The 113,860-nt window shown below is 43.3% G+C and overlaps 3 protein-coding genes, 3 long non-coding RNA genes and 1 pseudogene across 10 annotated transcripts; 3 read left to right on the top strand and 4 right to left on the bottom strand.

The window, feature by feature from the left end:
• Window positions 1-13,213: 13,213 nt before the first annotated feature.
• LOC124335854 (serine hydroxymethyltransferase, mitochondrial-like) lies at window positions 13,214-15,565 on the top strand. Its single transcript, XM_046789348.1, has 9 exons — window positions 13,214-13,368; window positions 13,443-13,595; window positions 13,653-13,732; window positions 13,793-13,993; window positions 14,058-14,262; window positions 14,331-14,633; window positions 14,692-14,862; window positions 14,921-15,055; window positions 15,193-15,565. The coding sequence occupies exons 1-9, from the start codon at window positions 13,342-13,344 to the stop codon at window positions 15,376-15,378; spliced, it is 1,461 nt and encodes a 486-aa protein (XP_046645304.1). The 5' UTR covers window positions 13,214-13,341; the 3' UTR covers window positions 15,379-15,565.
• An 859-nt stretch (window positions 15,566-16,424) lies between these two features.
• LOC124337853 (zinc finger protein 1-like) lies at window positions 16,425-60,097 on the bottom strand. 5 transcript variants are annotated; one of them, XM_046791860.1, is made up of 13 exons: window positions 59,463-60,097; window positions 59,019-59,216; window positions 38,087-38,555; window positions 37,788-37,960; window positions 22,289-22,707; window positions 21,727-21,867; window positions 21,511-21,636; window positions 20,660-21,428; window positions 20,220-20,572; window positions 19,889-20,142; window positions 19,477-19,821; window positions 19,039-19,406; window positions 16,425-18,929 (listed from the first exon to the last, which is right to left on the bottom strand). In XM_046791860.1, the coding sequence occupies exons 2-13, from the start codon at window positions 59,062-59,064 to the stop codon at window positions 18,730-18,732; spliced, it is 3,663 nt and encodes a 1,220-aa protein (XP_046647816.1). In that variant the 5' UTR covers window positions 59,065-59,216; window positions 59,463-60,097; the 3' UTR covers window positions 16,425-18,729. The 5 variants fall into 5 exon arrangements, with proteins under 5 accessions (XP_046647816.1, XP_046647818.1, XP_046647817.1 ...); XM_046791862.1 differs by having other exon boundaries at window positions 37,788-37,954; XM_046791861.1 differs by having other exon boundaries at window positions 37,788-37,957; window positions 59,463-60,096.
• Window positions 60,098-89,487: 29,390 nt separating this feature from the next.
• On the bottom strand, window positions 89,488-90,334 carry LOC124338578. Its single transcript, XR_006917885.1, has 2 exons — window positions 90,076-90,334; window positions 89,488-90,007 (listed from the first exon to the last, which is right to left on the bottom strand). It is a non-coding gene; the product is annotated as an uncharacterized LOC124338578 (long non-coding RNA).
• Window positions 90,335-102,361: 12,027 nt separating this feature from the next.
• LOC124335856 (surfeit locus protein 6 homolog) lies at window positions 102,362-103,224 on the top strand. The gene is made up of 2 exons (XM_046789349.1): window positions 102,362-102,810; window positions 102,878-103,224. The coding sequence occupies exons 1-2, from the start codon at window positions 102,370-102,372 to the stop codon at window positions 103,091-103,093; spliced, it is 657 nt and encodes a 218-aa protein (XP_046645305.1). The 5' UTR covers window positions 102,362-102,369; the 3' UTR covers window positions 103,094-103,224.
• Window positions 103,225-103,891: 667 nt separating this feature from the next.
• On the top strand, window positions 103,892-104,397 carry LOC124335861. Its single transcript, XR_006916929.1, has 2 exons — window positions 103,892-104,018; window positions 104,090-104,397. It is a non-coding gene; the product is annotated as an uncharacterized LOC124335861 (long non-coding RNA).
• A 250-nt stretch (window positions 104,398-104,647) lies between these two features.
• Window positions 104,648-107,348, bottom strand: LOC124335857 (annotated as a pseudogene).
• Window positions 107,349-108,854: 1,506 nt separating this feature from the next.
• Window positions 108,855-110,133, bottom strand: LOC124335859. Its single transcript, XR_006916926.1, has 4 exons — window positions 109,994-110,133; window positions 109,648-109,830; window positions 109,206-109,580; window positions 108,855-109,001 (listed from the first exon to the last, which is right to left on the bottom strand). It is a non-coding gene; the product is annotated as an uncharacterized LOC124335859 (long non-coding RNA).
• Between the last annotated feature and the right edge of the window lie 3,727 nt (window positions 110,134-113,860).

The raw sequence follows: 113,860 nt of genomic DNA, 5'->3' as shown, positions 1-113,860 counted from the left end.
CGCTCTGATTCTCAAATCTTGAACAGGACGACCCCGAAAAAAAGAAACAAAAAATAACGAAATTCTTTTCACTCATCTATTTATTTTTGTTTCGTCTACGGATCCCCGGAGCACAAGTCCGGCTGACGCCGTCATTGTGTCACACGAACGTGCTTCTTTCCCTACTCATTTGCACAATGTCACGGCATTTTCTTTCTTTCTTTCTAGAACCTCTCATCACGGTCAATCGCCCCTCTTCGCTACAAGATAGGATGAGACATCAGGGGAGTTTTTCAGTTGCGAAACAAACGCAACCCCCTCAAAAACGCAACCAGCGGCCAACGCACTGAGCCACGCGCGAAAAAGGGAATTTTTGTGGGGCGGATCGACGAGGGAAATTCAAATGAAAATTGCGATGGAAAAATCCATAAACTCAAAGAGCCTGGGCCATAAGTTAAGTCACGATTTCAAATGGTGACGACATGAAACATTCTTTCTTACGTTGCGTCAGTCCAAAGCACTTTTGAAGATGGGGTGGCTGCTGATCTGATAGGAGTGGTGTTGTCGAGTGGTGGGCGGGCGTTTACTTCTTTTTGATTTTTTTGTTGGTGTTTTTCTTATTTTTTTTTATTTAAGAAAAGGCTAGCAGGGCGGAGGAGTTGACAGGTGAAAATCGTTCAGGAGTCGAGGAGGCATTCGGGCAATAGGTATTGTCTATCACTCTCGAGGGGAGAAAGTTAAGGAGTGGTCCCATCAGAGTACTGGTAGTATAGAAGCAGCTAGTACAATGTGGTGCTGTACACCGTACGAGACGACCACATAGTGTTTTGTGGGTCTACGTCACTCAGACAGTAACGGAAACTGATGGCTCCTTCAGCCCATTCCTTTACATATTTTTACAACCACAATTTTTTTTTTTTTGCTTTAGTAGATAAAAAAGAAAAAAAGAAAAGAAACGCGCATAATTGGCGTCTTTCCCGTTTGACGTGAGGTGTATCACTGTCTTGAGTTTTTCGAGAAAATCAAACAATGAATTTAATAATAATAATAAAATAAAAAAAAACAAAAATGTAGCAGCATTTTTGTTGCTCTAGTCTCATTTTGACCCATTTAGGAGTGCGTAACCATCTGGCCATCCAACGGAGAGAATTTGATACGGCGGCGATCACGAATTTTGACAACCTTGACCCAATTTTGAACGTGAATCCAATTCGATTCAAACGGAATTATTGCTGCAAACTCGAAAAGAAATCGACACAAACAAGTCCATTTTCTTTCTTTTCGTTGTTGTTGTGCAAATAAAGTGTTGTAAATAGTATTTAAATAATTCCACCCACACGTCCTACCGGAGCCGCCAGTCTCTCTCTCACGAAAACGAAAGGGAAATTTATTATAAAATAACAAACAAAAAACAAAACAAAAACAAAACGGATTCTTTTCATTTTCCCCTCCGTTTCAACCTTGATAGTAAAAGAGAGGGGCCACAAAGGAGTTCGTGCTGGAACTCCTGTCAACCGACTTTGAAGATATTGAGTTAAAGTGAAACTAAAAGTGTTGGTTATTCTCCACAGCTCACTAACCCCCTGTATTTTTTTGTTTTGTTTTCTCCTGTTTTTCTCCTCTCTGTCTCTTCTTTACACAACATATAAATATCTTAACCTTCGTCCTCGAGAGAGAGAAAAAAAACAAAACAAGCTCAACTTGTAGTCGCTAGTATAGGGAGGGGGGCTCGGCTAGAGAAGATTGCGGTTAAAGACGGTAATAAATAGTCTGGACAACACGACCAGAGTCTCTAAATAGAAAATACACAGTTTGTGCATACAATATAGTAGTAGGTATAATGCAGTATACAGTGGAATCCAAAAAGAGAAGGCGCCATCCAACAGAAGAGGAGTAGAAGAGAGACAAGCTATAGGGGGATAAGGGGGCTCCGAGATTGTAGGTTCGATACGTATAATCAATTCTACTTTTTCTCTCTCTCTTTCTCTCTTTTCTTTTACAGGTAACCTGTTGCATAGCATTAGAGGGGTGAACGGGATGGGAAGGGAGGGGGGGCTCAGGTGGCGACGACGGCTGAACCTGTTCCCAGAGAGACAAGTATCAAAAACTCTTAGGAGAAACAGCAGCTGAAGCGACCGGTAGTAGCTCGAGCCTCAGCAGCCGCCCGTCGAGTTCATTGATCCAAACTCAGCCAGCGTCCTTGTCGATTTCTTTCGTTTTATTTTTTTAAAAAGGTCAAATAGCTCTTAACACGGGGGAAGGGGGGCGAGAGGGTAAGTTGTTTCGTTTCTCTAAATGCCCAAAAACCCGCTGCTTCTTTATTTTTCTAACAAAATAGAATCCCATTTCTGGGACTGTGTGTGTGTGTGGGTTCTGCGGGGTTCTGTAACGCCGTCTTGGCATAGGACCAGTTTGGTCGAAAGTAAAAGTGGCCCCTGTCCAAATAATGGAAAAGAAAATAAAAGTTAAATCATAAACGGCAAATGAATTGTTTTAGGTTTGAATTTAATCGTCTCTCATGGGCAGAGGCAATTCAATTAAACCAATATTTTGAAAGCCGTGAAATATTCCTTTTCCTTTCGCTTATTTAAAACAAAACGAAACCAAAAAAACGAGAATAAATTGGAGCCTGATGATTCTCAAACACGATTCGTAGACGCCCATGGCACACCCCAACTCGACAGTCGTTCGCATGAATATATGAAAAATAATACACAATAGTGAATGTTTTCACGAAATCTTGACTTAGTGATTAGAGATTCCTCTCTCTAATTGGCGTCGCTCAAGCAGCTCGCTCGCACCAGCTAGCTGGCACTTTACCGCTCTTTTCCATTTTGTTTGCATCTGATAATTTTCTTTCTTTTGAATTTCGTTTTTTCCCCCCTTCAATTTTAATTACATTCCTCCGGCGGAGGCGTTCAGCGCGTGGAGGGAGGTCATCGCCGAAGAATCTTTCGGTAAAATGAGTGGGGTGGTCGCGGGGTCGTCACTCTTTTTTCCCTCTCTGTGTAATACTTATTTACGTACCGCCTTACGAGCCCCGTACCGAGACAAATAAATTTATTGTTATTTCGTAAAATAATAAATAAAATAAAATAAATTCATTGCAAACGCGGCAGGTCCCATTGAACGGCTCTTTGTGCTGGAACAATAAAATTCAGAAAAAAAACGAAATAAAATAAAAATTACCTCCCTACTGTGTGTACGCTTTTGATATATGCTGTATCGGTGCGGTTGGCAGCTTCACGACCGAGGGGGGAGGGGGGCGAAAAAACAATGTTTAAAAAAAATAATGTACTATAACGGAGTCCGTAATGGATAGGAGGAGGAGCGGTAAAGGAATATTAAAGCCAAATAGGAAAAGCATCATGTTTCTTTCTCGATTGAAATTTGATGTACAACCAAACGCCGTCATTTTTCTCCTTCTTACCCTCACAACATCCCTTGGCATCCTTATTCATCCGTTCGTTATAAATCGTGAAAATCGGTTTCCCACCTTGCGAGTATTTGTCCAGGCGCACAGAGTGAGAGAACAGAGAACTGGGAGAGACGCGCTCGAAAGAGAGAGAGAGAGAGTGAATGCTGTGCGCGCTGGGATCTATCGCTTAGCTGTTGGTGTCTTCCGTAGCGGGACACTAAATCTTGGCAGAGAGGAAGAACATCAGAAAATCCCTTAAGCCCATAGGAATTTACGAGCCGCTTCCATGCCATCAACTAGTCATTCTTCCCTTAAGGCTCTTCAGCTACATACATAACGTATACACCGTTGCGATTAATATCACCAGTGTGTGTGTGTGTATATACGGCACAAGAGTCTACAAAAGGCACGGTGGAACACCAGGAAGAAAAGCCAAAGAAAAAAAGAAAAAAAAAAAAAAAGAGTCGATGTATGAGAGAGAGTGAGAGTTATACAGGGAAAACAAGAATAAGATACGGAAAAAGAAAAAACCTGAAATCGTATTCTCGTTGTATTTATTATTTTGGTATGAAAAGCGAAAAGGAAAAGTAATGGGAGTGATGAAATAAATCACAAATGCAGCCGTGTGGATTAGAGACCCGTTCGAACGGAATGGAAACATTTTATGGATCGCTCGGTGCGCCCCGAGATATCGTGTGTACTTTCTCTCTCTCTCGCTCTTTCATTTCACCTGTTTCCCTCCGTTTCCAGCATTATGATAAGTACACCCCTACAAGTACTCTTTAGATAACTTAATGTTTTCTTCTGTTCTGCGTTATCACTTGGAATTTTTCGTCGTTTTGATTTATCGCTCCGCAGGGGAGCCGAGCGGGACCTCGTTCAAAGACGCCATTTCAAGTTCTGCAAATTATTCTTTTATTTTATTAATGTTTTGTTTTTTATTTTTCCATTGGTGCACAGTCCAGACGAAAGCGAAAGCCGCGTGCGATCTATCCACGAGGCAGCGAAATAAGAAGACAAGGGTGTGGCCGGTTTGTGTTCCGGGTATTTGATTTAAATTTCCCGAACTACAAATCTACGTATGTATGTATTCTCTCGATTGTTAGTTATCAGATGAAAATGAAGGTCGTGAGCAAAAGCCGATCGCTATTCCACCACAGCAACAGCAGCATGCCATTAAAATCGTGTGGACGAGAGAAACAAGACAAGAAATAAACAAAAGAGGTAAAATTCATTCGAATGTCAACGCAGCTCCTTTTTGTCTCGCTCGACCCACCAAGGACGCCTTCTGCCCTTCTCGATACTCGACACGAAGACCACAAACAGTCAAATCAGAGAATGCGGCGGATTTCCCGGCATGATTAGAGAATCCATCCCCAAATTATTTGATGCCATTTCTGTTCAAAGGCGGCCGGATTGCAAAGAAAGTACTATCGAACTATATAGCTATCGAGCAAGGACTAGATTTGTTTTTGTTTTTTCCCTTCAAAAAATGTACTCTTGCTTACATACCACGCGCGTCCGCATTGCGTTTCCAGCGCGGGGCAATCCTTCACGCCAGCACAAGTCGACCGGAAAACCCGAAATCTTATTAAGTGCTGCTAGCAGTAAAAAGATAAAAGTTCAAAAAGGCACAATTCAGCCGCAAACGCAATGACAATGACAAGGGCGCGGTAGGGAAAGATACAAAAAAAAAATAAATAAAAAACCTTCATCCTCTTCTGGATATTTTATTTTTTACAAGACCGCACTACATGGATCATCCATCACGGTATTTTTTCCCCCATTTTAATGGCTCTCAAAGGAAAGAATGACAATAAGTTTAAGTAATAGGAGGTAAAATAAAAAGTGCCCTTTAATGTTGACCACTTAACATTGGAATCGGATCCGGTATGTGTGCAGTCAAAGTCGGTGAGCATACAGGACTCGTACAAGAATGTGCGTCTAGAACCAATTGGGGACGCAACACTTCAGGGTTGGGAAGTGGGCACTCAAAACCGCGTGAACGACGCTAAAAAAGAAAGTAGGCCACAATTTGTGCACCGACTTTTTGTCGATTTTTGCTCGCGAAGGGCGCGAATGTTTTTTCTTCTTTTGCCTCTTTTTTAACTTCTTCTTTTTTTGTTTTCCCTCCACATGTCCGACGTGGAATAAATACCACCTCTGGCTTTGTTTTGTTTTTTGTCTTATCTCTTTCAATTTAGAATCGTTCGGCCGAAGAGAGTTAACGATCCCTATAAATAAGGGCCGGCGACGGGGTCAATGCGATTCCGATAAAGATTTTATCTGGCCCCTGTCAATGCGAGAAGGAAAGCAACAAGAAAAGTGGCACAAGACGAATTGAAAATGCCGATCAATCGGTTCTCTATAAAAAAAAAACACGGTGGTGGAATATAAAACAAAAAGAAACATGTTGAAGTGGTGGGATGGGATGCAACCGATTGAAATCGCCAAACTCTGGTTCATCTGAATTTCATGAGCCAATTTATGGCGACGTGCACGGTAGCCGGTGAATGGACGTTTTCCACCTGACAGGTAAACACCAAAAGGGGGAGGAAAAGCGTGGCTTTCGCAATCGACACCAAGACGGGATAATATTTTTCACAAGAAATGCGGGTTTTGGACTCTCCGGAAAAAAAAAACCTTATCGAATCCACGACCCATGTATGAAAGTTAAAAAATATAAATAAAATGGGCGTCGCCCCTTGTATGCATATTTTTTATGGAACAAGTTCTCTTTGAGGACAGCAATCGTCCTCCAACTCGTCTCATCAACTTGCCAAGGTTTTCCTGTATTCACTATCTATTTGCATCTGCAAAAAAAAAGAACCACCTGGATCTCGCAGCCCTCCCAAGAAAAAGTGTTGCCAATTACGAGACAATTTTCAATTTCTAAACCATTATTCAAAAGTTTCGCCCGGTAATTCTCGCTATAAAAGAGGGAGTAATATTTAGTTAAAAACTTTCGACCACGAAAAATCTAATTCAGGAATAGTTAGTAGATAATAATGCGTTATTCCAAATGTCAGTAACAGCAGGAGTCTTCCGCGAATGAATGCAGTGAAGTGACAATCAACTTGCGAGGAAGACCCCTCACTGAGAGGCTAAACACACAACACTCCTTTTTCTTTTTTTTTTAAATATCGTTGCTTCGTTCGTTCATGAACGGTAGAAAAAGTGAAAGGTGTCCGGCAAATGTCTGCGTAACAACAACAAACGATTCACGCTATTGTCAAGAAGACGTAGTCATCTAGCGTCAACAATGAAAAGCTCTCACTTTTGAAATACATCCACAAACAGAAAATACGGCTTTGCCCGCACAGAAGAACTCGACAAAATGATGGCCACTTGAGATAGTCAAGAAATAATTTTCGGGTGCTTAAAAAAAAAATGTTTGCGCAAACTTTTTTTCAGGATATTTTGCAAGATGGGTAGCGCGGCGGACTGGGTCACGGACAGTCCGCTCTTTCCTCCACTTGGCCTATTGCCTATCGCCGTCGTCACCGCACCCCCCACGCGCGTGCGGCTGCCTTACAGTGAAATTTGCTAATTCAATGAAGGAGAAGAGCCGAGAAGAAAGAGGTAGCATTCATTGTTCGCCGCTGATGCCAAGTCCTGATCTTGTAGGGTAAAAGCCAGTAGATGGAAAGAAAGAGAAAAACAGATAGGCAGAGAGAGAGAGAGTTACTCATCTCATCCCACATTGCAGGTCGATTTACCTGCGATACACGCCATTCAAAAACACGTCCCACGAACCACAACATCAAGAAGGAGGAAATACTTGTTTCCAACTCTTCTTCTATAGCCTTTCCCCTATTTCATCAACAAGCTGTCAGTCAAAAACACAAAAGAAATTGTAGTCCCAACCAATACGCTTTCAAATGGGCTGGATCATTCCAAGCGACCCAAATGCTTTATGACGGTTCAACCTCAGGAGAATCCATTTCATATAACATTCCCCGGATTCACCAATCCAAAAGCAACATGTCAATCAACGCCGTCAACTTTGATGGTTCAATAACCAGCCGAAGTTCTCTTCAACATTCGGATGGTTATAATACCCACCAAAAAAACAAAAAAATGCAAAGAATTTAATGAAATCGGGACTCACTTCCAGTCGCGTTCGTAGCCTTTGATGAGAGGCTCCAAGTACTTGCAGTCTGGGGGCAATTCTGGTTGTTTGAAGTAGGGTTCCATTCGGCTGCCGGCAGCCTGGCCTCCTCCAAAGTTGTTGTCGCATGAATAATCACCTGTATTCATCTTTCCATTCGGTGTCTCCGGGACGGGCCGCGTTGAAATCATCTTCATGTGTCTGAGCATTTTGTTGCTGATATTGCTTTTCGTTTCGATTGTTGAAAGAGTCACGCAACACAACAATCCTCTGAAATCGGATAGAAAAATAGAGAAAGAAAAAATACACTAGAGATTGTTCCGTATGCTTTGTTTGGGATGTGACATTGAATCAGTTAGACTTGGTGCGGATCTCGATGCACGACAGAAGGGGCTGATATTTGAACACGGTTTGAGCTTTGAGGTCGGATAAGATGAAAGATTCCTCAACGTCATTCACAATAGACAGGTAGGTAGGTAGGCAGAGAGGAGGGAGCCAAACTAATCCTTGTGGTGCAACATTTTCCAGATTCAACCAGCTGACAGTCCAATCAACGGGGTTCCTCAAATAAACTCACTTGAACCCCCCTCTTTCATCAGAAACACACGACAAACACAGCAGAGGTTATGACTCTTAACGGGGAAATCAATTCAGCAGGGGGGCGCAAGCAACCTCCTTCAGTCATTCGAAGGTGATCGATGGATTCTCTTATCTCTACCCCCTTTTGAGAACAACAACACGCACACAAGAAATGCAAATGTAAATAGAGTCTGTTTGTGTTATTGTTTGTTTTAAAACGATGGATCAGATTGGCCAATGTCTGTCAAACTAGACGACTTCTAGTCAACTGAAATGAGCTCGTTTTTTTGTCAGTCTTCTTTGGTTGGTTAGTGAAACTGAGAAATATCGTTTTCTCTCATCTCTAGAGAAAACAACTAGCCATCTCGCCCAACCGACCAGAGAAGACACGAGACAACTACGCATACCGTACTCGTCGCGGTCGAAAATTGAAAATTTGAGCAGCATGGGCAAAAGAAATTACGGATAAGGAGGTCGGTCTTTGAAACGCTCCCACATTTGAAGAAGAAGAAAAGGGAAAGTCAACAAGCTGTTCGGTGCGGCAGTCTCCCCGCTGAATGCAATGTGTAATTCCGCAAACTCTCCCCGATCCGGAGATAGATGCGCTTCGACCAGTCCAAGATTTTTTTTCTTTCTTAAAAGTGATACGATGAAAAGCAAGATTGAGGAGTAGGAAAGAATAGAAAAGAATCTATACCATGCATTGTTGGTATTATTTGCATTCGCAGATGGAGACGAGCTCGCCGACATGATGCTATCGAACAAGAAAGTAATGGATCGCCGATACTACGCATTCACGCCAACTTTCCTTTCCAGAGGCGATAGATTCATGAACGAGTCCTGCGGATCGCTGGATTCTCCAGACCAGATCATCCTTTGCGACTGGTATGGCGATACAGGCGTTTGATCGAGTGTGAGAAGCATTGATTTAGAAAGAAAAAGAAAAAAAAAGTTCAAACTCGGCGAAACCCTGTATCCCTTTCTCTATAATGACCTTCGATTATCCGCGTGCAGATCTGCCGACAAAGAACGTGGCACATCTCCCCTGAAAGCCGTTAGATCTATTGTCCCGATGACAGGGGAACACGAAGAACCACGGCGGAATATCAATGAAGAGAAGCGCGCGGTGTCTACCAAAAGCTACGTTAGCCAACGCATCAGTCAAACATTCACACCGTTCTATTTTTATGGGATCAGCTACGTTTGGCAAGGTTACTACATTACGGCTCTTCAAATGGAAAGCTGAGGCAGTTAAACTTTGCGAATACTTTTTTTTTCCATACTTGGAAGCTCAGCACTCGATCAACACGTAAAAAGTATCCAAAATGTCGAACCGACGTATTTGTTGGTAATACATACTTCTTACGTAAACATCAATAATGATGGAAAGGAAATACTGGGGAAGATCAATTTATTTTTCGCAATGATTGCTTCGCTGAAATCCCTACGAGACTACTTTAACCCGGCACATAATTGCGCACACAAACTCTCCTAGATCTGTGATTATCGAGTTCTTCAAAGGAAGCAATTTTCTCTTTGGAAAAACATACAAAACGAAAGAGAAATAATCGCATTTAATGGCAGTCACAATGTTATTGTTTTCGACGAAGATAGCAATAGTTAAGTTTATTAACCTGTCGGACAATGAACTTTGTCAGCCGTAGATGGCGAATTACATAGCGAAACAGCCATTTGGTATCGTTCTTGTTTTTCCTATAATCCATTTCCTTTAAATCATTCATACCTTGACGTGCTGGGAACCTTCATTGAATACATTCGATAGGAAAGAAGTGTAAAAAATTTAAGCCTATCCTTTTTGGATACGGTAAACCGCGCGCGTGTGGAAATATAAAACGAGACTATAAAAACACACACATGAACACAACTGTCATGCGACCTAGAAACTTTCTTTTGATGCTCCTACAGACTTTAAGCTTTTACGGACACGATTCTTTCTCTTGCTTTAGACCGTTTAATTTTATTGTAATTGATGCAGCAGCTATGCGCTCGCACGGCATAATCAAAGTCATCCATTTTCAGTGATGTAATAAATATTCGCGCTGTGTGGGCTGAGCGACGTGGTTGATTAAACAAAAACGAAAATAGAAATGCTAAAAAAATTATGTCAGGTTATTCGCTGTTGACATTCTCAAGGCCCTTAAAATGAATGAATCAGTTCATTTGGAAAGCGATGCAAACGAAGGCTATACAAGGTACACTTGTGTTTAGCAGCATAGGAATCTAGTATCATGCCCGTAGATATTCTTATCTCGTAGGATATACTGACGCCGCGATAATAAGTTTTATTTCCAGATGGAGTCTGAACCCTTGCGCCGGTGTTGCAGGTTACTTTTAAAAAGATACAACAAGAAGTAGAGATTTGAATCTGTTTTCCATGAGAATGAATGTAAACCATCAGCGATAAAGAAACAAGCGAAGGTGAAAACACGAAACCTGAAACGCTTTCTAGTCGGGATTTTGTTCGGTTGCAACTCGAATTTTTCCCTATCCAAAACGAGGTAGCTTTAACTGTTCTTCTTTGCTACACGGGTGGTTCAGTTTACTATCATTTGTCGGAAAATCGGTCCATTAGATTTCTCTCAGAAGACTGCCCAATCTAACCGTAAAGTCGTGGTAATTACAGCGTGAAAATCTTTGTACCCAACAGCACGGTTCTGGACGCATCTCCTCGAAAACATTCATAAGGGTTTTTTAAAAAATCTTTCCTCCTTTTAATTGCGCATCAAATTAGGTCTCGACCTAATGAGCTTTCAGAGTCTTTCCTTTTTCGGATAACGCGATATTTTACGAACCCCTTCCTACAATGTTTATGCCGACAACAATAAGTCAACAGGCCTTTTTCATACCTACGACAAGAAAGATTGCTTCGCGTTTCTTTTATTATTTATTGGAATGTGTTGAAGTTAAGTTAATCAGATACGGTTTAAAAGTGAGAATGTAAATTTGTCTTCATAAGAAACATTTGGTTTTCGATTCGATTGGCTCACATCAGTCTTACATCTGCTCAATTGGCCGAAACGAATATCGAATAACCAGGGTCTACATCGTGTATACCAGTAAAACCACCTGATACAAAAGAAACGGTAAGAAGTTGTGGTAAGAACGATAACCGAAAAGAGGACACCGTAGCAAAACAAGTCGGAAAATCGACCAGCTCTCCCGGTGAGCGAAAAGGTGGAAAGCTTTCATCCGTCTTTTTACTCTCAAGATCGGTGCAACATCAGGAAAATCGTATTCAAAACATCGGACAAGTTAATGACACACTACGAGAACTTCATCGAAACAAGAAAGAGAAACGAATCAGATATAAGAGAAATTCACTTTGGTTTTTTACAAGACCATCACTCAATGGATTATATCTTGCTGAAAAGTATTCTACACAAGTCTATTTCGTTTTACTCGATGTAACAGTGTGTAACTTTAGTCCGTGGACCAGACGAGCCATGAATTACTTCAAATCCCTGCCATTCAAAGTTAAATAAAAAACATCAACCTTGGTAATTGCGATCAGAACAAAAGAACAGGTAAATTCTGGACATAGTCTGCATGTACAATGATATCCCTAATTCCATTGTTAGAGTAGGCAGTGGTAACGGTTGAAGAAAACGATTCTTCCTACTCGTTTTTAGAATGCATTGTTACATGCAGAAAACTGCAGGTTTTTTTACATTTAAAATGGGCAGTCTGTCTAACTAACATGCAATCGACACTTGCCTACGTGGCGTCATTATTATTTACATCTTTCATAAAAATATTTTTTTTTTTCATTCTTAAACTGAATGGCTAAAAGTGAAACTTTGTTGATTGACTCTATAGTCCAGAATAGGGGGAAAACGTTGGTCAACACCTTCCAACTTTTCATCGTTGGTTCACTTTCCTCTCTTTCTGAAATTTGGTTGCGGTCTTTGGTCGAAAACACTGAAGTGGACATCCTCATCAGACAGAAGTACCAGCGAAAAGGGTCATTAGCCCAACCGATACGAAATCGATATTTATCTTTGAAAACCGTAGGCGTTTCCTTTGAGTTAAAAACCTACTTTCCAATCCGCAAGTGGACGGCTGTCTAAATTCAAATTGACGAAGTGACGTGGCCACAATTACTCGACATTTACCAAACCATCATCTAATGATGATATCGGTCGACACAAAATATTATTTTTACTTTAGAAATGCCGCTTCGAAAATTATTAGGTCATTCGTTATGCCCAGGCAATTTGAAACTTTTTATTGTTTATAGATCGGGATTTCTTGGCCTTAAAAATTACTATTCCCAACGGCACATATCAGTCGTTTAAGTTCTCGTAAAAAGTAGATAGCTTGCCTCGAAATTCCAAGGCTGCAGCGATAGGCTTTAGTCTATCCAGTTAACTGGGTGATCGTTATTAGGAGCTAGAAGCTATTCATTTTCATTCAGACTTGGAAATGACAGTAATTTATTCCAATATGTGACTAGGCCACTACAAAATTTAAATACGACTGCTTTCGAGTATTTTACCCCTCCCACCCTGAAAACCAAAACAAACAAGGCAAAAAATGGCAAACAAACATTTTAGCGATCGAAAAAAAAAAACAGGCTCAAGCCTGTTTTTTGTTTTTGACTGGACTAGTCAATTCTACCTTAGCTTTTCCCCATTTTGGTCATTTGAACGATACGGTTATTAAACAATGACACGATTTTGCGGCTCCGATTGCCTCGATAAACACAGACCATCGGATTTCGAAAGATTCCTTTCGGAGGATTTTGAAACCACAAATGAAATGGCGCACATTTGGGTAACAATTCAGACACGCTCTAGCCGTCCGGCGCTTAACTGCATCCCAACCAAGAAATGATTAAAAGTCGCGGTTTCTGAAACTCTTAATATTTCCATCCGCTATTCGTTCTGAACGAAAAACAGGTCAAGCGATTTCTCTACAACCTTCAACACTTTCTAAAAATTCGTTCACATGCTTCATAATCGTCGCGTCTATTACTATCCGTCTAAGTTCAGATAACGAGATTTTCTTGCATTTCTAAAACAAACAAGGTAAACGCTGCTTCAGCTTCGACAATCGACCCACATTAGACTAGACATTACTCCAAAATCTTTGTTGGCTTCATATCTGGCAACGTAGCTTAAAAAAGTAAACAATTGGACTTCGGACAATTGGAATTTCTGATGAATTATTTAGATACGTAGTAGACGAAAAATACTCTTTCGTATAGACTGTTCAGTTGTGTAAAATAACTAAAATGAATAGACTAACGTCTGTTTTCAAGGTAACTCAAAATCGAAAAAAATATCAATCGTAAGAAAAAAAAAATCAAAATTGTACACTCGTTTTTCCTACCAGGTTCGCCTACTTGATATTAGAGTATTGGGATCAAAATGTATGTCTAAATGGACTGGCCAAGAAACCCTGGCTCAAGATGATCCGGAAATGTGGGCTCTCGTCAAAGAAGAAAAGATGAGACAAAAACAAGGATTGGAACTCATAGCTTCAGAGGTAAATTTCTTGTACGAAAAGTAATCAAAAGGTTATGTAACTGAACTGTATTGTTAGAATTTCTGCAGTCGTGCTGGCCTTGAAGCCTTAGGCTCATGCCTTAACAATAAGTACTCGGAAGGTTATCCTGGACAAAGGTATGTCAACCGTAATCTTTTACACCTTAAACATTTGTAAATATAATTTTATATTTACAGATATTATGGTGGAACTGAAGTCATTGATAAAATTGAGCTGTTGTGTCAAAAGCGTGCCTTAGAAGCATTCAATTTGGATCCAGCAAAATGGGGTGTAAATGTTCAGCCTTATTCTGGGTCACCAGCCAATTTTGCTACTTACACTGCCCTCATGATGCCTCATGATCGCATCATGGGATTGGATTTACCGGATGGCGGGCAGTATGTTTGATTGAACGATATATCTTTAAATTTGCTCATTTTCATTTACTTTCTTATATGTTAGCTTGACCCACGGTTTCATGAGTGATACAAAACGCGTTTCTGCTACTTCGGTCTACTTTGAATCCATGCCATATCGATTAAACGTCGATACCGGATTGATTGACTATGAAATGCTTCGCAAGACTGCAAAACTATTCCGTCCGAAAGTAATAATTGCCGGTACATCTGCCTATTCCCGGTTACTCGACTACAAAACCTTCCGCGAAGTATTTTTACGAAATTTGAACGCAAACGCCATCTAGTAGTAAGCAAATAAATTGTTGTGAACTTACAGGTATGTGACGAGGTGAAAGCTCATCTCCTGGCGGATATGGCGCACATCAGTGGACTGGTAGCTGGACGAGTTATTCCAAGCCCGTTTGATTATGCGGATGTGGTCACAAGCACCACACACAAGACGTTGCGCGGTCCGCGCTCCGGATTGATTTTCTTCCGTCGTGGTGTCAAAGCCAAGGACAAGCAAGGCAAAGATATTATGTACGATTTGGAACAGAGGATAAATCAGGCTGTGTTCCCATCTCTGCAAGGTGGTCCGCACAATCACGCCATAGGAGGAGTCGCTGTAGCTCTCCGGCAGGTGTGACCTAATAGAAATTCTACAATCATTTATGTCAAAAACAAATTCTTTTCTACAGGCAAATACCCAAGAATTTCGTGAATACCAAGCACAGGTTTTGCGGAATGCAAAAGCTATGGCGGCCGCGTTGATGGCTAAAGGGTATACACTAGTTTCTGGTGGCACTGATACTCATTTGCTGTTGGTTGATCTTCGCCCGAAAGGACTGGATGGCTCTAGAGCAGAACAGGTCTTTTAGATTACATTGGGGTACACAATCAGTTATGTTAGGAATTTCTATTAAATAGGTGTGCAACAAAACTTCAATTTCATTGAATAAAAATACCTGTCCAGGAGATAAGAGTGCAATGACTCCTGGTGGTTTGAGACTTGGTGCACCAGCTTTAACATCCAGAGGTTTTACTGAGAAAGATTTTGAGCAGGTTTGTAACTAAACATTTAAAAAAATACAATACTTTTAATCAAATGATTCGTTAAACCTAGATTAGTATTTTAGTTTAAACTTCATGACAGATTTTCGCCCCTATACTGGTCTCAATTAAATATTTTCTTTTCAAAGATGGTTGAATTCTTTCATCGAGCTATTGGAATTGCTTCAGAAGCCAAGCAAAAAACTAGCAAGTTGAAGGATTATAAAGAATATCTGGAGAATAATGATGAAATCAAGGCTAAAATGGCTGCACTGAAAAGCGAAGTGAACAAATTTGCTCTGCAGTTCCCAATGCCAGGATTTGAAGATCATTGAAATTAGTTTTACAGTGAAGTATTCAGTGCTCAATTATACATTCTAAAAACTGTTATTTTAAAGATGACTCTAATAGAGGTTTCACATGTTATTCATTAACAAAAGTTTGCTTCCATAAATGGTTGTGCCAGGTTATATACAGAAATTTGTGTATAGTTAGTGAATGAAATAAAGAGATACAACATTACTAATAAGTATTTACCTGCAATTGTCACTATATTAAACTTTTAAACGAAAGATTCTGTTGTTAAGCACGTGGTGACTTAAACCCTTGGAAGTTGGAACAAGTTTAAATGCAGGTTCTCGTTCTCTCACCTTTACGTATACGTTTAACTCGGTTACAATAAGTAGAGAAACAAAATACAATTAAACGACCCCGTCTACCTTGATATTGAGATTTAACAAATTACGCTTTTAATAATTTCTGTGCTTTTAACCTTCAGGTAACGACTAACGAATGATCACTGAAGCACATGACTACTAGTGTACCTTTCTTAATTTTTTCACCCGCCATATGATTCTTTAAATTTCGTCTGCTAGCGCGCGGTAATTATTACTACAAAATAAAAATGTCAAAATGAGTCTCATTTGCAACCTCATTTTGTAACAAGAGGTAAACCCAGTTAAAAATAAAAAAAAAAAAAAAAATTTCAAACAGGTTAACAAAGAACGTAATATTTTTCTGGCCAACCCCTTCCCCAACCCCCTTTCTCTGTGCATAAACGTAATTTTAAATTATGGACACTCCTTAAATTATAATGTAATCGAAATATTAAAGTAATTTTGTAAATATTAATTACACAAGCATTATGGTAAAAATAATGAGGTCAGACGACAGAATTATTTAAAACAAATTGAAAAGAAAAAAAATATTTTAAATATTAACTCGGTCACTAAAGTACGCATGATCTCCGCCATCATCATGTCAAGTCAAAAGATTTATCGTATTATACCGTCCAACAGCTAACGTCAGTGAGGTTAAGAAATCCAAGAGGGAATCCCTCGTCAAACTAAACGATATTTAAAGAAATCATTTTAACGATGAATTCAAAGGAGAAAGATTTATTGTAAATTTCGTAAAAGAAAAAACGGCGCGAACAACAATTTTTTCTGAATGCACACATCATATTCGTAATTTTTTCCACATTACACGAGAGAAAGAAAATCTTTTTCGTTGTATATAATCATTGACACAGAACATTTGGCTAGCTATACATTCGATAGTAAAAAAAAAATAACCAGAGATAAATGAAAATAGAACGATCGAAATCTTCCGATCTTAAAACAAATAAACATTCCAGGAGAGATTCAGCGAACTGAGAGATTCTTAAAATGATTGAAACAGGGGATCGAAATTTCCGAGAGGAGGAAAACATACAAAAATCGGATGAAAGGAATGACAGTAGGGAGGAATGAGACAGAAATGGGGTTAAGGATCAATCTCTTTTGTGTGTGTGTTTTTTTAATATATAATTAGATTGATGGAAGGTGAAACAGGCACCACGGTTGTTTTTTTTTCTTTTAAATTTCCGTCAATCAACCAGCCAGTAAAAATGGAATCGTTCACAGCATGCGCATTACAATGAGAAGAGAGCAAACGATAACACACCAAATAGATTCTTTAAGGTCTTGAAAGCATTGGAATGCGTCTTGCGGGAAGATGGGGGAAGGAGATGAAAAAAAGAGCGGCTTGAAACGCAAGACGTTAAAACATATGGCACCTGTGACTTTTGCATATCGTGAATAGCTTTTTCTCTTTCGGTTGTGTCAATTTCCAAGGCCTGCGATTGTGATCGACTCTACTGAAGAGAGAAAGAGATATACCAGTTGAAACGAAACGGGAATTTTTTTTTCTTGGGGAAAGTGTTTCAAAATCGTGCCATCAGTGAACAAGTGCAAATGTGTGAGAATATGGGTCAACATAAACATTCGGGGGAGCGGTGGGGTATAACGGCCGACTAGTAGGCCAACAACTCGTCCGTCAAAGACACGGCATAGGAAAAAAAAAACAATTATTGAAATCAACTTATCAAAAATTCCAGGATATTGGCTGGAAGACGGATGGGGAAAGAGTTAACTAACTTGTAGAAACGGGTTGAAGGAATTCTTGTGCAAAAGTTTCAAACAAATGGATTCTTTTTTTTCGTACAAATTATAAAGAAACTAAAGGATACAACTTGAAAGACAAGCACCTTGAGTATTTCTCTCCTTTCTTTTCTAATAAATTCGAATCTTTTTCTCTCGGTTGTTTTCAATAAGGAATGTTTAAAATATCCAAACCTGTCAAACTGAAAGTCAACCAGCCTCAGAGAAAATAATAATAATAAAAAAAAGAATCAAATAAATTTTTAAGAGATTGCACGTGTGGTGCACCCTGACTAGGCTGGCGACCATAGAAAAAAAAACTAAAATTAATCAAATCAAACAGCTCGGTTTTTAATGAAGAAAAAAAGAATACGACTTAATCCCCGCATCCACTTCGCTTTCTAAACAAATGGTGAAAATAAACACACGGATACATGCGCAAAGCAAATGTCGTTTGACGTGAAGGAAGACGAGAGCATTTTTTTTTTTGTTTTGCCTAGACACCCATTTCTTTAAAAAAAACACTTAATGGTAATTTCGATACCGTAATATAAGAGAAACTTAAGAATTAAGGAGAAGAACACGAGAATATAGCGAAACAATATATAAACCGGTGGGAGATTTTTTCTTGTAGTTTACATGAGTATTGCTTGGTACTTCAATCACTTTGAAGATCATCCGAATCTACAACATCTCCAACCAGTTTATATATACAATATATGCGTAATCATTTAAAGTTCATATATATATAAACTATCTTTTGGCACGGGATGAAGAAATTTCACACGCGAGTACATTCGGCCTACCGAAAACTACCATAGCGTTTTGTCTGATTTCTAAAAATGGAGGAGAAAAATGAAAAACATGGGAAATGGAGAGGAGGGTTGGTGGGAAACGTTGCGTCTTTTTAAGGAGACGACGTTCAGGGGGAATTTCGTTGCACTGAATCCTGCACAATCATCTATCTGCATATGTCATCATCGATCGGTTAGACGACTAATGACATGAGAACGTGAAAGGAAAGAGCTATACACAAACACACAAAATCACGCACAGACGAGTGGTTTACACACGGATGCAAAATAGTTTTTTTTCTTACAAGTAGAACGGGAGAAGCTTTTTTGTGTTTGCTGGTTGTAGAACAAAGTCGATTTTGCTGACGTGCGTTTCGTTGGTCATGTTCTGCTGCAATAAACAAAATGGGCGGTTAAGTCATCGTCGTTGCTTTCATTCGTTTTGTTGCTGTTTTTGTTTTTCTCCATTCGTTCAGGAACTGGCTGGACACGGTCTACAATAGGAGAATCGGTGGTTCATGTGCTGGCTGTAGGAGCCCGAGTGCGAAAAGCGCTTGAGACACTTTTGGCATTGAAAAGGTTTCTCGCCGCTGTGCAATCGCTTGTGCTCCGTCAAGTGGTGCTTGTGTTTAAATGCCTTTGGGCACATGTCACATTGGTAAGGACGTTGACCTGAGCAAAGAAAAATAATCGTTAGTAATTGCTGGACCTCTACGTCAATCACGATCCAACTAACTGGTCCAATCAACCAAGACCCTCGAAGAAAGATAAAGGTATTTACCCGAGTGTTCGTATTTATGGCGCGTCAACGAACTGAGTTTGGAGAAGCTCTTGTCGCACTGATCGCAAGAGTAGAGGCCTTCGCTGTTATCGCCTACTGCCATCGCGACCGTAGGTGGTGCTGGAGTGAGACTCTTGCCACCACCAGTGACGCTGCTGCCGCTGCCAAATTTGGATTTCTTTCCACTGCGAGCCGTGATGCTGGTCGTAGGGGTGGTGTGTCCACCATCGTCACCGCTAGTGTCGCGTGACTCGCTTCCTTCGTCACAAGATCCAACTGGTCCCAAAGATCGCTTCAATGTTTCTTCCTCAGCTCCAGAAATATCTGACGATTGCGGCGACAATTTGCCATTGAAACAGCGCTGAACTCTGTAAAATTAAATGAAACAAACAATGAAATTCATAGTTCCTTTTAGGTCAGATTAAAAGTGCAAATTACCCGCAGTGGAGTCCGGCAGCAAAGGTCTTTTTCCACTCTTCGATTTCATGGGGGAAAGAGTCGTCCTCTTCTTCCATCTTGATCCAGTTGCGTTTCTTAGGGTGGACGATACCGTTCTCTTTGACGCTCACCGACACGGTCAGTTGCGATGTCCCTGTCATAGACCTATCCATTTTCAATCCGTTTTCAACGACTGCGGATGTTTCTCTTAATTGCGGGTGTCCCGAGTTCGACTCGGATTCCACTCGCTTGACAGTCAGATCTAATGGCTGTTCGTTCTCTTCTTCTTCTTCTTCCTCTTCTATGTTCCTACTTTCATCTAAATCTTCGTGCTCGGCCGTGGAACTATTTTAAAAAAAATATAAAATTAAGTAAAAGCCGATTGGAACAGGAATTGAACGAGAGAACATACCTTAAATCCGTTGGCTGAGAAGGAAAATGTTGTGTTGCATAGTGATCAGTGATGGGTCCATGGCCGTTACTAGGGCGACACTGGAACGCGTCGCCACCATGGACTACATTAAATAAGGCTTCCCTGCGGTCTCGTGCTCTGGCGTTTTGGAACCAGACTTGAATAACACGAGGCGGGAAGTTGAGTTCGCGGCTCAACCGGTTAATCTCGTCGCGTTTCGGGCGAGGCTGCTGTGCGAAATATCTCTTCAAAATCTGTATCGGCAAAAAAAAAATTGAATTTCCATTAGAACTTTTATCCCTTAAAAAAAGATTTAAATTAAAAAACGTACGGCTGCTTTATCTTCAGATATCGTCGACCTGGTCCTTTCTGACGTCTTGGCGATTCCGCCGACAGAGAATCCGGCGTTCAGGTGGCCAACTCCAAGGTTGTTATTGGATGGATTGTTCTCGTCGCGCTGGCCCGTAACGCTGTCTTGGTCGAGTGCCATCACCAGACCAGAGTCATCAGTGCCAGTCTCACTGGCCGCATCCTCCCTCATGTCGTCATCGGCAGCGCCCTGATGCGGCACAGGCGGCTGGTCATCCGTGTCGGGAACCTCTTCAATCATATCCTCTAGTCCAGGAGTTATATTGGGCGAAACCTGCACGTGCCGGTTATCTTCTTCCATTTTGGCCGCCAATCCTATTTTTTTTTTTTTTTTTATAAGAAAAAAAAAGTCCCTGCGTTAAAAATCAATAACTCGATCAAAGAGTGGGCATCATCTTTTACCTTCGCTGTAATCATGATGCTGTTTCTCAAGAGGGCTGGAACTAATAGGATGATGGATGTAGTGTCCGCGCTGTGAGTTCTTGACATGCTGGACTCTCTCCTCGAAAGATTGACGGGTGACATTAGCATTGAGCTTTTCAATGATCTGTTTGACTTTCTCAATTTCAGCTGGGGACTGGTGTTCCGTTGTGATGGCATCGTTCGGCTGGTAGCGACCGAGCTTCGAGTCGGTGACAAACTTGCTGGTCGAGTCCTCAATGCCGGAATCCGAGCGTTTCCTCTTACGGTCGAGTTCAGCCGCCAAGGCTACCGGATCCATATCTTTGTATATGGGACTGGTGCTGCTGGTGTTGCTGTGAAGTGACGCGTTGCGCAGCGGGTAGGCCAATTGGGCGGCCACCAAGTATTGGGTAAGGTGGGCAAAGCTCGAACTATTGTAACCAATCCCCGGTATTGTGTTAAAGTAATGGGGAGCCGGCGGAGGCGGCGGAGGCGGGCCAGCGGGGCCAGGTGGGTTGACACCCGCGTTGACCGATTTGGGCGGTTCGTAGAGGCTCGGGTAACCCATGACGGGAGCGTAACCGTTGACGTGGCGGTTGACGACATTGTTGAAGCTGTTGTTGCTGCTGTTCAATTTACCAACACCGGTTGCGGTCGGTGTCGAGCTGCGGCGTCCAATAACCGGACTTGGTGCTCTCAGTGGCGCTGCGGTTGCCACAGTGGTGGTAGCGGATTTCTGATCCATCACTGGCAGACGTGGTCGACTGTTCTGTTGGTTTCAAATCAAATGAAAATCAGGATTTAAGTTTGGAAAATTCCTTTGTTTTGGAATGTACTAGGATAATACTGACCCTGGAATTGAGGATGAGGCACTTTTTGGAGGTCATGTGGGAAGAATACGAGCCCGAGTGGGAGAAACGTTTGCCGCAGTTGGCGCACTCGAACGGCTTCTCGCCAGAATGAATCCGGACATGCTCCTAAATTGTTGATGAATCCATAGAATTTACACGTTAGTCGACGGTCTAAAATGTGTCAGTCAAAGTGATTTGGGCGAATCAAATAAGTACCTTGAGATGATGTTTAAACTTGAAGGCCTTGTCGCAGTAGGTGCACTTGAATTTACGCAGTCCAGCCGATTCGTCGTGGCTGATCATGTGACGCTGCAGACGGTAGACATTGGCAAAGTTCTTCTGGCAAACACCGCACGACTGGAGAGGAGCGAGCGACAAATATAAAAACGGTTTATCAAAAAATTGAAATCGTTGGGACCATTTCATTTTGACTTTGTCGTAAACTAGCCGGGCCAGTCTTAACATAACACAGGATTGAGAGGCATATCCCCCCCTGATGAGCCCTTTCCCTTCTGACCCCATGCAGGAGGCTCAAAAAAACTCCCCCTCTCTCTCTATATTGTGCTGCACTGATATGAAATAGTCAGTCGTAAAAGCATAAAACTGAAATTGAGTCGGTCGAAAATTGAACGTCTTTTTTTTAGTGTTCCCTCCCTCGCCCCTTTCTCTCTTCCTATGTCTAACCCGAGGTGAGGGAGGGATGTCAAGATCGGGTCATATACAATCATCATAGGATTGATGGTTCGTTTCTATTAAGCTGCCGGATTGATTGAATTACCACTTGAGCGGTGGGAGAGTGAGTCAGCTCGTGTCGTTCCAGCTCGTCTCTTTCGGCGAAGGTTGCGCTGCACTGTAGGCAGGCGTGCGGATGCCTCTGAAGCTGATGGATAGTCGTCGAAGAGGACGACGAAAGCGACGACGAAGTCGACGACGAAGATGTGCTGGTCGCAACCGGAACTGACGTCACTGGTTGAATGCTGCTGCTCTGAACTCCGCTGGTAGCGAGCTGTTGTGATTGTTGCTGCTGTGGTTGCTGCTGCTGAAGGGCAGCCATGGCGGCGGCGATTGCGGCCGCACTTTCGTGATGAACGTTCTGCAGGTGTTCACGCAAAACGGCCGGCGATGGGAAGCCTTTGCTGCAGAGCCAACACTTGGCAAAGTACTCGGCAACGACTTCCTGACGACCCGTTGATGGCCCTGGACAAATAACAAACAAAACACAAAAAACTCGTTAAGAACGGAGTTGTTGATGAACTTTTAATCAGACACTGTGAGAATGTTTATCCCAACCAAAAAAGAAGACAAGATAAGAAAACAAGACAAGGATTATTATTTTTTTCAAAACGCCTACAAGGATCGGTCAGAACGTTTGCCAAGGTCCACAATCTGTAGGAATATGTGCGAGCGGCTGCGGATTGGCTGTAAGCTGCGGCTGCCGCCGATGACGAAGCGGACGAATAGCCTCCGCCGTAGCAACCGGCCGCTGCCAGCGCGTTGGCTTGACTTAGAAGCAATTGCCGATAATCCATGGCGATTTAGCGACCCAAACCCCCAAAAAATAATAGTCAACCGACACTCGAACTTAAAATTCAATAACACACAAACAGCCTGGAATGATGGAAGAGAAACGATTCACAACGACGCACCGCGAAAGAATGTTTGGAATCAGTTTGGAATGGATCGAACGATAAACAAAAGGAATCAAGTCAATTAATTTACTACAGGGAAAACTGTGAGGGCAGGACGTGTGAAACGGACCCAAACAAGTTGCGTGACTAAGTGATTTGGAGTGCGGTGCGTGTGTCAAGGAGGTGCAAGGATCGGGCCTGTTTATCAGTGCAAGGAGGAGTCGTGCGTGAGTTTGTGTGGGTGCAGAGGGTGTGACGGCTGGTGGACGACTGGCCGCGTGCTGATGCAGTCCGCAGCGTCAAGTCCCTCTTTACTCCACACGTCTCACCCTTGAGCCGCAACTTGAGTTAAGAGAGAGGCCCCACACATACACACACACACGCAGCGAGAAAAGATCGCGCGGGGCGGGATTCACTCGGTCCGTCCACGGCGCACACACGAATCCTCTCTGTGTGTTTATATGTACGTCTGTGATATCGGCTAGAGGTGGGTGCGCGCGCTGGTCGTGCGCAACTCTTGTCTCATCGGCGGGGTGGGATTTTTGGTGGGTGGGTGGGGGGAGTTGTTTGGCAGGGTGTGATTTGGACTGAAGCATCAAGTTACTACTACTAGCCAGAATTGGTTGAACGATTCAAATCGAATAGATGCATTGATTGTGTCTCAGAGCAGATAATGGCAAAAGGATATAAGGTACAGAGCTCGGAGTGGGTGGTCGGAAGAGATCTGCCGGGGCTCAAATAAAGGCGCATCAAAATGGGGGATTAGAGCACAGCACAGGCTAGCTGTTGGGCGAATGAAAAGGTTTTCTTCTTCATCAGGGGAATGTGTGTGTGTGTGTGAGGAGACGAGTCAGAGAATGAGACTGGCCAATTGGAGGCGACGCTATGAGAACAATTCCCGGCGTCCATCTGCGAGAAATGGAGTCGAAGAAAAGAGAATAAAGAGAAGAAGAATAAGAAGAGTAATTGCACAGAGAGGGCCGACTCTCACTCCATCCTCACCCAGACGCCCTCTCCAAAATAAAATAAAAAATAAAAAAACCTGACTTTGAAGTAATGCACTTAAAGAAAAGCGACCGAGTCTCTCATCCACAATGGAGGCAAGCGCGAAAAGAGTGAGAGAGAAGCGGCAATTATGCATCACGGCTCTTCTCTCTCTCTCTCTCTCCGACTCCCGGGCGCTGCCCCTATCCGCACAACCTGTCACCGCTATGCTCCCGCTATGCGTCATTGTCGCTTCATTAATTACATTCAAGCTGGCTAAGAAGAGGATCCGTCTCCTGTACCGCCCCTCCTCCTCCTTAGTGTTATAAAGAAGAAGAAAACGAAAGGAGCGCACGGCGGTGGTGGCGGCGGCGGGGCGGATACGGTTGCGCGATAGGGGAAAAACAACAACCGCAAACACACACACAGACGACGACGACGACGAGTATGACTATACGAGACGAAAAGTAATGAGTCAGTCGAGCGGCGCAGGGAAACAACGGCACGTCCAATAAAAACCTAATGTCATTCATTATATGTAGCTGAAGCGGACGGCGTGGCGTTAAAACAAGGAATGACAAACAGTGACGACGTTCAAGAGACGAGAAACTGTTTCTGCCACTTTTTAACAAGCACACAACATCTGAGAGCCGAGTTAATTGCACTTCTAACAAAGATAGATTAATCGATTTCCCCAGGATATTAAGGCAAAGGTGAAACTGTGAAAGAAACCAGTAGCCGTAAAGGGCGCGCTATTTGAAAATCAACAAAATGGCCAATCCAAAGAAAATAAAAACTCGCACGGGGATCGAACAAAAAAGGATATGAAATTCTAGGTGCCGCCGATCTTATTGTGTCGGTGTACGCGCATATTTTTGAATCGAATCAATATCCTGAGAACCCGATCCGGCGTGATATTGCAAGTGAAGGAGGAATGGGAAAAAAAGGAGGAGGATATAAGTTTACTGTTTGCCACCGGCCGCTACCGGCCTCGACAATTTAATCTCAAGGGCAGTACGGCTCCTGCCCAGTCCCTCCTACAGCCAAGTTTCTTATATTATTCTTATATTTTCTCTTGAGCTACCAAGACGTCAACTCTCCCTACAATAGCACAAGGTGCAGTCTCCCAACGTACCGAATCACCTCTAATACACACTGTCTTCCGGTCTAATAAACCTCCAGTTGAACAGGGAGTACCGGATGTATCATTTTTGGAAGGGGGGAAGGGGGGAGGCGAGGATGTCGGTGGGTATAGTCTGAAGTCGACATGGAGAGCTACTACCACTCAGCAGCTCGTGGAAAGTTGATGGAATTGCGTTGAAGAAAACAATCTGGCATCAACGACTCAACGTAGTGAACACAGGAGACAGAGAGAGACAGAGGGGGAACGGGGTGAAGGAGCAGGGACGAAAGAGGAGGGCTATTGTCCGCGTGTTAGCGACACAATAGGGAGACGGACGGAGTAAGCAAGACCCCTGGTCCGGCAACAGCTGCTGCTGACGGCCGATAAAGCAGAAGCAGGCAGCTAAGACAAATCAGAGCTATATGGAGAAAACAAGCGAACATAGAAGGGAGAGAGGGGGGCATACATACACACACACATAGGCGCGCTCCTGCATCTGGCAATCTCTCCTCCCATCCATCCATCCAGCCTCGCGACTCCATTCCATCATGGCCACGACTCTTTTCTCTCTACCTGACTGCGCAATTTCAAGACCATCAGCACCTTCATCCCATGTCAAACTATAATCTCGCGACGCACACACACACAGACGACGAGGTGGCGCAGCGCCTGCAGAACCCATCGGCCGGCACATCCATCCGCAATATCACGAGCGAAAATAACGGGCGAATCATCTTCAGAGAGACTTGACTTGTAATTTCTTTTCTCTCTGCCTTTTCCCTCCGCGGGCAGGGAGGACGAGAGTGGCATAATTTGTGGCGACAGGTTCAGTTTCTCGACTGCGTCCGACCAAAAAGATTTGGCCGTGACGTCGTTATTATGAAAAAAGAAGAAGAAGAAGAAGCCAGAACACAAAAAATCGACCTCGAATGTCACGGCTTGCTACGCGCTCCGCATCGCCAACCAATACACACACACACACAAGCGTCGGGTTGTTGTGTGTGTGTGTGCGGAATGGAGCGTCGAACGGCGCGTGCAGTTTTGCTCCGGTCGCGACCTCATTCCTCCCCGAAAGGAGAGAGACGCACGACCACTTTTTCTAATGAAACTGATGAAACAGCTGCAAGTCGCTGCGCCGCCTATTCCCACTCAGAGCAAAAAGTCCTGACAACGATCCTTATTGATGCGTCAACATATAAATATACAATAATATACACACACACACACACTGTATAGGCAACGACGTATATATCTATATCAAGAAAAACTGCCGGGAAGAAGAGACTCTCAAGACGACGAATCGAACCGATGACCTTATGATGTGTTGAGGTCGGCCGGGAATAAGTATATCCATATACTCTTGAAAGGAGAGATCTTTACCAAGCTGAACAACTTTCACTTTCTTTTCCCTTGTGGGCTGAAGAGATGAAGGCAAACTGTTGAAACCAAACACATCTGTTTCCAATCGTCTTCTCTTATATATATTTGTATCTACGTTGAAATACAGGGGTGTTTATATGAGTTGCCCTCTTGATCTCTTTGCTGACTCTCCCTGCTGTCTATAAAGGTGATGTCATGAGTACTAGCATTCGCTCGCAGAGTAATTCGATTGAAAATGCGAACTCGAATTGAAACGCTCGAAATGGCATCAATTACGAGCGCCGTCAGCTGAGCGAAGGAATAGAATTTTGATTCGATCTTTGAACAATAACGCAGTGCGACTCAACTGTTACAACTTGAAATGCACAAACAGGAAATGCGCTGTGATTCACCAGACGCCAAGGCGAAACTAGATCGAATTCAAATAAAATGGATGCGTAATCAAAACAAAAGGTGGCGTCCTTCTCAATCCAAACGATGCCTAGTGGCTGATGATGTCATCAAACTATTTCATAATTGCGCGAAATTTTATGGAATCTATACTTTGAATATGGTCATTGTTTTAGAAAGAGTTCTGATATTCTTGACCATTTGGAATTCCGAGCAGAAGGTGACACGACAAGTCCTTGACGTGTCCTATTCTCTCGCCGATTTGACAATAACAACAAAGTCCAAATGGTACAAGATACAAAAGGGGAGTTGTTGCTTGGCTCAGAATTCCTCCTCTTTTTGTGCTGTATCATGTCAGCTTTGATGTCACAAGACGCCTATCTCGGATGACCTTAGTCACTAGCTGGACTGCGAAAACTAAGCAAATGACACACACACACAGGGTGCGACGCAGATCTGATTTTTCCAAGTTTATTTCTTCTCATTCATCTCGTTTCCCAACGAAACGGAAATTTAAAAGCGACGGATTAATATCGTCAATGCGATCGGGTCAAAATGGACCGTGTTTTTTTTTTGCTATTTCTTTCCCTATTTGTCTTATCTCTGGGGAGGATTTCTTGACTGGCAGATGTACGAGTAGTATTGCGACAGCCACGGTTCCCCAAAGGCGACTTTTTTTTCGTTCCAAGAATATATATATACAAGGTTCTCTTCCACCTTTTTATTTTATTTTTATAAGGGAACGCCCATGTCGAATAGGACGTCCCGTATCAGTTTCGTCAAGAGGAGGAAGAAGAACAAAAAAAAAAGGGAAAAATACAAAACAAATAAACAAACAAAAACGAGACAAGACAGGAAGAGTTTGGGGTTGGTGGAGCAATTGGCTGGGTATATCTTGACCAACTGAACCGGGACGAAATCGTGGAGTAGACGAGTTACATACAGTAAGTCGGGGTTTTGATTGGCAATAGCGGAGGCCAACAGACACAACTTCGGGGGCCTTTTTGAACGGCAGAAAACGAAAAAAAAAAAGAGGATCTCCCACGCGTCCCCAGAGTGTGCTATGATACAATCTCCCCCTCTGGTTCCCTCCTTATATTCCAGTACTCGAATCGAGAGGAGCAGCAGCACTGCTCAGAGTTAGACTGTAGTTGCTGGAATACTACTGTGTGTATATGTATGGGGGGGGGGGGGCAGGGGCAGGGGTTGGCAGGATCATTTTCTCCTGGAAATCCCGTAGTTCATCGTCTCCCTAACGTGCACCGAGAGCCCGGTGTTAGCGGGGGGATCTACCGGAGTTGATCGAGAGAAGGAAGAAAAAAAAAAGTAGACAAAAGCTTTTCTGGGGAAAAGGGACAGAAAAGCTGGAATACTTTTTGGACGAGCTAAATGGCTAAGAAAAGATATGTCAGTAAGTAAAAGGAGCAGACGAGAATCAGGTGGAAATGATGCGGGAGAAAACAAGACAAAAAAAAAGGGAAGAAAATGGAATAAAGGGAACAGGGAGCCCCTGGACGGCCAGGGAAAGACCATATCATCAGGGTCAAGAAGAGAATACAGCCAGCGCAAGTGTATATAGAAAGGAGCTAGGAGAGTAGTAGGCTCTAGGGGGGAGGAGGAGGAGGAGGCGGATGGACGATAGGATCTATTAGTTTCTGGACAACAGCCGCTTCAGATTGCTGTTTCTGTACCATCAAGTCAGGAGGCTACTTCCTCTTATATTCTCTCTCTCTGAAGGTATATTTATCTAACCATTCCCGGACCCATTTTATATAGAGAAACTGTTGTCGGTGTGTGTGTACGTTTCCCTTCTCCTTCTTTCCTGTCTTTCCCTATTTCAAATGGTTTCTTTTCTCTTTCTTTCTTTTTATCTATATCTTTGACCCTCCTGCGCTTGTACACAAACCGCCACGAACGTGCTGCGTGGACGTGAAGAACAATCTCAGCTAGCAAAAGTCTCTTAATGCCTGCCTTCCTTCCTGTATGCCTTGAGAGAGAGAGAGAGGGAGTCTGAAAGATATTTCTCTTCCTCTCTCGAAAATGTGCATCAACCTTAATTGATATTACTTCATCATTGGACGATCAACGGCCGACAAAAGGGCCATATCGAATGATTTATGTGAGAATCGGGTCAATTGACCAGGCGACGTCTTCACAATTGAAAACTCTGATTGAAACAAATGACCGTGCGTCGCCAACTGTGGCGGTCCATATATACTCGCTGCTGGTACAAGGAGCAAAAGAGGATGAAGATGGCCAACAGCAGCTGAGAAGCCATGCGGAGCCAAGAACTACAATAGCCTATAGTAGAGTACCCAAACAGCAGCAGTAGCAGTACAGTCACATCGCCCAATGTGGTCCAGCGTGATGATGCCCGCTGTTGAAGTTGATCGGTTTAATGGTCCGATTCTGTGTTAAAAGAGAAAAAGGGAAAGAATCTTTTCTTTCTCTCTCTCTCTCTCTTACGATCGCCCACTTCTGGACGATTATTAATGGTCAGAAGGTCCAGTCAGGGACGGCCAGGAAAGAAAAGAAAAAAAAAAAGGAAGAAAAACTCTCTCTCTCGCATCCTGAAGAGAGTCCTTATCCTCTCAAGCAAGAAAGCGACCGGCCAAACAAACAGAAAAGCACAGCAGGTTGTTTCGCAGTCCGGACGAGACCGATTACCGACGTAATAAATGACACGTCATTTCGTCTCACTCTCGGCGGCTTCAAAAGAGTTGAAAATGACTTCCACGCAAGAAAAAGAAGAAGAAGAAAAACTTTGATCTCCATCACTTACGGCATTGTAAAAGGCACAGCTATTTAGGGCCGCCGCCGCTCCTAACAGATCCTAACCGTTTTTGCAGTGTGAGAGCGGCTGAGTCAATTTTTATTCGATAAATATCGCTGAAGAAAGTTTTGCATTTGGAAGCAATTTGATCAAGTTTACGGGCTGACGAGCCCGAGTGCTTTCTCCCTTTTGAAAGACACGGCTCTCGAGAGTGGAATCCCTCTATCCGGCAGGACTGCTCAAAGTAAAAATAACACGGAAAAAATATTCTTCACTCTTCTAAACACACGGCTGTTTCTCCTTCTGCAGTGCTGCCGCATACACGTCATCGTCGTCGTCGTCGTCGTCGCGAGTTCCATCTAGGAGCACTCTGTTTTCGCCTGTCGCGCGTTTCCCACGGTCCGGCTCGTGCATAATGCACCGCCAGGGCGTTTCTCTGGCTCCTGTTTTCGTGACGTTTGCACCGAGAACCGGCAGCAGCAGCCAGTAGGACAGACACAATACTGGCAGCACTACAGTTACGAATCAACGGATTTGAATGTATTTGTCATCTGCTGCCGCTGCAGGATGAGAGAACCTCTTGAAACTTCAGGACGATTTGGCAGCTCGAGAGGAGGAGGATAGGCCGACGAAGGCAGGGAGAGTCTAGGAGACGAGTGGTGTGGATAGCAAGGAAGAAAAAACGGATATCCGCACACTTCGTACCTTTTCCCAGACCTTAATTCACTTTCCGTGTTTCCAAACTCGCTTCTTCGGCCGACGACGCCGACGACGCCTTTGAGAAAAGAACCCACGCCCGCCAACCCTCTCCTTTCACACGTACTACACACACAACCTTTATAGTGCGTGAGAAAAAAAGGAAAAACGATCTGCTCTGCAACCCAGCAGCAGCACATAACCAACCAACCAGTTCTCTCCTCTCCCCTCAAAAATGGGATTGCAACAATTCGGGCGTCTTAATCGACCTGACGGGATTCCCAGCCGGCACCGTCCCACCACCATTCAATACCGCGTGAAATACAAAATACAAAACAAAAAAGAAAGAAATACAAAGAGGAGCTTCTTATTTCTTTTTTGTTTTGTTTTTCCACATTGTATTTTTCACGCCTAAGGTTCAGGTGTTGTTTAGGTCTTATAGAACTCGGATCCTCCCTTTGGAATCATTTTAAGTTTCTATTAGCCTTTTGTTTTCTTCAATCAAATGGAATTGCGATCGATTAGTTGATGCAATTCACGTCAGAGTATTTCTTACTTTTCTGGTTAGAAAAGGAAAGGGACGACGAGCTATTTGGCGGGCATATAAAAAGCAGAGAGCCAAAATATACGAAAATTCAGAAAACGAATATGAAAAGGCGGAAGCGAAAGCCAATTCAAAGTCTCTGACGTTTCACAACTGGATGCTTCGCAGCCCCGCGTGAACGCCGGAGCGATATCCGGCAGTGTGTGTGTGTGTGTGGGTTGGCGGTATAGGAGCTGCTGGGCGGCATCAGCTAGATTTTTTTTTCCGCTACATTAATTTCCCTCTCTCAAGTTTCCTCTCGTCTTTTTTTTGTAAGAGAGATGCTGAGAATGAGAGCGCCGCACTACGTCAGTGTGTAACACACCATTACACCTTGCCGGCTCAATCTCCATCGGCACACGTCTTATCTCTCCTCGACTCCTCCAAAAGCCCCGAGACTTTGGCTGCAAATTCATCTCTTGGATTTGTTTTAACATCTAAATTGATTGCTCCCCGGCGCGAGGGGGGCTCTCTCTCTCTCCTCTTTCTTCTATAATTTACGAGCGGAATGTCAGGTGCACACGACCGGAATCAAAAGCTGGAAATCCCTTAGCGGCAACGGCAGTTCGGGTTCAATATCCAACATTGCAGCAGACGACCACCGACCATTCAACACGACTCGCGTAAGTATTGAATAGAACAACAACTTGCACTCATCGGGCCCCGTACATTAACATGACAAAAGGCGAACACACAGAGGCCTATACAGAAAAATGTTTGCGCCAAGTCAAGTTGCGGGGCGGAAGAGAGCGATCATTCTGGGCGCCGAGCAGCGGACGACGTCTGCGACTGACAGAAAGCTTGTCCTTTGTACAATACCCGAATAATCTTCCGATGAAGGATTATTAGAATAATTATCATGGTCCCCGCTGCCAGAGACATGAATCATATGGTAATTCCCAGATAGTCAGTCAACAAGTTCATCTCAGTGCGAGCCGACAGAAAATAACAACTACTATAATATGCTCAAATGCGGATTTCAAATTCTGCTTTGCTCTTCCACCCAAAGCGCTTCCTGGTACAGATAGAAGCCAGCAGAAAATGTATCTACAGTGGATAGTGGAGCTCGGGTAGTTTGATGACCTAAAAACGCCCACAGATGAACCAACAAAGATCCCGTTGTTTTCTCCAGAAGTGGTACGAGCGATCTGGGTACATTAATTCAAGTAGCTTCCAGACAACAGCATAAAACATGTGTTGCTGGCTGCTGCTCTGCTCCTACTACCCACTACTTTCTGTACAACAAGATTCATGTCGACAGAATCGGGGCTTGAAGATTGTCTGCTGATGGGTGTGTGTGTGTGTATAAGAGCGGAGAAATTAATTTCGTTTAATTGAAACCCGTGGATTTTTCTTCTTCTTCTTTGGTACAAGAGAGAGAGGCTAAACGTCTTTTGTGGCCGCTTTTAAAAAAGGGCTAGAGTAATAATGAGAGGAGAAGAGAAAAGGTCGGCCACTGTTGTCGCAGCGATGAAAGTCACCGGCGAACGAAGCTAACTGCAACAAGAGAGAAGGGAGACGATTTGTAGCCGAACGAGAAACGGAGGGTTGAAGAATAATCAAGAGTAGAGATAAAGAGCGGGCGGCCCGGCCATATAAGAATATAAGAGACGGAGATATCAAATGACGCACAGCTACAGCTACAGCTACAGCTACACAGATTTGTAGCCGCGTGTGTTGTTGTTGTGTGCGGAATCTACGGCAATCAGGACTTTTAGTCGCGGCGGTACGACTGGCAAAAGTGAAGTAGCAGCCAGAGAACATCCCTCCTTCTCCTCCTCCCCTCTCCTCCCTTTTACTCTCTAGATGCTTTTACGACCCTCAGCATCAAACTCCAGCGGCCATTATCATAACCCCATTGTGTGTAGAAGAGACTAGACACAGACACAGCTAGAGACGAGAGAGAGAAACCTCCCACCACTATAGTCCTCCTACTCCTCCGGCTGCTCTTACAATAATCATAATCATAATGTGCACCAACCTCAACATGTAGCTTCCACCCACCATCCATCCATCCCTCCTCCTTCTCCTTCTTCACTCGGGTAAAAACTAGGCGCACAATACAGTCGGCAGAGCTCGAATAGAACGACTACTTACGTTACTGTATACATCCACATCAGAGATACAATAATAATCATAAAAAGAGAGATAAAAGAAGATCCCCCTGGTGTTTCACCAATAACTCATTATTAAGAAAAAAAAGGGGGGAGAGGAAAAAAAAGCTGCCGATGGCGAAACACAGACAGACAGGACGACCGTTATTACACAGTAAACAATAGGAGAAACAGGCCGTCCCCCTTGTACAACTTGTATGCACGATTATTGTAGTAGGCGGATACCTTTTGACGAATGATATCGACATAAAAGTTTCTTGACTTTACTGAAAACATCCCAGGGTTGATTGCCATTACTTGAGCACACACAGCCGAAAAGTTTTCAATCCGGCAGAAGAAGAAGAAGAAAAACAGGAAAAGAAATGTAGGAAGTAGGAAAAGGAGGGAGGTTATATATCCATTGCCAACCCCCCCTACTCCCACTTCTTCTTTTCAAATGTCTGGCATAATAGAGTCGTTGCTGGAAAACATTGGGAAGCAACCGCCAGCTAGCTATTTAATACTAAGACTAGCAGTATGGCAGCATAGTAAGTGTGTATATGTACGGAAGTAATGCGACGTTGCTGTGGTGGGTTGTTCAGTGCTCAGCCTGGCGTGCTGATTAGTCGAATGGAGAAGCCAAAGAAGAAGAAGACTTTCGGTAGTGGTAGTGGTGGTACAACTACTACTACTACTACTGGAAAAGAGGGTTTCTCCTTTAAAAAAAAAGTGCAACTGTGTTCAGGAGCCGGGCGGAGTAACAACAGCTGGCAAGTCGCGGAAGGGAGGGGGGGGGGGAGAATGGAGTTATCGTTAATGTTGCGGTAATCAGCATTGTTCCAGCCAGTCAGGGAAGAAGTAGAAGAAGAAGCTTTCTAGAGGCTGGAGACTATAAAATAACATGAAGAAATGGAAGAGTCGGGGTAGGACGACGACGACGAGGAAGCTAGGCATTAAGTTTCTGAGAGCATAACATCAGCTGAGCGTCATCGGGCGGAAGAGAAGAAGGTATAGTGCGACTTTGTGCCGGTCGAATTAATGCTCAAACACACACACACACACATACAATCAGGAAATGGGAGAGAGCGAAAAAAGGAAAAAAAAAGAAAGCGAAAGAAAGAGATAATAATATTCTTGTTTAGTACGTTCCTTCCATCATCATCAAGCCGCTCCATCTTAACGTCAGTCTTAGGAAGAGACTTTGCAACTATAGGAGGAGGTGTACTATATAGAGAGAGAGAGTCGAAATCTCTGTGTTTTGAGTCATGTCGCGCTGATGGCAGAGAGGGGGAGGACTTGACGAGACCTTTTGCAGGGGCTTGCAGCAAATGAGTAGAGCCTGTGTACCACTAGGAGCAGCAGCAACACGATGCATAAACATGAGAGAGAAAGGCCACACACACACACACACTGACTACTACTATACAATCCAGTTGTAGGAAGAAGAAGAAGCTTTTCGCTGGTGGAGCTTGTCACAGAGGATGACACGCCATCAAGTCACGGCTCGACAGATACAAAAAGCCATCATCTTCCTCCTCCTCCCTCCCCTTCTACCCCACCCAACCCAACCCAGCCTCCTCCTCCTACACTAGAAGGAATCTCGAGGACATCTCCAGACAAAACACAAGAGAATATGTTAAGTATAGATCTATTTATTATACATATATTAAACACACGCACACACACACCCACCCACAGAAGAAAAGAACCAAACAAAATGGAATGGAAGAAGCTTATGAACCTTCTTCTCCTTCCTACCACCACCACCCACTCTTTTAAAAAACCCAGAGAGAAGGAGCTTGATGACAATCAAACCCCCTTCCTAGCGAGAGAGTAGAAGGGTCTCTAAACAAATCCCTGCCTGATCATCACCCACACGCACACACACATTTGCGAGGAACCGTTTGCGCAACTAGGATACAAAAAAAAAAGAAGAGGGAAAAGAGCAGTTATAATGTTAGGTTGTCCCGCCCGTCCGCGATGATGACAGCCAGGGAGCGGTCGCCAATCTCCTCCGGCGGTAGCCAGAGGATTTGCGCCATCATCAGCATATTGAGCTCTACAACCCCCCCATCCTTTTTCCTGCGCTCCTCTTTTGTTGGATGTTGATGACTTGTGTATATACCTTCATTAAAGGGATTTGATGATGAAGAAGAAAAGAGAGTACTACTACTACTACTACTACTACTAGTAGCTCGTCTAGCGTCTAGTATATACGCTGGCCCATTGGTGGGGCATCAATGCGGATCGATTCGCCTCTTTTGTCTCTTCTTCTTCTTCTACCGAATCGACAGCGAATAGAGGCGGAGGCCAGTAGATTTATTTTCCTTTTTGTCATTCGCCTTATTTCAAAAACAGCATCTCAGTGCATGTAACTGTATACAGTATACATTCGCATTCGAAAAGAGATATTTATCCCAGTCAACGTCCCGACACACACGATGGATACAAGAACGATGCCCCCTAAACTACTGCTCCATACATGTATGTATGTTTTCTCTCTGTGCTGCGTGTATGTATACTTCGCGGCTAGATGAGCACCGACAAAAAGAGAAGACACACGGAAGGAGGTTCGCAGCAGAAGCTGAGAAGAAGAAAAAGAAGAAGAAGAAAAACGTCCAGCGATTAGGTTGACTTTGATGGATCCGCTACTACAGCAATCCGGCCCGTGGCCTTTATTTTCTTCTTCTTCTTCTTCTTTATATTTTATTTTATTTTATTTTATATCTATATTTTTTTTCAACAGGAAACTTCCGCTCTACACCACCACCATGATCATCGTCGTCGTCGTCTCCTTTAGTACGAAATCACACACCCATGAGGGAGGGGGGATGTCGAGTCTGCCGACGAGTGGAGTCTGTCTCACTTGATTTCCAATGCTTCCGCAATGAAATCGACGACAAAAAGTCACAAAGCCATGACTTGCACACACTCCTCTAGCCCTAGTGTTGTTGTTGTTGTTTGTATCCTATTGCAAGTCAAAACTTTTCCGAGGCCGCCTACACATCAGTTTTTGTGTTTGGCTCTTGTCGGTCGATAGAAAAAGAGGAGGGAAAAAGCAAAAGGCAGCCGAGTTCTCATCACGCTCCATCACGGTCAGTGCGGAAGAAGATAAGACAGCCAGTGGACAACAATAGCAACAATAGGGAGGAGGAGGGCCGCATCAATAAAAACAAAAAGTAACAAAAAAGAGACAACGGACGCGGAAGGGAAAAGATCTTCCTCGGTAAGTAAAACCACCACAGGGATAATTAAAGGTCCATTAGTGTGTTGGTGGTCATGGCGTTCATTTCCCCCCTCCCTTATATATATATATATATATATATATACTGTAGCTTGTGCCACTATGCGAACTATACAGCCGAGAAAAGCTTTGTCTTTCTGTGTATACACCATGCAGCCCCGCAAACGGCCGACTGCATCAGTCGAGCGAAAGTAGTAAAAATAAACAAAAGCATTTTTGTTCTTCTTCTTCTTGGCGTCCAACAGACTTGACCGCCGTGACAAATGACCTTAACCGAACTGGACGACAGCTGGATTTTCTGATATATCCCCTCCCCTGATGTGCGTCTAACCTACGTCTATGTATACACACGCGCGCTGTGTGTGTTAAGTTTGTTTTAATTCCATCGCGATTTTCATGTGATTATGCGCGTTTGTGTATACAATTCTCCGAGCGCGACTATATCATCGCAGCAAGTACCCAGTAATGCGCATATTAATCGGATTTCATGGGCTAAAGAGCGCCCGGACGCAGCTCTACAAGAGGTCATAACGTAAAGTGGATCGTGTCAGGGAGAAGATCCAAAAAGGAAAGAAGAAGAAGAAGAAGAAGAAGAAGGAAAAAAAAGAAAGAACCTGCTCCCGTTTCTTCGGATGGTGGAACACATAACACCCGTAATCGAATCACGGGCCTCTCCCTACGATAGACAACGATGAGAGTGTGTGTGCCAGACCTCTTGCCTCCCTCTCCCCTCAACAGCTGTCATACTGTCGTCGGCCATCATCCTCAGTCTTACTTTTAGAAGCTGTGCTCTACCCTCTCGGCTGCTGGCCCTGGCCACCGAGGCACCGAGCAAAGAAAAACACACAGACAACACCATAGAACACAATCGGATCATCTGGACGATGTGTGTACTGGCACGAGCTCAGGGAAAAAGAAACAAAAAAAAACGCAAATAAAAAAGAACGGGAGAACAACAGCAATCTTTCGACGTAGTAGTTCTAACATATCGCTTAATATCATTGGATCTTTTCTTTTTTCCCCCCGTTTTTATTTCAATTTTTTGTTGTTGTTTTTTTTTCTTATCCGCCATTCGAGACTGTAAAACAGAGGATCTACGACATGTGTCAATGTTCCAATTCTACGACATCGTTCAACAATTTCATTCCGTTTGTTTTACGATGATTTTTGTGAAAAATCTTTTTTTTTCCTCGTTCCCCTTTTTGAATCAAATGTTCTGTCGGTTCGCATGCGACTTGCATCAAATCACAAAAGAAAAAGAGGGGAGAGAAAATACCGAACGAGATGATGGATGGTGAACTACCGGAGAGTCTCATCACGGAAAAATCTCGAGTCGAAAAAATGAAATGAAAATGAAACAAAAAGAGACGCAACGCAACTAACCTGTTTTGCTGCGGCTCTTGTTTTTGTTGGAAGGAACTCTAGGAGCCAGGATGCTGCCGGATGATTTCTTGCCACTCTTGATGGATTGCCCCGACGTGGCTTGAATCAATCCCGACGACGATTCTGGTCCATCAACGTCGCCTTTGACCACCGACAAAATGCTGCTGCTGCTGTTCCAATTTTGCACGAGTTGCACCAGGGGAAAATGGCAGACAAAAACCAGCGAATTAATATCAAAAGTGATTCATATTTTTCTGATTCAACATTGTTATTCTATAAAAGAGGAACAAGTGTCGTACTTGATTCGTTGAGTGACGTCGCGGGGAGTTGGGGATTGACCCTCGGGGGAGGTGGTTTCATCCTCTTCTTCTTCCTCCTCCTCCTCCTCGACTTCTTCCGGCTCGGTGGCCACTTCGGCCTCTTCAACGTCGTCTTCCGGCCGGCCGTCTACTGTGGCGACGTGGACCGACGTCGGCGTCGGCTGGAGGACTGCGGCACGAGACGAGGAGAGGAAATCAGAAGCGACAACGTTGTCGGCTCTGATGCTCGGCTTGTTGTTGGTGGCGGTGGTGAACGAGGAGGAAGAAAACGATGATGACGACGAAGAAGAAGATGACGAAGAGGAGGAAGAAGAACATGTCGCCAACAGCGGTTTGTTGAGGTTGTGATTGGCGTCCGACGAGCCGTTGGGGCTGATCGGGGCTCCTTCCAACATTTTGGTCGACGACGCCTTCATTGTCGTCTCCTCTTCGCTGTGAATCATCTCTTCTGCAAAAGACAAACAAAGACAAAAACAAACAAATTGTTAATTTTTTGGAGAAATGAATTTCAATCGCCGGATCGTGCAGAATAAACATGGAAATATGGGCGTGTACTGCTGCTTGTCTGTGGATCTCGCCACCACTTTGATTGTTCGCCCTTTTCAAGAGAGTCGCGAGACACGAGGCATTTGAGACTCTTTTCGAGTGCTGCTCGTTGCGGAAACGAGCCATCCAGCTTCCGGATCCTACACACACACACACACATTTATACATTTATCTCGGCTCTATCTCTCTCTCTATAAAATTCCGGGCGCCTCATGTTGTGTGTGTCCTGTGTATTCATCGGTACAGCTCCCATATAAATATAATGTATACTCCATCCGACCGGATTCGCTCACCTTCTTCCGCCCCACCTCACTCTATTCCTCCGATTCTATACAACATCATCCCCCCCTTTTTTTTATTCACTTTTTCTCCTCCCCACTTGGCTTTTGTATCTTTTGACTTGGCAGACGACGGTTGAATTATTTTACCAAAGAAATTTCCTTCCTACCCGCGAAAAAAAAAATTTGAAATCAAAATAGGGAAGGAATTCCCCGTCATTTCCAGCTGCGCTGAAAGTTTTTCCTTCTTTTTCGACATGGGCAAACACACACACACAGAGAGAGAAAGGAGGCGAAATATATATTTATATAAATATGAGAGATCAAGAAAATGTGTACGCTATAATAATAAATCCAGGACGTATATATATAGTGGCGGCAGTGGTGAGGGCGGAAATCACCCAAAAAGTCTTTCGTTCTTTCTCTCCTCTTTTCTTTCCCTTCCAACAACCCCAACGGGAAACGAGGGTCCCACTCAATCACCGAACGTCCCACCGCTGTAACTTTTCAAGGCCCGTGAATTTCCAACTTATTTGTAGCTTAGCAAGGGCGCAGTGTAAGAAAGAAAAAAAAAGGGAAACAAGCAAACAAAAAGACGAATAAAATCATCAGAAAAAAGAAAGAAATTCGGGTTGGGACTAATCAATCAAAATGTTTCGCCGACCAAATCGGACGGGGATGAAATAAACAACTTCTCTCCCATCTGACACAGCACACATCACGCCAATTGATTCCTCTTCAACTTTGATGACAAAACGGCATCATCATCTCTTATGCAGGGAGGGAGTCGTTTGCTCCGGAGCGAAGAGGAGGAACGCGCGTGAAAAATATCCATTTCAAATATCCCAAAATGGTCCGGAGTGGGGGAGGGAGGGAAAGACATACAAAATAAAAAAGAAACGACATTGGATATGGCACGCGCTTTTGTGTCCTGATTTTCTCTCTCAGACCTCCCAGTGAAAAACAAACGGAGCCAATGTTTTGGTATAAAACTAAAAGTCGAGTCATAAAAACATCCGAGATCTCTCGAATCAATTCAGACAGGGATTGAACGAGGCTTCTATCACTTATTCCTTCTCAACCCCCCCACTCCCACCCCCCCACCCCCGACCCCTGTACACAGCCTACATAGCAGCCCAAAGCGAAAATAGGGAGACAGCCGCCATATATATAAATATAAATATGACCCTCTCATCGAAGAAGAGCCAAAGAGTAGGAAAGAAAAAAGAATATGATACAACAAAGTGCTCAAACGCGGAAGCGGGTGGAGAGAATAAACCACCCCCCCACTCCGTCCACCCACCCAGCCCTCAACCACCCTGAAAAAGTTTACGCTCAGCCGGACGTAACGCTCCTCGTCGGCGCTCGCTTCACTCGTCATAGCCGTCGTTTGTGACGGCGGCCGACGTCGAGCGTCGACTACTACGACTGACATTCGTTGCCTTTTCTCTCCGCTGCTGCTGTTACTGTTGCTGCTCGTGTGCGTTTGGCTGTTTTGTCGGTCGGTCGGGGGGTCATCCATTTCCATGTTTTGTCCCTGTCGGCCCTTATGTCTCTCCTGTCGACGTCCCTGAATGTCCCATCCAGCCCGAAAATTCTTTTTTTAGGCGACGACGGGTGGTTCTTTTCACAATTTCTATAATTTTCGAATGTTTCTCAGAAGCCGGGTGGGGGAGGGGAGGAACTCGCATCGAATTAGAGAAAATCTCGACATGTTTCTCTCCTATTGAAGTCAAAGGGATGACGGAGGATGTTGATATTTTCTAACTCAGTTGGTCACCCAGTGAAAGGAGAGCAAAAGTTGATATGTCGAGAGACGTTAAAAGAGAGAGGGAGAGAGAGAGGGGGAGGACAAACAGTCTGCGGCTGGCCTTTATATTCGTCTAATGACGAACAAGCTTCAGCGCAACGCACCCATTTTTATTTATATACGTAGACGGTATTATTATTATTATTATTGTTGCTATTGCGTATTGTATAAATGTATATAAAAGAGAGTAGCCGTCGCTGGCTGGCCGGGCCCAAAAGAAGAGAAGAAAAAAAAACTAATAGACTATGGTAACCCATTACACGCAGCACGGCACCACACACACACACATGCAAGTCGTACAGTATACTGGTACTGATTTATTAATAATATTACACAACCAACGGGGAGAAAAAGGAGGTTTGTTGCCTAGTGACCAGCGCAAGATGGTCGAGACATGCACACACACACACATTTTGTGCGTTTCTCTTTTGTTTGTTATATTTTTAGTAACCGGGGCAGTTTCACGGTCGACCACAAATAACGCCACCGAAATTTCGGTTCCTTCTGTTGACGACAAATGGGAATATTTTCTTCTTTTTCTTCTTCTTAGCTTGGGCGGAAAAATAAAAAGGGGAAAACAACAATTGCTCTCGGCTATCTCGAGTCTACAGACTAAAAGTAGCTGCATCATCCTCCATTGTTTTCCTTGCTTGTTTTTATTTACTCGTCAAAAGTTCTTCTGTCGGGAAATGTGTGCAGATCATTAGCTGGAGGCTTTACGTGCGTGTACTCGGCTCAATCCTCTCTCACTGACTGACTACTCATCCCGATGACGTGTACTCATCAAAACCGGTGCCATCCTCGCCTAACCTTTATTCCCTCTGTCTCTCGTCGCTCCTGTCGCTCTCATCAGCTCCAGCCAAGGAATCGGAGAGAATAGGAGCGACTTGAGAGAGTATATACACAGCCATATACTAGTGCTACTATTGTGTATATACGTAGTCAAAAGTCAATCAATCCGATTACTCTGCTGCTGCTGTGTATACTCCGGAGAGAGAGAGAGAGACAAGTGAAAGGCTTAGGAGACGGAAGGAGGCTGGATGTCGATCCAGCAGGGTAACAACAGCCAGTGAAACACTGAAACATTGATGAATTCAGTCTAATAGCATAATTCACTTAAATCTGAGCGAATTGAGAATACAGAGGCTGGCTGTTATTACGTCATAGTCGTATTGTACAATGGCCGTGTGGTGTATACAATGCCGTGATATCGTTGTATCAATCATTGAGGCAAGATGTGTTATGTGTGTGTAAAACCCTCCTCCCCATCTGCACCTCGATGGCGTCGGCCGTGTGCAGCACGGCCAACACCTCCTCACACACACACACACACCACCCTGAAAAACTCATGAGGGCTATGTGTGTGTGTGTGTGGGCTGTCAGCGTCCGGACGCCGACACTCCATCACTGACACACATATAAGAAACAGCCGACTGTGTTGGGAAAAATAAGAAGGAGCCAGGAGCTCGGCCACAGCAGTTGCCCGCTCTTATTGGACGTCTAACCTTTTGCCTGGGAAACGCTGTATAGTAGTCGGTGGCCGTGGTAGTTAGCGGCGGTCGCCCCGAACGAATAACAAAAGAGACAGAGACAGAAAGGCAAGTCGGACCGGTCAAACTGGGTCGGTGATGTGGGAAAAAGAAAGAAAAGAAAAATAACTTTTGCTGCAACGTATACGAGATTTTTCTTAGTCGGTATTTAGACGGGTTTGGTTTTTATTTTATTTTGTTTTTTTGGCCCGTCTTTCTTTGATTTGTTGGTGTGTGTGTCTGGGCATAGACTATGTGCTGGTTGCTGCTGCCCTATGGCGGAACAAGATGGATGAGGTGATGTGGCAAGAGATCAGCTGTCGGAATACCGTCCCGGCTAATTCGATACTTAGTGGGCGCAAAATAAAAATAAATCAATAAAAAAAAAAGCTAGGCGATGCGATCTGTACATGGGTTGCAGCGCCTCCCCGAAACATCCGTTCCATCAGCTCCTCCTTACGCCTGATGGATGATGACTCTGTCTGCGACAACAAAACAGACAAAAGGTAGTCTCTCCTATATAGACAGCGCAGAGAAAAGTTGCCCTTTTCTTCGCCCCTCCAACAACTTCTTCTTCTTCCTCTTCTTTGGCTTGGGCTGGCAATGATCCTCCAAGTCTATGATGAACCACACACACACACACACACGCCTCACAGCTTTCATATTTCCCCGGTATATGGCGCGTACGTACTAAATACGCATCCAGCCCGATTCGCCCGCGGTCTAGACATGAGCTATCAGTAAATATAACGCAACCATCCAATCAGCCCAAGAGAATCAAGAAGAAGAAGAAGAAAAAAATATATAGGCCAGCCCAGCATGATAGCGGGGGTAAGAATTCAGTATTCCGGGCAAGCGGAATGGCAAAACAGCGGCACCAAAGCGGATTAGTACACCATGTTGAACGACGTCCTACATTATATATCTGCCCCCCTCTTTTTCCCTCCCGCCGGCAATAATAATACGTATATACAACAGCAGCAGCAGCAGCGTGAGAGTATAGTCGTCGTATATAATGCGGTTAACTGTGTATCTACTCTACGCCGCAGTTTTTGCCAGCCATCAAATGATGAAAAGCCCCTGAAGAATCAGAAAAGATATCTTCAGAGGTCCAATCAAACTTTCTGACAGGCACCAATGATTGTCTTACTCGTTTGAGAGCAAGACAATTTTTTGGTTTTGGGTTTTTTTCAAATTGGGAATATCAAAACGGAAGGAATTGTGTGTTAACCACTGCTTGCGGTTTTCGAGGGAGAGCAGCGGAAGAGGATATGTTGACGGCACTCGAGGGAACCCTATGGCCTTTTGTTGTTTTGTGTTTTTCTCTTGGGCCAACTAGGACGGTTCCAAGTATCTGCTCTACTAGCGTTCGGGGTATACTCTTTGGCCGAAAAGGAGAGCCTGGCTATGTGTATGTGTGTGTGGTTTTCGGGGTCTTTTAACCGCCGCGTGGAACGTTTTAAAGAGAGCCGAGCACTCGACGACGTTGTTGGGTTCCCCTTCATCTAAGAGCCAACGGACCTTATCATCAGCTCTATTCAGGGGCCCCCTCCAATCACCGCTGCTGCACCTTATACACACACATACATGCACAAGCAACTACTACACAGCGAGATATCGAATTCCCTCCCCCACAAAACATGCATTGAAACATCACACAAAATATAAGTGTGTCCATTTCATCATTTCCTCCATTTCAAAAGCTCTTTTGCCCCATTTTCATCATTTCATTTCGGATTCTCATTGAACTAAAACCCGACCGACCGATCCGGCGGAGAAGAAAATGTCTTGGGCAACGGGCGAGGATAAAGTTCATTGGGGATATTTTGTTCCGATGGCTATCAATCGCCATTCGTTTGTGGATGGCCGGAATAAAACAAAAACATTGAGATGGCAAATAGTATAGTAACCGGCGTCTAGCAAACTCATCCTGTATATATGCTAATCAATCGACCATTTCTCCCTAGCTCGGTATCACTTGTAGTATAACAACACATACATATATGCATGGTAAACAGCGCAGAAACAAAACGACCACCACCACCGCCGCGACCACACAGCACATCTTTACGTCATCTTTCTCTCTCTCCAGTCTAATTCTACCCTCCTCCTCTTCACACCCACCCAGAAAGAGGAGAGAAAGTGAAGAAACGGGGGCGAGAGTATTTATTGATGCGGCGTTGCTGCGGGAATAATATAATGTCGTGTGAATGACGGCGCCGAGAAGTGAGAACCAACCAACCAGCAAGAAATATCACACAACCAAAACAACGAGAGCCATTGCGGGCCTGAGTTTTGATCAGGGCAATATATCAAGACGTTATACTTGTCGCCCTATAGAGCTATTTTGATTTGGGCTTTGGGCTTTTGTTTGGTTTGTTCCCGTCGACTCTCGCGCGCTAGCTGTTTGAGTGTCTCAAAAGAAACAATACATAACACATAGGAAAAAGGCAAAGAAGTATTATACGACATATCACCCCGCAGATTGGGCTTCACCGGCAAAAGCGACGCCGCTAGTTTCTTCTTCTTCTTCTTCCTCCCCAAGGATTATATGATGACATTTCGTTTGCATATTACTTTGATTCTTATCTAATATCCCCCACCCACCCCGATATATATTTCCCCTGCCACTTTCTTTTTTTTTTGGCTATGCACACATAAAAAAAGCTGTGGTGGTGTCTTTCGCTTCAGATTAGAATCTCTTATCCATCCAGTTATTTTTGTTTCTTTAGCCTGTGAATGAAGAGTATTCCCTCCGCACACATATAATACAGAGAATTCTAGAGGGTCGTCTTCCAACTTTCCTTTTTTCCGAGAAGGAAATGGAATGGGAAAGTGAAGAATGTTGGCCATCCAATAGAGTTAATAGGAAAGTGACTTTGGGGGACCCCGACCAATAGGAAAAGCGGATGGAGCAGGTAGCGGTAGCTAGAAGAGCTTCTCTGCCACCTGTTTTTCCGACTCCTCCCCTTTTTCCGGCTACCTGTGCGCGGCGCCACCTTCACACTAAGACAACGGCTATTGGTCCTTTGTTGCCCGCCCAATCCAAACAGAGGAAAACTTTGCCGAGTTCCGAGAAAATAAAGGAAATCCTTTGTTTCTTTAGAAAAAAATCCAAACGATGATTCAAAAGACGTGAAAAAGTGTGTGCGTGACTCTAGTAAACTAGTAACGTGCGGCAGGGGGCAGCTGTGTATACAGGGACGGACTGACGGCCGGGCCGGCTGGCAAATCAATTACCAAGTGTGTGGCTGACAGGTTTTTTTTCTCTCTCCCCTCATATAATTCCACGGTTGATTAGCTCAACTCGCTCGTCTCGTTTCTCCGTCTCTCAGCAGCCAGGCAAAGCTGTTTCACATACCACACTGGGTTAATTGAATGTTTATAGATGGCTCAGCCCCCTGTGCAGCGCAACGGGAGGCCAGAGACAACAACACACACACACACACAAATAAAAAAATCTCTTTCTTTCTTATTTGGCATCGAGTCAAAACCGCTTTTGTTCGAGCTGCTTTTCAAAAAGAATGGACTCGTCCACCCGTGAGCTCTCCTCAAAACAAATGAGTATTCATGAAGTTTTTAACCAATTCGCTTGTCATTATCAAAATGGACCGAGGAGGGAAATAAACTTACGGACGTTAAAAACACTCGAAAGATGAGATAGAAAAACAATGCGAGGGGGGCGAGAGAAAAAGGATCTTGGAAAGAAGCTATTTATTAGGCGACGCCAGTCCAGGGGACCAAAAGGGAGAGAGAGGGGGGAGCGTGAGAATATGACACAAGAGCGAAAGAGTCGTGTTACACCTTTTTCGTCTTCTTCTTCTTCTTCATTTTCTTTCACTCAGACTACCAACAAAACAGAGAGAGAAAAAGTCATTGGTTCGCCTCCGATTTCTAACCGAGGCCCATCATCATCATTATCATTTTACCGGGGGTGGCAGTGTGCACTTTCGACGTATACATGAGGACGAGCGATGAGGGAAAACAAACACGAAGCTTCCGAAAACAAAACAAAACAAAAAACCCCAGTGAAGGCAAACAAAGACGAAGAAAACGGGAGAGAGAGACCCAACCGTTGTCGTCGTCTCCTCTTCTTCGCCTTATATATTTATATGTGTCTGTTGCCATTGCTAAGGGTTGCCAAGCAATAATAACAAATGGGCCAAAAATTGTCAAGTTTTTTCTATGACATTTCTCTGTCCTCCTCCTCCTCCGCCAGCCGAAAACGCTGGTGTAAAATAAGAAATGGCTCCAGCCGCTGTTATACAGCCGAGTTGCCAGCCCATTGTTGAATTGATCAAGTGCTGCCTCCCATCCGTTTGTTGTTTTTGTTGCGTCTGTCTAGGGCGTCAGGATCACGAGTTATACTACTACATCGTTTTACATCTGTGAATTGAATCAATTGAATCAGAACCCCGTAGGAGAGAAGAAAAAAAGAAAGAAAGAAAGAAGGGAAACTAATGCAAGACGACAGGGCCGGGTCCCATCAAATCATCTCTTATTACTGTTTATACATTTCCCTCCCCATCGCTCGCTTCTTTCCATGTCACATCAATACATAAATACATGTGCATGTGTGTAATAAAATAAAAGTGTCTATACATATAAGAAGAAGGGAACCCCCCGTGTGTGTAGTACTACGTATAAATCGTATTTATACAACCCCCGGAGAGAGAGAGAGAAAGAGAGAGAAACCGTTGGCTGCGCTTTACAGATATAAGAAGGGGGTAGTAGCAGTTGTAGGAGCGCGAAAAAACGGGGACTTGAAACTTTATTCAAAACGAACGGGGTAATAAACGGCGCAAAAAGGAAAACAAACTTGCACACACACACACACAGAGGCACTTGGAGATTGTGAGAGTGAGAGGTACTTGAGAGTTGAGCGTTTTTAACACAACTCGCATCTTCAGGTCCCCTGTTTTCTTTTATACATCTGCATTTTTCTTTTAACAAGTTTGGGAATTTTCAAAAAAATAAGAAAATAAAATAGAGTTAGATGAGAAAGTGAAGGAGAAAAAGGATGTCGAGATTCAAATTCCCATCGGCTCTCCCACGTAGTCGACAAAAACAGACGCAGACACTCAACTAGCGTATACTACCCCACGTGAAGGTTACAAGGTACACCCGTCGGCCGCAGAAAGACGATGACCTTTGGCATTTGGATAACGCCAGAGATGAGACGAGTGAGAGCGAGAAAGAGAAGAAATGAATCCATATACAACGTAAGATTCATTGCAACATCCCGTCGTCATCATCCGCAATCGAAAAAACAAACCTCTGCAGGAAATCAAATCAAAACAGAAATCCGGTCGTGATACGGCGGTGTGGGGATGGACGGGAACGAGCCAAATTGGATAGACGCGCCACATCTAGCGGCGACAAAAGCAACTAGCAAACACATTCATCCGGCCCCCAATAAATAATTCACTCACAGAAACACACACAACACACACATCCCAATAATAATCTCTATCGACAATATAATCATATCAAACGATACTAAACGTCCAACATTGAACGAAAAATATGGGAAGGTTATTCTTTCTCTGTGGGAAGAATCTGTTGGGCTTGTTTCAGATTTATAATATTGACGCCGAATCGACTGCCCATAGTAGTAAAATAAGAAATAGAAAAAAATACTTTGGGATTGTGTAGGGATGGAACGGTATTTCACGGTGGAAGCGATAGAAAAAAAAAAGAAAGATGGGGGAACGATGTTGTTATATATGTTATATGGATTGACGGTCGCAAACTGCTGGCCGAGTGTGTTTATTTCTATTTGGGTGGAGCCGGTGTGTCGTGGCATAGAAACAAAAAGAAGAGGAAAATGCGAGGCCGTTTTTCTTCCTTCCTTTGTCTAACCTTAGACCCCCCTCTTAAATCTTTTTCCTCTTGCTGCTGCTGCTGTGTGTGCTCCCGGTTTATGACTTTGGAGGGACTTTGCCGATTGGTTAACAAACAATAGGCGAAGTAGAAGGAAACTCCTGATTTAATGGTCAAGGTGCGGACCCTCCTCCCTTTCCCAAGAAATCCAATTTTTCTGTCCAAAATATGGATCATAAAATAAAAGGGGGGAAAAAAAGAGAAAATGTTGCCGACTGGAACAATTTATGATTATGATTTTCTGTCACCAAACTATGTAAGTAATAAAAAGAAGAATAAGAATAAAAATAGAAGCCAAAAACGACGGCCCTCCATTCTATACGCACACGCATATACACACACGCACGCAGAGAGCTCCTCCTCCCCCTTGCTCGTTCTTGTGCTTCACCGCCCGCCGTCAGCCTGGCGCCTGGGGATGGAACCTGTCTCCTACTACCGTTCGCTATACTCCTGCACACTCTTCTCTCTCTCTCCTTATTTCCGCCTGTATGCAGCGTACCCCTATTTCACAAGGGAGAGAGACATGTGTGTGAGTGTGTAGTTTCTTTGTTCTCTTTGTTCCAGTTGCCCTGGTGCCGACCAATCGGTGAGCAGTGTGCAGTGCTGCGTGTGCCTTTTTATCACGTGCACACCCCTTACACCTGTGAGTGTTGGTTCGCTCACAGGTAAAACGGCCCTTTTTCTGATTGGGGGACTCGATTTGGGTTCGCCACACCCTCTTTCTCAGGTCTCAACTTATGGCGGAACAGGTGCCTTAGTAACGCTCCAAACCAATCACTTGAGTGGCTTTTTTCTTCTGAACCCAATGGAAGAAAACTTTGATTCGGTTACGGCATTTCCCAGGATGACATTTGGCGTTTAAGAATTTTGGCTCCGGTTGGAGCCTGGGGGAAAAAAAGAAGAAAGAAAGAAAGCAAAACAGCATTGAAGGGAGGCAGGTGAATGTCAGTTGCGGCTGTCAGAGACGAATTCGTAGCATAGGAGGCGACTCTAGGAGGAGGTGAAATGGGAAGAAAGCGGAAACTTGTGAAGGGTGGCATCTTCAAGTGGTTTTTCTCCGGTTCGACTGGAGTCGAGAGATGAGGAGACATTGAAGATGGCCGTGCGAGTATATGGGAGGCAAAAAGCAGAGCAGAGCAGAGCAGAGGCTGGCTCTATGGAATATATATAAAATAAGGCGGCTCCTTCTCCTCTCGCTGCACTATGTATAAGGCGGCCAGGAGCCACTTGAAGGGCGCGAGATGAGCAAAGCTGGGCGAGAGTCAGCAACAGCTGCCAAGGAGATAAAGTTCCCGTGTGAAAATGGCCCCGTTTCGCTGTTGCTGCGCTTTTTACAACCCTGGTAGGCTGGAAATCAACGAGATGCTGGGGACAGGAAGAAGTAGAAGATACTGCACAACTTCTAATCAAATCCAGCCAGTCAGCCAGTCCCAAGTCCATTGCGACGCACACCGAGAGAAAACAAACAAAACAACATTTCCCCACCAAAAAAAATGAGAGCAAAAAACTTGGTGGGTTGTGTGAAAGGTGGCCCTCTGATGACATCACCACAAACTTCAAACCGTCTGGCCATCGAAAAACGACGAGAAGAGAAGAAGAAAAATCAGACACACATTGACCTAGAAAAAATGTAATGTGGAAATGATAACCACAGCCTGTCTACCTCCCCTCCTGCGCGCACAGTAGTCATTTGTATAAACAACTACCACTGTGACAGCCGAAGAAAAACTCCAAAAAATCCAAGTCGGAGGGGATGCTGTTTTGCTAGACAGTAAACCCCCCTCGTCATCCGATATCCACCACCAGCACATCTTGATTTCATTTTCTCAAGAATAGCCAACCGAAAAAAAGTCGCCCTCATTTTTTTTTTTTCCCTTCCAAAAACAAAAGAAAAACGGTCAAAACTCAAATCACACACACGCCGTGTCCTCAAAACTCGGCAAACTCCTATATTAACATCCTGTTGTCATTTCGAATAGTTTAAGAAAATAACAAATAAGTCATTCTGCCTTCGTGAGTGCACTGCAACGTTCAGAAGAAAAATAAAAGAAGAAGATAAGATTGATCGCCGATCTTTTTTCTTTCCTCCGTTGCCATCGAGCCACGGTTGCGCTTTTTTTGTGTGTGTCTTCTGCCTTCTCTTATGATTCTCGCTCATCATCAAGTGCGCACACAACTGCAGGCTCCGATAAAAAAGAAAAGAAAAAGAACAGATGGGAGGTGGCACAGAATAGAAACACAAAAAAAGAAGAGCGCAAACTGCACCGTGAGCGCGTTCGATCCGTCGTGATGCATCGTCGTCATTTCCTTGCTTTCTCTCTCTCTTTCTCTATCACCCCTTTTAGCATTATATTATGCCTTGTGCGTAGCTGTACGTGTACTGTATCTCTTCTTTTTCTCTCCGTGTTCACGCCATCCGGCACCTTCACGAATAATCAAATGCGGCGAACTTACATAACCAACAAGGGAAATTTGAAACGATAAGATTTCGGGCTGGTAAAAGAAATAAATCCCAGTCGAGTCACGGATTTTCATTCGTTTCCCTTTTTCCAATTGGATTTATTTCCTTAACTTCACAAAAATCGTGATGGATGATCGGTTTAGAGCGGGATGAGAGCGACAGCATCTCTCTATCGCCCTTTTTATTCCCGCCGTTATAGGGGAGAGAAAAAAGATATTATATAATAAATAGAGGGAGAGAGAAAAGGAAAGAAACGAAGAATAAATCAAATCCATTCGAGTTTTTAGGCCTGGGATTCCGCAGGGCGCTCACCAAATCAGAGAGGAGGACGACGCCGCGGAATACATTTAAAAAAGGAGGACACCACTAGAGAGAGTCAAGGAAAAGGCCAAGAGAGTTGTGCCCTTGATGGATGGTGGATCATTTCCAATTCAATCCTGGAATGAATCACACAGAGCATAACGAAACACACAAGTGAGTCGAGAGAGAGCCGAGATAGAAAATCGTCTATGCTTCGAGAGTTTGGCGTCTAGTATCAAACCGGAATCCGGAACTTCCGCAACACTATATAGAATCAGGGCATCAGGAGGAGCAGCCCAGTCGAAAAGACGACACAAACACACAAGAAGAAGAAGAAGAAGAAGAAGAGAACGGAGATGGATCGACTCGATCGTCAACGGCTTTTCAAAACACACAAGAGAATAGCAACCAACTCTAATAACTTGTATCAAAGTTGGATCTATTTCCAACAAATTATATATCTTCAACAGCATTCCGAATTGACGCACATATTGCAAGAAGAGAATGGCGCAACTTTGGTCGACGACGCAATTTCCCTCGATCAAAGTCGATTTCCAGATAACACGGCCGCCTATCGCTAATGAAGATCTTTCCGCAGCTGCGTTGAGTTGTTATTATTATTACATTCCCTTAACAAGAGCGATTTTCAAAAAGGCTTTTCCCCCCTCCTCCAAAAAAATAAGCAATTTCATGTAATAAAACCCACTGATTTTTCCACCGGTAAAAAAAAAAAATCTTTGAGCGGTACATTATACGGTGAATGAGAGAGTAAAGCGGTTTCTTCATCAAACAAGCTTAACCAACGCACATATAGGACTCGGTGTGTAGCCATCGGCGCTTCCTATTATTATACAAAGACTTTTTATATACAGGGCAGTGAGTCCATCACCGGGAAACGTCTTGAAAGTGGAAGAAGAAGAGATGAGGATTACACATACCTCTTGTCTTTTTAGGCCCAGCCCAGAAGAGTCAATACCTTTCGGATCCCCGTTCTCCCTGACTCTGCAAAGCCGGACACGGCCAACCAACAGCCGGGCAGTAAATAACCCTAACCTCCAGCGTATATACAGTATAGGCGTATAGCCCACACACAAGAGAGACGACATATATAGACAGAGCAGGTGCATTCATCGAAGCCCCTCTGGCGGAGACAGAATGGGATCGATAGCCGCCGCTCCCGAATCTTATTCGTCGATTACATATACTGTTCTAAGGCCGCCAACCAGCAACGGTGATGGCTACTGCACATAAGAGCCGATGGATGGACTCTGCCTCAAGAGCCAACTGTGCCGGAGCTATAAACTAAGTCCGCAGTGACCTCGACTTTGTTTGATGGTGGAAGTAGAGAGGAGGGAGTGGGAGGAAGGGGCCGAGGATCCTTAAGGATCGCCAAGCCCAGCACAGTCTTATAATACGGTACTAGTAGTCGTACGTAGTAGTACCTATCGAGTATGTGCTGTATATACTTTCTGTATGTTGAGCGGGAGAGAAGCGGGGGAGCAGCACATAGACACGAAGTTTCGAATAAGCGGCCCGGATGTGAAAACTTGACGACGACTGGCCATTTGAGATGACGGCGGTGGTGGCTCATTAGCGATTCAAGTCATTGCGCAACCTGAGGGGGGAGGAGGTTATCCAGCAGCCAAATCATAAACCGTCACACACAGCTACAGGCCGCCGCCGTGTGTGTCCGTCGTTCGGTGCTTCCACTTCCACGTCGGATGCGGCTGATTTCGTTTCCTAGTTTGACATGTCATCCATCACGTGAATGTCAGCGTTTTCCCGACGTAGTAGACCTCCAATCAGATGAGGACGGACGGACGCAGCAGAAGGCCTCGATTAAACGGGCTTCAATGAACTCGCGCTGTATGAGAGAGACAAGCGTTCCTGTGCTCTCCGCCCGGTGGAAAACTTTTTCTCCTCTCCCCCCCTGGCCCACAGTAAATTCAATCAGAGTCGAGAAAAGAAGAAGAAGATAAACGAAGAAGATAAACGAAAACGTTGACTGGAAAGGAAAATAAATGAAATGGAAGCTCTTAAGGGAGTTGACTGGGCTGTGTAGCCGAGGTATTTATAACAGCCCATTTCTACTCGGCTACAAAACTCTTGTAACTACCGTCTGAAACACAATGATAGGAGGAACCAAGGAGAAAGGAGGAGGGTCTTACGACGACGGTGCGCAGGTGTTGCCATCCATCCGGAAAACGAACCCCTCGACTGTTTTCCTCGAGTCACACACGCAGGAGTCGTCAAAACTTATTTGCAGATACTTTTGTTTTCTGAGGAGGGGAGTACGTAGTAGTAGAAAACAAAAATGGCCGATGGACGAGAAAAAGAGAGAGAAAGAAAAGGAATCCAATTGGAACGGAACCGAGTCTGCACCGGTAGCTAGCCAACAAACAAATGGATCGCGGGAATTCTTTGCCTTCCACGAAAAGAAAAAAAAAGAAATCCAAAACCAAGCTAAGGCGAAATATGGCGACCCGAGTCTTCTTTTCTTTTCTAATTGCTGGTCAGTCTATTTCTAATGAGAAAAAAGTGGCGCATGCCGGAGTGTCTAAAATGATTAGACACTCTTTGCTGACTGGATGTATAGTGCAATATCATCTTCTCGTCATGGCGAAATCGAGTGCCAACAACACCACCACCACCACCAAGATGACTAAGGTGTTTGGTGTTATCGGAGAAGCCACGACGATTTGCGTTCCCTTATGTCGTCGTTAGCTATGCGTTCCAATCATCACGTGATTGATTGGTCGAAACGTAAAGACTTTGGATTCTTCTTCCCGGTAATGCGACGGGGGAGGGAGGGCAGTTAGTTAAAAGGGATGAGATCCGATCGGCGTGAAAGTCGAGACACCAATACATACACCCAATCAACTTTTTCACACAAACAGCAGACGTCGTTCGTTCACTTCCTGTGTGATGTGCTACACGCAAATTTAACTAGACTTTTTCCGCTCTTTCTTTTTCGCAATTTGGCCGTGAACTTGAGACAGGGATCGCCCATGAACCTTCGTTTAATTTAAGAGAAAAATTTCCCGATAGTTTGTTCGTTTGCTGGAAAAAAAAACAGTTTGACGGGCAGGAAATGCCAAGGTTTGGGGCGGTTTTAGAGTGGGGGGGAAGAGCGATAAGGATTTTTTCTTTCGTGACTTTGAACGTGAGATTACACATTGGAACAGGTTGTCTTTCAATCAAGAGCGAACTAGTCAACATCCTCCCCGTCGTTCTAGGGCGAAATGCCGTTGGCAAGTTGATCGGATGAGATCAACCTATAAATACGGAATCGTCTGCTTGTGCTGTGTGTGTGTAAAAGGATTGTCGATGTCGGCGGGTGCATAGTGCACCCAGCACAGGTCTCCAATCTTTGGCGAACACGAAGAAGAAAAACACACACAGCACGAACGAATAGGGAGAGAAAGAAGAGGACATGATGAAGAGACGTAGAATGGGAATCCAAAAAGAAACGCCCCACACACACACACACACATACGCACACAGACCCGTGGGTGCATTTCTCCCAGCGTTCGTGTATATAGTACACGGGAGCGGAGCGGAGAGAGACTGCTGCTGCTGATTTCGTTGAGCATTTCGGGCACGTCTCCAGCTGTTCGTCCTTTTAAGCAATCCTCCCTCCTTCCTACACTCACCCACCCCACCTTCTCCTTAAGTCTTCTCCACCATAGCATACCCACCACCCCTCATCCGGCGGGAAGTAAAGAGTAATTCTGTTTGCTCTCGTTACACTTTCCACCATTTCTACTCTCTTTTTCCTCTCTTTCTCTTTCTCTCTCTGTGTGTTTCTGCGTCGATAAAAAGATACAAACCTCTTCTCCTCCCGGGGAGGTTTAGAGGTAAGATCAATTCCACACAGGTACACACACACAGGCAGTATAGCGGTGCGCCGGCCGGAATTCCGTGTGCCCTGTTTGAACGGTGGCTGGAAGAAGAAGTAAAGAAAAAAAGGGGGGAGAGAAAGAGAGAAAAGTAAACTTTTTGAATCGAATCCAAGACCCCAAAGTTGCGTGCCCTCCTTCTTTCCTCCTTTCTGGGATGACATTTGCATGTAAAAAGACACAACGAATGGGAGTCACTTGACGGCAGGCAAACTATTGCCAAGCTGGGGGAAAAGGGCATTTTACTTCAACCGACTAATCACCAAGCGCACCAAAGGAATTGTGGAGGGAAGGGGGATTCGAATTTTAATTAATCCGCTTCCCGGATTTTTTCCCCTCCCCCGTCACAAAAATCCAAGGTAGGAAACACGAGATTACGTCATCTAGCGTCTCAAACCCGAAAGAGAAAAATCCCATCCATATATAAGGTAGTCGACGTAACTCGATTGCTGTCGATCTTCATCCGACCGGGGGGCCTTTTACACGATCCAGCGGCGGGCGGGCGGATGGAATGCGCACATCAAAAGGGGGGGGACAGCGCTTTTGCCTTTTGGGATGAAGGTAAAAAGGGAATACGAAGAGGGAAGAAAAAAGAAGAAGTGCAGAGAGAAAGAGGAACATCCGGATGAGAGAACCGCCAGTCAACTGGAAGCTGGATCATCGGGCCGCACACTTTGGCTTCTCTTTCTCTCTTCTGACTCTTTTCATCATCAAGCACCCTCTACAGTGCGCCGACCGTAACGATGGACCACTCGAGACCATCTGGCAGTTCCCCCTATCTATCTAGCTCTCACTTTTCTTTCTTGTTTCTTATAAAAAGATGAGAACGAAATTGCGATGGAAGAGTTTTAGGGAAAAATAAAAGGCGGGCCGGACTTGCTTACCTAGAGCCGTTGGCCAATTCCCCAAAGATTCGGCGTGAATCAAAAGTTTTATTCCAGTCGATTCAAATGTCCAAATAAGTGTGAACGTGCCCATCTACTGGCCTCAAGTCCAGTTTGGTATTTAGTGATTTAAAAGGAATAGCAAAAGATGGAAGGAGAAAAAAGGAGCGCAAGAGTATCTCATACGCGAGGGTAAAGCGCGTTCTATCGATTTTCCACCTTGTCTTCGTGCAACGCCAGCTCATTATGCCCCTTTTCTCTGCCTGCCCGTCCGCCCTCCTTCCCTCCATCCATCTATCCTCCCTCCCCAGAAAAATGTCGGCTCCTTCTTCTTCTTCCCCCCTTCTTTTGTTGTGTGTAAGTGTGTGTGTGCGTGGCGCCATCTCGATGGTATAACCGTCTATGCTGCTCTTCTTGGCTTGAGCCAAGAGGTCGGAACCTCCGTCTTACCTTGCCAATTTCCGCTCCACGTCCTTTTTATACATCGCTCCTCCTTGAAGGAGAAGGAGAAGCAGCCATGACAGATGTAGACGACTTTTTCCTTTTTTGTGCAACTCGACTTGTTTTTTTCTTCTTCTTCTTTCCTTCAATGACTTTGGTTTAACTCGAGTGGATCGATTCTCTCTACGCGGTTGCTTTTATTCAAATGTTTGTTTCTTCCCTTTTCTAATTAAATCGCTATGTACTCATCAAGTTGAACTGGCGCGAGACTTGTAAGGAGTTTCTCCGGGGCTGATTGAATTGCTCTACAACACCTCTCTCTAGCGATCAATTAAGAACCAGAAAAGAAGAAAAAAAAATAACCGCGTGCGCGGATCAAGTAAAAAAGAAGAAAATAGACAATTCAGCAGAGGGAAAAATGGTCCGTTTTTTAAAAGAGAACGAACGGAGAGTACAGAACAGTTGAGAGAGAGGGGGGGGGCCCAGTCGTCAGGGAACGTATAAATAGATCCCCGCGCTGTAAGAAGTTTCCGTTTTCTCTACACACACACACAACGAGTCAGCCAGTCGAGTCAGCAGCAAAGTGGCGGCTTCCTCTCTCGTTCGTTCGTTCGCTGACGTTCAATAAGGAAATTGAAGACTTGGCCACCTTTTTTCTTTCGAATAAATATCAACCACGCACGCAAGAAGAGGGCAGGAGGGGGTAAAAAAATGTGCCGCATCATCGCAAAAAGTGATGGAAATGAGATCAGAATCCTTCTTATTACATCCAGCCGGAAGAGACAGGCGAAAAGAGGGGGGCAAGCGCGTGTCCAAATGTATAAGGACAGATCTCCTCGACCTACACAACACACGAGTGATTGATCTGCTACTACAACTCTACTTGGCGCTGAACTACCAAGAGAGTTGGAATCGCGTCGCACGAGCAGAAAATCAAATTAAAACAAAACAAAACACCAAAATGGTAATAGAGAGAAAGAGAGAGAAGGCCCTGGACGACACAACATTTCGCCCCATGAGTGATGAGTAGAGTCCACCGTCGGGGGTAAACGATGTCATCCATCTCTTCTTGTACCGAGTAAAAAAGGAAGATGAAATAAAATCCACTACACTTGAAAATGATTTCACCGCAAATAAATAAATTGTTTTCAGTCGATCAATTTTTTGAGAAATTCCGCCGAGTTGGAGCGCACTACGACGGAGTGTGTGTGTGTTATATCCATGACGCATTGGCGCCTTGTCATATCCCTGTATTATGTTAATAACACCGTTTCAGAATAATAAATGAAAACAACACACCCATGGTTCCCACCAGCGGGACTGACTTGATCCAATTTTCTCACGAACAAAAAGAGGTAGACAAGATGTGAGGGAGGGTGGGGGGTTGGGTTTTTGCCTTTCATCTTATATATTTATAGGTTAGGTGTCTAGCAAAGCGAACCGCGCTCTTACAACACACCTCCCCTCTCTCCCTCTCCTACCTCGGCTGGAGGAGTGTGGAAACTACCTCATACATTTTTGATCAACGACCTGTCTGGCGTGATGTTTCCCCGGAGATTGACTTGACGACACCGACGCCTATATACTCGGTACAACGACGACGACGACGACTACACTGTACACTTCCCTGTGTGCAGTTCACCTTTCTCTTCCTATAGTCTCTAAGGAGATATGACGAGGACGCTGCCGACGCCTATTTTATTTTCTTTTTTTAAATAAAGAAAAAAGGGACGTCGACTAAAGGAGGAAGGAGTAACTTCAGAGAGCCACTCCCGGATGTGTAATCCAATCAACCCACACTATAGCACTCACTAAGAGTGTGACTGTGTAGTAGTATAACCACGTTCTTTCTCATTTTCACCCTAGCTTCCAATTGGAGATGAGCAGGTAGATATTATATCCTGGATGACTTCCTATGTACAACGAATTGAGTTTCCTACACTGGGGCACAACAACAAAAAATAAAAGCCGAAAAAGAAAAAGGAGTGAGGGTCATTTGATTTTCCCTCCCGGTGCTCCCTCCTATTCTGATTGGTTTTACTCACAATAGGAGCTGAAGCAGCGGGCACACACGGCTCCTTATCTGCTGGTATCTCCTGAGCGAGAAGACAAAAGGAGGTGGTCCAGCTCCTGAGAAAGAGAAAGGGGGGGAGAGAAGTAAACGAGGACCAGATGAGGCCTCCAAGACACAAGAGAAGATGGGAGGCAAAGATGGCGACCGTGGCAGGGGAGGGACCGTGTGGTGTCCACCTGCGTCTCATTTATCACCGTGGAAACGGGGGCTCCTCTCTCTATTCTCCCCCCCATCCTTACAAAAGCAACGAGAGACTATCTGGGCCTTTTTCTCTCTTAAAGTTTTTACGACCTAACCTGCAATGCGATTGGTCGCCGGTTACCGACCGGACAAACATTCGACCAACCGTCATTTCCTTCCTTTTTTCTTTTTCGGGTTGGTGCTACTGCTGCTGGTAGTAGTAAGTTAATGGTTGCTCTCTGTCTATCTTTCTTTTTTATTTTCTATTGGAATAAAAGTCAATTGCACTGAAAGAAAAAGAGAAAAATGGCGTCTCTAATAAAAAAACAACAACGTGTCGGTGGGTGGCGAATATTTCTTAGTAGGACAATGTCGCCAGGATTGAAATTACAAGCGGTTCTCGCGGGTCATTGTTTTCTTTTCATTGACGTTTTGTTTTCTTGTTGTTTCTGATTGTTAACGATCAGTCGTAACACACACACACACCAGCAGGGTGGTCGCTCTCCCCCCCATACTCATTCCCACCCGAAATTCGAATCCCCCGCAAAAATTCTTTGTTTGAAATTCCCAAAACATAATAATAACAATTCACACGCAAATCATATAATCGAGTTTCGTTGGCTTACCATCAGGAGTTGGCACAAGGCGGCGTGATAGTCCCTTCTTTCTCATTTCCCTCCCGTTTCTCGTCTGTTTTTCGGGCTGATGATGTTTCAAAAAGTCAATTCTCACACGGCACAAGACACGAGGAAGAAGGGCACACTCGGTTAGTTGTTGTTGTTCCACCACTGAAAATGCAGTTCAGAAGTTGTCGACCATAACTTCTATTTAAAAAAATAAATAAAACAAGAACAGAAAGGTTAAAAATGACATTTGCAAACGGACGATGATGCAACGTATGTCCTCGAAAGAATGTCGACCGAGTGTCTGGATGTCATGAAAAAGACACAAGAGCCAAAAGAGAACGAAAAGGTATTTGAAAAGAAGAAGAAGAAGAAAATAAAAGTCGTTTGAGAAGGTGAAAAACAGTTAGTAGTAGTAAGTTCTATTTTTAAAAATCTAGAACGCACCTCACACACAGGCACTGACACACACGATGTACACTCACACACACACACACACGCACTACTACCAGACACGCGAGAGAGAAACTTCACTGTTGAAACACATGAAGGCGCACAGCACTGTGCTAATAGAATTTCTCTGGAAGATGTTTTCAAAAAAAAAAAAGAGTTGTCTGTTTTGTCGTGCAGGTGAAACCAACCAAACTCTTGGGCTGTGAATTCTTTTCGACACACGAGCGATTCGAGTTGAACTGGGAAATAGTTATCCCAAACTTTTATCGGATTCGTTCAATCATGGCCCCCAATCACTGACACTTGTCACTCTCCACAATTCCAAAAGTATTTCAGTTGTTCTCTCCCAAATTGGAGCCAAAAAACTATTTTCGAACGTACTAAAAAATCACGACGCACCAAAACACGACACGCGCACTGTCACACTGTTAAAAACAAAATCGAGCCAACAGAAAAACAAAAATTGTTTTCGTAAAGTTGCTGTTATAAAATGTGAATAATTAAAAAACGAAAATTGTTTTTTGTTGTGTTGTTTTCCAAACTGGCGTGGCCGTGCTGCAGCCGTGCTCGCAGACCTGTGCGCTACCTTCGCTGGTCCAACGGTGAATACCCGCTCAAGTTCAGCCAGGCAGGAATACCCAACTGCTTTTCTACAGCAGAGACTTTGGGAACGGTGCGGCAGCTTTAGGCGAACGCCCTCTCTGGGCCACTCTCCAATTGGGGGGCTGTCCACACCACCACCACCCCTCAACCCAACTAGTGCTAGTACCTACTCCTGTTGTGGCTTGACGCTATGCCCACCTTCTTTTTCGCCTCCCACTTTTTTTTTTCAAATAAAATAATACTCAATTTTTTTTTTTTTAATATAACCTTCTTCTTTCAATGGCTCCCCCCACTTTTTATTTTAAATGATTTCTTCAATATGTATATTTTTTCGTGTTATCAAATCAAACAGTTTTATTTCCAAATAGATGACGTTGGCGACCTATTAACGTTTTCCTTTTTGTCAATGTAAACACATCAGCCGTTGGTTTTTACGACGCAGTTTATAATTGACTCTGGCACAGCCAAAAGTTTTTTCTCTCAAATCTCAGCCGCCATTTTGTTATTTTCACCTGCGTTGTTGCGACAAACTGATGTAGAAACAAAAAGGCTGTGAAACCAAAGAAAAATGTTTTATTTTAATTTTTTTGTCATTGATCAAGTTCAAACGAGTTGTTATAGGACCATCAGAGGCGGGCCAGCCACCCGGTTTGTGTACGGTTGAATAGGTTTTCCCATGGCTAACCGACAAGAGTGGGAGGAGCTAACGGCAGGAAGTGGAGAGGTGTCGTTGGGTAGGTGGAGTTACGTATACTTTATAGCGCTTCTGATTTTATTTTTTATTTTCTTTTTTCGGTGAATCCACAGAAAAATGATAAGAATTTTGCGTGGATTTCCCCACGTGATGTAACGACTAGTGTGAGTTATAGTTTGATAGCCCAATTTAGTTATTTCCCCCAACCCCCTGTATTACTGTCACGTAGCGCTAGCTGACATCAATCTCATTTCCTTAGAGCTGCAGACTCGGTCGCTTTTCTAACGAAAACACACAAACGTTTAACAAGAGACAAAACGAAATCAACAAACAAAAATAGTCGAAAGGAAGAGGGCGGTGCTTATCGCTTATCCACACACCACCAACTTGTTAAAAATGTTTCCAACGGTGGAAAACTAGACTAATATTTTCGACATTTTTTCTTTTTTTTTCTTTTTGGAAAAACCAGAGCCCAGGAATTTTTCTTTTGTTTTAAAAATAAACGACATAATCATGGTTAAAGTTCGTACGAGAAAAGCTATGACTCATCCATCCTTCCGGATGGTCGTCAGCAGGTCTCTACTTGTAGGCCAAATCAAAGATGATGATCTGATAAGAGAAGAAGATGAAAATATAAGAAAAGATGAGTCAACATTTTACCTTGGGCACAGGCTCTGACGAATATATATTGACACTGCAGCACATTTGACCTTGCCTATATTACTTTATTTATTCATTGTTATCTTTTACTTTATTTTTTGGCGGCTCCGCAAAAAAAAAAAAGAAAAGAATAGAAAAATCTCCGTATCGATAATATTGACGATGTTTCTTCTTTATTTAAACGTTTGTGTGCTGTGCTGTGCTGGCTGACCTATACCAGTCAAAAGAAGAAGATATCAGTTGAAACTAGGTGTGTGAATGTGTTCGGCGAACAGGTAGAACACGTCACACAGTCCCAAAGGGACCCAAGAGAACACAAGGTCTCCTGACAAGATTATTTACCTTTGAACAAGGGGGCCAAAAAAAAAGGGTTTTTTCTTTGACCCCCACCTGGGGTTCCTTCTCTGCTATCATAGCGAGTCGGCGATAAGGACTTTTATTATTTTCACACGAGAAAAGAAAAAAGAACTTAACAAATAGAGCGGAGAGAAGCTGCTGGCTTTGTTTAGGAGCGAGAAGAAGAAAAGTATTTTGTCGTCCCTGCTGCTTTTATTCTCCAGCCGCGCTTTTGTCTTCTCTTAACTGCAAACAGCTGTTGAATAGGCAATCAACATATTTCTATCGCCAGCAGATTTATTTCATTCCACCACACACGTTTTTCGTCTTTGCGCGTTGCTGGCGAATTTATTAATTTCTCGTCTGTTCGTCATTACAACAACCAGACCAGGTGTGTGTACAGTGCGAAAAGAAATTGTCGATCCATTGGGTTTTATTTTTTTCGTTCGTGAATGACCTTCCTCCCCTTCGTAAAAAAAAATCAAATGGAGTTGGGGGGGATGTGAACACTTTGTGTGTTCGTGTCGTCGAACAATTCCGCAAGGCACGATTTATCTCTCCCCCTTTTTTTATTATTGGTATTTTTTTATTTCGCCTTTTTGTGTGCAGACGCTATATAGTGTCAGCTCCGAAGCCCCGACACCTCTTTTGTTATGCTAATTGAGAAGGGAAGTAGAAAGAGAGAGTGACGCATGGAAATGAATCGGCTGCTACTGATGTGTGTGTGTGTGCCACTGTGTATGTGTGCTGCTGCTGTGCAGCTCTCCTCTGATCAATACAAAGTGGAAATGATTCCTTCATTCGCCATATAATTTGTCAAAATCCAGTTAACCACCCGCAGGGGTTCAACCTCCCCTTATCTATAATTCATTTTCAATTCATTCATTTCCTTTTTTTTCTTTAATAATAAAAAAATAAAAAAATATCAATTACATTTTTTCGGGATAATTGCCTTTCAAGGTTTGTCACGAGATCAATTGGAAGACGTCACGTCACGTGTGGTGGTTACACATGTAATTACGTAAGTAATATTTCCTGAAAGTTGCGTGTACTCTGGGTCCGGTTCAACACCGCCTTCTTTTTCCTCGGCTTCCGTTACCGAAAAAACCGCCAAACCAAAATTTCGTTTTTCCCCTTTTTTTGGGGTGGTGGTTAAACACAAACACGCCGATGATAATAGGATAACCTCAGGGAAATGACAAGGCCATTTTCTCCGACTATTTAAAAAACCCAAAAAACCCTGCCGCCCAATTGCGAATGTTTTTAAACGAAGATGATCGATTGCCGTCGATTGCGTAGACAAGGTCAATTGAGATATCTCTCTCGTCAAACTGGTTCCTCAATCTCTTTATGTAAAAATGTCAAAAGCGGATGCCAATGGAGATGAGACTCCCCTGTTTTATACGTAACATATAGATAAGACTTTTGACTCCAGCGCAGCAAATAGCCATAGTCTGTTGTCGCAATAAGAATCGAGTTGGCTCTCTTGTATAATAAAACGCATCAGCGCCAAAGATCCTTGTAACTTTTTCTCTTCTCTCCTCTTCTCTCTTTCTAGTGATGCTAATCTCGGCGTCGGTCGGAGTGGGGTTGGCTTCTAATCCGCGCCGTACACACACGGCAGCAGACGGGCAGGAGCACTCTTCTCTCTCTCCCTTTTTATTCCTGTATAGAGTCGGACTCATCACCGTCCTATTCATCTTTCCCTCTCTCTTTTCGCCCGGCCGCCAATGAGCGCAGCGTCTAGACGTCCGTCCATTTCTCTATACCGGGGTGGGGGGGAAACTCTTGGCTGCTGCTCTCCCTCATTTTATTTTGCGTTACATACGGAACAGTGTGCATATAGGGAGAGAAAGAGATACTACACGTGGCGAGATTTCTCGACCACCACCACCATCATTTCCCGTCTGTGTAGGAACAAGGACGCAGGCGCGTGTCATCCGAAATGTACAAGAAGAGAAGGGCCCATTCTTCATGATATACACCTCCCGTATCCACTGCTGGATCGCACCATTTTTTTTCTTCTTCTTCTTCTGCTTTGGCCGGCACTGGCCTTTGCGGATCAATTTGATGATTTATTTACCCTCCTTCCTGCCTATAAAAATATATAAATTATCATCGGTACATAGACGTAGGAGGCTGGCGTCGTTGTACGCTAGTCGGACGGACGCTGGAAAAAGGAAATGACCAAAGTCGTTATTATTATGATGATGATGATTATTATTATGATTATTATTATTTAGATGAAGGGAAAAGGGGGGAAATAATTCATCTCGAGACGTTTATTTTTCATCTTCTTGGCGAAAAGGCGCCCAACAAAGAAAAGAAAAAGGCAATTAAGTAGAAAAGGTCCGCCGTCGGCGTCGGCGTCGGACTTTGTGTCCAGGTATGTGTGGCGTCGTTTCTCTTCTCTTCTTCTCTTCTTCACTTTAGCGTCGACGTAGTTTACGCGCAACATGGTCGGATGGACGCCTGTTATTTCCCTCCCATCCACCCACCCACCCCACTCCTTTTTCCCCTGATGAATAAATGTTGTAACAAATTGTGTGTTATGTGTGTGGGAGAGAGCAGAGCAGAGCAGAGCAGAGCATCGCTCTGTCCGTTTTTCGGATGATCGCCGGGATGAGTTGGGATGTGTGCGGGCGCGTGCGCAGCCGAGCGTCGGTTTTTATAACAACAACAGGAGGAGGAGGAGGAGGAAAAAAAGGGAGAGAGAGATCACAGGGAGAAGATGAGGAGGAGGTAGTGGGGGGATTGGAATGAATAGAAAAAGCTACGGGCCAGCAGCAGCAACTGCTTCCCCCCCCCCTCTCCACCGATGAAACTCCCGTCGATGTCGGACGTGATCGACTGTGCAAACGTTTGTCAAAGCTTAAACAAGCCGACGCCGCTCTAACCCGTCGACCTTTCCCCCTCCTCCCCCATCCCCCTTGTATAAAGAGAGAGAAAAAAAAGCAATGACGACGTTCCATTGTCCGTGTGCACCGGCCCAGGTTTTTAGGTGTACAGCAGCAGCAGCGGAGGAAAAAGGAAAAACTCGACGTCCCCACCCGCCACCGCATTACCACCTCCCACTCCTCCCCTCCCCCCACCCCACTGTACTATACTCTTTTTAACGTTCTTCTTCAGTAGCAGATTTCCAGCTCTCTTTTAGTAGTATAGTAGTAGTCGTCGAGTATTAGCTTTTGGGTGGTGGTGGTGGGGGGGTATAGAGGGGGGTTCTCTTCTTCTTCTTCATCTCCCACATATATATAAAAGCCGAATAAATCTGGCAGCAGGGGTTATGGTATACTATGTGTGTATGTACCTTTTATTACATAACGCCGCACACCACTGCCATCTTTTTACTGTATAGATATTATTTTGATAACTGTTTCTATATCAGCGCTCTTCGATCAAATCCCTGGCTACAGAGTCACAGCAACCAGCAGCTCGGCACGACGACATATTCTCACACGTTGCCAAAATAGGAATAATAAATCCCCCCCTCCCAAACGAATAGTTTAACCCTTACATTCAGAAAATTCCACGAAAACCGTAAAGCCTTCCGCCCTTTTTTACAACTTATCCGCCGGAAGAAGAAAAAGAAATGTATAGAGCGTCGTCGTGTCAGTTCAATTCTCGACAATATGACGTTATTACGTAGTATTTATATTTACGTGGCGTCAGAGTCCATCTTCCCCTTTTTTGTTAACACCCAAAACGAACAAAAAGATAAAAAATGCCTTTGGAAAAAAGTATCGGCTGCTGATTCCATATGTCGTCCTGTTACTTATAAAAATCTAATACACACAGAGCCCGTTGTTGTTGTTGTCGTTGGGTTTTATTAGGATCAATCGGAGCCAAAGCAAAGCACAGGCGTCTTTTTTATTTTTATTGTGGGTGCGACGTGATGGCCACATGCAGCAGCAGCAGCGGTTATAGAAGAACCGCCGCAAAATGGATATAGACCCACCACACAGTGACAAACATCCAGCACAAAAGCCAGGCAGTATGTATAGGTATTATATACAACAACACACACACAAGTACGTATATAAACATGCGACGGGCTGGCTGCTGGCTGGCCTGGCTGAGATATCAAAGATATTATTGTAAATGTGTTATAGCAGACGTCTTTCGACTCTATTAGGATTTAATGCGCCGTGTGTATTTTGCCATCATCAGCCTAGAGCTCTTGTATGTGTTGTGTGTGTCGAGAGAAACCCATTTATTGAAGCCATCCGCAGCACGGCCGTAATGTGCAGAAGGTGTTTGACGTATTCTTTCTTATATGGCGACATTGATTACGCATAATCCGGCGAAGGGGAAGGGGCTAAAGGACCCGCACCGCTCGTTTTGTTCCGGGACAACCACCGCAAAATACAGAGACAGATGTGGCTTTCTCCATTTATAGCACACACAACGTCGCAACTATCCAATAGAGAAAAGGGGGGGGGATTAAATCAGCCAGTGTAGGTGTGGGTGAATGATTAATCGAATAATCATCATCATTTCCCTCCTCCCTTATGTAAAAAAAAGAAAAAAAAAATAAATTTTACAGCCGACGTAATTGAATCATATTTAACGGGATAGTCGGTTATCTTTATATAGTACTACACACATATAGGAGAGAGAGAAGAAACAACAACCCAAAAAATAAAAAATATATAGACAGGGGCCAGTTAGATGTATGGGAGGGGTAAACTCGGACCGGTAATGGCCGTTGTCGGAACTGATACATCTATAGCCAACAAAAAAAGAAAAAAGAAAGAAAAAGAAGAGGGGTGGGATGTTGTGTATAAGAATAATAAAAGTGGGCGATAGAAAAGAATTGTATTTATATATATAAGAGCAGCAACAGCAGCAGCAGCAGCAGTAGAGGTGAGTTATGGCTCACATGGAAAAGTCTTTTTCCGCGGTGGTCGCTGCTGCTGCTGCTGCCCAACGCGATAGCGCAACAGCGAATCTCTTATATGATTATGATTTTATTTCCCCCCTTTCTTTTTCTATATCCTCATCCTTGTATAGTGGGAGACGAGAGATCTCCGCCTCTTTATATTTAGTAATATCCGGAGGTTTCTGATAGGGTATTAAAATGGCGTTGGAAATGATTAGAATAAAGTCGCGTCGGCTATTTTTTCACAACACAACAACCAACAACAAAAAAATAACTTTATTATTATGATGATGATCGGAGAGAGAAAGAAAAAGAAAAGAAATCGATTTGATTTGTTTTTTCTCTCCCCAAACATTGTTTTAATAACGAGATCTTCTGGGATGAAAAAAGATTGGGGAGGGAAAACAATAGTTATCGATTAACTCGTCTTCATACACGATGGGACTCAATGATTTGATTTACATCGGGAAACGATCAGGCGATAATTTATAACAAAACCAAACAGAGTCGTTATACGGGGATGACAGAGCCCGCCGCTGTTGTCGAGTCACGGACTGGCCAGCGACCGATTCTGAGTCATCACACGATCGCAGAAAAAATTTCAAAACGGGCGCCAAAAATCTTTGGCGATTCAAATATTATTATTTCCCCCCCACCCGAAAAATGGCCGACGCCGATTGTTATTATTATGACGACGATGCCGGGGTCTTTGTGTGTGTCGTCGCTTTCAATTTTTTTTATTCTCCCATGTCCAATGGCGACTGGTCTGAATGGCCGTGAAAAATCTGGGCGTCAGCATGTGCAACGTCGGCGGGCGGGCGCGCGTGCTGCTTCCGACGGAGGTAGTCGCAGCAGCCGAGCGCGTTGAGCACCTTTTCAGTCCACCTCCCATCCATCCATCCATCTACCCCACCACCACCACCCCCGTCCGCTTATTTTTCGATATAGAAATATGAAAGGGAGGCTGTGCGTCGGGCGGTTTTCTGCAGCAGCAGAGCAAACGCATTGAAGCGAAAAGCCATTTCTACTTCCCCCCCACCCACCCACCCTTCGACGTCGACGTCGCACGCGCCAAAGCCAAAATCTTTTTTTTCTTCTTCTTCTAATATTCCTACACCCCCCTCCCATAACTCCCCCCCCCCCTCCTACCCCACACACTGGCCCCTTTTAATACATTCAGCTTTTTTTCCTTCTCTCTCTCTTCTCTTCTTAATGCGTTACCTTTTTCTCTCTTTGTGTGTTCCAATATTCCACGCCCGGCCCAGCAGCATCCACTGTTTTTCTCTCTCTCTCTCTTATCCACCCTCTTTCATCTGGATTTCTTTTTCTCCTCCGCTTCCGTAATATTGCGACATGCGGGAGGGACGGAGGGTGGATGGAAATGATGGATCTCGCCGGATCGCCCAGAGAGGATCGTCCTTTTGCTTATCGTCAATTGCTGCCTGTTGTTTACCTTGGCCCAGCTGTAGGGCATCACCAGCTACTACTCGGTGACGCAACTTTTATTTGGAGAAATCAAAAGTCGTGCGCATCAGCAGCAATCCAATTGCCGATCGTCGACTCTATTTGACATGACGCTCGAAATCGATACGCAATTGATTTGACGCAACCCGTTGGCCATCAACCTTTAATCCCGTCCGTCCGTCCGTCCGCTTCTTTTTCTTTTTATCTCTGCGCAATTTTTCGACACGACTCTCTTCATTATAAGTCTGGCGGGAGGGACGCGAAAACGATAAGAAATCATTGCGCCATCGATTCATATTAATAATAATAATAAGCAACGGCTCACACGTACATTGCAAGACATTAGAGCAGCAGACGACAGCTCTCACGTCCGCGTTTCATATTATAATTCCGGTCAATTCAGAGATCCGCACAACGTATTTGCCCATGGAAAAAGCGGAATGTTCTCTTCCGTCTGAAAATTAAAACAAAGAATAAAAGGGGCGAGTTATATATCAAGAATATTTTAGATATTGCCTGGATGAACCAGAATTGCTGCTGCTGGGCAAGGCCGTCATCATTGACAAGTGCAGTCACGAGACGAGCGTGAGGTGATCGGTAGCTGCCGACGAAATGTGGCCGCAAAAAGCTTTTGCGCAATTGATAAGGAGAGAGAGCACGGCTGGCGCATCCTTCCGTTGCCCTTCGCCAATGTCTTTTTATCCCGTCAACTTTCTTTCATCACATCGTCATCGCTTTTCGATTTGTCTTTTATTTTCCGAGGAGAGAACGAGAGAGACGAAAGACAAATGTCAATAAACACACGGACGCCCAGCAGCAGCAGATTATGACGTCGCTGATTATTTCAGTTGACTGGTGCAGAAAACAAAACAAAAAATTTAGAAATGTTCAGGAAAAAAATTGAGGGCACGAGAAAATGAAAATAAAAAAAGCCGATGATTTTGCTCGATTTCTCAACATCAATCGGCGACGAGTTATTTTTTCCTTCAATTTTTTAATGAATATTTACACGCGTCCAGATTTCATCACGTGTGTATGGCGTGTGAGCCTGACCCGTCGACAGTTGACCCGATGGCCAGCCCAGCCACTCTGTGCTGTGCAACGATTTCCCCCCGGGGCGGATGGGATTTTCGTGTCACGATCAATTCTCAACTCGTTGACTCCTCGGCTCGTTTCTTATTTTTCTCTCTACTCTCCGCCGTCAAAAAGGCGTTGACGACATTCACCAATCAACGCTGCTGCACTCATCATTCCTTCCTAATTTACATGTTGAGCAGGATGATATATGAGTATAAAATGTTGTTGCAACAACAACAAAACTGAATCGAAAATAAAAAAAAAATTAAAATTTCTTAAATTTGTCCGAAAATTTTATTTGATTCCTAAAAAAATCAAAGTGTATAATAATATTTTGATGACGCTTCTTCCTTTTTTTCCTTTTTTGATTTTTACTTCCTTCCGGTACATTATATAGGGACGCTGACGACGTCACGACCGGTGCTGCTGCTGCCGCCCGAGGCACACCGTGTTTCCCTTTGGAGTTGCGCCAGGTTCACATTGATCGGGGCTGGTCTGGTCTCCGTCTCTCTCCCAGTTCCCAGTTCCCTGTTCCCTGGAAGGAGAAAGAAGGAAAGGAAGGGGGGATTGCTGTAGGCGTGTCTTGTGTAGATCTTACATATAAATATATAAGAATATATACACACCTCGTTCTTCTTATTTCGTTTTTTTCCTTTTTCTCCCTTCCACCTTATCTATTTTTTTCGTCTGCCTGTGATTATTATTTCCCCATAGGCTCACGGGTGGGGGTGGGGGTGGCGGCGGGAGGGAGGGAGGCCTACACTGTGTTCTCTCTCTCTATCTCCTCTTTTTAAACACTTCCTTTCTCTCCCAGATTTTTCATTCCGGGAGCTCCTTTATAAGCCCCTTCTTTACTCGGATGAAATGCCGCCCAATATCCCGCCCCATATATAAGAGGAGAGGCGCCCAACCTGTCTACCTCTCTTTATTATTATTATTACATAACGCTCTTCTTCTTCTTCTTCTTATTCGGCAGAAATTTCTTTTTTCTCGATGCTCAAAGGTGTTGGGCTCTCGCGATCCTTTCACATGTCATTTCTCTCTTTGTCGTGACGTTTCCCCCATATCTCAGATGGAAATTGAAGCTGACTGCTTTTGATATTATATTGCTCACCTTACGTCATCGTATGCAGCCCAAACGCTTTATCCCAAATCGAAACCGGTCGGGGGTAAAAATAAAAATTAAAAAAGACAATCCGAAAGACGCCGTCATCATTTCAACCTTTTTGTTTTTTCTCCCTTGGCCATTACAGATTTACGTGTGTTTTATCAAGCTGAGCCCTAAACGGCAATCGCCATGCTCTTTTTATACTCGTACAATTAATTTTGCAAATGAACTATTCTGGGCGCAGGCAAGTGGATGCGAAACGACAGAATTGTTTGCGGTCAGGAAATTAGAGCACCATGTGCTGCTGCAGTAAGATGACGAGTTTCACCATTTCAATTTACCACTTACGACCCCTTAAAAATGTTCTTTACTTTGATTAATTTCAATGCATATATCAAATCGGGAAAGCTTTTCAGTTGGTAGACAGTGAAGGAGAAACGGATACATCTGAATGATCTCTCTTGTATACTGTATCTTCATCGTTACTTCACTAACCGAAATTGAATCCCGCTACATGACTTCACAAAACTAAATAATTCTCAAACATTAAATACGTTGCCATTCTTAAAGTTCGCATTGTGAAACACATGCAAACTAATCAGCTACTGTAGATTGTTGAATTGGAATATTATAGTGTGGGCTATGGTAAACATTCACTTGGATACTGTGTAATAATGTTCATTTGAGAGTAGTACATGTTGGTAATGTTGTCGACACTAAAAAATAGAGTCGCTTTAAAAACGATTCATTTACCACAAATAATGTTGAGACACACCCGCCGGGGATGGGTTTTTGCTTTATAAAGCACCTTCGGCAAAGGCATTACAGAGTTACGTGTGTTTTATCAAGCTGAGCCCTGGCCCCTCCTTTTACTACACACACACACACACACATCCATCTTGTACACTTTGATGTGTGCTGATATCTGCTCGTGTGTTGTCATTGTGCTGACTCGATCGACTGGATGAGGGGCGGCGGCAGCGGCTCTGCTGACGAGCGGCTTGTGCTGAATCGGCGCTCCACACACAGCAGTCCGTCCGTTCCTTCTCTCTCTGGATGTATATGTAGGAGGGAGGTTTCTCTGCTGCTGCTGCTGGGTCCGTCCGTCTTTCATCCGGCTCCGCGGCTCTCTCCTATGCACAAACTCCCCCTACTACTATACACTAGACATACATAATAATAATACAAGGAGATCGGATATTGACCTGGACGGGCTAAATCAACACAGGGAACTGGAGAAGAAGAAGAACCTGGGATGAATCAGAGTCTAAAGAAGATGATGCCCAGCAGCCATTTCTCTCTTGGTGACGACACAGTTGACCGCGTTTATATCATCACAAATACACTCCCCCCACCCTCCGCCCAACCGACACACGCACTTCAATAGAAGATGGAAAGGTGGACGACATTTTTTAATTGCAGAGATGCAGAGGGGACAACGGAATTTAAAATAAAATAAAAAATCGGTGCGTGATTGAACATTGAACGAACATGTCGGGCACGGAGGAGAGCAAACTGTCGTCGTATCTATTAGAAGGAGAATCACGGACCGCGCCCCACCCCTTTTTTGTGTATGCGTCTGCCCGAATAAGCCAACCAGCGTGACATGATCTGAAGCAGATTTATTTGAACATGGGCTGCTCCCCTCTATCCCTCCCTCCTCCTTCTCTCACGAGATCGTGTCAACAGATCAGGATCGCATCGATTCTCTTTCGACGACGATCCCCCCCCCCGACGGAATCGGCGCTCCTAAAACGTTCACTGCGAATACAAGTCATGTGACGCAATCACGATCTTTCACGCCACACCCCTTAGCAGTTGACGAGAGTCACAAAATTCGCGTGAATTTGGGGGGTTGTGAATTTAAAAATAAAAATAAAATTTAAATGAAATGAAATGGAAAGTTTGAAATGGCCGAGATTTATTGGATGCGAGTGCGTCTGACTTTTACGTGCGTTGTACACAAAACGTCAGTTACAGACTTTTGGCCACCCCCTACTACTACGTATAGAGGGAGGAAAAAAGGGTCCCCCCATGAAGCCCAGCCAATACTCATCAGCATCTCAATCAATGGGATGAGAGAAGGGGGGGAGGCCATAGCTCCTGTATAACTCTCCCCCCTCCTCTTCTTCTTCTCCATATATATTCAGATGGTTACAACCATTGTGTCGTCCAACCCCAGCAGCACACACACACACAAAACAGGAGCCAGCACCCTGTTTTTCTCTCTTGTTTGTGCGCCCATAGGCTCCTGAAAACTCTACAAAAAGTGCCAGCAAACAGCTCCCGTTGTGTATCTTTTTTTATTTTGAGATATTATTTCCTCTTGGGTTATTATTATTACGTATAGCGAATGAGAGGCGAACGCGTCGATGGCATGTCAGCCATTACTCAAGTGTGTGGCCACCACCACGGCCGTCACCTCCTGCCTCGGTCTCTTCCACAGTTAACCGAATGCGAGTCCCACCCCATTTATGGATGATGGAGATTGAAAGTGTAGAGAGAGGGGGGTGGGGAGAGGCCGAAAAAGATTGCTGCATATACATAGAGACGCGCTGAAGAGATATATGTTATAAATAAAAATAGGAAGATAGAAGAACGATGGAGAGAGGGGGAGAGAAGCAGGAGAAAGAATAGCCACATCCCTCAGGTAATAGGGAGACGGGTGTAGTATATAACTCCCCACGGTCGGTCGGTCGGTCGTCCCTGTGCGATCTATAGGAGCCCCAAAACTGACACACATGTTCACATCTGGACACCTCTCCAACGCAGAAACCTCTTTAACAGATTTCCATGCGAGCAGTTTCGTGTTAACGGGGTGGTGGTTGTTATAAATGTACCGTACTACGTACATACACAAGTATATAAAGAGGTGGGCGACAACGCAAAGATGTGAGCAACCCCCCTCCTCAACCATTTTGGAAGGAGAGAAAAAACAGAAAAAAAAATAAGAATACATACAAGGAGAGAGAAAACCTTTTAGAGCTGGTAAACACCCGATATCTTTTACTAGTAGGGGGCTTTTGGGAGACGGGCGGCTGGCCGGCCCCCCGGAACACATCACAAAAAGTGTCGTCCATTCGCTTCTCTCTTTTACACAAGAGATAGAAAGAAGGAGGAGAAGAGAAGAAGAAGAAGAAGAGACAGAAAGGTCAGCTGTCGTTGGTGGCATTGATTTCCCAGGGTAGTAGAACCGACCGACCGACGAGGTCCCGGCGTTCAATTTCGTCGAAACAGACGTCGGCGGAGAAAAGAGGCGCCAATCTCGGATCAACCTGCTCCCGTGGATGTCATCATTGGCAACACGCCCATCATTCCCTTTACACACCCCACAAAGAAAATAAACGAAAAATAATAAATCGTAAAAAATAAATCAAATAAATTTCTATTTTTCCAGTTCAAGGTGTGTCACGTGAAATATATTTCAATCCGAAACGTACAGTTCAAGGCTGCCAACTGAATTCATCACGGACTTTCTGTTAGCACCGACAGCCCAGCAGAAAACCAGAAAAAAAATAAAAAATAAAAAGAGTTTATCTTTTTTCACTGATGTGTCCGTCTTCCACTCTATCTGCTGGATATGGAAGGTGATAAAAAGATGCAGACGAAGAATGATGGTCGTCTCTTCTCCGCACATGACCCCGATCCGTTTCCCACGGAAAAACTGACAACGGACGATGCGATGCTTGTGCTGACGAACCGAAACAACCAAAAAATAGGAGGGGCCCCGGCGGAGAAACCCCCACCCAAAAGGAGTTGGGTTCATCCGCAGAAGAAAGCGATTAGCACCTCGATGTTGATGATGAGACGACGGACGGAAAAGACGACGACGAGAAAGAGCTCCATCATCATCATCACCACTATCACATGTACACACACACAGCGTATAAATGTCTGTGTGTGTGAGGGGAGAGAGAAAGATAATGAGAGTCCCTCCGTTTTTTATCATCTCGGAAGAAGAAGAAGATCCTGATGGTAGAGAGCGCGAAAAAGAAATTGACAAAAATTCCCATTTTAGCGCATTCTGAGGAGGGCCGTCTTTAATCAACGAATGTTAACTGCTGCCGCTTTATAGAATTCTTTCGCCTCTTTTTTCTCTTTGTGTAAAGGAGGAGGATCCTTTTCATGTTGTCCAGCCGACAGGATAGAAACGCGCAGGAGAATTCTTCGTCTTCCAAAGCGCATAGGCATCGCATATAAAGGTATCGATTTCAGAGTCGCCCCGAAGAAAAATAATCTTCGATTGTCAATCCCTATGTGCTGATATTTAAGAGACCTTTTTTTATTTTTATATTTTTCAAGCTGTGCTGCTGGACGAGAGGAATAAAAAAATAAAAAGGGAAAATTGGTGAAAGAGTCATTTGGGCGGCGTTTGGGTAATAGGAGAAGAGAGACTTGAGTGCGGAGGAGAGCATAGCAGTGCTGGGAAAAAGGAAAAGCGCAGTTCAAAGACCCTTCTCACACTCTCTCTCTCTCTCTTTATGTGTACGGATAATATAAATGAAGCTAAAGACAAAAAAGAGACCCGCGATGGGTTCACCCCTCCAACGCGACTAGAAAAGTCTAAGAAAAAAGAAATTACTTGGCAATAATATCATGGGTGTAATGTATACTACTAGACTTGCATGATTTGTGTGTTACATGTAGACTGTCGAGTGAGAGAGAAAAACGACGTGGCATATGCAAGTCGATAAGGTTGTGGGCGATGAAGAGACCGGCAACTGCCGCCACCGCCGCCGGTCCAATGGCAAACGACAAAAGACCTCCACGAAAGTGACGCCGGTTGAATTAAGACTTTTGTACCGTACATTTACTTTCTTCTTATTTATGTGCTACGTTAATTGAGCCCACTTTTTTCTTTTCTCTCTCTCCCTCCCTCCGCCAGTTCAGTATATTCAACCTCAATTTCAAATGCGCATATCGAGGTTTTAGCCTACATATTTCCAGCTAAATAGATCAAGTCTAGCCGTTTGGTTAGATTTCTTGGAATTACACTATAACTCCCGCTCCTACATAAACAGAGACGGATGGAGCACAAGGACCCTGACCTTATCTTCCGTGAATTACGTTCGCCTCCAGTCCAACTCCTCAGAGAGAGAGAAAAACAAGTAGAGCAAAAAAAAAAAAAGTCTAAAAATAAAGCGCACAACTATTTGGAAAAATAACAACAACAGATTTCGACTATGTTGTCTACTGATGTCTACGGGGAAACTATAAGGCAACTGGGGACAACTTTTCGTCCCGTCAAAAGTTAGCTCTCCTACTTAGATTAGCATTTTTCAACTTTTGCGATAGATATTGCATAAAACATTTGATTGTTGCGTGTGTAAACAGTAGTGCCCCTGTTCGACGGCGACAGTGCTTTCGGCGTTTATATTCGCGGTTCGCGTAACAGATGGAAAGCAGCAGCACACGGTCGCCATAGAATATTAAAAAAGAACATGCGAGCACTCCTATATGCTCTATAGGCTAGTGTACCGCACATAATGTAAAAGGTCGTCTAGTCTGCAGCTTTCGTCATCTTCTTTTCTCCATCGGTTTGTTATCTGCCAAAAGGTTATTGGGTCTACTGCTGCTGCTGCTCTATATACGGCAGAAATAATAATCATCAAAATGGTACACACACAACACATAGACAACCAGAGAGAGCAGAGCCAATGCCAAATGTACGTAATGTTTGTTTTGCCCGGCTCTCCTTTTTGTTTCTGCCTTTTTATTATTACGAGCCTTTTTATTTGAAACGGCCGTAAAAAAGGTGCACACGACTCTCCTGGTTGTATATTGGGCAACGTCGGCCATCAACGGCCCCGTTTATTATATCGACGCTCTCTCTTCCTTTTTGATTCGATTAGTTTTCTTTTCCCCCTTTATTTTCTATTATTTCTAGCGCCGGGCTGCTGATCAATTCCTTCAACTTTCACCGGTTCAACACAGCACCTGGTGACTGCGCTAATTGATATACACCCACATGTCATGAATGGCTATTGCACTCGAGGGACTTTTGGTGCCTGGCAGCAAATTGCCCCGAAGCAAAAGAAAAAAATAGACTAAACGCAATAAATTCTAATCACGAAAAAGAAAAAAGAACAAAAAAAAAAAATGATTTTCACGTTGCGGCAATGGTTATTTATTTTAATTGATAGTTTAACGAGATGAGCAGCGCCTATGGCTCGACACAGTTTACGATGTGCTGCGCATAAATAATGTTTTGTTTTTTTTCACGGTGAATTAATGTTACGTATATACCTGCATGTTTCTATTCTCAACAAACAACTGATTGTATGAAAAAATAGGGTCGTCGGTTCTTGTTGCTAGACGATTATGTCCGTCGTGATGATATAAGAGATATAAATGGGCATTCATCAGGTCCATGTTTTATACATTTTTTTATAAGCCCCGGCCAAGTCGTCATGCGTATACACACACAAAGTCTAATGAAAAATGGAAAAGGTAATTGAATCCCGGTCCTAGAGTGCTATTACGCACGAGTACCGTACGACTTTGTACATATAATAGAAATACATCGGCAGTATTATATAAGTGTCAATCTCCTTTTCTTCTTATAGACAAGAATGAGGTTGGGCTACAAAAATCCATCCATCACATCCTGTGCGGATGACTCGCCCTCTTTTATAAAAGAAGATAAATGGCCCCTTTTTTCTAAATCAAATTTCCACCTTTTTTGTTATAAATATTTTTTAAAATTTAGCGCCCACACCTCACCATGTTATATTATCGAGTTGAGCTCTTCCAATTGAAGCGGGAGTCCCCCCGCTTTATATACGAACGAGTGTTGATGTCTTGATATAAAACCACCACCACCGTTAACAGCAAAAGGCCATAAACTATTTCCCTCCAATTGGTCAGATCTTGATTGCCTCAACGCCACGAAATAGTACGCTATAACCGACTCTCTCTCTCGATTTCGATGGCCGGAAAACGGTTGAAATCATGACGAATGGCAGGCGAGAGCCAAAAAGAAGAAGAAGAAGGGGGATTTGCATTGAGAAAGAAACCGGGCAACAAATCACGACGATGACATTGCAAGGACGGAAATATTATACACAAGTTGAAAATGCGCCGACGACGACGAGGAGAAGAGGTAAATAATAAAATAAAAAAAGGGAGCTTTTTCCCATCGTTCATGCACGTGTATAATACGCCAGAGAGAGAGTGGCTCTATATTTGACAACAAATAATCCCGGCCCTTTTGCGCTTATGCATAAAAAGGAGAGAAAGAGAGAGAGAGAAAATAGGAGCTAATATAGAGCCAGGAGAGCGGCGGCGGAATTGACGGATGATTTTCTTCCTCCCTTTTGCCCGTTTGTTCAAGTGGGGACGGACACACACACACAGAGAGAAGAAAAAGAAAAGAGAAGGGAAACGTGCGCTTATTGACGCCAATCAAGACAAGGCACTTCTCTCTGCTCCCAGCTTTCCTGGAGAGGCTCCTCGTGATCGAATCAGTCTCTCTTTTATATATCACATAAATACGCACACACACGCCTTCGCCTTACCTGCTCTCTTTTGTACATCGTCCGACTTTTTTTTTAGTTTTATTTTTCGACTCGAGTCGCTGCTGCCATTCGCTTGTCTGTTAGTTGCTCCTTTTTTTGTCTTGGTCCTGCTCTTGCTCCTGCCCATCTGTCTTTGTTAGGAGCCCCGGTGGCGGGACACACTGGGACGTTAATGAGGAAACGAGTGCAGAGAGAAGACGACGGACGGACGGTCGGAGCGTGTGTGGCAACCGGGCCAGCGCTACATCGACGTGGACGTGGAGATGCGCGCGTGTAATATTCCCCGTTTGGCTTTTTTTCTTTTCTTCTTTTTCTTGTCGACTTGTGTTTAGTGTGCAGTAGAGTCTAGCAGCAAGTACCTCGTTAACTGGCCGCCCAATAAGCGCTTGACTGCTCCACTCTTTTTGGCCATCGATTATTATCAAAAGTGGTTGCGGTCCTCTGCTCTCCCTTTCACCCACTTTCCTCCTTCCTGTCTAACGCGCCCCTCTCTCTCTCGCATCATCGTGTGCACACCACACCACATTTATACGGGTGGTCATTTAAGGAGAAACCCTGAAATGACTCCCAAAAGTTCCCCAGCTTGACTTGTGCATTCAGGACTGGGATTTTTCGGTACTAAGCAAACCGATCGAGACTTTTTGTGTCTTCCCATCCGGTCGGTTAGATATTTTCACCCACATATCTTGTCGGCCGGCTGCTCGTGGCTGCCGCTGCCGGTTAGACTCGTGTCATCTTGATATAAATGGGCTCGAATCAGCCAATTGTCGGTGCTTGTGCAAGTGAGGTTGATAAACAAGCAAAGATTTCCTGCGTTATAACTAATCAAACTATTTGTTGTAAGTCGTGAGTTTGAATTGGCCGGATAAATCTCAACTGGCTCGACGTTTGATATATACAACAGCAGCAGAGTGTCGTCGTGGTTGGGTGTGAGCCCACACATCCCATTTGAATGAATTGGATCAAATCGAGTTTATATCTATCTAGACTTGGCATTAGATAGACGTCGAGATTGACAATACACGTAAGTAAAGAAAAAAAAAGTACGACTGAGAATTTGTTGGCTGAACTTGACAATTTCAATTCCAACCAACACAAAAGGATAAATGGAGCTCGCACGTGCGTTAAGTAGAAAAGGAAATAAACTTTTTCCTTTTCTTCTTTTTCATTTTTTTTTTCGGAATATCGGACGTCGATACCAACAACAACCAACACGGCGACGTTGTCAATTAAAATCAGAATTGAATTACCGCTTTGATCAATATAGCCAGCTGAAATATTAGCCTATTTCAAAATTATTTGAAAAAAAAGAAAACTATTTTAATTGAATCCGTGATTTTACCCAACATATTGGCCATATGTATTTCCAATTTTTCCTGTATAAAGCGGAGGGGTGCCTGATATGTCTATACCTATCGGAGCCAATGTGTGGTGGTAACAATGGGCGACTCTTTTCTCTGCTGGCAATAAAAATCCATCCAACAACCAACAAAAAAAAGGGAAAAGGAAAAAGACTGGAAATCGTTTGGTGGAGAGAAGAAGAAGAGGGTCGGTGGTGTATACAGAAAAGCTTTGCTGGCGATCTGTACGTGGCAGATGGCTCTGAATGGAAGCTTTTTTTCCGATACATCTAGAGGTGTGTGTGTATATACTTTCCTTCCCTCTCTCTCTCTCCTGTGTGTGTGTTTGGGCTCTGTATAGTCAAGTTATCTTTACTGGCCCAGCAGCCCAGCACAATCCGGCAGCCGATCATCGTATATATAGGGAAGGGGGGCGCGTGTCTGGATGAAATCCATCACCTTTTTCCTTTTCAGTCGGCCCGGCGTTTCCCGTGCAATTCGCCAACTCAAATATTCTGCTTCTTCAAAGAGGAGCAAGAGATTTGTTTTTCTCTTTCCCACTCACCTGAGGTGCTCTTTTGATTAAAAGCCCCAGCGGATTAATTTCATATCCTCCTCCTTCTTCTCCGTTTTTAATTAGGACACGGGGGAGCCAATCAAAAACGGGGGGCAACGGCCCGGGATTTATGAATCAACGGGAATGAAGAACAAACAAGAAAAGTAGCTACTCTACTATTACGCGGGCGGGCTCGTCTCATACTTGGGTAAACTTCAATGTGCACCGGGGATGAACTGGGGCATACATAAACGAACGCCAGCAGTGCGCCCGTTCCCGCTGATTGTTGCTGATCCGTTTAAGCTTCTGCTCCTTCCCCCCTCCCTTTTTTTTCTCCTCATGCAACAACCCTCCCATCCAGCACACATTACAACAACATTCTCCACCGTGTGTGTGTGTGCACTACGTCAACGTTGTCGCGCCGGATTCTCCGTGCGCGTTTTCCATTTCGTCCGTGATTGTTTGTATATACCTATATAGGTGGGTGGGGGGCCCAAACTTTAATATAAGAGGTGAGTATATACACACACATTTTCCTAGAGGATCAAAACTTGTATTTTCCATTACAGCGGAGAGAGAAGGAGAGGAGGAAAAAAGGGGTTGTGTCGTCATCATCGAGCAGAGAGAAGGGGGGAATAATATAAGCGGAGCGCGGAGCAATGGCGGGTGCCAAAAACCTGCGCTATGTTTGTGTTAGAGCAGCGCGCACACCTGGACGCGCCCTCCCCTCTCTCTCTCTTTGGGCCAATATCTATTTAAACCATCAACTCCCCCCCTCCTGTTCTATTCTGGCAGCAGGAGCGCTTTAAGGGAACGCAACGAATATATATACGCCACATGTGTGCATGCAGTGAGTGCACAGCATCCAATGCATTCTACATATAGGAGGTGGAGGCCCTGGCTGAGCTGCCCTGGCTCCTGTTCTTATTTCTCCTATGTGTGTGTGTGCATTCGAACTCAATTGGATTCTCCCTTTTCTCTTTATATTCTCTCTCGACTCCTCTTCTGCTCCTGATGTATACTGGGCTCTCTTTTCATCCCCTTCCATCCGTACTATACATGTTCAATTGTACGTACATATACATACCTTTCCTTCTCTTCTCTCGATCTCATATTGCGATGCTGGTAGTCGGAGTAGTAGAAGTAGTAGACGTACCTTTCAACGGGTAAGAGAGCGCCCGCGTCGCTATTATCAACGTGAAACTCGATTGGATTGAAAACCTTTAACGAGCGCGGCAGTTTCTCTTTCTACCCCTTTTCTCTTCTTCTTCTTCTTCTTCTTCATCTCTCCCCTCTGTTTTTCACCAATTCAACTGACTTCACAGCAGGCGGGCGGGCCAGCAGCGAGCAGCAATGCTCAGCCTCCACGGCCAGCAATGGAACGAGAGAAAGAGATATATATAAATACAATTATGCATTAGAGACGAATACATCCAGACACACTGCTGCTGCTGCCAACAAATAGGCTATTGATTTATTGCTGGATGACTGCTGCTGCTCTGCTCTTTGATGAAGCAGGAGGGGAGGGGGGTAGGACGAGAGGTGCACCTTTTTTCCACTTCAATATAAGGAGATGTATATTCCGGTGCACGTTCGACTGCGCTATACACAGATATGATTAGCTTTAATCTAATCTACGTTGTAAATCATTTCCAGTGAAGAAGAAGAAGAAAGGGACACTTTTTTTTTCGGGTTGTTGTCCTGGGTTTCTCTACCTGTTCGACATTTGTTTTTCCTCTTCTTTCTCTTGTTTTTGATTTCATTTAGGGAAAAAAGAAAAAGGAAAAAAAGGAAAAAGACGTTTTGTTTGACATCTCTTCGCCTCTTTTTCTGGTGGGCGTATACACAACACACAGCACGTTCCAGTCTCTCTCTCTGTACCTACCAATGTTGTAGGTGTTGGCCGCCTAGATTATATGCCAGTGCTGGGTCTCCGGTGTATGTGTGTGTGTTTTCCATTTCCATTTTTAAAAGAAAATAAAGAAATAAAAAGGAAAACACACGTGGCTTTTATTTTTTCTTTCACTCCCCATCATTTAAAATATTCCAGTTTTTCTTTTTTTTTTTGCAATATGAAACACCTGGGCGTCCTGGGTCCCCCACACACAACACATAGGTGTGCATTGCCGCGTGTACATCGGAGCGGCGGCTCCAATTTCTCGGTCGATTGTTGTGTTGTTTCTCTCTTACAACAACTCGGCGATCCGCCCCTCTTCTTCTGTACGAGTCTTTTACCCAACTCAAAATTCTCTCAAAAAATATTTACGTCATCCATCATAGATTTACAGTACAATGTCATCATTCATTATTATGTCTAAAAACTATAGTATGTTCCAGCAACCGACGCATAGCACAAGGACATTGTGCGTGGTGTATTGGGCAGCAGCAGCAGCAGCTTTGTAAAGGTGTCGGTATCACTCAAATGATCGGACTGGGTTTCACGTTGCCTTTTAGTTACATGAACGTTGGATTATTTCCCTTATTTGACATTTTCTGCTCGCGGTGTGTGTGTGTGTGTAGACTGTAGAGCTGAATAAAAGTTGTCCAATGATGGAAAGAGTTTCATTGTCCGGTTGGTTGGCATCTTGTTTTTCTTATTTCGCCACGAATAGGATCGAAATTTATAGATCATGGCGATACTATACTATACGTTATATATGCGTATCTCTACGTGCTGGAGAGCTATTCTCTCACCTTCAAATTGCACGCATATCCAATTCATGGCCGTCGCTCGTTTCTTTCGATTCCGGCTGCCGTTGCACATTTTTTCCGAGCGTTAAGATTCTTTTTCTTTTATTCCGCTGCTGTGCGCTATATCGTCGCGGTTATAAAGAAGACGCTACTAAAAGCTGCTCAGCGGATTCCTTGACGAGCAATTCAACACCGCACACGCAAGGAGCCGGCCGGATCGGTTCGGGGGCGTCTCTGTTGAAATGAGGGTGTGATGATGAGGTCGTTGGTGGGTGGGTGGAAGAGCTAGAGCTAAGAGGGGTTTTTGAGCTGGTGTACACACGGGAGAAAGAGAGAGAGAAAGAAAAAAGAGATAGCTCTGCTCTCTAAGAGATGGAAGCGAAAAGAGAAGGAGGAATTCCGCCATCCAAATGTCCCAAAAGGAGAGAGAGAGAGAGGGGAAGGATCTGTTATAAGGCGGTACCCGGAATGTTTTCATTAAGATGCCACCGCCATCACCACCACCGCTCCTCCTGCCGTGTTCGCACATACGTCACCAACATCTCCTTTTTCTTCCAGCAGCAGCAGCACTCCCGATTCCGATGTCACACCATGTCCTATTACTCATTCCAGTCCCGGCGCCCATCCACCTCCCCCCCTCTCTTTCTCCTACCGGGAAAAAAATCCTTCCAAAAGTCCGGTATTATATCCTCTTTCTGTTAGACGAGTTAAAACAGCCTTCCTCTTCTCCTTATTTCTTCACTCACGTACATATAGGAATGAATTTTCCTTTCCCGTCTGCCGTTGATGAGTTTTTGTTCCCTTTTAACCCGATTCCCTTTCACAGTTTGGAATTTGCCTCTTTTAACAAAATGAAAAATAAAAATAAAAATAAAAATAAAAAAAGGCTCCTAGGCTACTCTCTAGTACTATATTTATTTCCTTTCAAACAATCCTTCATTGAACCTAAAATGCAATGATGGAAGAATGCCTTGTTGCCAAAGGGGCCGGAACTAAATATAAACTGATCCTCTTTCTTCTTCTGAAATGAAAGGCGCGTCGTTTGCATATAAAAATAGGCATCAAAGTCTGCTGCTGTGTATAGCGTAGCTGCATGGGCTCGTCTTTTTGGGAGAAACGAGATCGTTCCCAGTTTTAACGAACGCGACTCGATTTTCACAAGACAAAATCGTCTCGGGCGGAGATTCTTGTTGATTTTCTTCATTCGGCCGCTCACTTTGATGACATTTTATATTGCCGATCTAATTTCCCCCCATAGCTCCGACCAGCTTTTTTTATCCGCATTTTTTCGGGGGAAATCCAAAAGCGAAGCTAATCTAAATTATATCTCAACTAACTTGATGAAGAAATAACAAAATCAGCCTATCCGCTGTGTGACTAAACCGGAAACCCAACAATTGGCTGGTGGAAGATAAAAATGAAAAAGAAATTTAAATGTTTCGTCTACATTTTTTGAGGGTGATTTTTCGACATTCCTTGTCGCAGTTCGAAACGAACGGAAAGGTGCGGAAGGAAATGCAACCGTCGGGGTTGACACACCGTCAATTAGTTATCGCCCAATATACATTTAAACTAGTTACAATTTCCCGCCGGGGGCCGTAATAATTTGACCGCAAATTGCATCATCATCACAACCGCGCCGCTTTTGAAACAAAAAAGTATTTAGTTCCGTCAGGAATTTCAGCCGTTGTCGACATTTTATATTACAGAAAAGAAGAGACGCAACGGTTTCATTTTGCAATAGCCTTTCGTTATTTCTTACCTTCTGGCTAATATTATAGATTCAATGGGGATTCGTCAAATCCTTTGCACTGGATTTGAGTCGGTCGTTCGTCTAACTGTGTGTCATGAAGAGCTTTGCCGATTAAAAAGAGTTTCCAAGAGGTCTAAAAAATATGAGACCGCGGTCTATAACGCGCTGAAAACGGTCTCTGATGGTCAAAATGAAAAGGGATCGGATAGAACTCTAAGAGAAGAGAAGAAGAGAGACTCTGCTGCTGCCGTATAGTATGTCCCAGCGATTAACAAGTCAAGACTGAGCTTCAGCAGCTTTTCGAGGACAATAAAAAGCTGTTGGTGCGCGTTATATGGGTGTATATTTATATACCTCGTGATGATGGCAGACTATTATATACGCAACGGATAAGAGCCGCGCGGTTTTCGATCATCATCTCAACATTTCACGAGTCCCATCGTTTTTTTTCTTCTTCTTCTTCTATCCCAAAACCGACGAGCTATTCTCTTTATTTAAAAAACAGGGAGAATGAACCAATGCAATTTCAGGAGTCGAATGTCGGGGGTCCTGGCATTTTGATCCCCCCTTGTTTTGTTTCGCGTCATCATCACCGCGCCCTTAACATTTCACGTTGAGAAAAGAGGCGAATCAGAAAAGAATGTCGAACGTTTTTCTTCCCCGTGGCGCGAGCTTTATTATGTTTTATTACAACAGGAATAGTACAGGATCGACGACGACGAGCCGCTCTCACCGATCGACTCGAGTGGCCTCCGCCGCGTTTTATCCTTCACCCCGTGTGTGTGTGTGTTTTGTGTTTGCACTTTGAGAGCGAGACGATGCGGAAAATTGCCGTGCGACATTTAACAGAAAAAAAGAAATAGGAATAAGAATAAAAAAAAGCCGATTTGGTTGGTTGAGGGGGCCCAAATAGCTTCTCTCGACATTCTTTTCTTATATATTACATTTCTATGCGGCGCCCCTCCGTTCTCCAGCAGCAGAGTTCCTGTGCACTGCGGGTCCTTGTTGGAAGAACAGAAGCTCTTGTGTCTTATTGGTCCACCTTTTCTTTTCTATTTTTAGACATTCACGACTCCCAACAGGAGACCGCACAAGAGTCGTCGAACCCCCCTCGGCTTTTCCTTTTTTTCTCCGTCCTCTCTTATGTAAGATTCGGCATACCTACCCTCTTCATCATCATCGGGGGCCCTTTAAAAAAAGAAGAAAAGTGCGTGTGTACTAATAGACGAACGACTATACATCAGACGTGCACTATAGGGTATAGTATGTATGCCGTCGTATATATATGAAAAGGGAACATGAAAAAGTCCTTAACAATCAAATATGTTCCATGAATGAAAGGGCTTTTTTCACCTTTGCGCGCAAAATATCAAGGAATATTTTCTAGTTAGGATATCTATATTATACCTATAGATATGGCGCTCAAGGGGGGGAGGGCCAACGCAGACTACTATAGCGCTGCTGGAACTCTTTGCATTCATATAGGCCTACTAAAAACATTTCCCTTCCATTCTTCGGCTCTCTCTAGTCTCTACACAGCACACACACATATTCATGTGATTATTCCAGTCCAACGGATCTCTTAGTCTGTTAAAAGCCACTAAACAAACTATTTTATCTATAACTACACTCTCTCTCGTCTTGTACTGTACTACTACCTTGTACTATGGACGGACCGGCAGGGGGTCCGGACATTGACGCAACGGTAAGAGCACAGTAAATGAAAGGTTTTTCCTTCTTCATTCCGCTGGTAAACCTTTTAATTGTTGTATAACGTTTTTTTTTTTCGAATCAATCTCCAAAGTTCTTATTTTTCTATAAGCCGTTTATGTTCCAGTCGAACAAGTCACAGAGAGGTTCTACGCGTACACGACTTGAGAGAAGCAGCTAGGAGAGAGAGAGTTGGGCATACACACTCTCAAAGTACACACATCAGCAAGGTGGTCTATTACACGAGAGAGTCTATATATAAAGAAGTACCGTCAGAAAAGAAATCTCTCTTTAACACAGCGGCAGCAGCGCACTCGTCGGTCGCCCAATTCGCTCCCGGAGAATATCAGAGCCGTGCCGTCCTCCAATATATATAATAAAAGTATTTCCTATAAAAAGAAAAGGAGAAAGAAAGAAGAAGAAGAAGAAGAAGAGAGAACTATATATGTGACGGGTTGCCTCCCCACTTGAGTCTATCGTCATCCAGCGCTCACATTTTATCTTTTTTATGTGGAGTATAGTATATAGACAGCAGACACTTCCTTCCTTCTGGTTTCACCCTTATAGCTCTCGAAAGATACGTATACACACAGTGGAACTGGGCAGCAGCGTTTTTTCCTTTTTATTTTTCGATTCTTCTTCCTTTTCTTTTTCAAACGTTCAATCAGAGTGTATAAAGTGAGAGCACACACACTCTGAGCACACATAATGAAAAATCGAAAGTATATAGTCTAGTGATGGGGTTGGGGTTGACGCCGCGACAAATGTGAGAAACTTAAAATAATCCACGGCCCTACAGCACTGACTTTTAAAATCCAATGGGGACGACACACACAATCAACAATCGACAAATAAAAAAAGAGGAAAATTCCGTCAATGACTGAACCGGTGATGTGTGTAGATATAGTCATTCAATCGAATAAAATAGAATGAAAAGAAAAAAGCGGAAGAGGAGAGAAGAAAAAAAAGCGGAAGTTTCGGAATGGGAAAGCGAACAAGAAACTTTTCAATTCGCTTCGACCGGTTTCTTTTCCGATCGTCGATGTGAGAACCGCCACCGAAGGGGTTATACACGTTCGGAGCAATGTGTTGTGGACCGTTGCGATGACACACACACACACATACATAAGCGATTGTGTGTCGGACGGACGGAATTCTGATAAACTATATACTACTACACAATGTTTGCGCCAAATGTGTTTGTTTTACAGAGCGTCTCAACTGGCGCATATGGCGCATTTTCGAGACAACAAAACAGAAGACTGCTGGAGAGGAAAAAAAAAGCCACAGTTCGAAAAATGTGATGATGGCATACAAGCAGCTCGCCATACCGACCAAATAAAAAAATAGGAAGCTCGTAGAGTAGCAGCTTGCGTGTGTGATGTATCGAATGACCAACCCAAACCAAAAAAGAATAAAAAAAAGAGGAGAACTACTCTCATTCCGGCGCGTTCAACCAGCCGATCATCGAATTCCTCATGCTGTGGTAATCCATCGGACGATCGCCCCCCTTCCCATCATCCAGCAGCAAGGGGAAAAAAAAGGACCCATCACACAACACAGGAGAGGTACATAAATATCTAATTTCAAACAGTTGATATAGTTCTCCCCCTGCTGCTGTCGTTTTTGGGGAACAAACGAGGCCAAAATAAAAATTGATTCGTCGACACAAAAAAATATATCAAACGATATAGTAGATAGAAAAATAAAAACGGGAATATAAGCCTGGCTGATAATTGTTTTGCACATGTCCACCGTGGGTTATACGACCGATAATAATATTTTTTGGGGGGCAGACAATATAAGAGGGAAGTTTCTTTACGAGATAAATGAAAGAGCTTCTCTTATTATATACGTTGAAAATCGGGTTGAATAGAAAAGTAGAAGAAGAAGAAGAAGATCTTGTTCAGAAATCTTAAGTGAGTGGTGTAAAACGATCTCGATGTGTGTGTGTAGTGTAGGCCTACACACATGCTTGAGCTACACCGGAGGAATGTTGTCTAGATCCCAAGGAGAGAAAAAAAAGGTGAGCTGCTGTTGTGGCCTGATGTTTCACCGAGAACAAGAAAAAGGTGAAGAGAGCTGGGCCCATATAAAAAGAGAAAGAGACTCTTCAACTAGAATCTCTCCGGAGCCCCCCTCTCTCTCTCTCTTCACGATCCTTGAAAAAGTCTCGAGTTACCTGTGGCCATCATCAAGGTATATACGCATCTCTCAGAGGCAGGAGGATTCATCTCTCCCATCGTTTCCCGTATACATATATATGTTGTACCTATAATACGGAGGAGGACAGGCAAACTCTAGCTTTCAATTCTATTATTATTATTATTTTCTTTATTCCGTTTTTCTTCTCCATTTTCCTTCTTATTCTTCTTCAGTTCTTCCCCCTTCTTCTTTTTTTTCCGGGGAGGGCATTAGTCTTTGCCTGTATAAATGTATGGATTTTCGTGTGTGTGTGTGTTGTCGGACGTTGTGTACGTCAGTAGAGAGAGAGAGAGACGGCCTGAAAGCAGCACTATATAACCATAGGGGTCTATTGTTGGTAATCAAAAGGAGGAACGAGAGAAAAGGAGGGATGTGGGGGCCTGCCCTGGGCAGCCTTTCCTCCAAGTGGGACTACTACTACTACTTGTACTACACACAGGAGTAGTAGTAGTCCATGTAGTCTACAAGCATGGGAGAGATGTATAAGGTACATATAGAGAGCGCCGCAAGAGAACATGGATAGAGTCGATTGAATGAAAAGATCATTTCTGGTCGAGCGGAAAAGCACCTTTTTATTATAATATTATATACATGTTCTGTCGACTGCTGTTGTGTGTACACAGGAGAGAGAAAGAGGACGACGGACTTTGTAGATAGTATAGAGGCCAGTTGCTGGACTGCTGGACGGCTACCGCTGCATATTCATTGCTGGATGCTACATATAGGTACCTTTATCATTTCCGATCTTCAAATTACTCTTTTTTTTCCCTCCTTTTTCATTGTGTGTTCCGGACTCTGGCAACCAACACCAATATATACCACGTTATGCTATTGTTGCATTCACATAATAAGGAGGCCAGCAGACTGTCGTCGAAGCCCTCTGGCCAGGGAGCGTCATCAGTACAGATCAGACAAGGAGAAACAGACATGGATCTCTGTAGTACTTTTCTCTGTTGAGTTTTCCCCTTTTCCTGCTGCTGCTGCTGTATAGGTGGGCCAGCGCCCAGCATCATCAGCCTATCCCATTTTTTTTTTGGTTTCTCTCTCCACGGAGGGTGGTTTTCCCACTCGTAAAGAAAATATGTCCAGCAGTCGTAAATAACGACTGCGCTGAATAGTAATCCAATCGGCGTATCACAAGACGCATAAATATTGCCAGCCACTTGAGAGTCTTGAAAGACTTGTGGCATTCGAATTTCAAAACATTTCAAAGACCCTTTTCCCGCCACCACCACCACCACCACCGCTATCCGAAATGATGAATACTTTTTGACACTGAACACATGCAAGTTATACATATTTCTTCTAGCTCCGCTCTGCGTGTGTTGTTATTTGGTTCAGGGGAGGGTGAGTCTCGAAAGTGACAGAACAGCACACGGCCGTAAAAACTCTTAGTGAAAACCAGAAGACCTTTTCTTTTCTTTTCGTTTTGTTTTATTTCTGATGAGCACAGGGATAGTGCGAGGGTAGTAGTACAACATATCTGTGTTTATTCAAAGATGAAGCGCCTTTCACACATCCGCCTCGCCCATTTTCTCCTCCGCTCCAAGAAAAGATCCATCATCGTTTAGGCAGCGCAAACGACCTCAGCACTCGCTTCCATAGTCGTAACTTCCCAGTCTCGCTGCTGGGCCTTCTTTTTCTTCCTCTTCTCTACACAATGCTGCGATATTATTGTATCGTTAAGGGAAATCTAACGACTTTGGCATGATGATGAAGAGTGTGCGAAACGCGGCGTCAAACAATAAACTGCTCGTCTCTCCAAATTTGTGTAAACTGTGAAAATAATAAAAAGAAATCGCTGCTGGGCGCTGACTTGGTTGTTGAGTGAATTACATGTGAAAACGAGGCGACGTCTTCGATCTCTTGCCCGCATCACGGAGAAAAAGGGCAGCAGGAAACCTGAGCGCGTGTTTCATCCAAGCGCATCGGTCTGTGCAACGTGTCTGGAAAACGAAAAAAGCCAACGGGGGAAGAAGAAGAAGAAAAAAAAAAGAAATTCTGCCTCACTCACACAAATGTTTGTTTTTGCCCACAGCAGAGTTTTTGGAGAGTTGCCGGCGCTTCTTTTTCGATATTACAGATGGAGAGAAGGAAAGGTTATCAGATGGGACGACTGGCTCCTCCTGCCAGGCATAATAGGACGTGTCGCTTCGTCGTCATATCCGGTACCTTGCAGCCATTTCACCTCGACGATGACCTTTTTATTTCGAATTTTTTTTCTTGACTTTTCTTTTTTATTTCGCCTTTATTTTTTATTATAAAGTGCAGATAACCGCCGATATTCCGCAGTGGGTCTCGTCCACCGAGTCAAAACACCGACTGAATCAAATAAATATTTAACATTTAGAAAAATAAATCGAATAAAAAACTTGTATCTTTATCGTATCAAGTCACTCTCTTTTCGCTCCATCCCAACAACAACCAAAAGAAAAACGAAAAGAAAAAAAAGAAACAATATTTATGTAGGTCGATATCGTCTGGTCGAGCGTGAAGAGAGATGGCAAAGAAATCAGGAGAAATGTACACAAGAACCTGTGCTTCGACTTTCCCGGTTTGAATGGCTGTCTCTCCACCCTTTTTTTCTGAAAAATAAATGTGAATTTATATGAAAATAATTTTTATAAATAAATATGTCCATATGACTTGACCGGCCTACACGTATGATAGAATATGCAATCGACCGTTACTTTATTAAACAGAATGTACTATTAACAGTTTTCCGTTCATTTCTTTCTTGCATTAATGTACATTTGCTTATCCAGTTAATTGAGAAAATGAACTCTCCTGTTCATTAGCAGAGGTATACTATACGAGAAAATTATTGTCAGTCAAGAAATTAGGGCTAATCACGCTGCTGTTAGAAGATGGTGACTTTTGCCATTTCAAGTTACCAGTTTCAATTAGTATATATTTATCTTGTTTTAATGTTGTTTTTAAGCAGATCAATTGAGTTGAAAATTCATCATCGTTCGGTTGAAGCCATGGATTTAACAGAACTGGCTATTGAGGACTCAATATATCAAAAACATCAGGTTCTCGAGCTCGAGTTCGAGCTCAGGTTGTTTTTGAGATGATGATCCTCGAAGCAGAATTAGTAATCTCAAATGATACTGTATTGTCTTCGAATTTACTGGTCGTTTCCAGAATATAAATACGTACCCATACCAATAATAAGATACGTGAAATAAGCGCTGGTTAATCAGTTGAAACATGTATATGGATGAAAATATTGTAGTTTAGACTTGAGTAAACATCGATTTAAATATTACATTATAATGTTCATTAGACAAAATATGTCGCTAATATCCGCGACTCTACTAAAAAAAAGAATCACTTAGTTAATCATACATTTACGCTCGATGAGGACATAAAATGTTGAGACACGCCCGCCGGGTAAACGACAGCGGCCTTTGCTTTTGCTTTAAAGCACCTCCGGCAAAGGTTCGTTTTCATTTTTCAAATTCATTTTCATTTTTCGAAATCATTTTCAATTTATGAAACCATTTTCAAAACATTTTCAATTTTTGAATTTATTTTATAATTGGTTTCAATATTCGAATCGGTTTTCAATTTGTTTTCAAATCAAATTTGGTAATCGATTTTTGAAAATTGTTTTTAGAAAAAGTGTTCGTTTCGCACCCCATAATATGGGGTGCGGATTGAACACTTTTTCCAAAAAAAATGTTCAAAAATCGATTACCATATTTGATCTGAAAACAAATTGATAATCGATTCGAATATTGAAACCAAGTTGAAAATAAATTCAAAAATTGAAAATGTTTTGAAATTGATTTCATAAATTGAAAATGATTTTGAAAAATGAAAATGATTTCGAAAAACTAAAATGAATTTGAAAAACTAAAATGATTTCGAAAAATGAAAACGAATTTGAAAAATGAAAATGAACTTGAAAAATGAAAATGAACTTGAATATCCATACAATTTCGGGAGTGCGATATGACACCACCCTACTCTATCCCCAGCTCTCTCCGGATGCTATAGCCACCCCGAGACAACCGACTAGCCATTGATGGCTATGTCGCTGATTCCAGCCAGCTAGGCCGTCAGCGATACTGTCAGCCCTTGCCGGGCGGTGCTGGCCACCGCTGCCGCCACAACGGCCGCCGCTAAAGTCTCTCTCGACCGCAGGCCGAGTATTACCCTACACAAAAATAGATTACACGATCCAACGTGAAAAGTTTCATGTTCCTATACGACTACTTTTATTTGAGGCCGGCCATGAAAAAAAAGCTTTTCTGTTGAAACGGACATGAGCAACATGACCATTTGGATCCTCTTCTTTGGCCTCCACCGCCATGTCCGCTGCCTCCATGATGGTAGAAAAGATAGACGTTGCGCCAATTTTTGGTGTTCAATCCGTCGCTGCAGCTGAGACAGAGCCATCCTTCCAATGAGCTCTTCCTTGGAAATGGCCCAATTGTATATCACTTCCGGCGCAAGTGGACCACATGGCAAAGACGTAGAGACAATAGAGAAGTCCAGCTCCCCAATCCGCTTAGATAGCGGATAATTTCCAGCAGGGCCAGCACCAACATGAGGATCCACGTCAGCAAGACGGCGTGTCCGCCTTCTTCTTCTCGTCGGATTGAACGGCAGAGTATCGCAGCAGTACAGGACGCATAGGCCTATCCAGCGAAACGTACCAGAACACTTCTTTCCGGGCAGTTGGCAGTTAGTGGAATGACGAGAACTTCGCGAGAACGTCATACCGAGGCGTGACTGGAACTTTTCTCAGGTGAAAGCCACCCATTCGGCCGTTCCGTCTTCATCGTTGCTGGGTAGGCTGTGTGTCATTTACTGCAGGAACATGAAACTTTTCACGTTGGATCGTGTAATCTATTTTTGTGTAGAATACTCGGCCTGCGGTCGAGAGAGACTTTAGTGGCGGCCGTTGTGGCGGCAGCGGTGGCCAGCACCGCCCGGCAAGGGCTGACAGTATCGCTGACGGCCTAGCTGGCTGGAATCAGCGACATAGCCATCAATGGCTAGTCGGTTGTCTCGGGGTGGCTATAGCATCCGGAGAGAGCTGGGGATAGAGTAGGGTGGTGTCATATCGCACTCCCGAAATTGTATGGATATTCAAGTTCATTTTCATTTTTCAAATTCGTTTTCATTTTTCGAAATCATATTAGTTTTTCAAATTCATTTTAGTTTTTCGAAATCATTTACATTTTTCAAAATCATTTTCATTTATCAAAATCATTTTCAATTTATGAATTCATTTTCAAAACGTTTTCAATTTTTGAATTTATTTTCAACTTGGTTTCAATATTCGAATCGATTATCAATTTGTTTTCAGATCAAATATGGTAATCGATTTTTGAAAAGTTTTTTTGGAAAAAGTGTTCAATCCGCACCCCATACCCATACATACGCTCGCTCTGTTTATTCTTTGATTTTGAATGAGACTCTGACATTTAAATCGGGAATCTATTTTTAATTGATGTATTCGGAAGTTATAGCCAACAAACCTGTTCGGCTCCCAGTTTGAATGGCTGCCCATTTAAAAATATATATATTTATTTATAATCAAAATAATTTTGATAAACAAATATATCCCTTATAACTTGGCCGGCCTACAAGTATATAATATAGTCGACTGTTAATAGACTTGAATAGAACAGAAAATATTCTCAAAGGTTATCACGCTCCCTTTTTTTTTACTCTACTTTTCCTTGACTCTTCTTCTATATAGTCTGACTTTTCTCTCTATTTTCCCATGTCTGCTGTGGCATTTTTTCTCGACTAGCTCCTGATGAATCGTATCGTGTTCCTTCTTCCTACGCTCAGCTGAGAAAAAACAGTAAGGAAAAAAGAGTCTGTTCAACTCGGCTGGAATTGAACGTTAAAAAAAAGGGAAGGGTTCGGCCGGGAAAACACGCACGAACCACAAGATAAAGCAAAAAAAAAAATTTTTTTTCTCTCCTTATTTTTCCTTTTGAAATAACCTAAACATCTGCGTCGAAGGTGACGGAGAGACTAACGTGGAAAAAAGGAGAAAGAAACTATATTACATTTTTCAAGATTAGAAGAAATGAGAAGCGTCGGTCAAAGTTCAACGGTCCAACGGACAAGGTTGTGTCGACCTACAAAAATCTAGTTCCAAGCAACAGACGCAGCGCAATAATAAATTAAAATCATCGCTTATCTTTTAAAATTAATTTGATTCGATTCGGCAAGGTATTTTTCAGAGTTCTGTTGTTGTCGAAGAAGAAAGAAAAAAGAAAATAAAACCAAAACATGTTTGTCGTCGCGCCTCGGCTCGTTAATAGTTTCAAATTTCCCCATCCATCCATCGTCTTTTGCGCGCATGTCTTTTTTTTTCTTTTTCTTTCACTATGCGCATATATCCCGAGCCGATAAGGAATTTTTCGGAAAATAGCAGAGAATGAAGGGGGGGGGGGACTGGGGGAGGGAGAGACTTTAAAGCTTTACGCGTCGGTAATTGATTGGAGAATTTATCGACGCCACGGCGTAGAGGAGCGCGGCAATGACAGGTGAGATTAATTACACGAGCGCTCTACTGGAAGCTGCTGGAGGGGGGGAAGCGACTGATGATAATGAAGCGCTCATCATGTTAGCAGCGGTTGCCTACAGCCAAGCCAGCCAGCAGAGACCTTCACATGGAAGAGACGGCGCGGGGTGTAACAACAACACAAACAAGAAAGGGCGATTATATATAGGACGTTATATCTTATATAATATGAATACAAGTATCGATCTGTTTTTTTTTCCCGAACGGCGGGTGGCGTGAGCAAAGTCGAAAAGGTGCGGGGTCGGATGAGAGCTAGAGCTGTGAGGAGGAAATTGTTGTTGTTGTTGGCATCGGCTATTCGTCGTGGCCTCTTATTATTATTACGAACGAACGAACGCCAACCAGTTGAAAATGGCGGATTCGATGACGGACGGCGGAAATCATGTTGGAATGACGTCCAATGTGAAACTCTGATCCGCTCCGAGTGGCAAGTTTCGAAACCTTATATCTAACTCGATTTGTGCATGTATATATGTGTGGGAACGACGAGGATCGCTGATCCCAGGTGTGTACTACACCCTGCTGTACACATGTGGACACGTATGCCCGGAACACAGATAGAGAAAAGCAAAGGGCAAATCGAAGGGGGGAAAAAGAAGAAGAAGCAAAAGAAGAAGAAGAAGAAGGTTCTAAATTGAGAGTCTCTCTCTCCCAAGGGCAGCGTCACTCGTCAATAAGCGCCGATCGAGCAAGTCTTGAGGGGGGGGTGCATGATGTTGTACCGTGTTCCCCACTTTTCTGGCACTCGTTTGCAACATCAGGGCTCTCGCTACTCTTCTTCTTCTTCTCCGTCCGCTTCTCTCTCTTTTCTCCTCCTGTACAACCCGGCCATTGATCGACCGCTTTCGGCACAGGACTCGTTTCTTTTTTTAGTTATATTCCTTCTTTTTTATTTCCTTTTACACAAGAGTCGTCAGCATTGCCGAGTAATTTACCACCTTTGGTTCCTCCTGCCCTATAGCCCGATCAAACAAACCCGGCAACAACAACAACAACAACAACAACACATTTCATCCAATTGGAAGGGTAAAAAAAAAAAAGAGAGAAGATGGAATTGACGTGTTCTGTGTGCTGAATCAACAGCCAAACGCGGGGGGAAATGCTCGGCTAAAAAACACAAACACCGGGCGACGACGACTCTATATGTACACACACACACACACAACAACACAACACTTTCAATCGATAAGGTTCAATCCATCCTCTCTCTCTCTTTCTCTCTCTTTCGGAAAGAGAAAAGTGTAGAAGACCTACCGAGAAATAAAAAAAGGAAAAAAAAGGGAACCCGGGCGTATATATACAGGACGTATTGGGAGGAACAAATCGGAGCGCTCGGGATCATTCCGGCGTGCCGACTTTGATCGATCTACAACACGCTAGTATAGTCGGAAGGTTTATCGTTTACCTTTCAGGCGGAAGTAGGCGGATTTTCGACGGGCTCTCACATACAGTGCTAGGACTTGGATTTATTTAATTTTATCGATTTTTTGAGCCAACGGGGGGAGAGACAAAAAAATATAACCTCCTCTCCGTATGTTGAAATGCCCTGGAAAAGTCAGTCGACAAGTTTGAAAAAAAAAAAAAAAAAATCTTTGGGGGCACTTTTTTTAAACTTGGAATCGGCCTAAATATCTTTGAAAACAAAAAAATTGGGCCGGAAGCTGTAGGGAGATAGATATGTGTACGCAGTTTTCAGACTGATGGTAAATAGTAACTATATCGGGTTTGACAAATATAAGCCTATTTACACCAGAGTTAATCTTGAACAAATGAGAAATTAACTGTCTAATTCTGGAGCATTTGGAGACGAAAGAGAGAAAAAAAATCGGTGAAAGGCGATACTTTTAGACAGAACCCTCGATAAATCAGCCATTGTAACCTCTATTATTTCCCTTCAATATTCAAATGTACATCACCACGAGAGCGAGAACAAAAAAAAAGCTGTTCTGTGTGATGTTTGTTCATACACGGGGTGGGATGAATAGTATGTACACTTGAATGCGTCTAGCGAGCCAGCCAGCCAACAAGTCCATTACACGAGCCTTCTGTTTGAAACGTGTGGTAGGAAACACGACACCCAATTTAGGAAACAAAACAATAGGCTACTATATAATACGCTGGGCTTCCATTCTGCCGTATAACTGCGACGGTGGCTATTAGCGTGAAACAGAGTTCCAACCGCGCAGAGAGCAACTCTCGGCTGTGTGAACTGGAACGATTCCCAGCTCACTCCAACGTTTTGCGCATCTGCAATCATTATTACTAATTGTCTTAATAGCAATCTTCTTAAAAAGAGAATATCTCAGCGCATTTTATTGACGACCGACTCGTGTAAGGAGAAATAGAACGTTGTACAAGAATAACCCGAATAGTCGTCAATGCAATCCTATCAAAAGTTAAATGGAATTCTGTTGCGAAGTGATAACAAGTCGCATTTGTGGGTTCCACCATGCCCAGTCACGTGATTGCCGATCTGCTGACTTTGAATACAGTCCTCCACGTCTACAGTACTGTATACAGTATACACGCACACACTCTCTCTCTCTCCGGAGCTCAGCCCCTTTTGTTTGATTTGGTGTCAAATAACCCGTCCTTGATCCAAATTTACGATTCGTTTATTCTTCGCTCCATTTCGCCCAGGATATGCCATCTCGTCACCGAATAGCCAAAGACGCCAAAGAAAAAACAAAAACTCGGCGCAAATAATTGGATTTTATCTGGACAGCTCTCAGCCAATGTGGAGGAGAAAAGCAAACGGCCAGCGCCAGCCAGCCAGCGCGTATATAGGGGAATGTAAGTGCCCCCCTCCCTTCGTACTACTATACATTGCACGAACGAGAAAGACGGTGGTGGTGGTGGTGGTGGCGGGCGTGGGTTGCGGGACTTTGACCGAACGTGTTGGCGGTGGAGGGAAAAGGAGAGAGGGAGGTGGGGATTAAGTTCGTTGGTTCGTTCTGTCGGTCTGCAAAAGTCAGCCTTGAGCGCGGTAACAACCGAAACTCTAGGGCCAACGGCAGCATGACACTATTGAACGAGGCTTATAATGCACCAAGCGTATAGTGGCAGCAGCAGTCGTGCACAGTGGTGGTGGTGGCGGTGGGCGACGGTGGTGGTGGTGGGGGGGATCCCGAGATAAGTCGATCCTGATTGGTGCCAAGGTAGAGATAATGACTAAGCTCACACAAGGCACAAGCCGGGTGCCCAGCCTTTCATTGTCTTCTTTCTCTCCAGCGCTCATCCTTCTTCTTCTTTTTCTTTTTTTTTTCCATCCGATGTAATACAACCGGCCAGGCAAGAAAACAGGGAAATCTTTACACAGCGTGCAAGATGGCGTCCTTATATATACACACACAAATATGTGTTACATTTTTTTTTTCCTCCCCCACTCCCGGCCGCGTCCTGTGTTCTATTCTTTTCTTCTTCTTCTTCTTCTTTTTCTTCTTCTTTCGTTGACTGCAACTATTGCCCGGAATATATATCTGGTAGCCAGTCATTGTTTCCTGCCTTCATTCCATTATTCTTGGCTCCTCCCCAGCCAGCACCGGGAGCAATACACCAAGCAGAGCGAAGAGATAAGCAGCAAAGACGAGAAGAACAAAAAAAACCTGTCCGATTGAATGAGGAAAACGCGTCTCACCATGCACCCTCCCATCCAGCAGGGCCACCGACGCCGAGTGTATAACACACAATCCGGTGGCTGATTGCAATTCCAGTCGCGTCCTGCACTCTCTCTCTCTCGTCGGCTACTCTGGCAGCAGACAGCAGCTACATATTACATATATATACCTATAGATGGGACCTAGAGTCCCTGATGGCCTTGCCGGATCACTAATGTTCATGATTATTCTTTTTCTCTTTTTCTCCCGAGCAGCCAGCGCTGTTCATATACATAAAGGAAGGACTTGACACCTTCTTCAAGGCTCAATTGAATCCACACCGCGCTGATTCAATCTGTTTTTCTCGCTACGGATCCTGCTAGGGTGCGTGTGGTTCCTGACCGTGATGATCCTGCCTATTTTTCTAAAAAATCTTTCTGTGTTTTTGGACCTCCCACGGCCGTTTCCAATCAAAGTCGACTCGATGAGTTTTCCCGAAGTTGACGTAGGAAGAAGAAGGGAAAAAAAAAATCCTCACGTACAAAAGGGGGAGGGAGGGAGGATATAACTGCTGACGTTTGAGGAGGAGGAGGAGGACTGTGGTGTCGTGGCTTACTCATCAAGTTCAGCAGCAAGCCTCCCCTTCTTGCTTCCTCTGACAAAAACCTAAACCACCGCGCCTTCAGTCACGCGGCGGGCTCTCGGTGTCTTATCGAAGACCGACACGCATTCCTAAACGAGAACAGGCACCGCCATTATATTGGGGAATGGTCGCTCTCTCTCTCTCGGTCGCCTTTATGTCGCAGCAGCAGTTGGAGGCTCGGAGCAACGCACTGCTGCCGCTCCTTCGCCACTTCAACTTCATTATTTTGACTTTCAGACTATTCTTTTTTAAGAAAAAGACATTGGCCATCATCTTCAGTATTATTATTAGTGTATATAGACCCACGGTCGGCCGAGTTCTAAAGAGAAAAAAAAAAATTGAAATTCAATTCCCCTGGTCGTGCTCAGTGACTTGTTGTATGTGTGTATGTCTGTGATTGTTTGGGAATTGGCTTTTTTTTGTGGGCACCACCGAACTCTGAACTTTGACCCAACGCCACACCAGCAGCGCATCAACTTGTGTGCACACGGTCACTGGTATATAGCTCCTCCCTGCTTATGGCCAGAGAAAGAAGAAGAGACACCACACCACCTCCTGGTCGGCACTGATAGCAGGGGCCCTGGAAGTTGATATGTTAATGGGCAGCCCGATGATAAATATACACATCGATAGGAGAGATCTGGTATGTGCTCTCTCTGTGTGTATGTGTATATGTGCCCTGTCTGAATATACGTGTGGGGTGATGGATCCTGGAACAACAACACCCACTGACGACCGACATCCACAAAAAAGAAAAAAGAAATTTTAAAAGAGAGAAAAAAAATGAAGCTGATTGCCAGACCGTAGACGATAAGACCCGAGTCCTCCTTCCATCTTTTCCTTTCGACTTAATATGATATTAATTGTAATTGGAGAGGAGCTCGCTCACAAACGCACATAAACAGATGCAGACAGACACACAGAGTTTGTCCATGACGTCAGGAAAAAGAATCCAGTCGTCTGTGATTGAAGCCGGGACCTTAGAACGTGTTTCACTTCAGTCGTCTCTCTATTGGTATATTTATATCACACACACACACACACACTGTAGTTGTTTAGACGACTGACTAACTGATATCACATATAAGAGTGAGAATGAAACAAACATGAAATTTATGCCCGGGTAAAGTAAATAGCAGAAAAATAGAACTTTGAAGGACTTTGACCCGCCTCGCATTTAGTTGGACCCGGATGATTTACGGATGTGTCGAACATTTTCCTATTTCTTTCCCCCTCCAAAAAAAAAAAGTTCATCAGTTGAGGGACGTAAGCAAAGTTCATGTATAGACACACCGCGATATAGTAGGTTTTCATATAATCTGGAACTGGAGGCGATGGTGGCGGGGGTTTATTCTTTCTTGCTTCGACTCAATTTTTATTTCGTTTTTTAAAATTTCCCTCCGACTTTCCTCCCCCCTTTTGGTGGTGCGATAAAGGAAAACGAGCAGGTCAGCGAGACACATAAACCAGAATGAAAGTGCGCCGTAAGTTTTGCCGGAGCCTTCAAGGATCACCAATACTTGGGGGCGCAGGCTGGATACGTGTGGGTCTGCTGGCTCCATATAATAACAGCCAGGCGTCGAGTTAAAAGAGCTGAAGAAGAAGAGGCGCGGGAGAAAGAAAAGGCCGATTATTGAAACCAGAGCCGGTCGTTGTAGCCATTTAGAAAGAAGACGAAGAAGAAGAAAAACCTGCGAGGCGATAAAAAATAAAGCAACGAGAGGCCCAGTTTTGTAGCGCAGCCATATTTCTTTTCGACTGGGAAAGAGAAAAAGAAAAAGAAAAAAAAAACTTTATGATTATTTCAGGCCAACTGAAACTCGACGTTTTTTTTTTCTCGAAAGAGATATATTTGCTTCTCTTTCTGTCTATTTTTCTTCGTTTCTTTTTCTTTTTCTTATTTCTTGAACCCTTGGTGTAGGATAAGGCGCGTTAGAATAACCTCTGACCTGTCCAAAGGTTCAGGTCAATAGGTTTTCCTCGTATACAATCACGCTCTAGCTGCTGTGGTCGATCTGTGTGGAGAAAAAAAAACGGCGGTGTGTGCTGAACTGTGTATGCTAGCCGGCCGCCGCCGCCGTGGGAGTTGTGTTACGGCGCTGCTGCTACTTTGCCATAAACATAAATTTGGCTTGTTATTCATACACGTCCGACGACGGTGGTAGAGACGTGTGTTGTGCGTACACGCTTTTTTTTAGGGGGAGAAAAAATATATATATATGTATTTATAAATAAATTGTTCCAGCAGAGTCGATCAGGTGTTGGATTTCAGTGAGTCATGGCCGCGGCTACTTATTTGGGGAGGTGCCAGAGAACCGGTGGTAAAATGGCCTTATTTAAATTTTTGTCGCTCTCGAGCCTTTCGTTCCTTGCACGCGAGGCTCTGCCTTAGATCCCGACCCCAGCGCTTTCAAATCACTCTCCGAAAAGCCCATTCAATTTGTCCTGGAAAACATTTCAACATTTTACCGCGTCGCCGTCACACACATTCACCAGCAAGCGCTGCCTGGGAAGGACTTTTGTTTACATCTCTCCCAAACCCGAGCTGGCGTCGCCATAAAAGCCATAGTGTTCATAATACATTCCGACGGTTGGCCGTCCCTCCCACTCCCTCCTTCTTTTATTGTTATTTCTTGCTTCGTTATTCAGCGTACGCGTGAATCACGCCGAGTGTCAAAGCTGTTAGTAGTCACTAGATTGCCAGACGAGCAAACTACAGTTTTTGAATCACGAAATTCGTAAGCTGCCATCTAGTAGTGATCCCGCCTACTGCCTATCACTCGTCTTAAGTTTGAATATAAATAATCAGTTATGTGTGACCAACCTGATGTTGGGGGTGTGGAAAAAAAATCCACCAATCAATTTACAATGGTTGATTACAAATTATATTTTTCCCAACATTCAATTGCTAAAATGTAAAATCACAACAATTTGTTCATCAGACTGCAAAGTCTCAAATTTAATTTTCACATTGAAGATAGGCATAGACCAACATAATTTGAAAAATTAACAGATGTACAGGAAGTTTCAGTTGAAGGAGCCAATTTTAAGCAATAGACAATTTTCTCTTTATTGCCACGAAAGATGTCGTGGCAATAGACAGTTTCGACCGTCGCGCCACGATATAATTTCGTGGCAATAGATCTAACCATTTAAACGGAAAAAAAAACTCAAAACTATCTACCAAACAAAATATGAAGAAAATGGATCCTAAAAGTCCAGAACCGGAAGAAAACAGAGGGCCCATCAACATTGCAGCTTTAAAGTTGCAACTCTCCTCTGAAGACCTTTTCATTTCTAGCTTATTGACCAATATTCCAACTCAGACAAGATGTTGAAGGTGACGAGATCAGTGTTGACAACAGTTCTACAAAGCAAGTTGATGTGGGAAATCGTGCATGCAATCCAGAAGAATGAATTGAACTCTCACAATTCACAGGTGTTTATTTTTTAATGAATATTTATTATTTACCAATCAGTTTAATTAAGACTTGTTTTTCAGGGAAATAAATGGATTTTTCTGACAAAAAAATGAAAACCAAACTCAAGAGAAAGTTAGATAAAATTGAGAAGAAAAAACTGAAAAGGAAAAATAACAAAATGAGATCCAAAATAGCTAAACTGGCACAAGCTACTAAAGCAGCAACAGCATCGTCAAATTTTCCATCTACAGAAACTGTCAAAACAGAAGTTCCTGAGCCAACAGTCACAAGTAGACCACCTAAGCCCATTTTCAACAGTGAAGGTCGCATGGTTTTCAGCAAATTTGATTTTACTCCATCACATATCCTGAAAAAAATCACCTTAGATCCAAAAGCAGCAATGATTAAAATTAAGAAAACCAAAGAAAAGGTTAAATTCCTGGAGGCTAAAGGAGATATTGAAAAAGCAAGAAGTATTGAAGAACAACAAGCATGGGAAGGTGCTCTTCTAAGGGCTGAAGGTGTCAAGGTAAATGCTACTTACTAATATTCGACAGATAATTTGATGCTGAAACTGTTCTTTTGTGTTATTATAGGTGAAAGACAATGTGGAATTGCTTGCTAAATCTATTAAGAAAAAGGATAAAATGAAATTACAAAGTAAAAAGAAGTGGGGTGAACGCGTTGAAGCTCAGGAAAAGAAAAAGGAAGACGTACAGAAGAAAAGAAATGCCAACATTAAGAAGAAGAAGAACGAAAAGAAGGAACATAAATTGAATAAACTAGCGAACAAAGGCAAATTTATCGTATGAATGACCCGACACCGATTCGTGGATGAGCTGACCAGCTGACCTATGTCCTATCGTGTGCAAGCCGTGTCGTGATAGTTTTGTATAAAAATACACTGGCATGCCTTCCATGGTTGTGGACAAAATTTTAAAAAGATTCATAATTATATTAAAAAAGATAACCAAAAAAACTTTTTTTCAGTGACGTGTATTCGGAAACTAGAAGTTATAGATTATATATTGATAGGGTAATTTAAAAAAAGGTAATAAACTAGAATACCGATAGAGGAAATGCCAGTAAAAACGAATGTGATTTGTTGGTTTCGCCCCAATTACCCTTAGGATACCAAGCCTTAAAGTAAAAATTACATCTTAGGACTGTCACTCTCATGCACAACACAGTCTTAGAAAAGCGAACGCGTAGGTCGGACAGGCTAATCATATGCACTCGGCATGAAGGCAAGATTTTTCCCCTTTGTCGTAAAATGTGGCCTTAAGTTAAACATTTCTACTGTTATTTAGATGTTCGCATACAAACTCGGCATTGCAATTTTATTTGCACATATCATCGAATTGGTGAGTAGTGCCCCCCGTCTTATCAAAAGTCCTAAAGGCTCTTCCGATTTGGTGATAGCTGCAAGTGATGATACTTCGAGTGAAGAAATTTCTGGAAGTTCGAATCACTTTTTGAACTCTACACGTAATCTTAAATTAGTAATTTAATTCGTAACCTTTAGTTAATATTGCAAACTGTGTGGTTGTTAGACTTGGATTCCCAAACAAACAGCAGCACAGTCAAAGAAGGGTCTAATAATGACAACGAAAAAATAATGAAAACTGTTGCGCTTTATTCCAGAATTACAAGCCTCCAGTGAATAGTGACATACCAATGGATTTCCGTATAACAATCGGAATGCGGCCCATCCAAATGGAATTTTACGTTCTAAAGGTATATTAGTAACGTGAATTTTAACACTTAAGGTTAATCTAATAAGGAGGAGGGAACATTATTTCTTAAAGCTACCGGTGAGCCTCCGTTATGCATGTCCGTCTGTGTGCTTTTCGCTTTGCGCAGCGCGGTTGATGCTGCTCGTAGTGATACAGGCAATCCAGGATGGTATCGAATGGGTAAGTTTCCGCTGCGGTTATTACTTGTAGATAGAAAGCGTCATCATTTGTATCTCTTTTCATTTAGACGGTTCTGCAACTATCGAAAAACTTCATAAAATGATGTTGACTAATTCCCCACAGTACTTATTCCAGTCAACAAAAAGAGAAAAGTCCCTTTTAAAGCACGCTTTCTCTTTTATCTTTACAAGTGCAAATATAACGAAAATTTTCTTTTAGTAGTTCATGTTAGCCTTTTTTTCCCAAGGTCTTGGCATTTAGTTGTACTTTCATAAATGTTATTAGCTTGGGTGAGAACTAGAATTTTTTGAATTAATTCTTTGTTTGCATAAAATGTGGTTGTTTTATCTTAATATAGCTGCTGCCAATAACTTTCAAAGTTCACATACAGAGTTAAATTAAACATATATTCTTCTAAGTCGCGCCTCGGAACACCTTTGAGAATTAATTAAACAGTTGGCGGGAAACTGAGCGACGTCAAAAGGAAAAGTAGTGTGGGACGACCATGAGGAAGAGAGGTGACCACGACGAATTCCTGCTAATGCGGTCTTCGCTGGGGCGGAGGAGGAGGAGACATTCGTCTTAGATTAAGAATGAATTCCTCTAACATCTCCTTGGTAACCGGTTCTCTGATACTTCGACAGACAGCTGAAAATATTTTTTTCAATTTACGTGTTCAATAAGAATTGCCGATATAAAAACGATAGCACTTGATTTACCTGTAGCAGTATTAAAGCTATTGGGGAAGCTTTTATCCGTTCGTTGCCTCATAAAGACCCATTTTCCTTTGCCGTTGTTCATTTCAAATCGACATTCAATAATTTTATTGTCAAGGGGGGCCATCTCCTTGGTAGCTATCTTTATTCTTCCCTCCGACAAACAAATGACCAAGACGTTGTCGCAACATGCTAAAAAACAAAATTAAAATCAATCTCAACTACAAGTCTATCTGTTACAGAAAGATAACGAACTTACCCAGGACGGTTTTCGATTACAATTTTTAGTCGAAAATCAACAGAATTGTGAGAAGGTGGTTTCCACTTCAAAACGGAAGGGCACTGACCTGGTGTATAGCTCTATTCATAAAAACACACAACATGTTGGCAATTAAAGTTAAATTTTAAATGATTTTGTTGCCATAGGTAAAATGCAGAATTTTTTTTACCTCTTCTATTGGTTGGAAAACGAGACCATCAGGTTCATGCCCAAGTTTTTTCATAAACTTCTCTCCTAAAAGAGCGGAGGTAGCTGGTAAATCCCAAAAATCTTTACGTCGAATGCCGATCGGCTCACGTTCTCGGATAATCCGTCCCGATTTCATGGCAACCACTCTAGGTTCAATTATTTCTTTCTGGAATTAAAAATGATATTCAATAAATCAAAAAGAAAAATCCATAGAATAAATGTAAACACTGGTTACCATGATCGTACGATAGCGGATCGTAAAATGTTCTTTAAAAACTTGATTCCCTTCTAGGGAGACGAGATCGTAGATCAAATAGCGCGGATGGCGCATCCCGTCAGCCTTATCAATGACCATCTCACCGTCTACTAAGGTGTCAACCAAATGACGCTTGTCATCATGCGAAGAGAAGAACGATACACCCTCGATCTGAAACACTGCGTTGTCTCTGTCTATAAAGTAGACCTGTTCTTGTCCCATAACAAACATCATGTACCTGAATCCGACGTGAAAAAGTTTAGAGGTACCGTAAGACTATAAAGATTAGATCAATTACCTGGTGCCGTCAGCTTTCCATGACACTTTGTAGGGATTGTTCAGTAGTTGGATGTTCCTTCTATCCATGGAAACTGGTTGACAACCAGGGAATCCAGACGATTTTAACCCCGTGAGGTTTTTGATCCGTTTTGTACTCTGGATGTTATCTCCATATCGGTAACCAGATTGACGTTGGGTATCCCTTCTATGAATTTGGCTTTGTCTTGTGCCACTTCTCGGCGTGGTTTTTTCTTCTTGGCTCCCGTACTGCCGCCGGCTTGGTCATCATCTTCGTTGTCTTTAATCGTGAACATGACTCTTAGGTTACGAGCATAGTTTTAATAAAATATACCATCAACAGCTTCTGTTTCTTCTTTGATGTGGGTATCATCATCAGCCTCATAATGCCACATTGGCAAGAAAAGAGCAGGTGGGGTGTCATCTATGTCACCCTAGAGAGTGAATAGTTGTTGTATATAGTCCTCCTTGTAGATTCCAGGGGGTCTATTAAAGAGAGGAAACACATGTTTGTTTGTTAAAGGTAAATAAACATATTAGTAAATAGTAGTTGAAACTAAAGAGCCCATCTTTGTCAACCCTTTTTTTTAAAATTCAGGCCGATTTATTCATCTGTAGACTAAATGTTATCCTATTATGGTTCAAATTGGTGATAGTTACCTTGCTTTAGAAAATTCATTGACCGCAGCTTTTACTGACCAGTCCATGGCCTGTACCAAGTATGAAACAATGAGAAAGCAAGTTCTGTTGAAGCCGTGGGTACAGTGGACTCCAATAATTTCTAAAGGATTTTGAGAAATGAATTCCGTGCATTGCTTGATGAAGAGGTTCACAGTTTCAGGGTTGGGAGTTTCACCATGTCCTTTGCATTTGAGTTTCACATATTTACATGAATTTTGTTCTACTACATTCTTGTCGTAGAACCGGCTGGTATTAGTAAGATCGATCCAGAGCCCAATTTTCATCTTCATATTCTTGACTGATGAAAATACCATTTCAGGGTGAAAAGTATATTCATCGTCGACTTGATTTTCGTATCTTGCATCAAGTGGAGTTTTGAATGCTAAATATTTTCCTCCAACTGTAAAAAAGGCTTTTCGAGGACAGTGTAGCCACCGTTGAGGAATCGGGCCTGGTCCATTGTCAAGATGCCTTTTGCGGCTCATTTTTCGATATCAGACAATTGTTGTCAAAGTTGCTAAAATTTTACGAGATTTTAACTTTAATTCGCTTTACTTCCTGAGCTGATAGACGACGTCTGCCCACTACGCGTACGAAAATTGTTCTAGCCTCTGGGTTTCTTCTGACGGTTATTTTACCTTTTTGTTTTTTTCCTCAGTCCTCATGCTGTCGTAAACATGCTACAGCGTCCCGCAAGGGGGACAACAAATTTAGCTTTTTTCAAACCACTGTGTGATGATATGCCATCACATCGGCTGAATTTGAAATTTTTAACCGTTGAAAAATTTCTTGCACAAATGATGTTGATTTTCGGCACAATCAAAGGAACAGATCCTATATCCTTCACCTTCATCTTTCTTTCTCGCACTTTCTAGCTGCAGATCAGCGAGATTCTTTATTTGACTCATAGATGGCGCCGCTGCTCGGGTTGGCCCGAGACCTTGCGGTGCCCGCCCCGTACAAAAAATACCTCGGTGGACGGTGGGTTCATATTTTTATTTTTTTTTCTTTGGCCCGGGTGGCCCGGGTTGTCATGGCCCGGGCTACAGAATCGGCACAATATTTGTAGCAGGGCACAATATTTGCAATAGAAAATCTTTCATAGTAGTTCACAGAACAACAGTCAACTGGTTGCTGTTTACTAATTAAAATTTGGTTTTCCCGCCTGAAAGTAAAGCGTCCAAAAGGATTAGATCAGCCAGTGTATAGGTGTATGATTAATCGAATAATCATCATCGTTTCCTTCCTCCGTTTTTATAAAAATGGAAAAAAATAAATTTTACTGTCGACGTAATTACATGAAATTTAACGGGATAGTCGGTTATCTTATAGTACTACGTGTACATCATCATCTTCGCTGTGATTAACGGCAAAGAACCACCATCAAATATTATTGAAATAACAATAAACGAACGGAATTCGTTTATTCCTGTTCGGCAAATTATATCAACAGTGTTGGGCATGAAAATTGATAAACTAAGAAATGGAATAATTTTGACTTCAAGCCACGAAGGTATATAATACACATTAATCACAGTTACCGATCGGTGATTCCACTCGCTGTAAATTTAAAAAATTGCATCCACCCATCGACACACGCTTATAGATACTGCCCCTTCATGGCGCTAACCTCCTATTAATTTCGGCTATAGCGGTTGCTAAATATAAGTATTAGCGGCTAAAATGAATAAAACAAATCATTTCGATTAAAGGAGATGACGGTAGACACTATTGCTTTCTTAGTCATAATCACCGATGTAATGGGAAAGAGAATGACCAGGATAATGAAGAGATACAGTAGTTACAACAGGATTTTTGGTCCTACAAACCTACAATATGTCCTACAACAGCTGAACCGAAGGACCAGACAACGCACATGTCCTTATTAACACCATCTTCCAGTAGACCGGGTGTGAAAGCAGCTAAGCCTTCCAGGAGAGTCGAACTCAGTTCACTAAATGACACTATTACCTGACTCCGCCTTATCCGACTCAACCACCCAATCTATTATATTAAGTATAAAAAATAGCATATCATTTGGCTTTTACGATAGACGTGGAATCTGGAGTATAATATAATTAAAACTGTAATACAGGTAAATTGCAATTGGTTTCACATTCTCCGATTCGCCCATTCATCTTGACAGAATTCTTGTTGGAAACTAAAATGTTTTCTGGTTTGATTGCAGTGTAATACTCTGGGACCTTGGTGAGGAAATAAACCGGAGCCTCTGTTTGGTATTGGATGGAGCAGAGTAACACTTTGGTTTTTCGGTGTAGTAAACTGTGGCAGCAAACGCGGTTGCGTAATATTCGGCCTTTTCAGTGTAGTACTGGGGGACTTCGGTGTAGTAGCTAGGAGTAGCGTAGGTGGTGGTGTAGTAAACTTGAGTCACAATATTTCGGCTCAACGTAGTACGAAGGAGCAGCCGCTGTGTAGTAGGTATTTGCTGCGTAATAGTGGACCGCCTCAGTTGCAGTTCCGTAGCTTGGGGCAGAGTAGTATTTGTGAGCTTAGGTGTAGTACTCAAATGCCTTGGTGACGTAATAAGCTGGAGTTTCGGTGTAGTAGCTGGGCACAGAGTAGTACTTGGAAGCCTCGGTGTAGTAGGCTGGGACACCATACGTAGTCTTGTAGCAATCCAATACCTGGGTGGTGTAGTACTTGGAAACCGCGGTGTAGTACTTGACCTCTTCGTTGATGTAACTCGGGGCAGAGTTAAACTTCATGGCTTCGGTGTAGTAGCTCGGAGCATCATAAGGTGTGGTGTAATACTCTGGTGCCTTGGCGGTCTAGTAACTGGTAATTGCGTATGCTGTTATTGTGTAGTAAGGCGGCGGCGTTGCGACTTGCGGTTCGGTATCCGCCATACCCAGGAGACATGAGTACACCAGGTCAACCCAGTCGTCAACGGTACAACAGTCAACGGTACAACAACCAACAGCAGCACGACACTATAGTTAACTAGGCGGTAAATAATTGGAACATTAATATTAAATAACTGGAGAACTCCATGTAACAGAATATTTACCCGATTGCGTACTAATAATACGACGAAGAATGCACTTGGTGACAGTGCACTGCAGATGTTCATCCATATTTCGTTGCCAGTATTCTTCTCTCCAGCCAATCGCCCTGATACAACAGCATGGTGGTGATGTTTCATACGATGACGACCCAATTTGCTATCACAAAAGGAGGCAGCATCTCCAGCCTAATACAAAATAAAGTCCAAAACCAATAATTAGAATCTAATTTAACAAGAACTTCATATCTACCAACTACCTAACAGCAACATCAGAGCAGTCAATGTTGGTTAAGTTTTAATCACAAGTATTACAATTAATATGAAATGAAAAATGTTCAAGGATTCTTACCAACCGGACGTTTGGTCGTGCTTCAAGCTCAGCATTGACTCGATAACCACCAAAATTGGAATCTATTTTGAATCCAGAAGCGACAGTCAAATGCGTGTTTACGTCCACACCGACAGCAGCGACGACATGGTCAGTTTAAATCTGCTGAAATAATTTTTAAATCACCTGTGTGTGTGAAAAAGAAAAGAAGAAGTTTAGTGAACGACGAAGAAAAGGGCGATGACCTTCCAAGAGCAAACGTACAGACACACACGCGCGCGCCATTTCGAATTGAGAAACCAAAGACTCTCGGGTGGTCCCTCCTCCTCCTTTCGGCTCCACCCATCTATCCATTAGTATTTTGATAATTCCTGTTGTGCTAATTCCTCACCCGCCCAACTCCCAACAACAAATGCAATAAGAATAGGCTGATGAAAAACCGACTCGCCTGTTTGCTGTTTCTGATCATCTCGAGCCAAAGACGGCCAAAGATGAACAACAAAAACGAAAGTTTCTCGCAGAAATCCACACTCACTTGCGATCGAACGAACGGCGCACACAAGGAAACAAGAGCACGTAGGCCTACTCGATAGATATTGGAAAACATTCAAGGAGTTGTTAAGAACGAGGAGGGCGGGGGTGTAGGAATAAAGGACAGCGGCAATAGTGAAGCGCGCACGAACGGTGAAAATGTTCACGATGGGCTCTATTAGTGACCGACTGATGTACAGCTAAAGAACGACGGGCTTGGGAGCCCAGCCCTGACAAGCAGACATAATAGTCATAGGGACGATAAAAGGAGGGCAAATAAAATAAATGAAATAAAACACGCACACACACCCAAGGGCTCCTTTCTGGATTAAGCGAGAAAAAGAGAAGACGGATAAAACCATGGATCGTGATCCATGGCAAACGTATCGGATCGACCTTGACGTTTAACCGCTCCGCTTTCGGCTTCAATGTAAATGACGTCATCAATTTCAACACGTTCCTTCTGGAGATTTGTAGATGGAACATGGAAGGATCCAACTTGAGCTGCTTTGTTCCTTTAGCTGTCTTATGTCCAATGATTACATGACTGACAGTTTTGCCATATCCTGTAAAACAAATAACTGGTAGTAAAATTTGACATAAATATCAACTAGGTTTCTATCTTTTACCTCCATAGGATTCTCACTTTCAACTGGGGTAAGTTCAATGACTTTCATAAACTTCTTTAGTTTCCTTGATACAAAGGCCAATTTAGCTCTACGAAAGTTTTTTATTAAAACCTCAGTTTTCTTGATTTCAGTGCTGAAGAATTCTGAGCCCACCATAGGACAAAAAGAAACCTGTATGGGAAATGTTAATTTTCAATTTCAATAATTTGTAAACCGTTAAAGAAGGATTGACCTGTTGCCTAAAACTTGGCGAGGGCAGTTTTGCCAGTTCCTGGTGGCCCGGCAAACAACACAGCCCTTTCAGACATACGTTTAGACCTGATCAACGTTCCACCACCAAACCAGCTGCCTGTGAAATGTAGAGCAAACAGTTGTTGTGTACATTTCTCTTAGAAAATTGAAAAATTGTGTGCTGTTACCTCTCTGGCTCGCGTTTGGCCAACAAGGCTGGCAGCAATGTTTATGGCATTTCCAGATTCATCCAAACCGAGACCCTTCACGTGGTTGTGAGCCGAACTTCTTTGAGTTTTGAGACCGTGCTTCTAACTTTTTCAATCTTCATTCGATGTTATTTATAAAAGACTTTCAAATTTACAGAAAAATGTGGACGCCTAGAGGAGAAGACGAGATGAAGTCGCTTCATGGTTTCTATGGTAACATCCGTAACAACCGGCAGTCCCGCCAGATTAAACGCCACCTGGTAGACGTCGATTCAACTGTGTAGTGAAATGACATTGATGACGTCAAATCGTTTCCGCAGATATTTGGTTAATAATTCAAACCTTGCTTGTCTGGCGATGGTGGCGATGGAACTTAACACCCTTTTTCTTTACAATAAACAAGCATAAAGTCTCTGACTGATTTCGACTAGATTGTATGGTCAATTTGTCAGTCCTTCGGCTTGTTGTTTTGAAAACATTGCGACTGGTGACACCATCTACTGGCAGATAAAAATTGGATGCAGTTATGCAAATTTTCATTCACGTTCACTTAACTCTTCGTTTCTCACTCTTTGTTTTTCGCTCTGGACATTATTATTTCAAGTCTTTGTTTGAATATGTTGCTGTTGATCCATTCTTTTTTTATTAGAACTTTCGTGCTAGTTGGTGTTTCAACTCAGCAATTTTGATTTTTATGTAAAACAGGGGTTCAGCTAAAAGAAATTTTGGATTAAAACGACTTTGTAATCCAATATTTACTAAATTTTACCCAACAACCTCGAACACTAACCTGTAAATCGACGGAGGAAGAAAAACGAATGTAACAATTCAAGTATTCAACGTGTTTCATTTGGAACAGTCACAAAATTTCAGATCTCTCGGCGTCGCGCACAGAAAAAGGTACAATAATTAAAAATACAACACGCGATTTCCGAGATCAGAAACAAAGTTTTTGGAGTTGATTACCCTTGGACAAACCGCACAGCGTTTTGTTTCTTTTCTTTGAAGGCGGACCAGTTAGTGACAGAACTTGGCGCTGAGTTTGTGACACGTGACAAAATTAATAGATAACTCAAAAACGACAATACATGCAAGAATTTTGTGTCTGTGGAAGAATGATGAGGGGGCGAACACAATAATTCTCTAAATGAAACCAAATTTAATCAACGTCATCGCCAGATGTTCTTGCTCTTTGTTGTTCTGTATAATATTGGTAATCTTGGATGTAGTCCGGAAGCTTGCGTCTGATGTGTTTTTGAATGTAGCGGCGCTGTGAGAGCAGATCGGGCAAGGAAAGGAAGGAACTACACGGCACTCGTAATGAAGGTGAGCAACTATTGAAAAATAAATTTAAAAAAAAGAATTACCTCTGATCAAAGAAACACTATTCTTGAAAACTAACCGGCGTTTTTCTTCCGTTTGTAACGCCGGCCACATCGAGGACAAGAAAAAGGTCCATCACCACCATCAGTTTCTTCTAATATGACAGGTTCAGCTTCTCCTCCTTCCCCTTCAAAGATCAACCCAGTTGGTAAGATAAAAAAATGTAACGACTTGATAAGATCTGCTCACATTGAGAGGAGTCGGACATGGGTGAGATCGCAATTAGTTTCAGACTCTCCAGCGCCGTTTTCTGAAGCCCAAGTTTCATTACCCGTTTCTAATATTCTCAAGAGGTCTTGGATTGAATCAAATAGTGGTGCCATTGGGCCATCAGGGGATTTATTCACTTTCTTTAATGAACTTAGCAAAATGTCGACAAATTTGAGGGCATTTCGGGTTCATTCTTGTCTTTCAGTACTTTCTAGGGAACTGCACCGGGAAAGAATTGCAGGTAAGCACATATAAATTGCCCAAAAAAGAGAAAACAATATATTCCACTTATTTATTTACGCAGCTTTTCTGATGATCCAGTCAATCACCAGTGGAATGCATTCGCTGTCAAATTGAACCAAACTTGGCAAAACGTGTTGAAGCCAAGGTAGAAAGATGGTCGAATTCATATCCGAAGGTGTACCAAGAGGTGAAGTGTTTCTACCAAGAAGTTGAAGCGTTTCTTCTTCTTCCAAGGCAGGATCAGTGAACATTTCAACACTATGCCGTTGCCACAGGAATAGAGCACTGGTCATTTCTTCCTGAGATTAAATGACGAAGAAATTACACGATATAGTTTTATTAAAAAAACGAAATAAAATACCAAGTTTAAAATCTCTATTAAAGTGTTGAACATATCCTTCAAATCGATAGCATACCAATACTAGATCAAGTTCTGGCCGTAGATTAATTCG

This window comes from Daphnia pulicaria, chromosome 4, assembly GCF_021234035.1.
Source record: "Daphnia pulicaria isolate SC F1-1A chromosome 4, SC_F0-13Bv2, whole genome shotgun sequence".
Taxonomy (NCBI): domain Eukaryota; kingdom Metazoa; phylum Arthropoda; class Branchiopoda; order Diplostraca; family Daphniidae; genus Daphnia; species Daphnia pulicaria.
The sequence above is the reverse complement of the archived record's forward strand: the minus strand, read 5'-3'. Positions and strand labels throughout refer to the sequence as shown.

Bases quoted from the DNA above. Each gene is read 5' to 3' on its own strand.
- LOC124335854 (XM_046789348.1), top strand. From the start codon at position 13,342: ATGAATAGACTAACGTCTGTTTTCAAG. The intron at 14,634-14,691 runs GTGTGACCTAAT...TCTTTTCTACAG, and splicing joins TCGCTGTAGCTCTCCGGCAG to GCAAATACCCAAGAATTTCG. The intron at 14,863-14,920 runs GTCTTTTAGATT...TCTATTAAATAG, and splicing joins ATGGCTCTAGAGCAGAACAG to GTGTGCAACAAAACTTCAAT.
- LOC124337853 (XM_046791860.1), bottom strand. From the start codon at position 59,064: ATGAGAAAGAAGGGACTATCACGCCGCCTTGTGCCAACTCCTGATG. The intron at 21,637-21,726 runs GTACTTATTTGA...TCAACAATTTAG, and splicing joins AGTTTAAACATCATCTCAAG to GAGCATGTCCGGATTCATTC. The intron at 20,143-20,219 runs GTACGTTTTTTA...TTGCCGATACAG, and splicing joins TATCTGAAGATAAAGCAGCC to ATTTTGAAGAGATATTTCGC.
- LOC124335856 (XM_046789349.1), top strand. From the start codon at position 102,370: ATGGATTTTTCTGACAAAAAAATGAAAACCAAACTCAAGAGAAAGTTA. The intron at 102,811-102,877 runs GTAAATGCTACT...GTGTTATTATAG, and splicing joins TAAGGGCTGAAGGTGTCAAG to GTGAAAGACAATGTGGAATT.